We start from the raw sequence: 130,503 nt of genomic DNA on the forward strand, positions 1-130,503 counted from the left end.
TGTAAGCATGAAACCTCTGACTTTTCTTTCCTTGTTAGACAGTGGTTGGCTGTTACAAAAAGCAAGTCACAGAGGATAAAATGCACAGCACACGCCTCTACCTAAAGGCACAGTGATACCAATAACAATTAGTGATATTCTGCAATATTTACAGGTTTTTCCATCAAGCTGCCACAACACGTGGAAGGGAAGTTTGGCACCACCTCATTCCTGTGCCTCCAGGCTGGTAAAGGTCTTTTCCCGCAGGCCTCAGGTCACAGAGCAGAGAAGTTCCCGGCACCCTCAGGTGTTAGCCAGCCCTCCTTCCTTGACAACAGAGAATCCTTTCATAAAACACATTTATTTTACATTTTGATATTTTAATACTTCGTTGGCCTATTTAGAAATTGGAAAATCTTACATCCCCTCTTGAGAAATCTGGCAGGCACGTTTGGCTCATGCTGGGAAAGCAAAACCACTGGCAAACCCTCCAGCCTTCACTAAAATTTAAAAAGGACAGTCCCAGTGTTAAAGGCATTTTGAAAAGCCATTTCCTTTGGGAGTGCTGGGGACTCAAAGAATGAAGACCAAGAGAAGAGTAATTTTTTTAATACAGAAACTCTGGGTTGCAAGGATGATTCCCAAGACAAAAAATACAGCTTCCCAAAAGAACAGGGACAGGTCAGGGATCTAGGGTAATGGAGAATAGAGAAGCCAAGACTTTTGCCCTAAGCTTTTTGAGTCTCACCTGTATACTTAGCAGCAGCTCTAAAAGAAAGTGAGAAGCTCTAAGAGAAAGTGCTGTAGAGTGCAGTAACAGTTTGCACACCAGGAGCAGCATTTGCCTATCCTTCAGCAGCTCACGTCACCAGACATGCTCTGGAACGTGCTGGAGCGCTGCTTTGGTGATGAGGAGCAGAGCTGGTGGAGCAGGAGAGCAGGGCCAGTACTGCAGATGTGGGTAGGCTAAGAGTAGGGACAGTGGCTGGAGAGAAGCTCTTCAGATGGATTGGAAAAGAACTACTGGGAATAGATGACTCTGCCAGGCAGAGCTCAAAATGGGTATTTCCATACACATGCAATCTTCTGCAACCCAAGATAATGGCAATGTCCCATAGATGCTTAGCATGTGTTTTCAAGGAGCACCTAATGAAAATGTACACTGGCTGAAGAACAATTCCAGTCTTAAACTAGCACGTGAAAATGGAGAAATGCCCTTGAGAACTGAACAATGTTTTTGTAAAAAACATTTGCTTTATATCTGTATGAACCACAGTGTGCTACAGAAGGTATTAAATGAGCTTGGAAGCAGGGTTCAGATCCTCAGCTGATGAAACATTTCTTTAGTTTGCAAAACTTGCATTTTATTTCCTAAGAAATCTCAGGACTTTGCAGGCACACAATGAAATATTAAAATTCTGACTAAAATCCTTTAAGTAACCTACAGCATCACGAGTGTTCAGCCATTCACCTAATTTGGACCACATGAACCTTGTAAGTCATTCTCAAGCAGTCAGAAGGTAACAGCTCAGGAGCAAGAGACAGCAAAGTAGAGGTGGTGCCACACTGCAAGCCCTGCACAGTATGCTCAGAGTGCCAGGAATATCCTCTCCTGCCCAGTTGTTATCAGGCTGTTAAGCTGATATATAAAAGAGTGAGAAGTGTTATCACTTGCAGCTGGGGATCAACAAGGCTGATTGAGCTCCAGAGCAGTGGCTATGAGTAGGAGAGTCAGTGTCATTTCTCAGGGAAGTTTTAAAAGTGGAATAAAAGATAGAAATGAAAGAAATAAACAGGGGTTCAGGGAGAGCAAGACTGAAAGGAAATTCCCTGCAAACATTTAGGCATTCCCTGGTGCTGGTGATGGGGAAAGGGTAAATGTGAGCAGTCACAGAGACTGTGTAAGACCCTGTTGGTGTTCTAAGGAAGGAAACACCTGGGTTCAAGCAGTGCCCAGCTGAGGAGCTGTCTGCAAGGGGAGGTGAGACAGGTCTGTGGGTGGTTGCTTTGGGTCTCCTGGTAAAGCTCGGCCCTGTGCTGCAGCTGACCCAGAGATGTGGGGGCTTCTCTAGGTGCTCCTAAGAGACAACCCTGCCTGCATGCAGGGAGAGCATCTGGCTGCCTTCTTGTGGCTTTTGGCAGCCTCAGTAATCGCAGGCAGTGTCTGAGAAAAAGGGGCAACTGAGCTCGCTGTTCACTTCTCAAAGCTGTCACTCCGAGCTGGATGTGACACCAAGCTGTGTGGCCAGAGCCCTGTGTGGGTGTGAGAAGCTGGCCCTGTCTGTGCCAGCCTACATCTGCCCTCTGGGGACCCAGCTCCAGTTTCTGATGCTGCCAGGCTGGAGTTCCTCACTGCTCCTCTGACTGCTTCTAAGGAAAATGTTAATCACGGGGATTAGTTACAAAGAAAAGACTGTGGGGCCCAAACCACTCAGGTTTGTAGCATTGCTACTGGCACACTGCAGAGCTTGAAGCATGTCTGAGTCACTACCAGCAGATAAATGAGTGCCATGTTTCTAATTTTTAATGGAAGAACTCATCTAGTGTGAGTGCATCTCTGGGGATACCACATTGTCAGACATGGAGTGGAAGCCAGAGCTAGGGGTGCTCTAGAATACCATGGAGAGGCCCTGGAAGTCACCCACACTGTGACACTGTCCAAGGGCTCACTTGAAGGTATAAATCTCTGGGTTGCATACAGCTGCAGATGGATCTGTGCCCACTGCTAGAACGTATCGAAGTGCCTGAACACTTTGGGCTGTTTGAGATCTGGAGAGGGCACCAGCACTCCCCATTGCTTAGCAGTTGCTTATCCTTCTCCCAGGAAGTAGGTGCCAGCTCCAGAGGAGTGGGCTGGACCCATCATCCCATTCCTAACCTGCAGCTGTAACCACCCATCCCCCTGCCTGCCAAGGGTCAGATCCCGCTGGGATTAGTTTTGGAAACCTGATAATGTCAGGAAGAATCCCAGGTGTTGTTTGGAGGAAAGGTTTGACTCTTTCCCTAGCAAAAGAGAGACAGAGTGTGTTGGAATTTTTGTCACACAGTGTAAGTTCACAGGTTATTTTGGTGACTAGCTGTCACCAAAGCCAAGCTGTGTTGCTGGGTTCTGGGAACATCTTCGATTTTTCTCGTGCCTTTGAAGGCTGGTGAAGAACTGGGTGCTCCCAATCTCATCAATGCCCTCAGTGACTTTTTCTGAGTTGGTTGTGGGCTTGCTCCACAACAGTGGGGACCAGGAGCAGGGAAGAAGCCCCATCTCTTCCAAGGCTCTTCCCTCAACCTTTCTCACAACTTTCCTCAATGATGTGCACCCCTCATCTCCTCTGCAGCTCTTTGCCATTCACATCCGTGTTCTGGACCATTCTCTTCTTGCATCATGCTTCTCTATGCTCCATCAAACTCACCCATGTCACTGCACTCCCTCCTGCCCTCTGGACCCTCTTGTGTGCCTCCAAGCTGTGACCTGAGCTACATACAGCTCCCCATGTTGCCCTCTCTCCCTGCCCCTATTCCTCAGGCTCCCCCTAATTCCCGGTCTGGATTTTAAAGAAGGTGCCCCTTCCCTCTGCCTTCCAAGGCTCATTCTCCTCCAGTTCTGAGTGACCTTCTGCCTCTCAGAGGCTCTCATTTCCTTGAGCATTCAGCCAGGGGAAGGCTATTGACATCTTGGCCGAGGACTGTCTCAATCCAGAGTTACTGGGAACAACTGCTCTGTTGGTTGAGAGTCTGATAGCAAATGTCGGAAGATGGAGCTGTTTCAGTTATTGTTAATTTGTGGCAGCAGATCCTAAGGGAAAAACATCAATACTGGATAATTCAAGACTCATTAGACATGGTTCTCTCTCTTGTTCTTTGCTTGGGCTCCCGCTTTCTCCAGAAGGTTGCTCAGCCTTTCCTTTCTCCTCAATGACTTTTGCTTATCTTTATCCTCACCAGTGTTTTCTCCCTGGTGTTCAGATATTAAGGAGTAAATTATCTAAATTGAAAACAAAAGAAAAAAATTAGTCTCAAAAAATACCCTCAAGACAATGTCCATTTACAATTATAGAAAAAGCTAATCTTGAGCTGTACAAATCTTGGGGAAAGAGTCAAAAACAAACTGCAAGCAGGGTGGAGGGGGAAGAAAAAGGAAAATGCATGACAAATCCACATGAAGTGTCCCAGACAGCTTTTGTCTGCACAGAAATGGTTTTATGGGATTCTCTGCAGAAAAAGGAACAAAAAAAATTAAGGAGTTGGGTTCAAAAGATCAAGTTGCATTTTCATTGATCTCAGACTTGTAAGAGCTGCCTCATCAATCACAGTTGCTTAAAAATTCCTATTAATGGCCTCAAGTGCTGGGGCTGCCCATATGGTTCATCTTTGTAGCATTTGAGCAACTCCCTGGGAGCAGTGTGAGATCTGTCAGTGTCAGAGCCAGGCACTCTGTGCTCATCCCTGCATTCCTGCAAGTGGTGAGAGGAGAATAACCATCACTGCAAGCCTGAGGAGCTCCAGCTGATCCAGGACACAAGGAGCAACAGAGGATGAGAAAAGAATAAAATCCAAATCATTTGGCTTTCAGGGACACTGGAGAGCTGCAGGCCTGGGTGAAAGTCCCAGTGTGTCGTCCAGGGGGTGTGCAGGGACAGCTTCAGGCCAAGGTGCTGCATGGCATTGCACAGCAGCCAACACTGTCTGCTCCCAAGGAGCTGAGAAGAAAGAACATGGTTGGTGGAGGCTTTCAGACTGGACAGGAAAAATTCAGAGGAGTTTCCCCCAACATTATTCTGAATGATGTGATTAACTCTGGGGTAGGCTGGAAATCTTGCCAGGTACAGCTGGAGCTTGTCCTGTCCTGAGCAGCAAAGTGAGCCTGGTGTTCAGACAGAGCCCTGCAGGTGTCCAGGCAGGAGCTGTGCTCCTCCCTGCTGCCTCATCCCTTGGGCACCTCATGTGCTTGGCGTTGGCTGCTGCCCTTGGCATTGGACATCCCTAAGAGTATGCAGAGAATACTATGAGTGTTCTTGATGAGCACATTTCCCCTATTCCAGAGGGCTATCCCATCTAGCCAAACTGACTTCATGCCCTTCCTGCTGTCAGTTTTCCTTGGGGACAACTCAGATCCAAAATTCAACCAATCTGTCTCTCCAATGGGCAAAATATTTTCTTTGTAGTAAGTTCTCCTTCATTCTTGCATTGGAGAATTGTCATGAGGACACATTTTTGAACTGTATCTTCAACTCAAGTCCACATTGGATTTAAGTAACAACAAAATAACTCAGAAAATACTGAAAATAACACTAAAACCAACTGTGCCTGACTTTGGTAAGAGTTAAAGCATTCACTTTGCCACTGTTGTCTCAGAAGCTGAGTTGAGTTTTCAGAGGCATGGAATAACTCTCCTGGGAGAAAAGATTAAGAAGTTGGAGCTGTTGATCCTAGAGAAGAGAAAGCCCTGTGGAGACCATATAGCAGCCTTTCAGTGCCTAAAGGGGGCCCACAAGAAAGGTGGGGATGGACATTTTAGTAGGGTCTGTTGCAATATGAAAAGGGGTAATGGTTTTAAACTAAAAGAGGGAAGATATGGACTAGATATATGGCATATCTGTTGTTTGTGGTTTTTTTACAGTGAGGGTGGTGAAACACTGGAAGAGGTTGCCCAGAGAAATGCTGGATGCCCCATGCCTGGAAATATTCAGGGTCAGGTCTGACAGGTTTCTGAGCATCCTGGTCTAGTTGAAGATGTCCCTGCTTATTAAGGGGTTTGGACTAGATGACTTTTAAAGGTCCCTTCCAACTCAAACCACTCTATGATTCTATGATAGAAGTAGTTGGACAGTTTTTGGAATCTGAAATAAGCACCGGGGACCAGCAGATTGCTGCTTTCCTGGAGAAGTTTTAATGTGAGCCATGACTGTTGATATACTGGTTCACCACTCTACTCTTATTGGAATGGAATAAAGCTGCATTGGGCAATATTCAGGTTGGATGTCAGGAAAATGGTCTTCACTGAGAAGGTGGTCAGCCCCTAGAAGAGTCTCCCCAGGGAAGTGATCACAGCACCAAACCTCTAGAAAAAGCATCTGGATGATGCTCTCAGTAATGTTGTTTTGTTTCCTGTATTCCAGAGAGGAGCTGGGTGCTAGAAATGATGATCTTTATGGGTCCCTCCCAAGGTGAGATATTCTACAGTTCTAAGCTGAGGCAGAGCAAGTAGGAGCCATCAATACTGCCAGGAGGTCCTTTGAGTTTGCAGGGTCTTGCTGTAGAGAAATCTGCAAGGGGAGAAGAACATTCACAATCCCTGCTCCCCTCGTGCTCTTGGTTTACCCCCAAAGGCGTCACAGTTAATTAAAAAAGGTAAATACCTGTAGCTGAATGAGGCCAGTAGGGTGTCAGAGAGTGATCACTTCTTCTTCACGTGGGCTGAGAGTTGCACAGATGCAAAGCTCAGCTCCTGCTCATACCGTGCCAGGGCTGAGTGAAGGAGCAGCTCCTCAGGTGTGAGCACAGACAGAATGAGTGATGCTGTGAGAAAAGTCACTTGCCCCAGAAGCAGCAGAGCTGACACGTCGGCAGCACCAGCCCCTGCTCTTTAGAGAGCCAGCCCGCCACAGGGAAGTGCTTCCAAGTGGGATTAAAGTTCAACTTGTTGGACTGAGGTCTGCCACATCTCAGGGACATGCACACTCACTCTTTGTATGCCCCCTGCACACGTGGACACTCACAGTTCCTTTACAATCCAGCTGTTTGCAATGCTGGATTTCAGTGCACATCCACTATTTCACACATTTTCACCTAATCTCAAACTCTTCGGCAACAAATTTCCGAGGGACAAAAGAGGTTTTTTTCTGCCTTTTCTGGATGTCTTTTCCTTGTTAGTTCTACAAGGTTTCTCTCTTTGTACCTTCAAATAAGCCATTCTGATTATTTTCACTTGGCTAGTTTGATCCTGCGTTGTACTTACAGGAGCAAGAATATTTTTTCTGGTGGCTGCCTCAGGATCCCGGCAAGATGCCATAGTCTGTTAGATGAGAAATGGTGACCTCATGGATAGGGGACGGGAAAAGAGGAGGCAAGACTCAATTTTTGGTTTTCTACATTTAAATCCCATCAGGCTTTGTGTTTTCATTTCAAATTCTTTCCAAAATACTGTGTCTATTTTCTTCCAAGATACTATGACTGAAATGACTTTATGCTTTGCCTCCAATGATTATTTTTTTAAACCAAAAGAAATTATTTGTTTTCTGAAGGATCTAAAACCTATCTAATAGAAAGTACCCAGAAATAAAGAAGAAAAAAAGGGCAATAATCAAGTGCTGTAGAAATCAGCAAGTCACAAAAGAGTTAAAGTTCCTTACACTTGGCCAAGTTAAATAAGACCTAGAGGGACACATGGTTCTCCCCCCAGCACCCCCTGAACTCTGGGGTGTGGGCTTGTGAAATGCCTGGGAGGCAAAGTTGGCCCCCATTGTGTCTTGTTTAATTTGGCTGCTTGAAGTGCTCACTTTTTTTTTTCTAATTTGGCTCTTCCTGCAGTTCTCACACCTTCCTTTAACATAAATGTCCTTTACATTTTCAACGTGCCTTTCCCCAGCCCTCCATTCCATATTGTTTGAGCAACGGCCTCTTTTTCCCTGTGCACCTACACGTGGCTGCTGGCACAGGGCTGTGTTTACCCACGCACACAGGGAGAATCAAACCAGAGCACCATCAGCACAAGTGTTGTGTTTCCAGGGTGCACTTCTCAGCTCCACAGTCTCGTAAGGAGCCAGGAGTTGCATCCAGGAGATTTCTGCTGGCCAGCAGCAGGACTGCTCTGGAGAAGCACACAGTGATGAAGTATTCCTGCCTGTGCATTGCAGCCTCAGCTGGAAATTCTTCCACCACCACCTTGCTGCGGCTCGTTGATAAAATACTGAGTTTGGTCCCACTAAGCCTGCGTGTCTGGGTTGTGTTGCAACAGCGACGGGAAAAATACAGCTCAGACTTGACACCTGTGCTTGGTGGTGTCAGCCATCACACAGCATGCTCTTCCCTCCATCTGACTTAAAGTATAAATTGAGCTCCATTACGTTTATACAGTGCCAAGCTGGCAAAGACGGGGACTTTGTCATTGCTTCTGCCAGTGATAACAGTTTTGCAATAATGCAGCAGAGATTGGCACACATGACCAAGGGCAAGTCCTTCTTTTGGTTTACTCTCTGTCAAATGGGGATACAATGCTTTGACCAGCAAGGGAGCTACAGGGATTTCGCAGTTATTCTCTAACTGCTTCGGCCATGGAAAGCTGAAGATAAATTTTGAAGCACTGTCACAAAAAGGAGGTTACAGGGTTTTTCCCCTGACTATACAGAGCAAAAAAAAAGGTGTTTAAAAACTTATCAACATAAAATGGAATTTAATACAAATTTTAAGATTTTCTTTTGTTGTTGTATGCAAGCCTGTATTTAGGCATAAATGCCCAACAAATTTGCTGAAAAGCAAACAACTTATTCTTACACTGAAGGAGATGAGTTTCTACTTGCTGCTTTAGAAATGTGTTCACTCTAAAGTTTGTTTATGTGTGAAAAGGCAAAGCCCTCACCCAGCAGGTGGGTGGAGGAAATGCAGGAGTAGAAGATATTCCAGCTGCTGAGATCTGACACCTTTGGGAGCACATCCTCTCATGTCACTGCAGACACTCTCTCAGGAGTGGCTGGGTCAAGGACACCTTGTCCATGTCACAGGACAATGCCGAGGACAGAGCTTCCATTTTACTCTGTACACTACCAAAATATTCCTGGGGAAAAAGCTCGGTCTGCAATGACTATGGGATCAAACACTGGCAGCCAATAACATTTTTTTTTCCATTATTGCAGTGAAAATAATTTTTTTAAAAGGTCCAGAAGGAAATCTGAAAAAGTGCAGTGAGAAACCAGTGAAACCAGGAAATGGAAATGGATGGCTGGACACTTTGGGATTGCTACAGGCAGCTCTGGTTCAGTGGGATTTGCTGGGTTGCTGCTTTGCTGGCCTGGGAGATACATCAGAAGATGTTATTTAAAAATCATAAATAATCTCATTATATTGCAGCTGCCAGCATTCTGGGAAACATGGGTAAAAGTAGAGCAGAACTGAGTTTAAGGAACCCCCCAGTGGCACAATTGTGGCAACAGATGAAGGGAGAAAAAACCATAGATATTATGGATGGATGAACACAGAGAATGTTTTAGGCTTGGATTCAAGTTCAATTGAAATTGAGCATGCCTGTTTGCCTTGTAAGGGCAGCCCATGGATACTGTCACTCCTTCTGCTGTAGAAGTGCTGGGCACTAGCACTGGGCATCCAGTCCACCCAGGTCCACAGCCCACCCAGCACTGACTGACTCCGTAGACTTCCCCAGGGTTTACAGCTGCAACTCTGTTCCACAGCTAAATTCAGCTTGAAAAGCCATTTTATTCAATATTCCCCTTGCATTTTCCTTCTACTGTTCTATCTTCTCTTCACAACTTGTTTAAGATGAAAAGTAAATCACTGCTGAAACGGAGTGTCAGGGGCTGCTCTGAACGTGGGTCACATGGATCTGCATGAGGCTGTGACTGCATTTCTTATCAATATCTCATTGGTGCCTGTCCAATGAACGTGGAATAGTCTGCCAGCTTAGGCCTGAAAGAGATGGACATCAGAGGATCCCTTCCCAACAGGGATCATGGCACACTCGGACACTCACAGGGTGAGCATGGATGGCACAGATGTTAGGAAGGAGAAGCCAAAGAACTAAGGCCATATGACAGCTAAGCCTTGCTCCACCTCTCTGCCTCTTTCACTTTGTGCTATTTATAAGCCTGACTTGACAGCTTGATCTATGGTCATGTTAGGCAGATATTTCCAGCCTTACATTTCTCTTATGGCATTACAGGACCTTCCCACCATGTCCTTTGGGGTGGAAAACACTGGTTCCAGAATTATTTCATTCCCCAGTTTGGATTTTTGCATGAGTAGACCTGCAACAGGAGTCAGGGTCTTCATTTTTTTTGACAGAAAGGAAGCCTGATAAATCAAGAATGACTACAAAACAGATTTTTATCTCCACAAGTTCTTTGGACCAGATTGTTTCCTTCCCAGATCATGGCAGTGATGGAAAAATCTTTCCTAGTTACAGGGGCAGACAACTGAGGTGACTCCTAACGTTTCATGGTGTTTTTGTCACCCTAAATGAAGAAAGAACAATTAGGTTTTGCCTAAAACCATTTATGTTGGTGTGTAGGCAGTGTAACCAGTTTAATGTGCTTTCAATTGTGCTTAGTGATTGGTTGTGATAAACAGTGCCTGAAATAGTGTATACAGTGTAAAAAACAAATATAATACAGCACGTTTCACATTGAAGAAGTGAATGTGTTTCCTTTCAAAGGTTCATTTTTCTGTTGATATGATTTTTTATCTGTGTGGTCAGAAGCTAGAGCATCTCCAGCTCCTTGGATCCATCCAAGAAGAAAAGCAGCTTATTATTCATTATCTAAAAGCAACTGAGCTTTTCACAGAATATCTTTTCAGACTATGCTGTTCCTTTTGCTATGTGACCATAGCCAATTATCTCTGGTTTTGGTTGCATGCTCTTTATATTTCCATTTTTTTAATACAGGTTTCTTCATGTAAGACCAATCTTCTTTTACTAATCTTTGGGGTTTCTTTCTTTCCTCATTTCACCAAATTTTTGTGTTGGTTTCCTTTGGACTCCTAGAAAACTTGACTTTATAATGTTTACAGAGTTAGGAGCTGGAGCATTTTATGGATAACACTACAGCTGAAGGAACTTTTGTAAAAAAGCACAATACTGTATAGAAGAGAAAGTGATTTTTATTTAGTTTTCTAAAAAAATATGACACTGCCAACTCACACATGGAACCCACAAGCTCCAAAATGTATGTCTCCAAGTATTCTGGAGTGATTGCCATTAAAACGTTTTTATCGTCTGGCTTTCTTTTCACTGATAATAATGTATTGGCATTTGGACAGATCTTGCATATATTTCAGGAGTCACAGGTATTGAACTCTAACATTTGAATTTTGGTTAATTATCTGCTGTAAATCTTGAGTGACATTGCTGCACTTGTCTTCTCCTTCCCCAGTTTGGGTAGCTTGCTAGCAAATCTAGACTTCTTTTAGGGGTTCCAGTAAGAGAAATGCCACAGCAGGGCACTGCAGTCTCACTGCCACTCTCCCGTTGCTGCTTGCAGGGTTCCTGCTGGTGAGCCACCCATGCTGTGATTTGAGTGAAAGCAACACATTCCTCAGAGCTTACCAGTATCACTTCCATTGATCATGTCCCTGGCTACCAGTACAGGCCACTCTTTGCACCCTTGCTCTCTTGTTCCTCTACTGCTTTTCCACACCCCTCTGCATTCACGCTGCTTTCTAACTAATCTTTGTATTTCTGTATACAGATTTTTGCATGGCAACATAATATAAACCAGAGAGTGCAGTGCTGGCCCTGGCTTGGATGGCTGGCAGGATAAATCCATATTTTACAGGGTTAATTGTACTGCAACTTGTTCCAGCTTCACTGAGAGACACAGATGCAGGTGATTACATCATGTCTGCAATCACTAAACCACATCACCTATTTAATATAGCTCAACGACTGCAGCTTTCCTTTGTGCCTGTTCCTGGGTTGGTTACCCCAACTTAGTGCAACTGTATTCACCTGCACTTACCTGACTGCACATTAAGGGAAATGTTATAAACCAGCTGAGGTAGGAAAAGAACCCAAGACCATGTCAACCTCCCTGCAAGTCACTGGGCACCCCTAATGCTTACAATGGAAACGCTGGGAAGACTGTGGGTGCTGCAGAATGCCCCCAAGGCTGCCATCAGTGTAGTCTGGAGGGAGAAGTCCCAGCCACAGGCTCCTTTACCGACAATTACTATGTGAGTAAAGCTCCAGGTTTATTAACAGCTGAACCAGCTTCTTGGCTGAAGCAGCACCACCCTCTCCATCATCCTAAGAAGGGCAATGGTCTCTGCTGGTGGTGCCGCTTGGGCCAGCTCTGGGTCTGCAGTACAGCTGCACCCAGTCAGCTGGAAAACAGTGCCCTGAGCTGTGCTCAGTGCTGGATGCTCAAGGGCAGACCCAGCTAAACAGAGCCTAGCACTGCTCCTGGAAGCATCTGAAGTTAGTCCACAGAAGTCACTCTATCCAATGTCAGAGCTTCCAAAATGCTCAACAAATTCAGAACATTACTGGAATAAGAACAGCATCTGTAGGAACACCAACCAGTGTAAAATTACATGCCCCTAATCCTTCTCCCCCACAGCACGCAATGAGTTCCACATTGAGTCAGAAAAGAAGTGAGCCCAGTGCTCCAGAGATGGGCTATTGCACAGCTCTCCCTGCTGTGGAGGTTTATCACTCCTCCCAAAATCAGCTGGTGCTGACCACTGTCCAGCACAGAAGCCACACTCACCAACGTGCTGTCAGAACACAACAGTGTGCAGTGTCCATGGGAACTGCTCTTTTCCAGCCTCTTCCTCTGTCCAGACAGGCTAGAACTGTTGGAGGGCTTTATAGCAGCAAGGAGCTGGTATTTGAAGAGCTGTGCACTGCTCCTGTAATTTGTGGCCATATTGTGCCTTTGGGGTGATAAGCAGCAGTGACTGATGTGGAGAAGTAACCCTTGAAAGGAGTTATATGGATTTGAGTTATATTCTATGCAGCTTCCTAGACAGCAATTACACACAAACTGTAAGAAGCAGTGAGAAAACTGAGTGAGCCACCTTTCCAGCAGAAGTTTTGTGGGTCAGCATCAGGCTACAGAAGCCCCTCCCAGCTGACCCACAGAGAAGCTCTCAGAAATGATCCCATCTGTGGTTTCAAAATTCTGGGCTACAGACTTGCCCAAAAAGTTTGCTCCTGCAGTCTGCCTCTCTGTAGAAGAAAAAAATACTGAAGGAGTCAGATGTTCCCTGGACAGGAACTGGCTTATTTATAGCAAACTGTCCCTTGGCCACACCAGCACCCTCCCCATGAAGTCCTGTCATGGCTTTTATAGCTGCATTTCTACTACATCTGTGGCATGCCACGGGCATGCTCAGGCATTCCTCTGCCCAGCCCTTGGCTGCATTTTCTTCTTGTTGTTCCATTTAGAGTGATGCCCAACCAGCAGCATCCAGCAAAACTGATCTGCTAGTGCTGATCTCACATGGGATGGCTGCTCTAGGTCAATGCAGCTATTCAAGTTGGGGGGAAAAATAATCTGAAGGCTTTTAAATGACAGATGCTATCTGTCAGCCCTCACCCACCTCAGTAAAGCTTCACCCAGTATGCAACAAATGAGGCACTCTAGCAGATCACCTTCTGCAATCTTTGCTGTAGTGCATTGTAAGGCCCCCAAAAAATATAAAACACTTCCCAAAGCATTAACTTGGCCCATTCAACTCAGCAAACTCTAAGCCCATTCGATTTAAAGTTATTCAAAATTCCCGTAAGAGGGAATTAGAAGAAGAAAGAAAGAAAGACAGAAAAGACATAGAAAAGGACAAATATAGCCACTACTCCTGGCTCCTGCAGTGTTCAGCTGATAGAAATTACAAGAGGATGCAGGGTGAAGACACGTCCTTGCTGCATGTCCTGGGTTAAATACCCTTTGGCTTTCCTGGTCCCTTCCTCTATGTGGGACTTCTGGTCATTTTTGGAGCTAGATTAGGATCTCCAGAGATTAATGCATTGCCTCTGGTGTGCCAGGGATTGGCAGCCACTGCCAGGCTGGAATTCAGGCTCTAGGAATAGGATGGGCAGGGAAAGGCATCCCCTCTCCAGGGCAAGATCCGGCCTGCCCTTACCCCTCACACATGCACACAGAATGTTTCAAACCAGCAATGCTTCCAGCCTGTCATATTCTTTAGGGAATGTCACAGCCTGTACAACTTAATTTACATTTATGTTTGTGCCCTGAACATTTTGCTTAAGCACAATGTGCTTACATTTCCTCTGGGAACACTGTGTTGCACTGGTTTGCAGTGTCCTGGCATTGCTGAGCTGCACTGACTGTGGTAATATTTATGTCCTGTGCCTGTCAGTGTGCTAAGGAATGAAGCTAAATAAATTCTGTAGAGCTTGCAAACCCACTCTGATTGTTTTTGTGCCATGCTTTTCATTTCTGTAACAAGTTGTCAGGTTTGCACTTGGAACAGCCTGTGTTGTAAGATGAGGGATGTCCTATCATTGAGATTTCCATCACTCCTTCTATGATTTGGATTCAGCTTTTACAAAGGGATACTTCTTCAGAAAGGTACATGATATTTGACCTTTTAAATTTGCAGCATCAAACTGGGAGATCCAGAGCCTTCTTTTCTCCTGGACTGGAAACCAGAAATCTGCAGGGGCTAAGGCCAAATGGGCCAGCCCAGGAGAGGTGGAGTTGGGACCCTCTGGCTTCTGCAGCTCTGGGTAGATCCTCTGGTGTTTAATAGCATCCATACGCCAGAGGAAACTTGTGGTTGGGGGCTTGCATGCAGGACACCTGTTCCTTGTGTGGCTACTTTGAATGAGATGTTACACGGTGGCCTTCCTTGCACTGGGGAAATTAACAAGAGTCCTGCCCTCCTGCACTGTCTATTCTAAAGAAAGATGTGAGAACTTCCATCCCAAAGCTGCTTAAAGCTGGACAAAGCATTCAAATATTTGTGGTAAAGTAGGGAAGGAAGGAAGGGGACAGGAACCACAGCACTGCTGCCTCTGCCACCCACACACACATGCTGTGCAAATGAGCCATCAAAGGGCTCCTGGAGGAGAGCAGGACCGTGCCAGGAGGGCTCCCGAGCCCTGTGCTCAGGGCAGTCACCCAAGGAAAGGGCGTCTCCCGGGGTGGCTGCTGGGTGTTCTGCAACCCGGGCTGCCCACCAGGACCTGGTTGATCTCACACCCATCCCGGTGCATCTCTCCCATTCTCCACTGCTATCACCTCTCTCTGGGAAGCTCCAGTAAGAAGTGGCAAATGGCTCAGGGCCTTGTGCCCATACGTGGGTGGCAGGGAGACCAGAGCCACTGCTGTTCAGGAGACTCCTGTCACGCCTGGCTCCACCTCAAATACAATGCTCACGTCTTCGCTCTGGGGGGGTGTCAAGGCCTTAAGCAGGTTATCTGCTCAAGGGAGTGTTACCCTTGTGCACCTAAACAAGGGCTAAATAAATAATTTTAACAAGTTTGTCCCATTATTTCTGATACTGCCCTCCAAACACTGCTCTGGTTTCACTTTGCACAGTGACTGCCAAGGAAAAAGTGTAATATTTTTTCCCCTTTTCACCATTAGCTTGTTTTTAATCCTCATAAACTGTCAGTAGCACACCAAGTACTGTTTGTGTACTTACAACTTTACATCTTGGAACAGGGAAGCCTCTCATATCTTTTTCCTATTTTTTTTCAGTTTTGCTGCTGACTATTCTGACCCTGCAGCAACAAAACACTAAGGAATAACTACTATCTAGCTATCCAAGCTCTCTCATTTTATATATGTGCCCCATTAGAGTTAAATAAATATGTCTATAAATAAGGTCCATGAATGTTCACCCTGGGGTCAATGTGCTTCATACCAAAAGGAATTTCAGTTTGTACTAATGCAGTAATTTTCTGAAGAATATGGTTGGATCAGGGTAAAAAGTACTCAATACCATGAAGGATCACACTGCTGAAGAGTCTGGGTGACCATTCCAAAGCTCATACCCATGGATTCCTACCCAAATGTGTGGAAACTTAGATACCAGTTCTTCACACTAATATTGAAGTTGTGCCCTGCATAGGTGTTTTGCTTTTTTGAGATATTCTTTCCAGTAATCATTTCTTATTCTTTTTTTTTTTTTTTTTTTGCTTAATCCAGATTAGACACATGTATTTTGACACAGACAATGATTTTGTTTTTGTTGAGTCTCTTCTTCTACCTGAAATACAGACTGACTCACAAAGAATTAAACTGATTAAATAAGAAAGAGCAATCTAAGGCAAAGAGCCAGCAGAAGGAAATACTGGTCCACACAACATACCTGTAGAAATTGTTGCCATAAAATGAAATTAAACCCAAAAGCAAACATCAAAGCACAGGTTGAAGGGCGTTTCTGAAAGATTCTGAAAGGATTTTGGAAAGGCTCCAAAACTCCCTGGTCAAGATTCAACCAATAGTTCATTATTAGGGGTAAACAAAAGACAACAAGGTGAAGGACAGATTGTCCCCATCCATAACCCCCCCTATCCTTTTCAGCAGCATCCAAGGCTAGACAGAGTAAAACCTAGAATACAGTCAGACAGACTAGGCACAGAAATGGGAATGGCATTGGTATATTTATCTTCCCTTGTAAAAACAAAAATAAAGAAATGCTTGCAGAATTGATCTTTAAAGGTCTTTCTACCTTTCTGGTGCTTTTTCAATTCAGGGGAAAAGGAGTTTATTGACACAAGGAAAGCTGTAAACTCTGCAGCCATAACTTACAGCCAGGTTTGAAGGGGCTTCAGCCTCCCACAGCTTTCAGTACTAATGTCTAAATCTCATTAGAATTATAGTGCAAATAAAAAACTGACACATACCCCCAAGCTACATTTTAAAACTATTTTTAAGCGATAAATAAACTATATTGCTATTTTAAAGTATCATGGACTGTAATGACTTTGAAAAATTGTTCTGAAGACCTTCTTCAATAATCAAAATAACAACTCAAGCTGCTTTTAAGATACACTTCCTGTGAAGAAGACAACTTACAAATTCCAAGGACTCAGTTTTTTTAATTTCTTGAGAAGACAGAATTTTTATTTTTATTGCAATATTGCCTGGACTTCACAATCTGGCACCATATCTTCACCCCTTCTGTTGTGCAAACACGTGTGACAGTATTTTTAAAATGTCTGTCTCTAGAAAACCACTGAGGAAGCCTCACAGACAGAGAAGAACACAGAAGGAACAATTGCAAAGATTTATTTAGCGTTTTCTGTGCTTGGCACTTAGAAACAGAGTTCCGTGCATAGGGCAAATCTTTATACAGCTTTTTCTTCATACATATTTTACATAACATTTTTATTGCCCTCTTTTATATTCATAATATTGAATACCCCACTAGGCATATAAATACATTTATCTACAACACCTCACAACAACTCTCAATAATATCTGTATTCTGTTACTTGGTATTTGCATTTTCACACAACTTAAATGCATAGCTTGCACCAAGCTACAATTGTTTTCTTATTTTTAAAGGATTTGAAGAGGAAAAAGGAAAAAAAAAAAAAGAAAGAATAAGGGGAAAAAAAACCAGAAAAGAAAGATGTTAAAAGGCAATGATCTATTTGGTTAAACAGAGACCATGTGGCAGGTGGAAGGTTGGCAAATACTCAACCTCACTGTTTCTGAAATGCTAATGGTTTTCTACAGCAACTCTCACATGCAAGGTCAGCTGCACTCCTGTAGAGCTCTCTTTTCTCATCACTCTTCCCCATGAGCTCGGTCTGGACAGTTTCTTCCCACTGGGATGAGTGCTGTGGGAGACACACATTCCCCACAAAGGCTGTCATCCATTCCATCTCGCTGCATTACTTCCAGTCAAGCCAACAGGAGCTGAGCCCCCTCCCCCCATTCACCTTTCCAAAGTTCCATCCCCGCTTCTGTCTGAGGCTCATTTGTGAGCTAAAACTTTTCTCTCCTCTCTCTCCCACCTCCATCTGCAGGCTGGGTGCTGGTGAGCTCGACCTCCATAAAGAAACAGCCGGCTGGCAGAGCCATGGTGAAAATGAGAAACCTCTTCAGAAGAAGCTCCAGCCCCGCAGCGCCATTCCTGTGCTACAGCGGAAGGAAGACCCACAGGCCTTGCTGGTTCCAGAAATGGGCTGAGCCACTCTGGCAGGGAGGAACTGTCTGGAAAGGGGGAGATCTTTGGAGCCTTGGGCAGTGCAGCTTCAGAGGATGAAGCCCTTCTTCAACACTTGGAGGAGACAGCACAGGGAATGGATCCCTCCATGCTGAAAGCTCACACTGCCTAAAGTTAATGCATAAAACAGTAAATTCAGCTGCTTCTCTCCAGCTCCTCGTTAAAGTCATGCCCTCTTCTCTGCAATGTCCAGAAAAAGCAGATGCTCCGTGCCAGTCTGGAGGCCCTGGGCTACAACAAGCTGCGATGGCTGTCAGTCAAGGCTCTCCAGAAGGTTCTGAGGCACACACCTAGATGGCTTGTGTTCTTGCTTATTGTTACAATACTAGTTCCACTATAAGTTTGAAGGCAAAAGAGTACTGGGATGGGTTCACCCCTGGGAAGGATGAAGGTCCGGCTGCCTTCTATGCCAAGGAGCAGCAAGGCTTGTTAGACCATGTGCACAGACATCTGTGAGGAGGAGCCCTGGACCGCTCCGTACTGCCTGTTGTCACAGGCGCCCGCCGTCTGCTGGTTGCTGGAGGGAGGGCTGATCATGTGCATCCCGTGATCCATCCCCGTGGAAAGGTATTGCCTCTCTCCAAAGGCCCCACTGGAGGGGGAAGAGCAGAGTAAAGTGCTTTGGGAGGTGGTGAGTTTCTCTGGGCTTGCCGCCAGCCTAGGGGAAGCAGGGAAATTGTATCCATAGAGGTTGTAGGGATTGTGCAGGGAGAAGGCATTGTAGGAGCTCTGCTGCATGTGGCCGCCACCAAACATGTGTGAAGAGGAGGAGGTGGAGGCAGGGTTGCCTGCTTGCATGACATACTGAAACTGGGAGCTGGGGAAAGATCCCAGCTGGCCGCTGTACGCCTCCATCTTGCTGTTGCTGGGCAGGGAGGAAGGAGCCGGCATTCCTGAGATCAAGGAGGGAGTCCTCTGAGGCATGAAGGTTTCGGAGGGCTGCGAGGCAGAAGCGGTGCTGCTCTGCAGCCGGTTGTAGCCCCCGTCGCTCAGCCCTGGGTAGCTCTGCAGCGCTGCCATGTTGCTTCTGGCGCAAGGAGGATAATCAGACAGGTTGAGGTTGCAAAGCTGACTCTCCCGGCAGCCAACGTTGAAAGTGTTGGGGGCCAGATGGAAGGCTGGAGGAGAGCAGGATGGAGAGAGAAGGTGAGAAGAAGCGGATGGTGATGGGGTCCCCGTGCTGGAGGTGGTCGGGGACGTTCCTGTGCTGCCTCCTGAAAAACAAAACACATGGGAGGATGTTCAGCACCCAGAACCACATCTGCAAAATGAGATGGCCTCACTGAAAAACAGCTTGGTTCAATAAAGAAGCTAGGCTGGTAAAATGGCCACTGGAAAACTCAGCCTTTCTTGGCAAGGGCCCTCGCTTTATTAATAGCATCCCTTGGTCTTTCCTTCTGCTTTTTTGTTACGACTTTGTATTTCAACAGACATTTTATTCCCTTTTAAAATGGGAGAGGGAAGCAAGCCTGCCACGGAGTAACCCAAGGTGTTGGGAAAAGCTGCGAGGAACGATGGCTCCATCCGTCAAGAGATCTGCCATTTCAAAGCATGTTTATCTAGTTATCTTTAGGGGGGAAAAGCAAAAAGATAATAATTTCTCCTCTCTCCTGGTCTGCAGGAAGATCCCCAGTCAGTGAACTGTATGGTCCCACTGCAAACGCCCTTTATCATCTGCTCGGGGGCTTGTGGTGGGAAGTGGCTGAAAGCGTGTTGGACTCGTGTGCTATTCAGCATTTTTGTCAGCTGGCTCACGGTGCAGCAGCACTGATTCAAGCCAGAAGTAACACTAAAGTGAAGGGACACAGTTTCAAGCTATATCCTGCTCCACAGAGTGCAGAAAGAGGATGTGTCAGGATTTTCAATCATGTGCATAAAATTTAAAAGGGATTCCATATGTTGTACCACTGATGTTAACAAAATATTGATATATATGCATGTCAGTAGTATCATGCTATGAATGATGGAATTGACCATTCTGCACAGCAGGGATGCTTGCATGTTCTGACCTGGGAAAATAATACTTTGTAATACTACCAAGAATGGTAGCAAGCTGAAAGTAAGCATTATGAAAAAGACAATGGCACAATTTTGAGCTTAAGAAGTGATTATTTATAGGCAACATTCTGAATTGGAGGAAGCTTCCTTGAACAACCAGGAAAATCAGTTCTGTGCTTAAAAGAATTCAGTTTTCATGTGAAAACTTTTATTGTCATTTGATTATTCTCTTTGTATGAGATTCCCTTTCTGCATTAGGGCAATCAGCAGTGGAGACTCTTGTAAAAGGACCAAAGAAGTGCTGGTGAAAAAATCTGACCAGGGAAAAAACAGACCCAGAGGAACTGGGAAGCAGCATTTCTAACAAGGTAGAACATTACAGATGAGAGGCAAAGGGAATTGAAAAGACAGTGTTTGAATGGGCAGGTGAAATTTCACCAAGGCAGAGATTGCACACTGAGGATCAAAAGCAAGGGACAACTTTTTCGTGCATCACCTTATAGAAAAAAATCCAGCAGGATTTTGAGACCAGTCTAGGTCTGTTGCTGGGGAAAAAAAAAGAAGAAAAGAAAGAACTTAATGCAGTGTTGCTTGATGAAAGAGGATAGGTGATGCTAGTGGTTAAGAGATGGACTAGAAAGATGTGTTCTGTTTCAGTATATGATGGTGAGAATGAAAGTGAGATTATATCTGACTCTTTCTGACACATCTAGAGTGAAACAAAATGGGGAGTGAAAACCTTGAGACACTAATAGTATTTGTGATTTTTTAATTATTTTTTAAACCCAGATTCAGAAAAAAGAAGAAAAAGAGCACTGGGTAAGCACAGCCTGGAGTGATTGCTGTTGACCCAGGCAACACTAACAAAAGGCAAATTTCTGTGTTGCCAAGTCAGAGCAGTCATTCCCATTACCAGCCATGGGGAGGAATGCTTACCAGTTATTGCTGAGCCACTGTCTTCTTTTGTCATTCATTCCAAAGCACAAAAGAGAAGCATTGCATCAAGTCTCCATTAAAGTAAATGAGAGAAACGGAATTTTCAAATGCCACCGTGGACTTTGCTTTCACTTCTTGACAATACTGATATGCTCGAATTTGTTCCAGTATTTTAGCTCCAGAGTTCAAAGGCTTGTTGTGTAAGTTTCTAATTTAGCATTTATTTTGAAGGCTAAACTTTCCTGGTTCATTTAATGTCTCTGTCAGACAACCTCGGGCTATTTTGGTAAGTAAAGATGGTACCTCGTTCAGCCTTTGTCCCTGTCTCTCTTTTACAGGTTGTCAGTACTGCAGTAGCGTCAGCAGAAGGGAAGGCTGACCTCTACACAAGTAGTTCCATTGCAGCCTGTTTCAGTTGAAATTGCTGATAAAGGTGAGATTGAACCTAACTACAGACACTATTTTTTGCTAGCCCTGCTATAAAGGGCACAACCTCTAACAGGGAGAACAGGCAGATAGCTGAATTCATGTATCATCTTCTAGTTACCCAGGACCAAAATATAGAGATCAAACAATCACAAAAGAAATACAGCACAAAGTGAGATGTATCTAACCCACAGTAATTCTGCTTTTGACTCCTCACACCACTTATTTCATGAGCAAACTGCAGAAAGTGACTCCCTTGCTGACAGTGTCCGGAGAATAAGTTAAAATGCATATGTATATATGTATGAGTATTTAATTATCTGTTTGAAATAAAATATATAGAATAAATTACTAAATACAATGTCTTAATTTCAGTCTTCCTTTACCCCAGAGCTAAACTTTATCAACTCAGTAGGAGAAAAGTGCATACAGCAGTTACCAGGGAGAGATGTCACATTAATTACCACTGTAAACAGTCAACCCTGAGTTCCCTTACTAAACTGAGCAACCAGAGTTACAAAGCACAGGTTCAGACTGTGAATTCCTACCTATTCCTGAATTTTCCAAATCTGTCTGCTTACAAGAATTTTCTAACGAGCAAGTTCTTAACTTTGCCAACCTTGTTTTGAAACTTTAAAGCTTTATGTTTCCTTCAGTTTTTTCTATTAATTCTAGTATTAATATTTGAAGCCTTGAGTTTTTAATATCACTCTCACTTTCTCTAGAGGATATATTACAGTGTGAACATCTGCCTGTGACTTAGATGACTGTCCAAGATACTCAGAACACAGTCTAGAAAGGTTAAAGAAGTGAATCCTTCATCCTGCTTGTTGGAATAAGGATCCTTAAGATGTGAGAGGAGGGTACCAAGAGTTCTGCTCATCTAATTTGCATTTAAACTGGGGATCATTAGACTTTATTCATCTGCTGAGAAGCTACAATCCAGTTGTACCCATAACTGAGGCTTTGGCTACACTAAGCTTTGCTTGTTAGCAGTTTCAAGCGTTGCTTAATGGTTCCAAAACTGAGAATTGCACATTTCAGGTCACCTCCAAAGAAGGATTGAGTGATTCTGCTTTGAATAATCCCTATTTGCAGGCCAACAGGAAAACCCTGAAGTAACAACACAACAGTTAGGAAACAGAGTAAAAAGGATTCTTCTGTTTCTCTGTAACTTCAAAATGATGAGGAGGTAAGAGATCCACCAACAGGAGCAAGTACCAAACCTGACAAGTCTCTTTCAAGAAAGCTTTGCCACCACCAAAAACCACAAGCACAGGACATGCCACACTTCTGCTGCAACAGAGCCTAATGCAGAAGCAAGAAGTTCCTGATCATTTGCAGAGTAATCTTTACACCTTTAAGTGGAACAGAAAATAATACAAAGCAAGGCCTGTCTCAGGTCATTCTCTTCAGACCAGCTCCGCTCTACTCTGGAGGACATTTCTTAGCCATCTTTGCTGGCGGCCCTAAGTGGGGGCCATACACAACCTGGACTTTTGTGAAGTTATAACTTGGTCTGTAGTTGTTACAAAGTCAGCCAAATACCCCTGGAGATGGCAGCAAGCCCAGTAAATATATCCACACTATACCACAGTCTTGGAAAAACAGATGTGTGTGTCATTTCAATGGAAGGCATGGAAAGAAACCAATCTAGTTAAACTGATACACAAAACTATGTTAGGTCTGGTTTAAGTCAACTGAAACCACATTTAAGCAAGAATAAAATGAATCCCTCGATAGTTGTCCTCTGTTCCTTTTCTCTACCCACCATTTCCCCTGGAAATAGTTGCCAACACCAAAAGCATTTACCAGCAATGTCACGGTATCTCTCACCTCCACACTTACCATGACTCCAGAGTGATTAATTACTATTTTGAGCAACCCCCAGAAGATAATTTTTTGGCTCTGCAGGCATTGGTTCCACATATGTGCCGTTATTGAACCACATTTGTATAAAATAGAAGGTTCAGAATTTCAAAGGCCCCTCCTTGGTATCTGAACCCTCCCACACATGGCAGGGCAAAGTGTCTGTCCACACAGTGCCCTGCTGTTCTGTCCAGGGTTTGGCCAAGCAATGCTGTCATCCTGACAGGAGCTGGTTCTCTGGGCATACAAGTGATAACTAAGTTGACCTTATCAAAATGACAGAAGCATTTTCAATGAGGGGAACTGGAGAACGATCAAGCGCAAGAGAAGACAAAATTTGCAAACTGGGACGGAAAAGCAGGGAAAAAGAAGATTGAAATCATGGTGGAAGGCAGGGAGACCATGTGGAAAGGGTGGGATGTAAAGGCAAGCCTTCCTCTTCTTGTCACTCTTGTGACACCAAATAGAAATGCTGTCTGTGCACCAGTGTCAGATACGTGGCCACAAGGCTTAGGGAAGAAATTACAGCTTAGAAATATAATCTCAAATAGTTTATGACTGGCATTTCCTTCCTGTCACATGGGTCCATCTATGCCTCAGTAATGGTGCTGTCTTCCTGTATGTCCCAAATAAACCTTTGCTTTTGCTTTTGCTTTTCCTTTTACCTAGACTGAGCTTGTGTTAAGGACAATTTCAGGGCAAACTGCAGCCCAATCATACATAGTCCATAAGGTATGATGTGTCTTAAAATGAGGGGTTGGAATTTTCTGGAAACATTCAGCCTGCCAGGGCATCTGAAATGCTACAGGGACCTCTTCCATAGAAGGCAGGTCACGTAGAGAACTTCTAACACTGCAGTGTAGATGGAAAATGAATCTGCCAGCAGCCACCCTTTGCCAAAGGAGCTTTCTGGCAACAGCAAGATAGTGGGGAGAGCATCAGTGCCAAGGGAGTCTGAAGCAATTGTGCATGGAAAATTTTCTGGGATCTCTCTTACGAATGACACCATACTATTCACTTGACCCTCAACTTATCCCAACCTCCTTTATCTGAAAGGTGCACGTAAATCAAACTTTGGCCTCCACTGCAGCATATTTTCCTTGCTAATGTTTCCAGGCATTGGATGCTACCATCACCTGCAGTGCCTCCATACAAACCTCTTGGTCCTTGAAGTCCTTGCTCAGTGCAGAGCTGCCTTCAGCACAACATACCTGAACATGAAAGCCATACCCTTTGCAATGGCAGAGTCTCACCAGATAGACAAGAGCTTTGAAGAAGTTTGGGCAACTTGGTCACAGCCTGCAGCTCTCAGTGTGGCTGGTCTCACACAGGGGTGACCTGGTATTCACTGTCACATTGCAAACAGATGTGGCTGCATGCCCTCAGAGTTTGTGCTTTACTTTCTGACAAGGACTGGAGCAGCAAGGTGGTTTACATTAAGATTTTACGTTTTTATGAGTCAGGCAGCACAAAGCTATTCTTTGAGTGCAAGAGCTTAGCCCACTCCCACCAACAAGCTAGTTTAGCTTGTGGCCAGACACAAACCACAGGGTCAGCATGGTCAGCCCATGGCCTGCAGGCTGTGCAGAGCCCACAGGACAGTGTCCAGCCCACAGCCTCAGCCAGGCCATCTCCTTCCACCTCCATATGTGAACAGGACCTGATGCTTGGATTGATAGGTGCACAAACTCACCTGGAGGAGCCACAGCCCCTCTTCTGACACCTGCCCAAGATGCTGGCATCTTCATCGTATGATAGGTATGTATCCAAGCACCTGGGGGTCCAGAAAAAAGGGACTGTGGCCACTAGTCATCCACCTGGCTCACAACTCTCCTCCTGGTACTTAACTTGGGCAAATAAGCCCTCCTGAGAGGTAGTTTATATTCACTTGGGCACAGAGCCATGATAATGCAACTCTCCAGCTTTCCAAATGGAGCTGGCCAGGAGCTGGCATGTGTCTGTCCAGCAAGGAGCACAGAGGAGCCTGCCCATGCAGATGTGCTCCAAGTCGTTTCTGAAAGGTCTGGTTTTTGTGGGGACTCTACAATCTTGGATTCATATGCACAGGGTCTTTCTAAAGCACAGGAGCAACTCTAGAGCAACTCTTACCAGTGTTTTGCAGTGTCCTATCCTCAGACACAACAGTAAATAAATGGAATGGAATGGCATGCATGCAGGAAAACAAATTTGCACAAAAAGGTAAATCCTACTACTATTCTGTGCACTCCCACACACTAAGCTTGTGCACACTAAGTATGGCATATGAAATTTACTCGCTGCCTTCCAAGTCACGTCACCTTTGGTCGCAGAAGAAAAATTAAATTTGTTAATTGCCCAAGGATGGGAATCTGAGGGAGTAATGAGGTCAGGAGGGAGGGTTTGTGCAGACTGCCAGGTGGTCTGACAGACAGATTATGAGGCCAGAGCATGCCACTGTCACTATCTGATCTCATGTCCTTTTGGAGCCAGGCGTAGCACAAACCTGGATCCATTTCTGCTTCAAGCAGCACATGCCTCAGTCCTGCTTGATGCCTCCGGACATCTAAATGCCACAATATCAGGTGTCACTCCTGGTCTCACCTATCATGGCAACTTTCTCCTTGCAAGTATAATTGGCAGCCCAAGGTCTCTGCTCCCAATCCTAACTTTCCAAAATTCAAACCTAAAACCTTCAGAAGGACTGAAAGATTCTGCATCACCATTACCACCCCTCTGAGCTCTCTCTTAACCACCCTGGAAAACTAAATGGCTTTGATGCCTGTTCCTTGTCTTCTCACCAAGAGAGGGCAGGGCCACCTGGTCTGTGACACGCTGGACTCTCTCCTCACTCCTTCCCTATTTTTAGGAATGAAAACTTCCCACTTTCATGGGAATGAGAATAATTTCTGTCTTCACAGAATGTAGCTGCCTTTTTCTCTCCAGAGCCCTTGGCCAATTATCAAATTATGAATCCACTGGTAAAATCTTTAAAAGGCCCAAATGAGACTCAAATCCTATTGCGTGCCAAGTTGCTGGGTTGTAGAGGAAACATAAAGAGTGCTTTGTAGTTCTTTGGGATACAGCTCACAGAGCACATAAAAAAAGAAGATAATTACAGCAATAGATTTAAGGGGGAAAATATGTATTGTATGGCACAAAAGTGAGGAATGAAAGGAAATTTTGGTTAAGGTTAGCAAATTATAGAGAAGAACTTTTCAAATAAGTTTGTCTCAAATTACAAGAATCATTGGAATTAATGGTAGATCTAGAACAATTCAGAATAATACTTTACTTCCCTTTACGCCTTACAAATTTCTTCAAGGCAAACTGAGCAGTCAGAAAGAGATAAAACTTGCCTCAGTCATCCTCCAAAAAAAATCTTTTCAAGATCTAATGGTAAAAACCAACCTTCTTTTCTAAAGTGGACAAAGAGTACAATTCAGGAGATGTGATTTTCAATATCATCCATATCCAGAGCATCAAGACATCTGAGGAAAAACATTGAAGTACTGTGGCAAGTTCAAGGAACATGTAATTTTCTATTCATAAGAAAATTATGTGCTACTCTTAGGAAACTGTTCAAACCTTCAATATCATTGCCCACCTCTAGTCATTCGTGTGCAATCTGATCACCATTCACCAGATAATAGAGAGTTAGGCTTCAGCCACTGGAACTCAGGGCAAACACCTCTCTGGAATAACAGAGCACTTCAGGCTCCTTTCAGGTCCTCAGGAAGCTGCACAGACTTTGACTTCCAGCTTCCTGTGTCACATCTGGGAGGGCATTTTAATTTTCCAGTGAAGCACCAAAAATGTTCCTTCTCTAAAGGAAAACTGTCTGCAGCTCAACCTAGAAGAAGCTGGAACAGTGTTTTCCCTGGTGCTTTGTTTAAATGAGGCAATCTATGAGCCATTTGAAGTATGGAGCAGAAACCAGCGCTTGATCCCAATAACTCTGGCAACAAATGCTCTGTTTCCAATCTCCTCTTCAAGGTCAAAAGAATCAAGCAGATAATTGAGTCCACACCCAGCTATCTGACCTCTGCCAATAGCCTAGACTGTTTACAATTGATTTCGAAAGGGAAGCAGAATCCAGATTATCCTGGTGGCATTGCTGACAGAACTGATGGCTGCCTTTGGGAAGCAAGAGGCCGATCAGATGAATTTGTAGGTGGTCAACCTCCCTTGGCAGAAGCAGCTCCGCTCTTTGGGAGACACTATTTTTTGGGGTCTAGGATCTCAGATAAAGCCAAAAGGATCCTAACAGTTATTTAGTTCTTTCTGTCTCCAGGCCCCTTTGATGCCTTCAGATGAAGTTCTGGAGGGCTGTCTTCCTTCCACTTGATACCAGTACACATTTGTGTATTCAGGATTTTGTTTTCATATGGGTGCAATCAGGGCAGCTCTCTGAGCACCACCCCTATGGGGAAGAGTATTATACTGAATAAGTTACAGGCAGTACAGACAAACTTTGGCAAGACAGAGGTGATGCCTGCCCAGAAAGGGTAATGTTTACAGACAGAGAAGCTGGAAAAGCAGCAACACCTCAGCTCGGGGTATCTGTCTCACATCTGCTGATAGCCCATGCAGACTTAGGGTCTGTCTGGAAACATCATTACTGCAAGAAAACGTTGTTCCTTTCCAGCACTAAATGAGAGATTTGAATCTCTTCCACACTGAGGAGAGGGAGCCTTTTGTGTATATCCCTGTTGACACAAGCCTGCAGGGTTAAAATATTCCCCTCTCAGAAGGGGACAGTGGGACCTGTACTCAATCAGTTTGCACATGCACGCTGCTCTAGAGATAGCATCAGCTGTCTCACCAGCAAGGAACACAGCCCTTTTTCCCTACAGCACCCTTGTAGATAATTTCCAATGCTGATCTCAAGGGCCATTAATGCCAATTTTGCAGACCCTCTAAGAGGTGGGCTCTCTACTCTCTACCTCCCGTCCAAGATCAATGCAGATGCTCAAGCTGATGGAGAAGGGGTTGAATCTTCTGTGTCTCCCCTTTGTTGAATCCCTGGCAAAACCACTTATACAAGAGAAGAGCCCATTTGGAAGGGAAGCTGCCTTGAGAGCTGACCAGTCATGTTTAAGATGTGCGACTCTTGTGGATTTGTTATTCGTGCATCAAAACAGCGATTTAATGATTAAGTGAATTTTTATGTGCTACAAGCCTAGTGATAGATCATATCATGTGACTCTCACATTGGTCCTGAAGTTCTGCTTAGGAGGTACTTCTTCCTACCCTCTGCCAGGGTACCTTTGATTTCATTTCTTGGTAAGCCATCATCTTTTGTAGGAAAGATTAGATACTGATCACTCTTTTAATATTGCCTTTTAGTCTCTATGTCCTCACAAAACTTAGAGTCACTGATAGTGATCTGCTCATCACAATATCCTGTGGGAAACTGGATATCACAAATGAGCCGGCAATAGCTTTTTTTACTCTTAGTAACATAATGACATAATGCAGAGTTACTGGAACTCTGATTTTCTTTTTTTCTCTCCCTCTTTTTCTTTTTTTAATGTTCCCTTTTAAAATCAAGAAACCGAGCCACAAATTTTTAATAATGAGAATCTGGATGAGGTTCAATCTAAATTTTGAAAATATATTCCAATTAAAGGCTTTAATAGATTCTTGGCTTTCCGCACGTCTCACTGCCATATGAATTCAATAACACCAAGCCCCCTTTCTCCCCAGCAGTAAGAAGACTGCAGTGTGGGTGATACCATTCCCCAGAAGGTCAGCTGCTCCTGGATTGCCATTTTTGGAGCATTTCGTGCAAAGGTTTTTCTCAGGGGGGACTTCTTTCTTTCAAAACTGGCTGCAGCTCTGCTGTGATTGTGTCCAGCATGGTGCTCACTCTTGCGAAGCTGCAGATACTTTTGGATTATGCACTCCAAAAGAGAAGTTTTGTTCTCAAGCCAGGGGATTTCACTAAGAGTAGCAGCATGTTCTTTCCCTTGGTAGGACAACACGATGACCACTCAGGTCACACACCTGCAGGGACTCGCTGATGTGCTGTCCTTTAATGCAACACGTCCAGCTAAAGCTCATGGACCACGAGATTCAGCTGCACCAAGCATCTGCAAGTGGGTGTGACATCAAACCCTCCAGTTTGCATGGCAGCTGAAACCCATCACTGTGCAGATTAGAAAGTTATTCAATCCCTGCATGAAACAGCTGCATCCAGCACACCAAGTATCGATTTTGGTGTGTCCCTTGCTCCACATAAAGCTTGGGCCAAACAAATGAGCAAAGCACTAGGATGTAGGTCAAATGGCAGAAAGGATAATGTGGAAAAAATTGTAATATCTTTAGATAATTGTATCATATGGATATGTCTGGGATACTCTGTGCAGACATGTATTTAAAGAAACTATTAAGAATCTGGAAAAGTTCCCACTAAAAGATAAACTAAACAATTGGTTCTATTCACTTTGAGAGGCACAGAAGAGGGAGATAAAACCTTTAAAACAATTAAATGTATGAAGAAGGTGGATGAGGAGAAATTTTTCCTTAGCTCTTTAACATCCCACAAAGAGGGATGAACATTTAGTTGGAGCAGAAAATTTAATCTCTTGAATGAAACATGTTTGCATGCTTGCAGGTTACCAAGCAATCTCTATTGTCCTTGCTACCTCTGTCCCCATCACTACTGACCATTTTTCAGTATTTTTGGGATTTGTACCTCTTAGGAACTGTACTAATTCTTTTAGCTCTGGATAAGTTAGTCTGGAACCAGACTCTGCAGAGTAATACTGGGATTGTCCTTACTGGAGGGCATATTTGTAGTTATCAGCTTGGAGATCAGTCAGCTCCTCATTTCAGAATACACACCAGCTTTTTGAAACTGGCATGTGTGGCAGTGTAAAATGCCCTCAAAAAAATTGTCACATTTATATAGTCATTTTTATCAGTCAAATCTCTAACCTGGCCAAATAATTCAGATGGATTTGTTAGGCAAAACTATCTTGGAAAATTCAGGTAGCACAGAAAAATTTAGCTTGAAAGCAAGGAGGACACCATATTTATGCTTCTGATGCCCCAAACTTTTGGCCCAGAAAGTGTAATTTTTCCTCTTACAGTAGGATGGATCCGTCTCTAGAAAATCAAAACTGAATTCCACAGTTTCTACAGGGAAACTGTTACTGCACATCCTTAAACTTCATGTAACTAGAGCCTACTGTATTTTTTCCTATCACCACAGACAGTATCTTGTTTTAGTACTTTTATCTATTCTCTATCTCGTCACAGGATGGATAACCATGGCTTTCTCCTCATCATCCCTAGGTATGTGGCCACTCTTGCTGCCCTCATCTTGTCTCTCTGCAGTAAGAACTCACTCCTCTTTAGCTGCAGTGCACACATCTACTCCCAAAACTTTCCTGTAGCCCCCATGCAATTTCTCCACAAACGTTTCAGGGGATAAAAGGAAAGCTTGCATTTCCTCAAATGTTTATTCAGAAATGTCACATATCCACCCAGCTTTGACGAAACCAGTGGGATCTGGAATTAAAATATCAGTTTATGAAAAAAAAACCAAACCCTTAAAGTTTCTAATTCATAAATATATAAGGGTATGAGATGACACCATGCAGCTGAGAGCACTGAAGCTCCAGATGAGGGAGAGGAGGAAACTCTGGGGCAAGTCACATCCACGTAAAGTCTCAGAGGATCTGAGGTTCAATGGCTTATGCTGATGTCAGCTCTTAAACAGCAGTGATTTACTCACCTGTCACCCAGCTCATGTGCTTGAAATCAAGGAGTCAAAGAGGTGTGAGTACGATATATCCTGGTTGTCCTACATTTGGAGGGAGGAATCACATGTGGCTTAAAGCCACCTCAGCATTTTTTGCTCTTTCTGTCAGAAATTCCAAGGACTCCATACCAGGATGTTTGTCCTTGCATTAGGGGGCTGTCCCAGCAGCCAGAAATTAAAATAGAGCATGTTTGTATCTCAGCTTTGCACCTATTTTTGAGATCAGGGGTCAGCTTGTTACAGCAGTTACCAGAGAGATGAGCACTATGGGGGTTGGAATATTTCTGATTTATTAATTCACATGGCTAAATGCAGAGCTCAAAAACCCTTCGTTAGGTTTTGAGATCAACCTGTAAACACAGCTTCAGTTAAGGGCTGCCCTAGGCTTTATTGTCTCTGGTGCAGTGGTGGTGGTCTGCACAGGGCCTGCTGGTTACAGGGTACTGGCTTGCTTTCTGGCTTTTCAGCTGCCAAACTATGTTATAACAAGCTAAAAATACATTAAATATTTTCCTTTCCTAATATTACCTTACCACGTAAGCAGTAGTTGGACCTGCCACTAGGATGTTATCTGATAACTGAGGGGAGGGAGGCAGGCGAGCCCGAATAGGGGCTGAGACATCGGAGAGAGGCTGCTTCAGTGGCTGTGACCAGGAGGAGAGGCTGTTATGTTTCTATTTAGGTGGGTGATGAAAACATTTCTAAATCCTTGCTTTAACCCATCTGTGACCATGTGCCCCACCACAAGTGCTCCTCGACACAAGCCCCTGAGCTTGTGCAAAATCCCTCCTGCCCCATGGTGCTATTCAAGAGGAGTTGGGTGGTCAGGTGAAGACCATGCATGGGGAGTCTAACAGAGCTGACTGGAGTGTGCTCTGTCCTACTTCTGTGCTGTGCCATCAGAAAAATGATTTAGCAGGTGACCTGGGCCCTGGGGTGTTGCATGTGGAACTGGCATGGGGGACAGTCAACAAGCAAGAAGAGACTCCTCAGCTGAACACTCTTCTGATTCTGCCTCGGTGATGGGCAACCCCAGCAGCCACTGCTGCTTCCCTGCATCTGGAGGAGAACACACCATCCATCCCTAGGTGGATTCAAGATCTGGAGGGAGGTTTTGAGGGCGATGTCAAGCTTGAATGTGAGAGGCTGGAGAATCTGCTACACAAGGGAGGCATTTGGTGTTGATTGCTTACCTTTGCTGGTGTCACATTTGAACACTATTTTGAATTGTTTCTTTTCTTGCATGTACGTTGGAATAAAAAAAAAAGTATCAGGCTGCTGCCTTGATAGCTCTTTCCAGTGATCACTGTTTTTAACTAGAAATAGCTGCACTAAAGTGAATGGGAGAGACCTACCTCTGCAAAAAGCAAAATAGCAACATGGCCTGAAACTAGAGATGAAAGCCCTACTTAACTAATGAGATATGTAAAGGGCAGAAGCTATGAAAAGACACAGCATGAACACTTGGCCTATCCAATAATTCCTCCCAGATTCTAACTAGCAGAAAGTGTCTCCAGCAAGGCCACTGTGTTTTGAAATCAACGTAGCATGACCCCAAAGGGAGACATATTTTTGGTCTCCTAAAACTTCCAGAAAGCAAATCCCCCTCACCCCCCTTCCCCTTGTATTTGCATACAAATGGCAGATGTAGACTGTAAATGGAGAACAATGTGTCTGAGATGGCTGAGCATTTCCTCAGTCTTTCTGTGCTCTCTTCACATTCAACTCATGCTGTGTACTTGGGCTGGTTTGCCCAGCCCTGCAATCCTTCCTGCTCCTCCTTCTAGCTCTTAGCACTCTAGCTCTAGGGAGACCAGGGAACCCAAGCAATTCCATCACACCTCATAAGGCATGGCCTGTCCACTGTTTCCATCCCCCTCTCTGCTCTGTGTCCTCTCACTTCAGCCAAGAGCTCAGCAACGTGTGTGACATCCCCATTCCACTTGCTGGACACACAGCAAAGTGCATTCCTGCTTTTACGCCCTCTTCTCCTGCTCTTTCCACAGGAGAAAGAGCAATCTCTTTCTTGCCACCTCTCTTTGCTCACTCACCTTGCTGCTTCTGCATGGTAGTGAAATCTTCGAAGGTGAGAGTGCGCACAGGGGGCCTCCAAAAGGCATAGGTCTCCATGATGGCTTCCAGCCCCGTCCTGTGCAAAGGAAAGAAAAAAAGGAGTGAATAAGAATGTCAACCAGCTGGGGATACAGGCACTGACCTTGCTTGGCAGGCTGCCAGCGGCCACTGAAAGGTCACCTTGGCATCTGTGAATTCCTCAAGTGAGTCTTCCCGCACAGGTGCTGACCACGAGAGTAAAATGAAATTTCCCCAGCCCAGGATTTCAAAAGTTCCTAACGGTCTCTAAATGCCTTTTTCCTTTCTAGCAAGAATCTCAAGCCTTCTGTCTGCTTTCCAGGGGACACACAACTGTCAGCTCCTTAAGGCATATTCAATTTATCATTGAGTGGCCCTCCACAATTTTGGTTGTAAGCTGTCATGCAAATAAAGAAGGCCTGGGATTCAGACTATGTAATCAGAGAGCTTTTGTGAATTGCCTTTCCCTGCCACTTCACAGTTCTGGACACTGTTAGATAGTGCTATGAGAAGCAATAAAAAGGGAATCTTCTTGGTTTTGAACTTTAACTAGAAATGCGTAAGATGCTCTTTCTAAAAGGTCAGTGATATAGCTGCTTTGGGTCCCTAACTCACCATGAAGACTTACCAAAGAGAAAAAGCCAAAAACCAAGTGAGAATTTTTCTTCTTGAAAGGCTGGGGTCTCAGATTTGTTCTTCTTGTCACCACAAACTCCTAGCTCTGCTAGAAGTCTCTCAGTGCCACAAGCTCATAGGTGTATTATCCAACCCACTGGAGTTTCTTCCCAGGAGAAGTTCTCCTCAGTGGAAGCTGTACACCGCTCTGTTCCCCATTCTTCACCTTCCCCAGGCTGTTTTCCCACAGTAGGTTACAGCCCTTGCACTGACTGAATACCAGGAGAGATTCTTCATCAAATGTGAGAACATATCCCCTTTCAATGCAAAAGGCACACCATCCCCAGAGCCGCTCATCAGATGTTGACCTGACACTGGAGCTGCCTTTTCCTTCTGAAAATGTCTTTCTGCACATGCCTCCACTCACTCAGTTAACTTTCCAAAGTCTCCCCGGAAGCTTGGATGCTTTAAATACATTGGAGTTGGCAAACCAAACTCTGTATTTTAAGAGGAGGTTTAGAGGAGAGGTGGTTGCATGGTGTTTATTAGCTGCTAAGCTGTTAGAAGTAGAAACAGAAGACATCTCTGCATAGCAGTCTCACACTAGTGCTGAGCACATTACAACAAAACTATTTGGTTAATACAGTGGCCTCTGCCAGCTCATGGAGCTCAGAGGCAACAAGGCAGGGCAGAATTTGAACCCATCAGCTAAGCTGGGCTCTGTGTGTGAAAGCTGCCCTTTGACTACCGGTACCACCCCCAGGATTTCCTCTGCTCCCTGGTGTGAAAGTCACACATGTTCAGACTCCATCTGCTTCTCAACACACACAGCCCAGGAAGAGAATGGTACCTTTTCTGCAGCCTCAAGAAATGAGCCCAAACACTGAGGGAAGACTTTCTGGTACTGCATATCCACGGGGCATAAAATGCCCTGAGCAAGTTGCAATGCAGCCAGACCTGTTGTTGAAAGGACCTGCCTTGATGATTAGAACCACGTAATGTATCAGAAATGCAGACTGAAAGTTCCAGCTGTGCTACTCCAGCTGCTCTGTGTCTGCCACAGGATCATGTGGGGAAGCAGGGAGGCCAATTTACTGGCTGGCTCAGTCCTTAGATCCCCAGGTACACAACCCCACTTTGCACCAGCACTGGGCTTCTAGCTCAGGTCTCACAACTCACTTCCAGTGAAATCCAGTCCCTAATAGGAGGTGGCTCATGGAGGCACTAAAAGCAGATTAAAGCTATTACCCCTGCCTCTCCCTGGAGCCTGCATCATTATCAGCTCAGCAATTGACTCACGATTCAAAGTTTCTAGCTCTCCATCTAACACTTTCCCCTATATCAATACAATTCTCAAAGGCACCATATAATTTCTACTTCTAAAAGGAAAAAAAGAGAATAGCCAAGACATAATAAAAAGAAGAAATAAAACAGCAAGTTGGGAATAATATATTTCTTTCAAGGGTTGGACTTAACTGTGTCTGAGAGCTGATAGAGCGTAAATGGCAGCACTGAGAGTGTCAGAGCAGCTTGTAAAGCTGCTCTATTTCTGCCCTGTATGTCAGAGGAAGGAAAGATGCCAACACCAACAGGGACCTACCTCCTCCTGCTCCAGGGGAGCAGTTCTACAACAGCCTCCTTGCTGTGAACACAGCTCCTGTCACCCTTCCCCTTCCACACTGTGACTGCTGGCAGCAACAGTGTGGCCTTGCCCTGCAAAGCTGAGGGCAGCGTGGTGTCACAGGTACCTGAAGAATGAATGTCAGACTCCACAGTTGGCTCTTCCTGCCCCAAATGGGAGGCCTTTACTCCCCACAAGTTTGCATATGTTGAACATGTGTATAAAACATCCTCTCTGAGCATGTGGGGGACAGAGCAAGCTTATGTCCACTTCTCCTATGCACAAATTTAAGCCTCTATGTACTAGACCAACCTTTTTTCCCCATTAGTTTGTGGGTTTCTTTTTTTTTTTTATCTTTGGTTTCTAAGTTTTGGGGCTCTTTTTCTTCATGCAGAAAAAAATGTTGTGGGTGTTTTTGAAACAGCTTCTAAGCAGAACACATCCTTACTGAATTTTCACATCCTTCCCGGCGTCAGACAAGACCCATGAGACAGCAGCTTCGTGTGCCAACCTGCTAGGCACCTACCACACTATGAACGGAGTCTTGGAGAGGAAAAAACAGTCATTCGTGCTAAAAACAGCTCTTGGTGAGAAGGCACACCACCTTTGAGTAGTGATTTTACAGCCCCAGCCCCCGCCTTTCTTCTGTCTGTGATGTATTCCTATTTTTGAAGGAAAATGTAGAGGTGATGAGGTGGGAATCAAGAAATTTAATCCCTGTCAACTCTAATAATGTCTCTCCTGTAGCAGTTCATGACATTGGTGTGCTCCCACAGTCAGCAGAAATAGTGGAGTGCCATTCTGTGTGTGTGTTCCACCCCCTAAAAAGGCAAAGGATCTCCACCTGGCCAATGAAGAGACACTTTGGGACAATAATAAATGTTGACAAAAAAATAATTGTTTTCAGCGTTTCTGAAATGCCAGGAAATTTGGAGGGCCTTTGCTGAGGGTTGCTGATTCCAAGTGTGCTGAACATTATCCATGTGGCATCTACTTTCTCTTCCAAAGAACTGCACTGAAAAATTAACTTCAAACTATCAGGCCATAAACCCTTCCCTCTCACACCATCTTTATGAAGGAAGTAAAAAAAAAAAAAAGTATCAGAAGAGGTCTCACTGCCAGCATTTTTTTAATAAGGTCAGTCCTTTAAAAGGTATCCAAAATTTGCTCTCTCTTTTTCATTCATTCTTTTATTTTTAGTGCTATAAAGTTTTAATAATAGGCAATAAATGAAACAGTTCCATTGTCTGAAAATGAAACGAGCTATCTGTGCACCTCCATAATCCATCCCATATGGCTGATCTTGCCATTCCCACTGCACACAGGATTCAGGCCATCATTTCATTGTTTGCTGGGGAAGCCAAACTATTGGCTCCAAGTGTCCTCCTGGCTCTCTTATCCTAGACAAAGCTCAAAGAGTATTTCCAAACAAACAACTTTTATTCACCTCAGCTGCCCACATCTGAAAGGAAAGTACTGTTTTTTCCTTCAGCCTAGGGGGACTTTTTTCCCCATCACCCTGTTGAGTTTCCTGACTGTTTTCCCTTCTGGCTTCCTCCTGGATAAGGAGCTGCTGCAAGCATCCCACTGTCAGATGAACTTTACCCAGTCTCTAAAAATAACCTCTGTGGCATTAAACTTGCACCCTCACTGCCCAAACATTTGGCTAGCTGAGCTCCATATATCAAAAACTGGTTTCTCAACCTCTTGAAGTTCAGGAAAGCAACCAAGTAATAATCTGCCTTATTCATATATTATGTGGGTATCCTTTCACCACCAGGAAACTTCTCTTCCAACATCAGGATCTTGTCTTGCTGCATTTCTACAGAGACTTTATGTGCTTTTGCAAAAAAGTGAAGAAGGCCCAAAAATCAGATAGAGAGACTCTCTAATAAACTTGAAGTAGGATTGACCTTCGAACACAGGCTACCTCTGCCATCCAACAAGGCTCATGATTAGATTCCTGAACCCCATTACTTAACATGGTTTGAGTGCTCAAAGACTATCTAACATTAGCAAGCTGCTGAGCTGTTTCCATCCTTCCCTCTGAAACACCTCAGTGCTCCTTCTCCCAGCTCAGAGACTGAGGCAGTAAGGTCTGGAGAGAGACACTCATGAAAATAAGCGACAGAGATCCAAGAAAGGATCTGGGAAAAGATTGCTCCCCCATATGGACACAGTCAGTCACACCGTGATGGGGTATCCCCAGAGCAGCAGGGTTTTAGCAGTCTCTTGCACTGATGCAGGGAGATCACAGTTATGAAGAAATAAAGAGGCAGGTTGCAAGCTGATGGAAGTGAAAGCTCCAAAATAGAAGCTAGTTTTAAAAACAACAGTCACCTCCACAATTTCTGCAGCAGGAGACAACAGTGAAACAATAACAATAAATAGATGAAAAATATCCATCTCCATTTAATGGAAGAGCCTCAACACAAAGCAGAAAGGAAATGTCCTAGGAAAGAAGTGGCTTAAGAGTTTCTTTTCTTCTACCATGCACTGCTTTTTCCCTGGGAGTTCTTTCCTCCATCATTTCCTGACAAACTCTAACCATGGCTCTAACTCAGTATCCAACGTCTCTGGAATAGGATGTCCTGGAGCTGCCTCAGAATTCTGTGCCTCTGTCTCTTGCTACTGCCACACATTTATTTTTTCTTTTAAGTCCTTATACATAAAACCTCTAATCACTTGCCTGATTCACAAATGGCCCTTCTTCAAATTACCCTATTTCTTTTGCAAAGGATAAATTTTCCTTTTCAGCAGGACCTTCTCCAGCCACAGCCAGATGCACTGCAGTTGACTGAAGCTGCGGGAAGGACGAGGGAAGCTGCAGAGTATCACAATGGTTTTTTGACCAGTGATCCTAATGAGATTACAGATTCACAAGGGAGAGAAAAGCCATCCAGCACAGTTAAGGAATGTCCCATTTGGAAAGTCCTTTCCACACACAGCTTGGACTTCAATGCTTTCCTCCCTCCCATGTGTCCTCTAGGAAAGAAGGCAGCTGAGCATTTATGTCCTCCCCTAGCTGACAGCAGCAGTGCAACTGCAGCCAGACCCCTGCTTGTGAGGCAGGCGCCTGACTGCTATATATGCTTGCAAATACCTTTGCCTGGTTTTTTCTTCCTAAAGCCTCAGGCTGCTCCCTTTGATGTGTAATACCTTAAAGATTTTAATTCCTCTTTACATCAGCAGAGAGCCTTACTGAGCCCTCCCCACAGCTGCAGCCGTGTAGCAATTTCCTGCCCTTTCTTAAATCAATGAGCTACAGAGATCAGCAATTCCCAACCTTTTCAGGAAGCTGTCCAAATTCACTGAGCTAGGACCTTATTAATGCCTTCCACATTAATACAGCCCACCATGTACCTGGAACTGCATCAATCCTTCTCCCAAACCCAGCCCCCAGTGCAGCTGTATCTGTGCACACGGGGAAGATCTCGTACCCAGGACACTTTTTTATTCTGATCTCCTCTCCTGTGTGGGGGAAGCAAAGTCACATATGCCTCAAGGAAAACTGGTGATCACCGTAGGGATTAAGTGAGAGTAGCAACATCTTCATGCATAAATTCAGTAAGATGAGAGCAGAGGAGCTGAGCTCAGGTCCTTTGAATGTCTTTGGGATGATGGAGAGTGTAGCACTAAAGTGAGTGGTGGAAAACACAGGGCAGTTGCCCATTCATGAACACTGACCTCACCAAACCTCCTTATGGATGAGACAGCAGTCCTGGTAAACACACCCAACAGGAGCATGCAAGTAAAACTGAGTTACAGCACCCATGGGGACAGCAAATGAGAGCTGTGCACACAGCTTTTACGCTGGGCTGCACACTCAGAGCTTTGCTTTACAACCCTCGGCTTCTTGTAATGTACAATGTCTAATTGTATAATAATTAAGGTTTGAAGCCTTTGTTACACTGATTTAAAGGATACCTACATCATTTAGATCTGAAATATTTAGATCTGCTGTGCATTCTGCTGCAGGATTCATGAATAGCAGAAAAAGTTGAAACTTTTTTTTATTTTCTTACTCTTTTTTGATAGTTCTGTAATGTTTTTTCTAATACAATGGGGAGATTGATTAAAGCTCCATTTTAGATACTGTGCTGTTAAAATATAATTTCTTCTAAATAATATTTAGGGTGTTCTACTTAATTTTTCCATAAAAATCATGACAAAATTAAGCAACACAGTCAAAGTGAAACCCTTGGACACTGCTGGATAAAAACTGAAATTATTTGGAACTAGAACATTTTTGCACTTTTATCCTGCACATCTATGAGAAACTAATTTTTTCTTCTAACATAAAGCAAGCATTTGCTCTCCAAGTTTTGGCATTTCCTGTGAAAATTAAAATCTAAAAATGTCCTTCAGCCAACCCTACATTTAATAATGAATAATTATTTGCACAGTGTTAAGCTGTGACCTATTTGTCTGTTTTAGAAGCTGCAATCCCCTGTCTTTCTATCTCTGTTTTTCATTTTAATTTTAAAAAAAATTTGCCTTTCTCAACCACAGACATATGCCCTGTGTGCCCATCAGGGAAAGGAGGGAAGAGTTCAGTGAGGAAACACAAACAAGCTTCTGTTACCTGTTTCTCCCAGAATCTCTGAAACCTTTGGCAAAGGGGTTTCTGTCAATTTTTAATCTGGTGATCTAAAAGGAAGAAAAAAAGAATTAGTTGATATTTTCGATTTTTTTTCTTTCAACAAATGAAAATTGTGGATGATTTCCATTCTTGCCCAAGCCACCTCTACAATGATCTTTCACACTTATTTCCCCAGACCTCCAAAATTTGCCCTTCCAATATCCATGAACAGATAATCTGCTTATCAAAACATGTCACCAGAGACAGAAATCATGGTAGCATTAGGAAACCTGGCACAGTACTGGGGCTGAGAAATTGTTCCTGAAGTAGAAGTAGACCAGGTGCAAAACCCCAGGAGCTGTTATTTATCAATGGCCACGTGGTTTGGGAAGCAGGCACACCACTCAAGTTTGGCTGCTATCTGAGTTATCTCAGCCTCAACACTCCAGATATCCAGCAGCTGGATGCAACTCATGGACCTTCAAACAATGCTGAAGAGAAAAGCACAGGCTACAGCCCCCAAAGATGTCAGGTGTGCCCCAGTCACACCTACAAGTTACTGTTGTTCTGGTCAGCATCTAGGCAGCCCTCAAGAGTTTTCTGGTCCGTAATTTTTTTTTTTTTTTTCCTCCTCTGAATAAAGGAGGTAGCAGCCAGACTGAGTGCTTTGGGGGAACATTCCTTCCTGCTTTATTTTTAAGCATGAATTCCATGTTGGGAAATATAGACTGTAACACTGGGATTCTGACCTTGCAGCCTGTGGTATTATACTCCCTTTTGGCTATTCCACAACCTGGTGTAGCACAAGAGCTTCCTTCTGCCAGCCTCAGATTATCCTAGAGATTCTGTGTTTGGAATGAAAGGAGAGTGAGATCTCCAGAACCTACCAAATTTGAGGTGGTTTTGCTGAAACTGCTCAAAAGGGACTAGTTTAATACAGTCTGATCTGAAGGGGATTTGCAGGTGTTTTGCTTCTGTCAGAACCAAGCCCTTACTCTGGATATTAACCTCAGATCTGGAATGCAGCTCCTATTTTTGCAGAAGCTTAATTTGTGAACTTAATTTCCGCTAGCCTGACTTTGCAGCTGTCCTGGGACTTGTGTGTACAGAGACAGATATGTTCTGTGGAGGATGGAATTACAGCAGAGGGAATCCCTGTGGTGGATTTGCTAACATTTTACAATTGTTTCCAGAGACGCTTCCCCCAGTAAGGCAACACTCTGCAGCCACTGGAGGGCATGCAGGCAGATTCAGGGGATTTAGGTTTGGTTTTAATGAAAATGCTTCTCCAGCCCACCAGAATCTCCTTACTGGTATTATAAAAATGTGATTGTGTCCCCCAGATCTTTTTGAACAAAATCCCCAAACATTTGGAATTCAGAGAGGCAGAAATGTCAGCATTTATTCATGGTGAGGCTGCTTATGGTGCCAGTCCCTGACAGGGATCCCTCCTTTAGCATCTCCCTCCCTGTGTAATTATGTCTTATAATTCTGGTCATTAAGGAAGAATGACAGGCTTAAATCCTGTAATTTCTTCTCCTTTCCCTACCCTCCTTCCTTGTCTGATCTACAGTCAAGATTTGTGGAGTATCTGCATTTGGACAAGGGGGGCAGGAAGTTTCCCATACTGCAATGATAGCAAACCCACCAGCATGTTGTAATGTTTTTGATGCATTTTTGGATCCTGATTTAAGTCAGCACAAGGGGACCAGACTGAAAAAACAAGCTGGGAGTCATGGGAAGAAAAAGAAGCAGTCATGGGAGCACTGTCTGCACCTGTGCTCTCTTATACATTGCAAAACAAAAAACTCTATAACATTTCACTAAATTGTTAGAATTCACAATTATTAAAAATTGGTTAGATATTGCAATCTGCCTTAAGCTGATTTAATATGGGTCTGTCCTTCAGTCCTAGAAGAGTGAAGTCTAGTTTAAGAAAAGTGTAGATCACTAACAAAGTCAAAGTCCCTAGAGAAACAGTCCTGCTGCAGCAACATCTTTTCCTTATGGTATCTAAAGCCAATACTCAGTTTCATCACTGGGAACTATGCAAGACCTGAATCATAAAATGGTATTATCATAATTATAATAAAATTATCATAAAATTATCATAAAAACACAAATTATCATAAAATCACAGAATGGTTTGGGTTGGAAGGGACCATAAAGATCATCTTGTTCAAACCTGCCATGGGCAGGGACACCTTCCTCTAGACCAGGTTGCTCAAAGACCCATCCAACCTGGCTTTGAACATTTCCAAGGATGGGGCATCCACAGATTCTCTGGGCAACCTGTACCAGTGCCTCACCATCGTCACAGCAAAGAATTCCTTTGCAATATCTAGTCTAGACCTACTTTCTTCCACTTTGAAACCATTCCTCTTATCCTTTCACTACATGCCCTTGTAAAAAGTCTCTCCCTCTTTCTTGTAGGCTCCCTTCTGGTACTGGAAGGCTGCAATTATGTCACACCAAAGCCTTCTCTTCTGATCCTTACTTAAGTGGGAAGCATTCTGCTTACCCAGTCTCCATCCTGCTGTCCATCCTCTCAAGATGTATGAGAAGAGAGGACTCATTCATTTGAAGACTAAGGCAAAAAAGGTGTTAAGTACCTCAGACTTCTCATCAGTTGTTACCAGATTTCCAGTATTGGTTATCAGGGGGAGGTACACCTTCTTCAACCTTCCTTTCCTGGTTAACTTACCTGTAGAATCCCTTCTTGTTATGCTTTGCATCCCTTACCAGGTCTAGTTCCAGCTTTGCCGTGGCCTTCCTCACCCAGTCCCTACGCAGGGTACCTGTCTTTGTTTCCACGGCCTGTGAATTTGTTTCTTTCCATTTGGTTTGCCCAGCAAGTCCCTACTCAGCCATGCTGCTCTCTTGACTTCCTTGTGTGATTTCTGGCTCCTGGGGGTTGCTGGCTGTTGGCCTGCATGGAAGACTTCCTTAAAGATCTGCCAGTTCTGTTCCTTGCCCTGTTCCTAAGGGCAGGCTCCCAGGAGATCCTACTGACCATCTCCTTGCACAACTGGAAGTTTACTTTCCTAAATTTCAGTTGCATAACTTGATCCTTATCTGACCCCTGTCCCTTAGGACATGCAGGCATGAGAATTTCAGTTTATATGCAATACGTGCATTCAAAATCTTATTTTGTCAACAAACTGATGAGATTGAGCGTCTTCAAAACTTTTTCCTTCACTGCTATAAAAACCCAACTGCTTTGTCTCTGAGAGAACTGATCTGGAGTTATATCTGTGCTGCCTTAAAATTATAGTGAGGACAGGATCCTCTAGTTTTGTACCATGAGGCAGCAAGGAGATTTGAACACAACATACCTCTTTACAGGTGCTCTTAATTTCTTATTTTACAGTGAAAGCTACAGCCATCTTATCTTCAAGGTGGTTTCCTGGCTAGATACTTCACGTCTACATAATACCCCAGAGCAAGCAAGCATTTCCTTTTCTTTTCTTTTTTTTTTTTTTTGTAAAGTGTAATTTTTCTATGCTTCTCAGAGAAGTTAGTGTCTCAGTCACAAAGAGCACACTGATATTTTTGTGAAGGCACAACATAAAAGGAGCATGAAGGATTTACCTGTTGGTTTTGGTAGGCTGTCACGGTGGTGAAAACAGTCTCAGGGAAGTTGAAGGTTTTCACCCCATCTCCTGAAGGAACTGGCTTTGTAGGAGAAAGATCACTGCTGAAATCCTTGCGGATGACATGAACACGAGGCTGATACTTATGCATTGAATGTAAGATTATCTGAAAAGAAAACAAAAAGGAAAAGGACTTTTTTTTTCCCCCAAAAAATATTTTTCACAACATCCAGATGTACAGGAAAGCAGGGATGGAGTAAGAGTAAATATGGACAAAATGATCCTTCTCTTGTGAGCATGTATGAGACAAAGTTTGTGCTGCGAGCAAAGAGAGAGCTGCTTTATAGGGTCAGGCAACATTTTGAAGAAAAGCACTGAAATAGCAAAAAAACCTCCATAAATCTGGAAGCAACCACAGACACGTGTGCCCAACAGGACACAGGAGCATCAAAGCAGCAGCACCCTTTCAAGTCTGAGAGCAGCAAGGCTAGGACAGCAGGCACCAGGATTAACTTCTAACTTACGTGGCCTTGATCATCAAGCTCGTTGTTGGTCAGCTTGAGCTTGTCAAAACTGACCACCTGCCTCATCCAGGTGTCTCCAGAAGCCAGGGAGTCAGGGTGGATGTAAACCCTGGGGGGCACTGGGGAGTCAGCATTGCCAGCCACCATCCACTTGGAGCTGTGGTACACATACCTGAAAGAGGAAGGGTAGGTGGCTAAGGGAGGTTTTCACTCACTCACTGCAGGAACACATCCAGGGCTCCCCCTCCCCTGCCACCCTCATGCACCCCAAGCTCTCATTTGCAGTCAGGGGAGAATGTGCTTTATTGCAACCTCCTACCTTCTAAATGAAAGCCAGATTACCCCTGAGCCACTTGTTCAGACTTGATTCCTTATTAAAACCACCTTGCAGTTATTTTCCCTGTAAAACTCTGCCACATGTGCCTTCTCAACTCCTTAACCCTCTCTGAGCCAGAGTAAGAGGCTGTAAAATATGGTAAACATAGTCCTCTCTGAAAATATTAATTAATACCCTGCAATTTCTGGAAATCTGCATTGTGTCTCATACCAGACTTTGGAAAACACATGTGGCTTCACCCAGAATGGGCAATATCCAACAGATACCAGTAAAACAACTGATAAAACAGAATTTCTGGTTTGAAATGTTGCAAAAAAGGAAATTCCATATAGTATTACATACATTTGGATTAGAGGAAAAAATTATTTTTGTGTTCCTGATATGTAGCCATCCTATATATGCTATAAATTTCTCTACCACAGCTTTGCCTAGACACTTTTTATCTCCTGCCCTGTGGCTCCTTCCCTCAAAAACATTTCTCAAACAGTTCTACTGACACCTCTGAGCTGTGCCCTGTGCTGCCCTTCACTGGGTCTCTCCTCAGCTCTGCTAAGATGTTCCAGTCTTTACCTACAAACAGTGACTAATTTCCTGTATTGTCACAAGAAACTGGGGGGGGGGGGGGGGAAGAAAACAAAAAAGAGGAATCTTTTCCTTTCCTGTTAGTTTACTCTATGTGACTGCACAGGCCCAGCAGGGTAAGAAAATGAATGTATTCTCAATGTTAATGTTGCTAGAACCACACTCTTAGAAAGAGGAAAAACATCCAGCTGAGTATCAAACACTGTCTTTCTGCTTCCCAGGAAAAGCATTTTTCCTGAGAAAAAAAACTCTGTACAATTTGGGAGCAAAAATTTAGTATTTAGCATTTGAAGCAGAGGTTCAATTCTGAATCCTTGAAATGTGGCTCAGTCAAGACTATTTGGAGAAAAGACTTGCTCTCAGGGGTCTTTTAATAAGAATACCTAAATCACATCAGTCTGGAGAGATTTCTGGGATGCAGAGGATCATGAGTTTTCCAGAGTATTTTTTAAGATCAGAAGCCCATTAATATCAGAGAAATCTCCTCTTCCTGTCTGCAGCTCAGCAGTGGAAAGTTTCTCAGTGACTCCATACTGTAGGTCAGGGACCAATGTTCACTGAGGCTGCTGTGCTGGACAGTGAGCACTTTTAAAACAGAAATCACCCAATCCAGTTCAGGCCAGACCTGAGGGCCTGGCTTAGTTCCAAGCTGCTCCTTGCCCATTTCTTTCTTGAGGATTTAGGGGCTGGAGACCCCCCCATTGATAACTCCAGCTCCCTCAGACAGTCATTGCTAACTGTGTCAGTCAGAAAATGCATGGCAGAGATCTCCTCCATTAAAAATTGCTACTTGAAAAGAGAAAGATTTCACTCCAAAAGTGTAAGAGAGTGTATTAAAACTCTGAGTTTGTGTCTGAAGTTTCTGGTTGAATCAGCTATGTTGGTGTAAATCAATAGGGTCTCCCCCTGCACACCTTTGCAATGGTGTTTAATGGAGGTGTCTGTCCTAGGCTGTCATTGACAGTACAGCTGGTACAAGATTCCTACCTCTGCCCCTGAAAAGCTTACCTGTATCTCTTGTTATCCACAGGGACAATGTCCATGGCAATATAATACTGCTGGTGGGGATCCAAGCCTGTAATCTTCACCCTCATGGCTGGAAACATTCTCCTAGGAAAATAAGAATAGAAATAAGGAAGAAAATGGTGAATAAGGAAGCTGAAGAGGCTCCTTGTACCTCTCCCTAGCACCAGAAGCATGCTACTTTACACAGCCCAGTCCTTGGCATGGCTCCTGTGGGCTTGGTGTAGGTATGAAAGGCTGTGCTGGCACTGCTTTGAATCTTCAGTTTTTTCCCACTTAGAAAAAGGGGTAACAGGGTAACAACCTGTAAGTAATGACAAAATACTCACAGTCAAGCACTCTGTTCCCAGTTCCTAGCAGACAGTTCTGCTATGCTTCAAGCAAATCATCCTCTCTAAGGCATTCCTAGGATGGGCAGTGTGCTTTTACCTTGTGTTTTTCCCACTGGCCATCCACCTGTAGTTCTTCTCTCACATTCCATTAAATGCAGGATCATTTTAGTTCTCTTTTTTTGGGCTGTCACATTTCAGTAAAGAGTCTGACAGTACTGAGGTAAATTTGAAGCAAATCCATCATCCTGAAAGATCCTGTGCCTCTCATGTTTACAGTTGTTTAAGAAAAACATCCCTCAGATTAATCTGTTCATTAGGAATGTACTTCACATTCAACAGAAACACTGGCATTATGTCATGGCTTCCTTGAAGTCCTGGTAGTGTTTTGTGCAATCTTTTCATTAGGTGTTGTCTTTTCTATGCCATATCTATCTTAAGCATTTTCTCCTGATAGACAAAGTATGGAACTCTACACAAACAAGAAACAATTCCCAGCCTTTTTCTTCTTGTCTGAGCATAAGTTAAGCTCTGCTAAACACAGTCATTGTTGTGGAATTGTTTGTAGCTAGGCAATTATTTCAGAAGAGAACAGATCAGAACAATTTTAACCTTAAAGCATGTTAGTGTTAGTGTGGCTATGACATAATTTCTCCTTCTTAAAAATTTTATGGTGGCCAGTAGACCAATTTCTATTCTACACCTCCCTCAAAGAGCATGCTGAGGGAATTACTTAGACCATATTATATTTCCAACTCATGTGGTATTTTTACACCTTCATAAAATCTGAGGAGCTGAACTGAATGAGGTGCAGAAGGAATTGAGCAACATTGAAATCAGAGCAGAGCACGGAAAGAAATCCTGCATTGTTTCACTGACTGTTAACCCAGACCTGAGCTCTACCTGAGTGGCTTTTCAGACTTTATCTGAGAAAAACTTAAGCTGAGGTCCTATAGGATGGTGTTACTCGATTGAATGACTTCTGTCTAGAAAATACAGAGCTTTGGTAGGAGAAACCCCAAAAGCACTGCATGATTATACAAAATCATAATCTGCTTCTCTGATAAGTAGACATATCCTTGAGGGATGGAAGTATGTGGATGGAGGAAGGATATTAAAGGACAATTTAAGATCACAATGCTGAAATAGTAGGAAAGTGTACAAGAAATGTTTCTAAAAGTTATCCCTACAAACCATCATGACACTTTCTCTTCTATTTAATGAGAAACAGTGAAATGCCAGAGAAGATTTAGTTCTCCTTCCAACATTTCTGTTTCTCAAAGTATTGCTAGTGAATACAGCCTGGAGGAGGAAGAAAACAGGAAAGCTTGTGTCAACATCTCCAGGCACGTCTCTCCAACTTGGCATGACAGGGATGTGATCATGAGGATCTATTTCATTCTTTCCCAGCCAAACCCCATATAGCCCTGTGCAGCAGAGTGTGGGAAGGAGGAGGAGGTTGATGCCCAGCCTTTGCCTTACCCACAGCTCTTTCATTTCAGGCCACGCTGAGAAGATAAGAGCTGACCTATTAGTAACTGCATCTGCTTTGGAAAAGGGCATTTATCGTGGGGGGTGGGCAGAGCACTGCCCCACAGCTGCCACAGCACAGCTAACCCGAGTTATGAGAGACGTAAAACTGTCAGAAAAATCCTCTGCAGAAACCCTTCAAGGAGAGAGCAATTTGTGCAACTGATGGTGTGAGTTTGCTAGAAGAATGACTGGGGGGGAGGTGGGGAAGGAATAATGGATTAGTCTTCAGTGGCTTGAGGGCATTACCTTGTTTCTGCCACAATAGCTCATTAAATCTGCCAAGCCAAATGGGTACAGGATGTGGCATTTTACAGTCCAGCTCTCTTTAATTAGAGAGAGGTGGCTTGGGAGCAGCTAAAGAAGTAGGTCATGTTTCAGAGGGTTGATGAGAAACCCAGGATTAAATCAGAGTCTCTTTGGGTCTAAGTCTGCACACTGTGTTGGGAGAATTGAATGAGCTGTGTGTCCCAAAAAGTTCTCTCCAAATCTGCAGCCCTGTGTAAAGTTGCAGTATAGCCTGTGGGGTTGTTTGCTTATGAAATGCCTTGTAAAAGATTACCACAGACCATTCAGCAGGCTTAGAGGCTAATCTCTAAAATGATCGGAGAGAGCTCGGCTGATCCCACTACTTTCTCTAAGGTTTAAGTGTACTTTTGAAGTTTTGTAAATTATTACCGTTTTTTTCTTTTTTCTGTGGGTATAAAAGTAATTTAGGTTTCTTTGCTATAAAGATGCAGCCTGGAACTGTCACAGCAGGTCTACAGCAGCACTGCTGTGTGGAAAGAGGGAAATGGAAAAGGCAGAGGCTAACAGTGGAGACTTAGGGATGTGCTTGTGTATAATCCTGGTAAAGTCCCTGTTCTCTGCATTTCCTCTTGGCTGGCTCTTGGTTGCCCAGAGGCACCAGCCTTATAGAAAACAAGAGGCTCAAAGGTTTGGAAGGAATTCAGGCCATTTGGATATGGCTGTATTAATAAAGAGTCAAGAATCTTTCATCTAGCAAGGTATCAGCTTCAGTCAACAGCTACAGACACGAAGGCTGTCTGTTTGCATAGGGAACATGTGATGACATCTGATATATTTTAGGAGGAGGTTTTATATCAGCAGAAGTTTAGGATGATCAAGTTATTTATATGTTAGCTTTACCACTCAGCACGAAAACACTCTTCCAAAACTTAGACTGTGAACTTACATGCAGTACCCTTGTAGGGCAAATATGGTGTGATATGAAATAAGTTATTACAACTGCTTTAGCACCACTTAGAAGTGTTTCAAAAAGCATTTTAGCAACAACCACGTGCCTCATTCTACTCAATTTCTGTTCTTCTCCATAATGAGATTGGAGTTTATGAACATCAAATGTGAAGAAAACTGATGACAGATAAATATCTCTAGAACATAGTTAAAAAGTATTTGCCATTGCAGGAGTGTACTCATACTAAGAACCGTGTTTGGGAACTTTCAACAAAAAAAATTACTTGGGTTGTGGCAGCTAGCAGTATATCTTTTGGTGGTGGTATTTAAAATTTTATTTTAAAATACAGTTTAATTTTATTTTGTGAAAACTGGTCAGAGGAGGAGGATCACAGATATATCCCTGAACTGGGCTTTTTTCCCAACAGAATAAAGCTTCAGTTTCTTACCCTTCAGTCAGGAACTTAGATAAGAGTAGATTTGTATAAGGGTGGCATCTGTTAAATGCAAACCCTAAAATGAAGGGATGTGCTCTTCAGCTGCAGCAAAAGAAATAGACAGAATAGCCATTTCTCAGGCATAAAAATAATCCAATTGAGAAACTCTACAAAATACTCTGATTTAGGTCTGCAGATTAAGTATGCACAGTGTATACAATGTGTGTGAGTTTACAGGGCAGCCTGAAGTTATCCTTGTTATTTCATATCTCATATTTCCTTGCATTTAAGACTGATGCCAAGTATATCTTTCTTTAGAGAAACAAATGTGTAAGGAGTGAAGGAAAGGAAAGGAAGGCAAGGCAAGGCAAGGCAAGGCAGTGGAGGAATGCCCTTCTGTTTCCCTCTGCAGCATGGGATCATGGAGAGATGTGTGTTTTGAGAAGAAAAGCTGAGGGGGCTTGGTAGCAAATGGATTTATTGTTTATGAAGGAGAGGGAGACCAACAGATCTCAGCTGCTCCCAAAGGGGACATTCTTCTGGGAGCTGGAGCAAGCTCATCTGGCCCACAGGGCCAGAAACACTAAAAATCAGTTTGGTAGCTGTGGTCTGCCAGCCCTTGCTCTGAGAAGTGCTCTCCATGGGCCCCTTCAGCATCAACAGAGCTTGATTACAAAATCTCTGCTGATCTCTCTGACTGAGGAGCACTTTGGGACCCACCTTCTTTCCACTGGAAAGAAAAATAACACCTGGTAATGTAAACAGCCCTGAGTACATTCTGTGAAGAACTCAGATTCATGATTTCAGGGAGGCAAACAGACTGCAGGCAAAGTACCACTTAACCTCTCAGGAGACACAGAGAAATCAGGAGAGGACAAGGTCACCTGTTTCACTCACTGATGGCTTTTTCCAATCTTACTAATAATCCTGGCCCTCAGCATTTTGGTTTGAGCCATCCTGCAGCACAGATGTGATAACTGTGATATGACAGATGAGATCATTCCCCCATGCTGGGGTGAGATCCCAGCTCTGTTACAGGCAGAACCTGCGTTCCCAGAACGACACCTCTTGGATGTGCTGGGATGCATGGCAGCACTCATAAAACCACCTCCATAAACAGTAGGCAGCTGCTCCCTTCCAGAGGAGGACTCCAAGCACTCCCTGTAGTGTATTCCCCCAGGAATAAGTGCACATTTTCCCCCACTTTGGGCAGCACTCCTATGCACCAGTTAACAAACAGTTACCCCTGCAGCTCAGGTGACCACAGACATTAGATAGGGACTGCAGGGATGTGGGAAAGTTTTCAAATTCCTCCACTGATGCTGCCACTATCATCACTGTTAGTAAAGGAGAGCAGAGAAAAAGAGTTAAAAATTATTTTAGGACTAGTTGCTCAAATCAGTATGACCTGGGGCTTAAGGTGAACTTATTTTATTTTGTAGAGAGTTCAAGGTTGCCTTTCAAACTAAAAGGAGATAAAGGTAACTGCAGATTTGAATGCCTGCAGCTGACAGCCATTTGCATCTTTTACACAAGGAACAAAGGTGTCTTTTTATAAGCATCTGATTAAAATCTAAATAAAAATGCTTTGATGGAAAGGAAAAAGGAAGAGTTATGAGAGGACTGGAGTAGGTTTATGGAAACAGAAAAAAAAGACATCTATAAATACAGCATCAAGAAAAGAAAGACAACAAAGCAGAATTAGAAGTGAGTGAGAGTAGGAGTCTGAAAGTCAAAAAAAATGCAGGGCAGGATATAGCCCCATAACTATGTTTGAAATGAGAATGTAGGTTAGAAATTAGCATTACACAGCAAGAGCAGAGAGACATTGTGGGGACAGGCAGGAACCAGGCAGTGCTTTACAAGTCATAGAAAATTAAGGAGCAGCTGTAGTTATAGGCAACTGAGCCTGTAATTATAATGGCTTTCAAAACAAGAAGGCCTTATGGGACTCAGGGTTTCCAAAGAGAAAGCAACAGGAGTAAAATCTTCTGTGGGGGAGGAAGCAGATGCAAATTACTCTGTTTGTCTCTAATAGTTTGAATAAGTAGTAGGAAATCTTCAGGAAATAACACCAGTTCTGCTATTTATGCCAGAAATAATAAAATCTAATCTCTGGGACACATCATGTATCATGCATCCCATATGGAGAAAGAGGACTGCTAGATCCAGCTCTCCACCCATCACAGACACATCTTCTCTGAGAGAAAACTCCTTAACCTGTTGAACTGTTTAACCATTTAATCTGCAAATTCTATCACACCTGTAAGGACCATCCTCAATAAAGAGGTGTGTTACCTAAAGAACCTGCCCAGCTCTTCACTGTGGTTTGCAATGATTAACCTACAAATGTAGTCAACAGAAAAAGAAAAAAACAGCAGCCCTCTAGTATTGTTAACATCACTTCTGGAGAAGAACATCATCAAGTAGAAAAAAACACATCTATTTAGTAGTTGCATAGATTTTCTTTGGGCAGCAATGTGACAGTTGGCTATCAGGACTCAAGCAATTACAAGCATCTCCTTTCAAGGAGAAAGAACATTATTTAGGATTAAAATGAATATATTATTTTTGTGGGAAGTTATGACTCTATTGTGATACATGATCTTCTGTAAGTGAAAAAAATTATCCACACTGGAGCTTGTAAGATGTCACAAAGGTCAGCTACTTTGTTCAGAAATGTGTGAGCTGCCAAGATCCTCTTAAAACCACTAAGTTTAGGCCATTTTCATTTGAACTGGTGGGCAAAGACATATTTATGCTGCTTTTAGGTCTATCTACTCCAGGTATCATCAGAGAATTAATTATAGTTAATCTAACAGGTAATAATGTTTTATTTTAAGTTTCTGAAAATAGCATGGTCCCGGCACCAGGACAATAAATCCAGAAAGAAGGAAGATGGTTCTTCCAGTGCCATATTTAATGCTGCTGGACAGATCACTTAATCTGTTTAGGTCTCGATGTGACCACCTATGAAAAGAGGATAATAATGATTGTCTCTGTGTCTGCTTTAACATCTCCAGAGAGGAGGTGTTGCACAGCAGCAGGTGATATCATTCCTGTTACTTTGCCTCTTCTGTTTGAGGCAGAAGATCAAAACCAGCAGCCTACTCTGTACTGGTGAAAAATGCTTCCTTTGCCACTGAAATCTAAAACGGGGAGCTAATCTGGCTCTGATAATCTTTTTCAGGGATGATCTGGGTTATTCATCCAGGGTAACTTTCCTTGGATTATCTGGACTTTCTGGGGCTAGAGAGCAATAGCACTCACTTCACAAGAGTGTAAAACAAAAAGTCGAGCTATTCTGTCCAATTTTGAGAGCACAGATATGAAACAATGCTATAAACAATAGAGCACCGTGTGTTTTCCCCAAAACTAGGGCAAAATTTCCGCGCTGCATCTCTGCGGCACGGCCGGGACAGCTCCCGGGTCACTCCCTGGGTTTGCTCGCCTTGCCGGGCTCTGTCCGTGGTGCTGATGTCCTCCTTCTCCACGTCAATCGGAATTTAAACCTCATTAGGTGAAGGAGGGAAGCTAATACAAACGCGCCTAAAAAATCCTGGTTTGGGACATCTAGAAATGTACAACTACCTCTGGGTTGTCTTTTGGCAAACAGACTCAGCCATTTTTAAATAGTAGTCAGAAGTGAAGATCTTCCCCTTGGCTAACCTGTCATGGTGAGGTTTTCCTTTTTAAAAAAATCTGGCTAATTTGTGGCTCTTTCTAACCTCAGCTGTCGTGGTATCACTGCAATAGCAAAGGCTTGCACATTTTTTATACAGGAAGTCTTTAACATTGCATCTATTTAGAGCTGCAGGAAGACATTCACTTGGTGCAAAGGTGAGGTTGAATTTCACTACATTTGAGATTAAATCAATAAGCTCATGAAGTGCTATGGAAACTTGAAAGGAGGTTCAAATGGCTCACCCCCAAATTTATAGCTCATCTTAAATTCAGTACAGCCAACAGTACAATGATTGTTTCCTGATTTATTTGCTCAAAGGAACAACTATCCTCAATGGTTTCCTGCAGCTGCCACTTCTCCTTTGGAGCCACTTATTCAAACAGCCATATGAAACAACTTCACTTGTCTTAAGAAAGCTAATAGGAAACACAGCTGAGAAACTCAGAGAGCCATTTAATTTTTCATGCATGTTTATCCCTTTGGATTATCAAGAAGGAAAAAAAATGTTTCTTTTAAAAAAAAAAATGTTTGTTTGGTTATTATTTCTTTTTTAACTAGACAGAAAGCCAGAGATGTCTTACCTGCCTGCTTTCGTGATGATCATCTCTGTCCCAATGTCATGAAATCTTTTCCAGAGGTCTGCACACTGCAACTCTACCTGGATCTCTTCCATGGATGAAGGTGGAGGAGGCTGAGGGCCTGAGCCACCAGATGTAAGGTCAGAATGGGAGCTAAATGAGCACGATGTCCTTTCTGCCAGCACCTCTGTGTCTGACCCAGTGCTCTGTTCTGAGTCTGCAAAGTAAAGAATCCAGGTAAGACCCTTCAGTTCCTACCTGCTGTGGGGGGTAAGAGGAGGGAAGAGAGGGAAAGTCATCACAGGAAGTGCTAAAGAATAGTACAGTGGCCTTTTATATGGCATGTATATGTACGGGGTTTTATGATTTATAGCCTGATTTGGGGCTTTGGGTTTCCAACATGATATCTGGCTGCTTTTGTAAAATTTTAGAAAAAGCTGAAAAAAAGACCCTTAACATAAAAATAAATAGTAGCAAGCAATGGCAGGAGTGCAAAACATAAATGAGAAACAGAAATGAAAAGAAAATGAATTCAACCTGTCATTTCAAGATAAGATAAGGTGGGCTTACTGGAAAACTACATTTCATTTAATTGAATATTCTCCTGCAGTACTATTAAAGAGCTGGTTATTTTTAAGCAACACAGTTTTTTTATTCTCTTTAATATTTTCATCATCAAAAACAATGAGCATTTTTCTATTTTGCTATTTGGCAGCACTATTTTGGAAATGTGTTTTATTTGCTCCTATAAAATTTTTTTGAACAATGATATTTCCTAGAAAGATACCCATGAATCTTTTGGTGAGGAAAATGCTCTAGGCTACTAAAGGACAAACAAGGGTGATGGTAAACATATGGAATATGCTACCAAGGAAACAACTGAAGCAAACTGCAGAAAAGATCCCATGACACAACCACCTGTATGGAGGAGAAGAAGAAGATTTGCTCAAAAAATAATAAAAAAAAACAAACAAAAAGTGAGGTTCAACTAGTTTTAAAGTCCAGGCTGGCATGTTGAGTCAGGTGTCTATTTCTTTGCAAAAATATTTAATGTATTTATTAGGTAGATATGCTGTATATGTTCAGTCCTCATTTTCATACAGAGGACTAAGATGAAATTTTGTAAATAGCAGCATTGTACACCCACATTGCATCAAAATAATTCACAATACAGTCTGCAAAGCAATGTGCTTATGTTTCCAACCTTATTTTTAATAGATTTGCACTAGTATTACATAGATGATATTTAGGAAAAGAATAAAATTACGTTAAACACTCCATCACAATGGCTCAGAAAGAGTTCTGTGGGTTTCAAAGAACATACAGAAACAATAATTTAGTGTTCTCATTGCTCACACCAGTAAAAGCATCCCATTGAATGAACAAGACAGCTATTTACATGTGTTCTCTGCATGTGAAGAAACAAAGAGGTATCTCTGTCTGCAACGGAAACCTAAGGAGACAGAAAGTAACAATCTGTGCTAAAATGTGATTGAATCACGGCATGTAAAATTCCTTCCACACCAAGAAAATTCCAGAAACTCTTTAACAACCCTGAGGTCCTGGAGGCTGAGTCTGAAGTTTACAGTGTTTCTGAGAGACGCCTCCTGGAGCAGCCTGAACATCAGTGCAGGTCAAGAAGAGGCTATGGTTAAGAAGAAGGAGGCAGTGAAGATACCACCCACAGAACCATCATCCTCACCTCCTGCCACATGGAAACATTTCTGGAAAATCCCTTTTGCTGTGATATGGACATAAACTGTTTGACTGATAGTTTATGAGAAACTTCCAGCTCCAAGGGTCATCAGGAAGCATTTCTCTTTTATGAGAGCCCCGGGTGATGTCACTGGACAGAAGACTTTTTTTTTGAGGGGTGTTTTCAGTAAGCTTTGTCAGTTATTCAGGCAATCTGCCAGTAGAATGTAGAAGTTCTGCAGGACACGAGAAGGGTTCAGTACTTATTGCTCCAAATCCATTTTGAAAAGGGAGTTCTTTATGTCTCCCATGGACTTCCAAGTTAGCCTAAAGCAATAATAGTCCATCCCTCTAAAGGAGTAGCACAAGCTTATGTGTTGAGAATTGTTACATGGAGACCAGTCCAACATCCAAAACTAATATCCTACACACGTGGTGATTCAAGAAAATATGGGATAATCTCCTGGGGGTCTGTGGCCGTAGGACAGATGATCAACCTGACAGTACAGAGGGGCTGAGACATTTGCTGCCTGTTTCACTACCCCAGTGTCCTGGGAGCAAACCTTATCTTCTTCCTCTAGCTCAAATTATTCCACCTCAAAGCATTGGAGAAGTAAGCATGAGAAGGGGTCACTATGTTTAGGTCTCCCTAGGAATGGTTAATCAATTTGTCCTTCAACAAAATGAGAGAGGATACTTCACAAATCACAGTAAGATCTGTTTGTATACCTGCTCATGTCCTAAACCATTAACCAGAAGTCTTACATCTTCTCTGAGATCACAGAATACAGAATCAATTACGCTGGAAAAGACCCCTGAGATCATCAGGTCCATGGTGAACACCACCATGTCAACCAGATCATGGCACTAAGTGCCATATCCAGTCTTTCCTTTAACAGAGACAGTGACTCCATCACCTCCCTGGGCAGCCCATTCCAATGTCTAATCACCTTTTCTATGAAGAAATCCTTCCTAATGTCCAGCTTAAAGATAAACTACACTGGGAGTCTGAAGGGACTGGATGTAGGGAAAAGCAGAGCCCTACTTCTGAAATGAGGTACTAAACTGTAGGTCTGAATCTGAAGAGAAGGGTTTAGATCACATCATCTGGGCTTGGTTCAGGCACTCAGAAACTGTCCTCTGAGGCAGTATGGTAAATGGCCAACAGATGGCACCTGGCTGGGTGCTGTCCCCACTTCATTCCAGCATTTCCTGGACAGCCTTTCAAACTGGGCATGTGGCTGGAGCTTTGGGAATCCCTGGGAATTAACTGGAAGAGCAAAAAATCAAGTATCAGGGGCTTAAGCTCCCTCTCACTGACTTAAACTGATATCATCTCACTGACTTTACAGACTTCTGGAGGAGCTTTTTTTTTATTATGGAAGTCAAAGGAGAGCCAGAACCTTGGATATCATTTTCCTTCCCGACACAAATAAAAAATTGCACAAGGAGTTTACTGATTACTGATAAGCAAGTATCTACCCAAACATGTGGTACCACATAAAGGAGAATAGAACTCATTTTTCCCCAGGGATACTACTTTGTGCCCTGAGTTATGAACTGTCATTACCCCCAAGCTAGTGCACAGAACAGTAACTACCTCTCCTTCTTCTAATTTTGGAAATGGAGAGTCACTAGCGTTGTTGCTCTTAGCTCACACCCAATAGGAACTGAGACCTGTTTTGTGTTTTCTTCAGCCTTTCCTGAGCTAAGCTCTCCTGAATGTCGTCATCCAGTTGGAGACACTTAGTCCAGACCCAGGGATTCAGGGGAGGTTAAATGCATCCAACATATGAATCTCAACCCTAGTGACACTTGATTTCTTCACACACCAGCCTCAGTGGGGTGCAAGTTTGCTTAACTCAGAGAAATTACTTTTACTTTACATTGGTGTGAGGAGAGGGAAAGCAGGCAATAGCTCCTGAAGCCCCAGTATGATATATAAAACTGTGAGCACCCAGAGATGCAGCCTGGGGCTGGTACTATATATTGTGTATGACTGAAGGACAAACAGAAGGACTTCTGAGGAAGATAAGATACCTGTGGTTTCTTCTAGCTCCAAAGTGACAAGATAAGAGTAGTTCTCTCTCCTTTAAGAGGTGCCTTATACAAAAGCTCACATTCTGAACTCAAGGTGCCATCAGAGGGAAATGCAGATCCCCCATGACGTAGCTTCCTTTCAGAGCTGGGACACCTTCTCAGAATACTGCCCCAGGAATGCTGACTCTCCTGCACTGTGTTGGGCTGCAATCCTCCTGTGTCTGGATGTGGCACTTCGGGATATGGTTCAGGGGATTATGGTGGTCCTAGTTTGACTGTTGTAGATGATTTTGAAGGTCTCTTTCAAACCTCACGAATCTTTAATTTGTGCCACTTTAGGCATAGGTTAAACAAGCCACAATTAAAGTAGTTTTATGATTTTCTCTTGCTAGGTTACAGTCGTGAGAAATAATACTTCACAACCAGCTCATCCATCACTGGCCACTAACAAAAGTGGGAGTAGATGCAGCTGAGGTTTCTAAACCTACAGTACTTCACTGGACTTTCAGTTGGGACTGTCTCAGGTCAAAATGTTCCCTATTGCTTTTACAGGGTCTCATGAACTTGCACTTTCTGATCTTAACTGTTTTTCTTCACAAGGTTGTGCCTTCCACCTGTCTGATTGAAGCAGGGTCCTTCCTGCTGCACCATAGCTGTGGAGGTGGACATCTCCACAGCTGCTGCTGACTACACAGTTAGTATCAATCTGCCTCCTTCATTTCCCTGTTCTTTCAAATCTCTTCCAAAACTATCCATTTCCACTCTTGCCCATTCTTTATGCTTTTTTTCTGATGTTTCCACCAATTATTTGTGCTGTTCTCTGTAGTGATGTGTAGCCAGAAGAAAACAAACATTTTGATCTTTGTGGAGACAGACATGGTGACCACAGGGAAATGCCAATGCTTAACTCTTCCAGACTAATAGGTTTTTCCTTACAGAGGAAATACTAAAACCCTTGTTACAGGCAACTTGCTGGACAAACAGACTGACCAAGTGTTTTTGACCATGGGACCTGCACTGATCTGTCAAAACCAGACAGGCTATTGCAAGAAATGCATTTCATGGAGGTCTAAACCATCTAAAGGGAAAATACCGTAAATTTCATGGAAAAGACCCCTGGGTTCAATGTGCAAAAAAACTCTCTAAGGCCTGAAGGCCATAACTCTCTTTCACTGTCACTGTGCAAAAAGAGTTCTCTTTTCTACTGCCCTATTGGATGGATTCCAACCATCCCTTCTTGCCATGCTGGCCATGCAACTAGCCGCTTACTGCAGTTTAACAGAACTGGGGAACAGGAAATTTCTCCGCACTTTCAGCAACCTTTGAGTCTAACCCGACCAGAGGGTCACTTTCAAAGCTTGCAGACCATTTCTGAGCTTATAGAAGAAAATTTTAGTTCAGATTTTTCTTTCTTAAATCCTTTCACATTTCTACTATCTCTGTATCACACTGGAAATCCTCAACTTTTAGTTTTTTCTGATCCACAAATCCCCGGGCTTCTTCTTGGCAGAGAGGAAGGAAAACACCTTTCTGACAAGCATGGTGACTCTGAGGTCAGCATCTGCACTGAGTACCCCAAGATGATAGACAATAACCCCAACCAGCTTCCAGCACCAGTGTCCTGGGATCACAGCTGTCCCACAAAAATCAGCAAGGTGCTACTGCCTGACCTGTTTCTATGACTCAGCTGGCCAGTATTCCTCATGTAAATTTTCTGGGTTTTCATCAGTTTGGTGCAAGACACAAACTGGTATGTGAGATATTAAAAGACTATTTTCTGTGCATCTTCATAGATGAATCTTCAGCAGAATTTTTTGCTGCAGCTGGGGCACAGCAGGGATACTGCTCCCCTTACTTAACCAATAAAAGAAATAGAGCTCAGTTTAGTCCTTGGCCACATCATGCAGCTCATGCACTCAACAAATGTTTTACTTCAAACTATCAAAAATGTAAGCTACAGGAGTGGTAGGTGGTCTTGCCTAAAAGACATACATAAAACATCACCTACTCAGAGGAGCCCAACAGATTTATTCTCCTTCTCTCATGATTTTTCTTTTTTTTTTTTAGGTTTTTTTTCCTCCGTATGTGTAGATATCTAATGTAGATCCTGTCAGATTCCATTAGCATAAAGATTTCTCTTGAGTGGAATGTGGCAGCTGTTACAAGCTGTTGGGGGTTTGGTCTTTTACTGTTTATTTTTGTTTGCAGGGTTTGTGAATATTTAGTGCAACAGGTGGTCTTTCCCTCTCCCCTGCAGTTGATTTGCTGGCCATTAGGACCTGCAGACTACAAAGAAAATACAAAAACTGGAACATGTATTGACAAAGAAAATTTGGGGAACTTTTTGTGGTCTTGTTGGGTTTTTTTTCCTATGAACTCAGCTGAAATTATCAGAGTGGACACCTCACTTTTGCTGCTGGTTGCAGACAGATCTCATGGTTCTTTTTAGATTTATGATTTTCAAACTGGCTACTGCCACCCCACAAGATCAGCAGCCTAAGAACCATGCATAAAGCAGTGTGACATTACTGGAATTTAGAAATAAAATGTCACAGCCCCATAAAAGTGAAAGAACAGAAACTCAGTAAGTCCAAACAGTTTGTAAGAGTGGAAACTTATCTGGCCATAGGGCGGCGGCTGCTGGTGCAAAAACTTCAGGTACACAACTGTTTTCCCTGGTAATAAACACTTGGGGAGAAGCTAAACCAAAGACCTCAGCAATGTGAAAAACACACAAGAAGTCTGGCTGTGGCAGAGGCAGCAGGAGCAGCAGAGGTGAAGCAGTCTGCAGTTCAAGAGAGCCGTTCAAATTAGCACGGTGTATTCTGCACAGCTGATCCGGCAATTGCTCTTGCTGTAGGCAAAGGTTTCTAAACACTTGGTGATTGTAACCATATGGACATGCTGCACACAACAAATAACACAAAGATAGTTCTGCAGGTGTTCTTATAGATTATCTTATCCCCCTGAACTTTTCCATTCACTCACAGGCCCTACTACATTAATCATCCCTTCTTCCAGCATTAGCCCATTATTGACTACACACAGCTAGAATTTATAACCTGTTTATTGCTGCTAATAGAGTTATAGAATGATTTTTTTTCTCAAAGATACCTCTTAAAATTTATCTCATGTATCCTTCAGTAATACTTATTATTATAACATTCGTGACTCTAAGTTGCAACCAACATCAGGATTTGCTGATCTGGAGACAGTACGAACCTGTCCAAACCAAGAGCTTCATCTATACCCATGCTGCATTGCAATCTCAGTCAGCCAAAAGAAGCATTCAAGTAATTCATTTCTAGCCTAAGACCATGAAACCACAGCAGGACAAAATGGCATTCATACCAGCAAGACTCAAAAAGACAAAACTGGAAATGGAGAAATGTGGCATGGACAAGTGGAATGACCTGACTGTCACAAGTGGTACCAATAGACACAAGCTGGTTTTGAAGTGAAGAATTCCTCTGGCACTTGAACATCAAAACCTTCTTCATCCTCCTGATAGGTAGTGCTGTAAGGTGTTTTTGTAAGATGACTTGAGACAACAAAACATGCAAAACCCACTCAAAAAATGCTGCACTTACCCAAACTGAGTTTGAGGCCAGTACAGTTATCACACATTTATATCCCCATGGCAAACACAGTAGGAGAATATAAAAGCAAATAGAAAGACACCAAAAAACCCACGGTGGCTTTGGCTCTAAATGCAAGTCTTGCATCAATTTGACTGTGCACTGCCAAGAGCTGAGTGCCTCTGCCTTGTCTTATTCCATGTAAGACTGAAAAAAGAGACACAAAACTCAGCAAAGAAAAAATCACCCTGATTCAGGGGTATACTCCAGCTGCTCTGCTCCACTCCAGCAATGCAAAACAGCTGTAAGCCTGGTTTAACCAAAAAGTTAAATTGGGTTTATGACTTCTCAGTATTGGCAAAGAAGTACAAAGCAGCTGGAGTTTACTGGTATACTCAGCCCTGGGGGTTTGCCCTTAATAGTTAACTTTTTCTCCAGCAAGAAAAAGAATATAAGCCACAGTTAAACTTTAAAGTGGGTTTTTATCTCACAATCTATTGTAATTTTTCAAAGAATGCTGAAAAAACCAGAACTTGTAGGCTATGCCAACATTCAGTTTAGGACCAGACATCCAAGATACCAGCTCCAGTTTTGAAATGCATCAGCTAGAGTTAGAGATGCTGACTGCTGGGCTCTGAACTCATCCTTGGCAAGTACAAATTCTCATTACAGAGGCATAAGCTAGGTGATTGTTCTGAGTGGTACCACAGTGTAGGCTTGCTTTGTATACTTCATAGCAAATCCCATTGTATTCTTTGAGTAAAACTGCCTGCAAGTCATCAATCCATGCTTTGGACTATCTATCACAACTAAAAATATCTCATCAAATAGATGTCAACCAGAAACATGTTCTAAAAACTCTCCCATCTGTGGATGGTGGTATCTTGTTTGTTTAAAAGAATTTTATAAGCATAATTTTTCCCAATAGAGGCTTCTGGCAATTGTATTTCAGGAGAACAAAATCCTCTGAAGTAGCATAAGTTGGACTCAGGGTTTGATATTGTATTATTGTCTTCTGGAAAGCAAGAATGGCTTCGGCCTTTAGTATGTCAGACTAGCTTTTAGGAAAAAGCAATTTGAAATTTCAGTATAGAAGAAACCAAGAGATTCCTAAAATTCCCTGAGGAGACTCTCTGCAGCTGTCATTCAGATTGGGCTTAGGACAAGAAATCACCAGTACAGCCTCACAAAAAGACTGCTGAGTAGTGAATAATTATAAAGACCACATTTAAAATAATAAAGGGTTTAAAATGAGCTTCCAGAAAAGCAAGATTCAGTTAAATCAGAAGAAAAAAATAAAAGAGTAAAATACTGAAGAAAGTACAGAAGAATGCAGAGAATGGCTGCCTTTAAAAACATGAGAGGTACAGGAGAGAAAAGTGGGATGTTATTAAAAGAAGAGGGAGGTGAAATTGATGACAACTTTAATCTGGCCAAGATCCTGAACTGTACAGACTACAAAGAATTTGTCTGGCCAATGTCCAAGAGTTTGTGTAAAATTAAAGAGTGGAAATGCACTTGAAAGTTAGAGCAAGCTAAAAAAAAATAAAAGACCGGGCATTAGATACATTATATGCTGTAGACTGTAAACACAGGGTCATTATTCTTATAAATAAAACCATACAACAAATATTTAGAGACCAACTCAAACCAAAATGTTGGCTCTAAATACCCACAAATTGTGCAGGAGTTTGAAACTAGATCCCAGCTCTGTGGCAGGCCCTTCCCTGGTGGAAAGGGGCACCAGCTCTGGGACAGTTTGTTTCTGGATTCCGTGGCTAGGACTACTCTCTGCCAGACAGGAAAAGAAAAATCCTTCATAAAAAAAGGAAAACATGACACAAGATTAAGGCTGTAGAGGTGTCCATTCTCCCTGAGACCAATGTGAAATTGCTTGGAAATTTAAAGTTACTCTGAAGTCCAGATGATACTAAAGCTTTTTCTAGGCTAAACACAGCTCAAACAGAAGAAGTTTAACATTTTAAATACTTGCAAGCTGGTATTTGGTGGCCTATGAGCCACGGGGAAAGAGACATTATATATGTTTCCCTCTACCATGGTGGTTATCATAACAGTAGTATCAGGGAGCTAGATGGTATCCTAATAACCAGAAAGGTCCTATACTTCCATTAGTCCTTTGGAACTCCTGGCACTGCTGTCACATAGCAGTGAGTCCCACCATGTAACTGTGCACACAAGAAGAGAAAGAGTACTTTTTATATGCCTTTATAGCATGGCTGTCCATTTTCTCCAGTGCTGTAACAAGATATATGCCACTCTATGTATTTCCTTTCTAAATGAGACTATTTCAAAAGGAAATCATTAGGAAATTTCCATGGGAATGGTTTCACAAGAAAAATGCAGCTCCATTAGGCTGGAGTTTCAAGTTTGAGTTGTTCGTTTCATTCACAATCTAGAATTTTCTTTTGGGAAAACAGTAATTATCAGGCTAGTCCTGCTGAACTGTTGTTTGGGTTTGTAATAGTTCAACAAATCATTAAAGTGCATTTTTTTCATCTACATGCTACATTAGCCAAGCTGTCTGTCAGACCTCCCACATCCCTTTCTGAGCCAGACTTTGGAAGACTATCTGCCCTTGTACAATTTAGATTGCCCTCTATCTAAACTTCTTGACTGTAATCCAAATCCTTTCAGCTTTCATTCATAACAAAGCTTCTCCTTGACTCTAAACACTGCAATTGCACTCTTGCTCAATCTATCCTATTTTTATTACATACATGGGTGCACACACACACACAAAGACACATAAATACATGTATGGGATTGAGTTCTTAAAAAATGTATTTGTGGTTTAAATCAGTGATCTGCCCACAGCTCACACAGCAGAAATTACACTATTTTCAATGGTACTTTCCATTGGGAAGTTTCTTGCAATCTAATGTTCTGTTTGCTGTTTTGATCACCTCTGCAGAGTGACCAGATGTTTTCCTTAGCAATGATTCTGGGGAATTTTCACAAATGATAAACATATTCTTCCTTTTATTTCCTTCACATACAACTGACTTGCATCCAAATCAGCCAATTTTCTGACGATGTAGCCATGCAGATAGGGCTGAGAGAAAAGATTCTCCAGAAGAACCTGAGCACAGTTCTGGTTTTATTAGCTTCTAGCATTTCAAGACCAAGCTAGGAACAACAACAAAAAAATATTTTTAAAAAGTAACAACATGGGGGATGGAGTTGGTATGAGTTCATGGGGGACAGAGTGACTGAATAGGATACAGGGCTGTATTATAAGAGGATGGTGCATGGACCTGGAAAAGATGTGTTAGGAACTTCAATCAAGCCTGTGCTATGAAAAGCAACTGTGTCATATAAACACAGTTTAATTTGAAATCTGAAATATCACATACGCATGCCAAGGCATAAATTAGATTTCCTCTCAGAATATTTCTAAAATCCCACAGTTCCCATGTACTTCCACGGAGGAAAAGCACCACAAAACTGGTGACTTAGCCTGAGGGTTCAGCCTCAGTGAATGCATTCTCTCCTTTTCCCTTAACATTCGTGCTCCTTAGATGTGCATTTGTGGCTTGGCTTTTTCTCTTTTCTTTTAGCAACTGTCTTCAGCTGAAGCTCCCCCAGTCACATCCTGACACACTCTGCCAACCACAATCCCACATGTCCAAGTCCCCACATGCCATCACACACGCTGGTTCCAGGAAGCCCTCGCTGCTGCACTTTGTTCCTTCCACGGAGCCACCCCAATTTACGCCTGCTGAAGCCCTGCTCCCAAGTGTCAGAACACCTCCACTGCACAGTTGTCCCACACGTGTGTATCCTATTATCCAAACAACAGATGCACCAGCGTGTGTTCACACACATACTAAAACATCTGGTGATCACAAGCTCGCTGCAAAAACTCCATGGACTTCATTCATCTTTACAGAACTCACAAACACTTCATCTGTACAACTGAAGAGGTGCCTAACTTTTTCACTTCACTGAAAGAAGCATGGGCTTTTAATGTGGCATTTACAGGCACATACAGGGAAACACAACCAATCACTTGCACTTACTCTAAAAGCACTTATTTAGCCCTTCTGAAAACAGGGCATGAATGGCTCTGACATAAACACTTTGCAGGTGTTGCACACAATAACTTTATATATACACTTTTCTATTTCTTAGTCATACCTGTGTCTACATGCCTTACCTACTGTGAAGCTCATTTTTCCACGTTCTGGTTAGAAGCTGTGCCAGAACAAAACTGATAAAAGGAAATGGAGAATCATCTCCAGATAGCTATTAAATTAAAAACATCCCACTGCTAAAGACTAAAACTGATGATTGCATAATTCAGCATTTCTGAATGTTGGAAATTTCCAGTCTGTTTGCCTTTGTTTCTCTCATCCACATCTAAAACAAACGATATATTCAAGGAGAATGTTGGCAAAACCTTCTGATAATTTGGTATTTTATGAAAAATACTTTAATTCAGAATGCTCATGCCTGCCTGACTCTCAATTCAGCACACTAGAAACAATAGGATGCCCCACTGTGATGTCCTTTGGGAAGTGCACGGTCTGGAAGCACTGCAGTCACAAAAGTCTCAGGTTTGCCTGATTTGCCCACCAGTGATGTCAAAGCAGCAGTGGTGTCCTCAGAAAGCAGTTGGCTTCTGTGACCTCAGATAGCACCCCTTAGGGATGTCAAAAACAGGGCTGGTAATTTTCTGTGTATGAATACCCACACATTTTCAACCATGCAGAACTAAACTATTTCATAACCCATTCTTTTAAAACCTTTAAATGCATGTACTACACTTGGAAAATTATATGCATATTTTGAGCTTGCTGAGGGTTCTTTCCAACCATCTTTTCTCTAAAAAGTTGGTCTTTTGGCAGTGGAAAGAATGGCTTGCTGTATCTTACTGCAGATGAGAAGAAGAAATATGAAGGATTCTAATGAATTACTTCATTTAGAAAACAAGGATGAACATTTTCATGTGGAAAGGAAACCTACAAAATTCTCAAAGTTTTCATTCTCCACTACAACTAAAAATGCAAATATTCCACATATTTTTGAAGAAGAAAAAGAGAATTTACTTCACCATCAACTTCTACTTTAGTATAGTTATATGAGTTTAAAATAGCATCAACAGATATACAGATAGAACATTGAATTTGCAGTCCCCACATGTCTCCCCAACAGCCCTGTTCAACCTCACTCTGCCATCCAGCTTTAGAGCTTGCACACTGAGACATTCCTTTCTCACTTAGGGGTTTCTATCACAAACTATGGCACAGAGAAAACTAAAGGTGTGCTACTGCAGAAAATAGACAGAATGGAAAGTCAAAATCACTCAAACTAAAGCCCAGAGATTGAAAGACCTCCATGGACACCAAAAGACCAAGAATTCAGTGCCTGTCTGTCCTACCAGTACTTGTTGCCATTTAGCATATTCCCCACAAAAAGTCTTAATAAAAAAGTGGATGACTTTTCTGACATAAAGATGATTCTTCACACCCTTCCCAGATGCTGGTGCAGATTTATCTTACTGCTCACTTCAAGAAGAACACAGAGGAAAAGCAGAGTTTAATTTGTCATTGGGGTTTAATTGGGAGTGGGTTTGCACAAGCAGAGAAATAGCACATTCCTTATTTGGTTTCTGAACATATTATTTCATCACTTAATTTATTATCTCTCGTGCTCTTGTGCATCCTCCCATGCCCTCCTTATTGCTGAAATGCTGCCTTCTGTGGCTCAAAACCTCCTTTCAGCCCTTCCTATACTGCAGCATGAAGTGAGTGGAGAGAAGCCCTGAGCTAGTAAGGGATCCACCAGTTCTCGTGGGGAAAAAGAGAAGAAGAAGATAGTCTCAGAAGAACATACTTTCCTCCCCCTCTCTCCACCTTCCCTTCAATCATACTTCTGTCACCTTCTTCTTGTGTGGTTAAATTTGATGTGAAAAGCAGCCCAGGCTCGTCTCTGATGCTGCTGAGTTTGACCATGTGGCTACGGGAGGAGGCAGCAATTTCCTCTCCCAGTACAGTTTGGAAGCCCCACAGAGATGCTTCAAAGTGAATCTCTGACCCACCCCTTGCAGCCTGGAGCCCAGCAGGGTCTGAGATGCAGCTGGGCTGCTCTTCAGTGAGATGCACCATGGAAGGCAGAGAGGGAGGGAACGGACAAGGCTAAAACAGAAGTACAACAAATGTACAGGGTAAGAAAGGAGAAGGAAGAGGCTGGGGATCAGGACAATTTAATGGGTGGAATTGGCTTCTTGGCACCAAAAGCTGTAGAGAGAGGACAGTCCAGGGAGCATTACACCTTCTCACAAAACACCCCAGCAGAAGGAATGGCAGTGAGCCAGGCTGATGTCCTGGATGCCACACCATTCTTTCCCTCCTTTCCACAGCTCATGTCAGTCTGGCTTTGTACTGCTGGCTGCAGGGCTGATGTGCTCAAGCAGGTCACCTCATTTCCTCCTGTGTACATCAGCTTGGAAGGGACCTCTTAACCCATCTCAGCAGCTTTCTTGCCCACATCCTTTTAGTGATGGAGGAAAACACTAATGCAATAGGGAAATGTGGGGTTGCTTCAACAAAACACTCTTTGTTGCATAAAGCACCCAGAACCCTGACTGGCATTCTGGTTTTGACTCCTGAGAATCTGGATTTTACATAAATTTAATGGCCTTTAGTGGTAAAGAAGCTAGTACTAAAATGCTTTCACACATTTGCACAGAGCAGTTGCAGGCAAGTTCCGCTGAGGAACAGAGATGAAAAAAAAAAAAAAAAAAGAAAACCAAATAAAGCAAAAGAAAATAAAAGTGGCTGGCTGAAATTAAATGGCTATTTCCCTAGCTGAATTCAAGACGTCTTTGCAAAATGCCAGTTTTGCAGCCACAGTTACCTTTCTGGTGCTAAAAGAAGTCAGGATATTTACAGAAAGGTAAACTAATGAAATTTGTTGGCCTCACTTAAAAATATGAGCAATGGGTTTTCCCCAGAAGGCAGCAAAGCAAATCTGACATTGCATCTATTACATCTCCTGCCTCTCCGTGTCTTTCTCTGCAACCAGGGCGAGACCCTCACAAGCTCATTATATTGAATATTTCACAGAAAAACAGCTAACTTGTGAATTTTGCTCTAAAAACTGTGCCTTTCTTGAAAGGAAGACACAGCTAGAGAATAACCAGTTCCTCTGTTTACTGAGTGGGAGGAACTGAGAAGGTCACATCCGTGGGACACGCTTTGTGTAATGACTGTGGTGTTTCTAAATCCAGAAAGGCCTCTCCATGTCAGCTTACAGGGTTACTCAGCAAACACAACTTTGTGATTTCTCTTTAATAAAGAATTCCTTGCACCGATTACTGAATAAAAATATTCAGTAAGAACTTCTTGTGCTGAGAAGCCCTCAGAGCACAGGGCAAGTGTCCTGGGCTGGATATTGCTGGGATAACCCAAGTATCCCACTGCCTTCACCACACTCCCCCAGAACTTGTTCTTCTCAGGTCCCTTGTGTTTCAAGCAGCAAGAGCCCATGCTTGTCCCTCCTCTCTGGAGGGACAGGTGGCAGAGGGTGCCCCATTCCACAGCACAACCAGGAGGCACGTGCTGTCCCCGCACTGAAACCTGAGCCACAGCAACCCCCTCCTCCTGCAGAGGCTGTGACAAAGAGCTCCCCTCATCCCAGGAAAGGCCACGGATCTCCCCTGCATGCACACAGGGTACATGCACCAGCGCCTGCCTCCTGCAACCAGCTGGTTTTGCTGCATTGTTGCTGCTGTCCTGCTACCCTGCACCTAACCCCTCATTCAACAGCAAGAGTTCTCTGCTAGACAGAGGCACAAGGAGATGGGAACGGGGGTGACAGTTCATCACATGTTGTTTCTGATTTCTCCTCAGGGATGAGGCCCTTTCCCTGCTCTAACATGGGCTCTCTCCCATGGAAGACAGTTCCCCACAAACTTCTCCAACAAGAGTCCTTCCCACAGGCTGCAGTTCTTCAGGAACTGCTGCAGCTTGGGTCCCTTTCCAGAGGCTTTCAGGAACAGACTGCTCCTGCATGGGTCCCCTGCAGGGTCACAAGTCCTGCCAGCAAAACTGCTCCAGCATAGGCTCCACTCTCCATGGGTCCATGGGTCCTGCCAAGACTTCCTAAAGGGTCACAGCCTTCTTCCAGGTTTCCGCTTGCTCTCACATGGGGTTCTCCAGGTACTGTAAGTGGGTCTCTGCTCCCCTGTGTACCTCTGAATCTCAGCTCTGGCACCTGTAGCACCTCTTCCCATTCTTCTTCACCATCCCTGGTGTCTGCATAATGGTTTCTCTCACACATTCTCACTCCTCTCTTCTCTGGCCACAATTATTTCTGCACAACAATTTTCTCCCCTTTAAGTATGTCACACACAGTACTAATGGCTATTAGACAAGATAATTAAACAATTTCATGTAAAGTGAACAAATCCTATGATTTTTTTTTATGATAGAGCTGTAAGATCCATCACTACCAGTAATTATAAGATTGTCAATATTGCTATGTTGTTCACTGCAAAATTGTTTTGTTTCTGGAATCTAGCACAACCGTGCCACAGTTACATTTGTGAACATTCGCAAGCATAAACTTGGGGTTCCCCCACTCTTGCTGTAAGCAGGACTGGGCAGAGCAGCTTGGGATGTGGCAGAGAACTAAACAGGAGCTCTGACTGCAAAACTCTACATGCAGTGAGAACTGCTTCTGTCCCACCCCCACACACTGACCCACTAATTGAGTTCTGACTGTCAGTGTAAGTAAGGACTGTGTGCTGCTCTTTTACCCTCAGAATGAGAGGGACACAGCACCCAGCTCGAGGAACTAGAGTGTCTGTACCTCCAGCTATAAACTGTTTGCTTAACTGCTATACCGAGCTACTGGAGCAGAGCAAAGCAGCCTTCATGCTGCTTAGCACCTGACCTGACTGGTTTTTCTGATTTTATTGTATCTCTTTTACAGAATCATTGATATTTCACACTTGTGTCTTTCACAGTCCTGAAACTGTCTATGTGCTCCTGGTGATTTACTGCATGTGATTTCCTCCCATTTATTTGCTCCTCAGCTTTTTATTTCAAAAGTTTGAAAAGCCCTCAGAAGAATCTGCCAGAAATGTACAGCTTTTCAGTAAAAAGTGCATTAGAGTTCATACAAATCATTCACACAGGCCAGCACAGTCTGTCTAAGAATGCAGAGCTTTTAAACTTTATAAGGCAGCATGATTGCCTTGACAGTACAAATCAGAAAGCAAAAACCTCTGTGGTAGCACAGGCTGGTTCAGTTCAGATTCCAATATCCCAATAAATGCTTTGTTTTACACATACAATTTAAAGCAATTTTATGCAGCATTTCTGACAGAAGACTATAATATTCCACCTTCTTCAATGAGCTCAAGCAATTTCTTACTTCTTTTAGACCAAGGTTGTCTTTGATGGGGGTTTACATAAGGGTTACACATGTGCAAGAGCAAAGACTCACAGATCTACTTACATACAATGTCCTCAACCTCCTGCCAGGAGTATTTCCCTGTGCCTGTGCTCAGCTGTGCTAAAAGCATCCTGGGGAGGACCCAGCTGAATCACACTTATGACAATTGCTCAGACCTCAGCCATTCCCTCAGAGGCCATGATTAATTCATGGTTGCTGTCCCGAAGCAGCAGCAATGGATGGGCAGGCTGCCTTCCTGATCCAACATGAAACCCTCACCCAGAAGCTGGGCTCACCCACAGAGTCTGAGGTCTGGCAACTACAAACAAGAGGAGCTGGTCAGCAAATCCTTTCTCCCAGCCTGGGTCCCTTCACAGCCTTCCATTTTTCCTTGCCATAGGCAATGGCAAGCGGCAGCCACGGGGGCTCTCTAAGGCTGCACTCTACCTGAGTGCTTAGCAAAGAAAAGGCACCTCAGGCAGTTTCCTTTCTCTGCTCCCAAAGTCAGGGCTTCCAGCAGAGGACATTACAGGAGAAACACAGGTGAATTTTGGGTTCAATTCTGTTACTGGCCTGAGAAAGATAATCCTCTGACCTCCTAAGCCAAACACTCCAAGTTTTAATTTTTAATATCACAAAAACCTGTCCCTTTAGAGGCACAGTGCTCTCTGCTCTCAGCAGATTTAGATGAAGCAGATAAAATCTGTTAGCGACAATAAGAGCAAGAAGAATGCAAGGAGAAAAAGAATACAAGAAGCAAGACGAAAAGGACCTGGAAGGACACAGAGATGGAAAGAGATGGTGTGGTGAGGTTATGGGGAGAGAAAGAATTTAGAAAAGAGGAAAAGAAAATAAAAACAATAGGCCAAAGACTTAATGAAATAAAGGAATAGTGGAAAAATAAACCAAAAATAAAATCTGCCCATGCATACTCAAAATAATTCAGTGTCTGCATACTTAGTAACCGAGAAATTAAATCACTGAAAACATTCTCAAGAATTTCCTATGTGGCTTGGTAGCTAATGCAAACATTCAGGAGCCACCTCTCCAGTCACAGGGAATACTTTTTATTTACTAAAATTAAGGCTTTGACTGTAAGTTTCCCTAAAAGTTCTATTGACTCATATCCACCCATGAAATTCTTCATTTCACCCTGAGTTCAAATGTCTTCAGAGGAAACAGGTAGAAACTCTGTAGATTACAGTAGTGAGAAGGGGAGAAAGCACAGGAGAAGGAGAATGGGAAAAAGCTAAAGAAATCAGTGGGAGAAAAGATAAGGAGATGAAAAGACAGTAAACACGGAGCAGAGCTTTAAAAAAGCGTAGTGTGAGTAACAAAGCAAAATAAACACAAAGACATTAAAGGGACATTAGAAAGGCATAAAAACTTGAAAGAAAAACATAAGGAGGAAAGAGATTATGGAAAATGCAAGTCAAGTTGAAATTCAGAAATTATTCTGACATACTAAAGAGTTTGAACACCTCACCAGTGCTCCCCAGGTATAATTTTTATTCCTCTGTGAGGTGCCCACGTTGCATGAAAAATACAACCACGTGCACGTGGGTACAAAGCCACTTAAACTGGATTACAGAGGAAATCTATGAAACGCCTCTAATACTGAATCTTAACCCACTACTGTATTTCTCTGTGTGCTTTCAATTCAGTACAAACGAATCCCAGCTCTCACCTCAATCACAACTTCAGTGGCATTTTTCCTCATTTCCAGTGATACTAGAGATTTTTAATTGTTCTCTATTGTGATCTTTTTCTGGACAGATATAGCTCAGACAGCAAAATGAAGGAGAACAAGCTCTGCAGTGTAGTACACTAGAGAAAACACTCCTGCATCTCCATCTCAAATTAGAGTGCTCTTGCCGAGGACCTTGGAATGGACTTACAGACAGCCAAAGTCAGGACTTTCCAGAGCACCCTGGGGGAGCTCAGATAGAAGCAATTATGGATCAATTGGGAAAACATGCAAAGATCATGTGCAAGACAACAGATGATATCCCATAACCACTATTATATCATTTGGCCCCAGACTGAGGTATGAATTCTCTCTTCTCTACCAACACAGGCCTCTGAAATCAGAAAGTACACACAGCAAGCCAGGGATTAAAACTGCTGAGCTGGTCCAGTTTTTGCAGCTGTTAATCCTGCAGAGGAACAGGAGAAAACATTTTGCACAACCTTCAAAATTCCCCTGATAGAAGAGAGAGAGGGCAGGTTCAGATGCCTTGCATAAAATGAGTATTAACAACAGAATTTACTGCATTTATATTCATGTTGTTTTCCCTATTTCCTCATCCACCAATATGTCTTGATCAAAGGAGGTTGAGTGGCTGCCAGCAGAAGGCTTGGCTGGGTCCCATGGTCCTGGAACATCAGCTTCTTGAGGAGAAGCTTGCAATCATGGTGTCTTACCAGGATACAGGACGACCATGATCCCTTCAAAAATGCCTTCTTCTTGCACCATATGGGGGCTCTCAGCAGCAGAGATATTTAGGAGCCTTGTAAAACACAGATTGTGACTGAAAGATCCAGGATGCCTAAAATGTTCTTAATATACCCATGCACCTGCAGCACAGTGCTGAGCCATGGACCTGAGGACCACAATGACCCTGCTCACCCTGCACTGCCACCGTAACCCACAGCACCAAAGCAACCTTGGAAGTCCTGCTCTGGCCCCAGGGGGGAATCGTGGGATGAATACCAGACACGCAAATTCTTCTTTGGATTTTTGCTCAGCCTGGGGAAGAACTCTGCAGGGGCCAGGCAGCATTCCTCCTGCAGTGCTCCTCTGCCTGCCTGGGAGGGCACAGAGAGGAAGGTGGACATGGGAGCACATGGACCAAGCTCTGGTCATCAAGCAAGACCTAAAGAAGACTGGCTTTAGCCTCAGGGTTGGGTATGTCTGCATTTGTATCTTCACCTAAAAACCCACCAAGAGGAGGAGGGTAGCAAGGGGCCTGGACATTCATAAACTCTAACTAAGTAACACAAGATACCAGCATTTTTTTGTCTCTGTTGTTCTACTCTACCTTAGAAAATGATGGAAAAATGAAACTATGAAACTCGTCAAAACCTGCTGATGAAACAGTTTTTCCTTAGAATATGTTATTTTGTGAAAATAAGAGTGTATCCAACAGGTATTAATATTGTTTCATATCTGAAACTATGTCTAATTCTCTGTTCCTTTTTGATTAGAATCCTTTTTACACATTTCTGAAAACTGATATTTGCAAAAATGTCAATATTAAAATATCCATCTATAATTTTCTGAAATGTCTTGCATATTCCAACATACTCAAATATTTTCCCCTCTACTATGTGCAGTGCTGCAGGGAACAGAAAAACAACATAGATGCCAGGCATCTGGAAGAACAGATGGTGGAGTGATCAAGCCGATGGGAGGAAAGGTGAGCAGCTCTTGTTCCCTTTGCACAGCCCAGTTCTGCAGGTGCCCTGCCCTGCTGCAGGCCCCGTGTGGTGGGGGAATGCTGTACAACCCCACACCTGTTGGTACAGCCCCACACCTGTCACAGTGTGAAATGTCCACACAAAGCCCAACTGCTCTGAAAAACTGAAGGGTCAGCAAGGACACCTTGTGTTGCCCACTTTTCAATCACCTCTAGGTCAAATCCATTCAATTTCTCAAATGTTTTTGGGAGAAGCATAACCTTGCAAGCTGGCCTGGGATGTGAAACCTAAGCTGAGTATTTCCAAGACATTCCCTTCCACTGAAAAATACATTATTCTTTCCATTCCAGCAACACCTTTCTTAATGGAAAGTAATCTCACTTCCCTCTAAGAGCAGCCCTCCATAAAATAGAGGTATTTGCACACAGTGCTCCAAAGATTATGAGAGATTTTTAATTTTAGCACAGGTTTTTGTTTATTTATTTGTTTATTTGTGGAGGTGGATTTTATAAGTAGCAGTTTTGCTCTCTGACTAAGATTCACTCTTAAATGTCAGGACACAACCGCAGAAGAAAACAGTATTTTAGAAAGCACTAACTCAATGCCTCTAAAAACCTGTGCAGCATTAACTTAAGACAGAGAGTAAGTATAACCTAATGTCATCAGAAATCTAAAAAAAAGCCCTTTCTTTGCCATTAAGAGTGAAAAACAACATTTCAGTGTCATTCACGGTTGTTTTTTCAAGATTCTCTAAGTGCTGAATGCAGCTCCTTAAAACTCCTCCTATGGAGCAGGCAGGCATGAGCCAGCTGAAAGTCATCTGCAGCAATCTTCTGTCCCGCTGCCTTATTTTTGTTCAAGTTTTGTGAGGCTGGTTTTTTTTAGCATGAGATTTCAACGGAACTGAAAATATCTCGTAGCACAAACTCTGCAGCATGCTGTGAGTAATTTACAGCTGCCAAAACCATCTAAATCAAATCCCATGAGGGATTCTTCTTTCTTCAACCCATGCACGTTAGAAAACAAAAATGGCCAGCAGCCATTCTCCTTCTCCTCCTCCTCCTCTTTCACTGAGCAGATTCCTGCAGCTGGAGCACTGTCATTAGAAGCTGCACTTATGGACTCCAGGACAGAACAGAAACATGGTGCAGTTTACAGCAAGCAGTTCAATTCCTAACAATAGCTTCACCTTTTCTTTTCTTTTTCCTTTTTCTTTCTTTTTTCTTTTTTTTTCTTTTTTTTTTTTTTTTTTTTTTTGTTTTTGTAAAGTGAGAGAATTTCAGAGGCAAACGCTGTGGTCTGGATTCTGAGCACTGCAGAGTGTGCTGGCCATACAATTATTTGTAATTGCAGCTCATCTGACTGCATCCAAAGGCAGTCAGACATAAAATAGGATTTAATATCTAACCAATGTTCTGCCTGTACAGCATTTGAGATTGCATTTTTTAGGGCAAACACTCAGAATTCTAAAAAATACCATGCAAAGCAAATACACATGCAGAGAAATTCAGGTTTTCCTCCAAAAATACCACAGGCAGATTTGAAAAATGTATACCTTGATTTATTCATTGAGAAAGTTGGTTTTGAAGAGGGTTTTTTTTCCCCTCAATTTTAGATTTTCAACCTCCAAAGAGAAGCCTCTAGACTATGAGGGCTAGAGCATACAAGGTGGGGAGTTCACCTTTTGTAAAACTCTGGAGAACACCTGGATGAGAACCAGAAAAGGACACAGAGTATGGGATGAAGTCCTTGTACATACTGAAGACAAAGAAAGCAACTGCTAGCAGGCTGACAAAACACTGCTCAATGTATGTTCCCAAAGAGAAAGAGCAAATTAGAGTGGAAAATGAGAGAAAAGAAACAATGCTATGAGAGATTTTCAGAAAGAGAAATTTGATTGCAAAGGGACTTGGTGAATTGTAAATGTCACGTTTCATTACTGGTGGCCAAAGATCCCCACCCAATATCATCACTGGCCTTGCTCAGTGCAAAGGAGCCAAAGGGAGATGACCCAGAACTGCTCAGGGCCCTATGGAAATGCAGATGGAGGTGGCAAGGAGGGAAAACAGAGACATTGCTGCTCACAGGGCCTGTTCAGATGTTGTGTGGTACAAAAGAGACTGTTGGGCCTGTGTGGAGAAGGTTCAAAGTGGTTCCCAGGGTTTCCTCCCCTCCACTCCTCCCAGCCCACTTCCCTGCCTACTGCTTGACCTGGCTGCTCAGACCAGGAACTGAAGTCTGGGTTTAGCTGCACATTCAGTTACTATACAGTAGTTATTCCAGATAGCTTCTGCTCCCATTAAATGCCAGTTATAGCACTTCTGTGAACAGTGGCAAAACATGCTGTGTTATGAAAACCTGTGTGGGCAATATACTGCATGGCCTGGCTACTAATTCCTAGTTTCCTATTTTTTCCAGCGTCACAGTGTTTTCCCTAGCTCTGGTGCAGTAGGCAGGCTCTCCTTTGATTTTTTGCCTCTTCTAGAGGACAGAAGTGTTCCAGTGTTTTGCTTTGTCTTGGAAGTCTGGAGGAGTGAAGCTGTTCTCCCTTTGCAGAGCAGAATGTGATAGTCCATTCACTTCACACTTCTTGTCCCCCACCAAAGGCTCAGAAAATACTGACTTGTCTTTCACTGCACAATGCAAATCTGTTAACATGAGATGCTGGCTGGGTTTCTGTGTGGGATGATTCCCATAACCAGGTCCTATGGTCTGCTCCACAACAAAATGCAAACTAGATTGGCTTGGGTTTTTTAAAGAAACTTCTCATTGTCTTCTGTGTCCCGCAGGCCAAAAGCAATTTTCTCCAACATTCTTTGTACCACCGCCTGCACAGTTTGTGGTAGAAGTTCATATATTTGTAAGCTCCTATTCAGAGATATTTTCAGCACACCAGAAAATTAAAAACTTTTTAGCAGATGAGGAAAAAATTAGCAACATATTAGCTAGAACTGACTTCCAATTTAGAGCCATCAGAATCCACTGCTATAGTTAGTACAGAAAACATTTCCAGTCCAGGTTTGGGTTTGCTCAGTAATTCATTTCTACAAAGTCACTGTGACCTGAACTATGCCTTCTTGATGTTTCCCTTATGCAGAAGTAGTTTTGCTCTTCAATCTCCCCACCCCCAAGTTTCCACTATTTTTATGATGACATCATTTTTCTTTCCCTGATGACCTTTTTTCATTGTGAAAACTTCTGTACAGTGGTTTTCATGCCTCCTTTATCAGGACAGTTAATTGCCAAGTGCACTCTGCAGAATGCCTCATTTAACCTTCTCCCTCCAGCTCCATGCAGACTGAGTAGATTCCCTTCTTGTTTGTATTAGCCCCTCTTTTATCACCAGAAGCTTGCCTGGGTGTTGTCTGTGTTTGAAGAACTTTTTCTTTGGCATTAGAGAGATTCTATTAGAAAGAAATATTTAAGCAATGATACTAAGCAAGCCAGCATCAAACCTTACTGTGACTTATTTAGGCTAGATAAAGGATAAATTATTTCACTTCACCCTGAATAATCTTACTTTTTAAGACAATCTTAAGAAAACTGAAAAAATATCCATGCTGTTTTAAAATTTCTACCTTTACAGGAATTCTTCAAGGCCCAATCTACACAGAGATATTCAGGAAAGCTATACTAAACCAACAAAGCTGGTAATTTAAAGTGGATTTTTTAAAATGCTAAAAGGTACTTAAGAGGAAATGCCTCCTGAGAATTAAGAAGACACTGACCTGATTTCATTTGCTTCATTTATAAAAAATAGATAGCCAGGATCTTCATGTAAATTAGCTAATGCTTTTTCAGGAAAAAAAGCTCAGAAAATCCACTTGTTTCCCTATCTTTCACAGTTCTGTGCAAATGCAAATATATGTATATCCATATGCCATGACACATATCCAGTTTAAACCAAAGATGCATGAGCAACTCTGGTACCACCCATTTTCTCCTTCTCCAGTTCTGCCTTCTCCTAGAAAAAGGGAAATGCTGCTGCATCTTCCCAAGTCCTTCCCATGCCCCAGTAAAGGAATCGTAGGGCTGGAGTCTGCCCACCAAAGCAGTGAGTTCATGGGACAAGCCTAGAGAAACCTTAAATGAACATGTGTTGGTGTTAATTTGTACCAAATCTGGTGGAATGGAAATATCTCTTTGCAAAATGTCCAGTTCTTATTCTAACATACAGGCCTGAAGGAAAAGAAGGAGATTTCTATTTTAGAGATAATGGTGCTACCTATTTACTTATATAATATGATATTTCACACAGTCACATGCCAACATTTTGAACCATAACTCTATTCTGTGCATGATGCAAGTTTTGATCTTTTCACAGCAGACATACCTGGAAACCCTCACTTCACTCATGATCTCTGCTACATGCACCAGGCATTTTGCACTTGAATTTGTCCCCCTGGTTTTGCACTGCTAGAACCAAAAATTCACCTTCGGTCTTCTATTCATTTGTTGGCGTTTATCTTTTCACTCTACCCTGAGTAGCTGTAATTTTTCAGTCTCCCAGCCTCTGGAGCCTTGTATGTCAAAAATAATTTAGGATGACCAATGTTCTTTTTTTTTAGAGGGGGATTGAGCAGAAATTAGCACGCATCCCTCGGGTGGTTGTTGGTTGTGAATGTTCCCCCTACTTCTTCCTTTCCCCTGTTATTTTCTTCTTACACTGACCTGAAGAAAAATTATCCCTCCCACAAAAGTTTAAGTGTATGCAATTGTAGCAGTACCGTGATTCCCATATGTGGGTGGGAAGAGCAGGCTGAGGAAGAATTCAAACATATGGAAATGATGTTTTGTTCTGTGAACTGAGCAAACATCAGGCTCTCCTCCAGAGACCGAAGATGGAGGCAGCACCCTGAAACATAACAGCAGTGGCCTGGTAGCCACCAGCCCAGGTCACAGGAGCAGATAGTGCAAGCCCTGTGTCTGCATGAATGACAGCAGGGCCGAGAACGCCCCGGCCCGAAGCAGCTGCAATTCTAATATTACAGCAAACTATCAGCACGCCCCAAGGCTTCCTGAGAGCAGGTGGGACTGCTTCCATCCAGATAATCGCTTTCATAAAAATAGTTTGCTTGGTGGGGGCAGAAGATTAACACTTTTTGTGGTTAACAGTTTAAGGGTTAAATTGTGTTCTCAAGCCCGAAAGCTGATTAGAAGTCCACGGGTATTTGTATTTCGAAACAATCCATTTCAGTGTCCCAACACAATTTTGGAGTAAGGGTCCATAGGAACACAAAATAAGCAGGAACCAACAGGCAAATAAGACAATTTTGACCAAGTTTTAAATTATCTGAATAAGTCAAGCCAAAACCAGCAAGAAAGTCTACATTAGTAAGTGCTAAAAGTATCAGGGATTTACAGGCGTAACACTCTTCATCAGAAACCAGCAATAAATATTTGCTTGTAGCCTATAAAACCAAGAATGCTGAATTATTAAGATCAATGCATTCAGATACATTAATATAAATACAAAATAACAATTACTCATGTCTAGGTCTCAGAAGTAAGACAGCAACATGTAAGAAAGCTGAAGAACATTTATATTTATTAGTAACAGAGGAGGAAGCTACATAAATTCAGATCAGCCCCCTAGGAGTAAGCACATTCAACTTGGCAAGCCAAGGCTACTTGTGCATAACAATTCTGAGAGACTTGGCTGAAGAGATCTCTGACCTGCTGTGATGGTCTCTAATGTTTGCTGGAAATGCAGGGGAACACTGAAGAGCTAGAACAGTGTCAGTGTTAAGTGGATGGGATGAGCAGAGGAACTCTGCTGGCAAGTCTTGCTAGTTCTTCTGGGCAAGAAAAGCACAGAAGTTGGGAAGGGATCCCATTCATAAAAAAGCCAAAGAATAAAGATATAAATAAAGCATACCATATATTTCAATGGAACATAAATCTTGTTAAACAGGGCATGCTAAAGCAGGCAAATGCAAAGTTGTGTATTTAGGAACAAAGAGTGGGAGCCAAACCAACAAACTGAGGCTTGTGTTTTGAACAGTGGTGTGCCTAAAAAGGGATAAGGTGTCACAGTGACAAGAACACCATGGGAACTTCCAGTGTAGTGCTCTGGAAAAAACATGTAACTGTGTTTAAACTGGGGAGTATTGAGTGGGACTTGAGGTAGTTTAAATCTAGGTTTTCAAAGCTTTTAAGGAGGAGGTACTACTACTGGACTGCTGTGTATAGTCCTATGCATATATTTTCTAAAGGATGGTTTAAAGATCAATGGGATAGAGAAAAGAAACAGAAAAATTACTTCTGATTTTGAGAAAAATGTGTTTCAGAGGAAGATGCAAGGAGCTGTGTCTGCTTCATATACCAAAGGAAGATAGGGTGAGTTTATTACAATGCAGGAATATGCTTACAGTACAAAACATGAAATATAAGACAATTCTTTCATTTCCTGGAGGAAGGCTTGACAAGAACCAATACAGGAAGCTGAAGCTCCTTTCTGAGGGAAAGAAGACACATGTTTCTAGCAGCAGGATATCTCCTGCTGCAGGTGGTGCTGAATTCTGCTTCTGAATCTTTCAGAGGAAGCCTATGTGCTTTTCTAGAAGATATTCTTTAGCCAAATAATAAGTTGACTGAATAAGATACTGCAATCTCTGGTAGATGGAAAAGGAATGAGGCAGTCTAAGAGTCTCTTTGGTCCTTAAACTCCATATATCTAAACAGCAGTTCCTTATCACAATTAGAAGGTTAGCAGGTCTCCATGGATTTTCATTAAAATAAGCAAAAATGTTGTTATGCCAAAGACTATTCCTTCCCCACCAGGATATATAAATCTACAGGCATCTCAGGTGATCTCACTAAGAAGCAACTCTTTTAGTCCTTGTGTTGATTGAACTTCAAGGCTTTTGTATTAAAGCATTCAAAAGGAAAAAGCTTTGTCTTTGGATAATGATGATGCTGATGATGACTTCAAGGGGGTTTCACAGCCCCTTTTCTGTGTGACCCTCTTAATATTTAAATAAATAAATAGAAGCTCAATACGTGTCTTTTCCCTATCATATGACAGCAAATACAAAAACAGTGAATACCACTTTGCATTGTAAAACAAAATACAAGCTGCTAATGTTATTCATTGGTAGAAAACTGTAAAACACTATAGCTAATCAGTGTAACATGAAGTAAATCCTGTAAAGGCCACTAGGATGGTCTAGGATGGCTATCCAGAAGGATATTCAATCTGTGCTCCTTGTGGTTTACAGCATATCCCTACTGCTAGTGGAAAAGGTGACCTGCAGTGTTAAAGTACAAATACTTATATTTCTATTCATAAAAAAAAAAAGTGACTATTGGAAAAAAATGCTAGCAAAGCTAAAAAGCCAAAAGCACTCACTAAGCTTCACTGCAAAGAGGATGCAGACATCACAGGAGGGATCAGTTAGTTGCCTTACTCAGCTCCTCTGAGCTTCAAAAGCAGAAACAATTTGAATCAGAAGTAAAGCTGAAAAAAAAAAAAGAAGGTAAAGCAACTTCCTTTTTCTCCAGTGCAGATGGGGCAGATGGGCCAAATTCCAGAATGCAGAATTCCATAATTCCCTTTCACCTTCCCTGCCAGTGGCAGGAATCCAGAGGATCTCTGTTGACAGGAGAGGTATTATCAGCAGTATCATCTGCACCCACTTCCACACTAAACAGCTCTCCAATATCTATTGGATATTGGATGTGACAGTAAATCTGCAGCAAAGCCTGTGAGAGTCATCTAATGTTTGCGTTAGGTTCTGAATTCTGTTTCTTTGCTAGTTCCTTTTGCATCCTGGATTGTTAACTGTTCTAGCCCATCCTATACACTCCTCTGAAGGTTCAAAAGGAAAGGACTGGGAGAGGTATTTCTGTTTGCACATTTGTCATGCTTTACATCTTGCAATGTTTATGGCTTTGATGTGACTTTTTAAGGAAAAGCTTATACTGGGCTTTGTGGGGGCAAATTTGCCACATTCTCCCACTTCATGATTTCAACCAAACTTACTCCAGAAGTTCTGGTTTTAATATCCTAATGCATTTTTTCAGTTCAGAATCACAGAAAAATCAATACACAGGAAAGCAACACCCTCAGACTATACAGAGTTCCCCTGTTAAATTACCGTCTTCAAGCTCTCTTGATCAGGTCTGATTTCCTCTTTAAAGCCCTTTAAAATATCTTATGAGCCATGGATATCATTGTAGAGCATATCCTGCTTTCAAACATGCTTTCACAACTGCTCCCAGTTTCAAGAGACTTAATAACAAGCAGCACTTCCCCCGTCTGGGCAGCAGAAATCACTCCAGCGAGGCAGGGTGCCTTCCTTGCCTTGACTTTCAAAGAGAGCAAAAGCTTTGGGGACACCCAAAGACTTCTGTGCTGCCAAGTTACCCTGGCTGGTGAGGCCCCCTCCATATGTAAGAAATAAAACTCCTGGTGGACACCATTGTGCTGGCAGTGGGTGCACGACATGCACGGCACCGTCTTGAACAGAACCATCTTGAACATCGCCGCTCGGGTCCGGGCAGTGCTTTAAACCTTATCCTTCTTTGGATTTGAGTGACTCTCACAGATTGGCAGGCAAACAGCTGCTTTTTGTGTAGGCTCTCAGGGATGATAGTAGTTAACCCCCCTGGCCAGGCCAGCAGAGTTTTTAAGACAATTATGTCCTCCCTTCCTTGTTCTCCCAGCATCTGTCTGATGCAAATGCTCCCACTTTAGTGATCAGTACTTTCTATTAATGAGAAATTCCTGGTCACTTGAAGTTGCATTTGTGCTCCAAAGGACACAGGACACAGCAGTCCTTGGAAACCCAGAAGGCTGGCAGTAAGTTATTTAAGACAGGAGAAATTCAGAATGGCTAAAGTTAATGAATGTTAGGGCAGTGGTATAGTGTAGAGCACGTAGCAAGAAAGTAAAGTGAGGGTATCATGAAGCCTGAAAAGTTATCTGAAATTTTGTCATTTCCTCTATTAATAAAAGGGGATACTGGCTATTGCAGCAGGCACCACTGAACTGTTTATGAAAGTATCAGCTGAAAGCAACAGCTGGAAAATCAATGGAACAGAAGAACCAATTCAAATTATGTCTTTAACTGTTAAATGATTGACTAGCTTAGGTCACCAAGTTTTAGAAGCAATTAAAAAAAATTGTAAATTAATAACGCAACTTGCAATTACAAGAAGTTCCTTGGCAGACCAACAATGAAAGCTTCTTGAGTTGCAATTTCAGAATATACACCATACTGCTTGTCAGGCTACCAGGAGAAGGGGTGGCAGTTTTATTAGTCAAATACCTCCTTTTCATCCTAAAAGCTTGGTGTTTGAAGATGGCAGATATATTCTGATCAAAGACTTCTAAAATGGTAACTTGAAAGAGTACATACTCTGTACTGTTCCACACAGGAACAAGCTTCTTTCATATCACTTCCCTATTTTTTAAGAATTTTCCATCAAGTTTAGGACAGAAGAGAAAATTGTAGTCAGCTCACGAGTCCAGCCCTTGGTAGAGGAAAGTGATCAGGATTTGCAGAGCAGTAGCTATTTTATAGCTAATCACCTTGTTAGTTGCTGGTAATGTTCAAGAGGTGGTAAGGTCTTAACTTGGGGGATGCTCTTACTGTTGTCAAGCATGTGATGCAAATTCGGGCACTGATGTGTCTCCTACCAGAGTTACCTAAAAAAAGCCCAGCAAACTTGCCAGGATAAGAAACCTCTGCAGGGTGCTTGAAAGGTGAGGACAAAGGGCAAAGGTACTGGTAAAGATTTCCATCTTAAAAAATCAAGAATCAGTGAAGAAAATCCTGGTGAATCCCTTTCAGTCTGAGATAAACATAAAGTTACTTGAAGGTTTTGTTAAAATATGCATAGACCCACAGGGATTGGAGAACTGGATTTCCTGCAAGTCTGTTAGACAGAACCAACCCAAAAATGCAAAACCCGAAGTATTATGTAAGGGAAAGATGGTGGGCAGGCTTTTGAAAGCAGATAATATGGCAATTTCTTCAAAAGAGGCAGCAAAGGACATATGGTAACATGCTGAGAAGAGATTTTGGGTGATTTGAGACCAAAAGGTTTTATATATTGCTCAACTCTCCAAAAGCCAACAGCTTTTAAACTCCTTTAGGGGCTTCTTTGCCACAAAACCACAAAATAAAAATAAAAATGTATACATATACATATACATATACATATACATATACATATACATATACATATACATGTATACACTGAGAATTCTTGGATAACAACACTTCAAAGGAGGAAGTGAGTACTATCATAGAAAGTCTGACTGTAAATAAAGCAGCAGGAACAGATGGGTTTATGACCAAATACAGTGTCCTTAGACTTATTTATCAAGATCATGCTCAATAAAACGGTGTTTGCTGTTTGAGAAGTAAAAGAAGAAAAATATTAAAACCCAGGAAATTTCAAAGCTTGAAAATTGTGTGGGTTGGACTTCTTATCTCTGGATGCAGAGATAATTAAGCAACAGGACTTTATGGTTGTGGCAGAAACAATATGATTTTGAAGAAATGTCAAGGACTGGCACTTATGCTCTATAAACGTCCTACAGCTCATCTGTTTGTGGATTGTTGGATTAAATATCTTCAAGGGGAAGACAGTTGATGAGGCCCTGCTGACAGCTGACAGCTGTTCATTTTGGCCATGAGAAATTAAGGAGAATTCTCAAAATTGAGCAAGTGAGGGGCAGATCAGAGGCAGGACACGCAATAACTATCTGGGAAGCATTGAGCACAGGATGCCTCATACTGCTCAGCTTCCACACTGAAAATTGTTAGATAAAAGGAAGGTGTTGGATTTCTGTGTTTTCAAATTTAAAAAAAAAAAAAAAAAAGCCCAGAAACTACTGTGGATTAAAGATTCAATGAAATACCTGCATGTCTCAAGTCCTCAGAAACTTTAAGAAATGAAGCAAGAACAGAGATTTGTCAGATGGGCTAAAAAAAAATTGTGAAAAAGAACATAGTCTCTCACATTCTTTTCCCATTTCACCACATACTTGTGTGTGTACCAGACAGCACTTTAAAGACTTGAAAAGCTGTTGTCATTAATTTCATCTGGCAATAGACAGAGCCAAAAACAAACAGTTCCATACTATTAAGGCCTCCCACAATGGGAAATCTTACAGGGCTGAAAGGGTAGCACATTGTTACAGAGCTCAGTTGAAATAAGAAACTCAGCTGAAGGATGCTTTATACTTGAGGACAAAGCCATATTTGTAGACTAATACAGAATAAGAATGGTGTGAGAAAACTTCTGAGATGAGTACTGCATAAGAAAGGGATTAGGAAAGGAAAAAAATTAAAATTAAAGCCACTTCTTTACTTGGCCTTCCTTAAGCATATAGGAAAATACTCTTTTCCCTTCAACTTTCTCTCTTTACCATGTGGGTTAAAAATAAAGAATTCTTCACTCAATCCAATTAATATTTCTCTTTGCATCTGACAGCTGTTGCCCATTTAGATTAAACCTTTTGGAGGTGGATATCAAACACTATTTAAAAAATTGTGATAATAAATCAAGAAGTCCTCTCTTCTATCAGCAATAGCAATCAGCAGTAATCATATACAAGCTCTCATCTGATCTTTTTGAACTTTGGAGCAACTGATGTGGATGAACTCAAAGAAAAATAGAATAATTTCTAAAACATTTGTAAATTTAAAGAAAAATCGATACTTCAGCATAGGGAATGAGAAAGAGAATACATAGGCAACTCATGGTCCAAGTGTGATTTGTTCAAAACCAACTTTAATAAAATATTATTTCTACCTATGTATCTGACTCTGTAGCAATTCAGTGTATATTCCGTGTGGTGACTTTTCCTCCTGGAGAGCCTCTTGAGATGCAAGCTGCTTTCCTGCCAGCCTGGTTGTGCCAGGGACCTGGGATGACAGAAATGTTCTGAGAGGACTTGACAATAGCCCTGGTCCTCATGGCATCCCCTTGGATCTGCTGGGCTGCCCTCTGCCTGCCCCTCTCGTGGAGTTCACTTGGGGCAGAAGGAAGAGAAGATATCCCTCTTGCTGTGAGATCCTGTGTGTGGAATGATCAAATGTGGAAGAGATCAAGTCTCCTTCTTGAACCACCCTCTCCTTTCCTCCTTAAAGCTTGCTAATTCAGGGACACCTTGGCACCAGATGGACAAGCCCATCAGTTCACATTTCTAGAATTTAGTCGGAAGGTGGAAAAGTGTCTTTAAATCCAGGTTCCACTATTTACTCACACAGAAGGCAGAAATTCAGCAGGGACTAAGCTCAAATTCCTAGTCATGATATTTTTTATCAGTAATACTGATTATTTACATATTGCACATACACTATTTACATACTACTTTTCTTTAAGTTTCACAGGCATAATAACTCCATTAAGTGAAATGTATCATGTTAATGCTCTTGTCAATCTTGAATATCTTGTTTTGTGCTTTCTGCATGTCCTAGCTTTGTTTGGACTGGGGATTTTTAGTTGTCTAAACAGAAAATCATCTTTCATTTTGGTTTGGGTTTTTTTTAATTTATTTAATGGAAGGTAAACAGCTTAGGAAGGGCCTGGCCTCATGATCATGTGCCAGACAACATCTGGGGAGAATTATCAGGAGTAATGTTCCTGCAGACAAGATAGTCTAAGCGAATGAGCATGGTGAGTTTTCTAGGGAAAAGCAAAGAAACAGGATTCTGAAACAAAAGGGAGAACCTGGATACTTGGAGAAGAGATAGCAAAAAATCAACTGAACAGAAAGTAGCTGAAAGCAGCCAGGAATAAGCAAGAAGGAGCAGGGCTGATGTATCCAAATAAACTGTTATTTCTTCCTACTCAGGCAGAAACATCCCTGACAGAAAAGTCTCTAGACAGAGACTTTTTTCTATGCTTTTCATCCCTTTTTGCTTCTCTGAAAAATCCAGAGTGACCAGGAGAAATCCTACAGTGTCTTAACAGACCAAGGAAGTAAAAGGCTACAGATGTGTGAGATCAAATTCAAGCCTTGAGCCCATGCCTCAAGCTCTTGTAGATTACTGACAGGCAGTCACTGGCACACAGCAAAAATGCAGACCATTCTGACCTCTGTATGGTTTGCACTGTGCAATTCTTACCTTTATTGAAAAAAAGTAAAAGGAATTTATATCAGATTACACAGATAATGCTTATCTCACTGGAGTTCTGCCCAATTGGCTACTGTACTCATACTTCTGTCTTGCTGGGTCAGCCTCACATAGTATCAACAAGGGAAAATTCACTCAGGCCACTGGAACTGATTTATACCCACAAGAATGTGGATTTTGACATTTTTTCCCCTTTGTGCCACTTCCCCTTTACAGTAATTTTTAAAGATTTTTTTCCTGTAACGTTCCAGGGCTTCATGTGCCTGATACTGCAAAGGCAGATACAGCTAACTTCAAAGGCCAGTCCAACTTCAGTCATGGCTTGCACAGAATGGGTTTGGCCTGCTGAGCTCATGAAAGCAAAGTTTCATCTGTTTTGTGGATTGGGCTCTTGACCTGCCATAAAAATAAATGCTATCTTCTCCCGTTATTAAATGGTAGGCTGTTTCTTGTTACTACTGTGGTATACTCGTCTCTTCCATATGCCTGTCATTAAAAATAATGAATTGTGTTCCCTTATCTCATGGAGATCTCTTATTTTGCCCTCCTGTTTTGGTCTCCTGTTCATTTCCACACAGTCTTGCCGACAGACTCACACAGTTTAGATTAAAACAAAATGCAGCAGCCTTTTCCCCCTGACAGCAGAGACACAGGCAGTTCACACCTTCATTTGGTGTTCCACTTAACCAACAGCACTCTCTGAGTGCACAAGGGAAGCAAGACAAAAAGTCCTACACAGTTCAAGAGGAAATCAATTTGGGTGCAAAGATTGTATTCCCACTACACTTCAACATTGTTGAAGCATTAACTGATTGCTTATCGTGCTGCCATTTTGTGTTAGACTTTGTGAATTGATTCTGTGTGTATTTTTCCTGTGCCATGAAACTGCTAGTGTCTGTTGTGTGCCCTGCAATAGCTGACCAGGACCTTGAGTATTTTAGAGACTGAACACTTTACTTTTAACACTGTTGCTGATGAGTTATCTATTTTCTCTAATATATTCAGCTCAGTCACTTCATTGACATGCTGCTGATACTTAATGACAGTCTCAGTCCTCCAGACTGCATTCCTCATGCTTCATCCAGTGAGTGATTCACTTCCTTGTGATTGCCCCTCAAAACACAGAATTATTTTTCTGCCTAGCTCTTCAGCAGGTAATTGCATCAAAATCAGCAACCTCCATCTATATTTAGACTTAATACAGCAATTTTGTTTAGTGAAGAATGAGAATTCACAGGTTTTGTTGCACTAGAGATGCACTTTGTCCTATCCCACTCCAAGCACCTAAAACACCCCACTGATTTTACACTGTTAACATCCATTGCAAATGGTACTCACATACTTTTTTCTGGATAAGAAATCATCCAAAGGCACTTCATTAATCCTAAATTATTCTTCTGTTGAAAAAGGTAATTTTTAAAGCCCTTCATTTCTCTCTGTTAGAAAAAGCTCATTTTGTTACATCTTGGACTACTTTTTTCATCAAAGCACCATCAAAATACAAAAAGCAAAGCCTCTCAAAAGATACTACCGCTCACTGTGATCACCTTTTCCTTTCATTCTAGCCACCACAATGTTATTTACTTTTCAGGAATTGTGTCTGAAGTTCTGCTAGTATAACACATGAAGATGTACTGAGAAGTTGTGCTGATGAATATGATGTGAATTCATTAGACGTGTATGGCTTCTGAGATGCTCTCCAGGAATATGTCTCAACCATACCATGGCCACTTAGGCTCTTTGAAAAAAAAGAACAACCAATGGACCAAAGCAGATGACACTGCTCAGTGGTTTTCCCTTACAATCAACTCAAAATTTGCCAGATTGCAAAGCTAACATTTATTCACTAACTTGATTTTCACATATTATTTTCCTGCTCATGGCTCTACTTGTGTGTGTTTTCAGAGTGTTTCATACATGACCCCTAAGCTCAGTCCCACTACAATCCAGTATAAGCACTGCTCCTATTAATTGTAATCCTGCTGCCATTAACTGTAATATGCATAGAAGCTGGCCAAGTCACAATTACATGGAGAGTCATTTGGAAAAAGTATAAATTAACTTTATCAGTGGTTTTAGCTCTGTTTATATTGAATTCATCTGCTGAGCATCTCTTTACATTCCCTCCATGGCATTTCCATGCATTGTTCCAATCTCTCCCCAGTGTTCAGCTCGAAGGACAATGGGAGAAAGTAGTTCCACATTTCCATCTATCTGTACACAAATGGGCTCAGCCTGTGCATTCTTTCTTTTCTAATTTTTACCCCCCAAAAGAGCTCCCAGGGCAGAAAAGGAATGCAGGATCAGGTCTGTCCATAGTTGTGTGTTCCCCAGCATCCCACAGAGGGATGTTGTTGCTATTATTTTAATAGCAGATCTCTGCTGTTGTTTCTATTTTAATGGCAGATTTTAAAGCTTCCGCTGACATTGGTACAGACCCTGAAGCTCAGCTAGAGAATCAGAGGTGGTGAGCAGATGGTGATACAAAGGAGGAATGCTGTATCTATAAATATTCTGATGAAATTCATATCCAGTGTTCCACACAAGAGCCAACCAACTACACTGAACTCTTAATATGGGGTTTTAATTAGTCTTATGTGGTAATGGGGTTCTTGATCTGGGTTCCCTAACAGGCAAATATTTTCTCAGAGAGTGTAACTATTTATGTCAAACCACTGAAAAAATTATGAAAGGTTAACTGTGCATTAACTATAATTTTAAAATGTTACCATTTACTAAATAAGGGGTAACATTTCATTCTGAGTTGTCAGGGCTTCTAAAAGAGCCCAAGAAAAGGGGCAGTAGATGAGGCACAGCAATGAAATGCTCCTGGATAGTTTGCCATAGTCAGAATTAAAGTAATGTTTCGTTACATGAGTTGAATGTGCAGCAACTCAAATCTCCTCCTGGAAAAAGGAAGTGCAACATCCTTTAAGCCAAAGTGCCAAACACTGCAAGTAACCCTATGGCCATCTATGTGAATCTGCAGTCTCTAAACCAGCAGTTTTGAGGTTTAATGTTCTGTTTACACCTTCAGGTAGTAATTTGTTTGCTAATGGTGATATACTGAAATTTGTTAGCTACTTCCTTATATGTGTTTTGGGAAAGGAGAGGAAATGTCGCTTAAAAAACTTATGTTGGGAACAAAGGGGCACAGAGAATCAGCACATCTTAACAGCATGTGCATAAACTCTATGCAGTTGGGTTTGTTTCCTGAACTGGCACTCAGATCTGAAAGTTGAAGAATGAAGCTATACAAATGACAAAAATTGTGTGAAAGTCTGGAAAATTATTTTTTCATCATCTTTTCATAAGCACATAAAATAACTCTAGCCTAAAGCATCTCTTTTAAACATTGGGTTGTAAAATAAGCAGACAGATTGCCTGTGTACATAGCAAACATTTTAGCTGTATTTCTTAGGAATTTAGGCTCACAGAAGGCCATCAGTTGATGAATTTTCCTTTTCCCCTTAAAATTCTCACCCACTGGTCCAAACTGACTCACTGGTCAGGTTCTAACAACTTTGACAGAAGGATGGCAGTGTGAAATGAATTACAATACTACACATTTTATGAAAATCAAAAACCAATTAGCACCTTCACTGAAGAGGCTCTCTTGACTAGTTGCTCTATGTGCTGAGCCAGATGGAGAAAACTTTCACCTGCACCTGGGATGCTGTGAGAGGTTCAGGGAAATATATGGGAGCTGAAAATGTTGGTGAACAACAGCATAGAGTCATTGGGGAAGGGGCAGGAAGAACTAACATTTCTGGTGACATCAGAATATGATGCAAATAATTTGTCCAGCTGCTTGCAAGAGGCTTGTTTGTTTCACAGAAACATTCTTTAGAAGTCTTCAAGAGTTCGGGGCCCAGAGGAAGAGCAAAATCAGGCTTTTGGAGTGGAAAATGCTTATGAAATCTTCCTGAAGTGCTGATTTGTGCTTGTTCATATTTCATTTTACAAAATCTAAATAATGCCATCTCACCTGTGCTCTGCAAACAGCTTTCAGTAAAATAGCTGCACCAGTGTGCAAGAGGTCAGAACAAGAAATAAAGATTACCTCTCTTCTACATAGCTTTCCTGCAACTGAAGTCCAAAAACTGAGTAACAGGAAAACAACTTTGCCCAAATTTTACGACAGGTTGTCAGCCAGAAAAAAAAAAATAAGGAAAGATAATTTCTCACCTAACAGCTCAATTCTCTATCATTCCCACTCTTCATGTTGGCTCTAACAGCCATTTGTGCAGTGACTTTACCAAGCTCTGTAAGATGACAGCAGCTTTGCAGTCTATCTCAGCCACCTCTAGCATAAGGTGAAGGCAGCCTCTTATGGCTAGGCTACATTTTTCAATAATGCTTATGCATGTCATTACCATAGTTTAAAACTTTATATACCTCCAAAGGCATGTAAATCATTTAAGCACACTTCCCCACCCCAATGCATTTTCAAATGCAGTTTAGGCTCTTAGGTTCAAGTAAATGCCTGAATTGCATCTGATGTATTTTGCAGCTTCCAGAGACTTCAGTGAGACTATTTTTCTGAATCAGGCCATATAAGGGGTCACAATTTAATTTTGTTCAACATTCTGTCTTCTGTTGACACCATACAAGGTGGCTTAATAAGCGCTGCAATTTCTGAATGGACTTATCTAAAATTCCAGCATCAGAACTGCTAAATGTGCAACCCAAGATCATGCATGAGGGAAATAAAATCAAAGTCCCACTGGAGTTCCATGGCAAGGAACAAAAGGACTTGACAGTTTCACATTGAAACTGAAAATATAGGATGAAACATTGAAATGAAAATATAGGATGAAAATAAAGAACCTGATTCCTCACCTCACAACTGAAATAATTTCAATACGTACTATTTTAATAGATATTTCTGCTTAAAACTATGTACTCATAAGGTGAAATCTTACATTCCTCTCTGAAGGGACTGTTCCTTACTAAAGTTACACATCACATCTAGCACATCTATAATTGAAGTATTAAAGAAATATACTTTTCTCCATAGTCTCAATTGCTTATTTTGTGCCACAGACAAAACTCTGTGCAGTTTCCATTTCCCCTACAATTAGGCACTGCTCCTACAAACACATAAGTGTGAGCTCACCTTTCCTGCTGGGAGGGATTTGGATGGGAGACCCACTGCAGTAAAGGACATGAATACATTTTGGCAGGATCAGGGCCTCAGATAGCAAGGAGGAAACAGGCTAACAGAAACCACCTTTGCAAACACAAGAAAGGGAATGATCCCATGAACAGAAATTACACTTTTATACACTTTTAAGTGCATAGACAGAGTATTTAAAAGGAGGAGAAACTGGAAGACATCAGAACGGATCTTTTATTTTTTTAAATCCAAGGAGAGAGTGTCCCTTTAAGGACTTATGGCATGGCACAGCCCAGGGCTTGCTTCGTTTGGCATTGACTAAGCTAATGTTTCCTTTTGCCAAGAGATTCAGTGACTGGAAGTGCAGCTTTTTCTTCCTCACAGCTGTTTGCTCACACATTATCAAATATTTTCCCTCCAGCTTTTGCTCTTGCCTTGCTCATGGGATGTAAAGGATGCAGGAATTTCGGCTGCTCTGCTTCAGTTCAGCAGAGTGATAATCTTAGGCAAATGCTTGCAATCTGTCTTTCATTAAGAGAGTTTTTTGCACTTCTGTTTAACACTGTGAATTTTTTGAATTGCCCCTTAAAAGAAGATTTCACGTCCACTTTTGCCTGGAGGGAAACCCGTGCTGCCACAAATATATCTGCTGGGAAAAGGGGAATGCTCTTGTTGAGTGATTCTCACCCAAGACAGCAGGCAGTTCTACCTTCAAGTCCAGAACATCACCTACTTGCTCCAAACTTAATTGGACAAATGAAACATGAAATTATCATTTTCCCATTAAAAAGCAAGGCCCTTTTTTGCCCCTCTATACAAAAACATGTTTGAAAAATCCATTGTAAAATGAAAGTAGCTTTCACTACCAAATACATTAAACCTTGCAAATTCTCTTCTTTTTAGCCATCAACTGTAACACTAGTATCTAGCCCTTGTTACCATAAAAAAAAAAAGTAAGTCCAAAAAGGGAATGGAGAAGATTGGTATTTCTAAAATACCTAAGACATGTCAAATGTTTAAATACAGTGTTTTAATGTCCCTAGAAAAAAGATTATACTACATTCTTATATAAAAACTTTACCAAAAATACTAGTATTATATGGAATATATATTAGAGATATAAAACAATACTTTAAATTATATATAATATATAGATGTATGTATCATAGATCTATCTAGAGAGGGAGAGACATATATGCACATGATGTGGAGAAAGTATATAGCAAGTAAAATGGGATTCAAACTCTGTCCAATATTAAACAGCCACTTTTTCTGTGTTGTAGCAAGAATGTCTTCACTGAAAAAAATTCCTCAGCTCTTAAAACAAATACTAGAACAAAAGCAAAAAAGAAAGGAAGAGCTACATTCACCAAAAATTGAGAATATTAAAGTATAAGTCATTGTCACTGTGTCACTGTTATGCTTTTGTTTAAATGCAGAAAATGGATGGGCTATAGTTCTCAGTTGCTTGCTGAATTTGGCCCCAAATAAGCATCCAAAGACTCTTCTGAAGAAAAACAAACAGACAAATATTTTATAATAACTTTTGAAAGTCATGTCCTCATAAAAAAACAACCTTTTTTATCTGTCTCAGGGTAGTCAAAATGTAATCGAAGAAAAGGAAAATGTTAGATCTCCAGTTCAGCAAATCCCTTTTTCAAGAAACTTAATCACTGACTTATTCCTGTTCTTTCCTTATTAAATCAGGATGCATTTTGAACCAATTTGAACTGGGAATCCTGATATGTTTAATAGCTCTACAAACTCTGCAAACTAGGCTGCCAGCTTCAGATTCCTCTGCCCTCACAAAGGAGAAATTACTGCTTTCTATTTCCCTGTTTGTTGTTAAGATATATAAGAGTAAAGGGGCTTTTTCACAATACCTTAGACAAAGAAACTTAGTTCAGGAATTTCTAGGGTTTTTTTTCACAAAATGTCCCTTTATAAATGGATATCGCAACTGTAATTCATTGTGCACTGAAAAAAACCAAAAATCCTCATGACCTTTGTTCTATTTCACAAAACTCTACTTTTATTATTTCTTCATTCTTCATTCAGGGTTTCCCCTGTACTGAGATTTGATTTCCTTCTCAAATATCATGGACCATTCTTTTGAATTTATTATAAAATTATATCAAACTCAGGCCACAAGTAGAATAATGACAAATCCTGGTTGAAGTCCCCTTATGACAGAGATATCTGGGAAGGGTTAGGAGTGTTTGGCCTGCTGTGCTCAAAGGGGCAATTCTGGCACATGCAAGGAAGATCACATCTTAGGGCGTACATGGGAAAAACTCAGCCAAGCACAGTGTGAACAGTTGGTGTGAATGATGTGGCATCCATGCAGGGTGACTGACCAGCAACACCTTCAAAATATTGCTCTTTGTACAGCTGCAGTGTCCTGAGACCCTGGATGTGAATTGATGCTCTGCTTTGCTGTTGAATGTGAGCAAAGGACAGCAGTGGGCTGTCCCCAGGAGCCACCAGTCAAGGTACGTGCAGCGAGCCAAGTGCCACCCATGAATCAGCTCCTGCTTTGGGAACAGAGCTGGGCACACACCTTGACTGACAGGACAAAAGTCACGACTCAGGCAGGTCAAAAATAATACAACTGTGAATGTGGAATAAAGAAAAAAAGGAAGCAGAAATGGGTGGGGAGAAGACTGAAAAGGAAATGCTTATTTTTCAGGGAAAAAATGCAGAATAAATATTATGCACTTCATTAGATGACCATAATAATAAGCTTTTTCTTCCCATTTGTGTGCACAACAAACATTGTTGTAAATGGTACAGCAAATAGCAACTGTCTGAGACACAATTATTTATATTTCATTCATGACTGTCAAGCATCCTCATGAATACTCAGTAATCCTTTGAATATTCACAAATAAAATGATTGAGGGTCAGTTCACAAACAAATATTCTCATTTAACTGCAAATAATTGCAACAAGAAGCCTTTGCCACTATACATAATTCTTCATTTAAGTTCGGGGGTCCTAGCCAGAACGGCATTTCAAAAAACTTCTGTTGCTGTGCAGAAAAGCTGGTCCCGCTTCCTTCTAGCCATGCCTCCAGGAAAGCACACAAATAAACAATATAACAAGTACAAATTTGGAGTAGAGGGGGAAGACTAAATTATCTGAAGCACTTGATTATTATAAATTGAGTTTAATTATGACCTTAACAATCAGAAATGTGCTACATGTAATTTAATTAGCAATTAAAAATTGCCTCTAGGTATACCTATGAAATAAATAACTACACTCCCTGCAATAATGTTTAACATAGTCTCTCTTGCACATCAAAAACTTCTGTATGCTGATAATTTAAATATTAATACTATCAAGCACTGAAATATATGATGTTTATATTCAATGAAAATCCATAATGTTCAGCCAATGCAACTGCACAATAAAATAGACTGAACTCCATGTGTAACATCTATTGATTATAAAAAGGCCAAAGACATGAATAAAGTAGCAAAAGTTGACAACAGGATTTTAAATACTATTCAAAAAAATCCTGTGAAGCTGACTATAAGAGAAATTATTTCCTCTAGAAGTCTTTTTAATTTTTCATGAAATTCCTAATTTTTTGCCTTAAACCATGGAGGAACAAAGATCATGGGAAGAAACTCTGCTCTTTTTCATGAAAGCTTCTACTTAATTGAGAGGTCTTCCATTTCCTCTCTCTTACATATCCAAAGTACTCCAAATTACATTATTATATTTACTCATATAAGTAAGTCCTAAGTTGTCTTTAGAAACCATTATGAGTAGTACATTTCATGTATAGGAAGCATGCTATTCATTATTCTGAAAAAAAAATAAAAACAACACAGGAAGGTACCCAGATGCAGGGAGAAAGCCTGAAAATAGTTTCTAATTTCTTCTCATGCTGAGAGCAGCTGGTGGGTAGGAAATGAAGCCCTGAACCTCTCCCTTTCCCACCTCGTTCTCCTCTTCCTTCCCAACAGTGATCCCTCTCTCTGGTTTTCTATCAGTTTTCTGGTTTTATACTCCTTTGCCACTGTTAACTCATCTCTTCCTGATTTCAGCATCATTTCATTCCCAGGAGGATAATGTACACCCATGACTCAACACGAACACAACAGTGACCCATCCCCTGGTGCATTCCCTTGTCCCAGCCAAGTGAGCCCCTCAGAAGGATTCAGAACACCCAGTCCTCATCCAGCCAAGCTTCAGCACTATTATTTTTGATTTGCTGTTTTTCTATCATTTCTCAGCCCAAGGACAAGTCAGCACCTACAGAAGCCTGTGAACATTCCACCTTGCAGGTGTCTGAGAGCACAACCAGGAGCAGGGCATCTGGCACTGCAACAGAACAGAGACAAAAAAATGCCCCAGATATTTTCCATCCCCCTTTGGGGCTGGACTGCTTTTCTGTGGAAGTCTGTGACCATACTGGATTACTTTCTTATGTGCCCTGTATGTACTCAATCCAACCTCTTTTCATTTTTTTCTAAATCAATTATTCCAGCATTACCTTGTATAAATGATGCTCAGCACCTTAATGTAACTTGAGCAAACGCTCTTAATAACCAGCCAATTCACTATTGAATCTTTCATTCTGAAAAGCAGACTGGGGTGGCTTTTTTTTTTTTTTTTTTTTTTTTTTTTTTATTCCTGAAGTTGCATTATACAGCTATATTTTCACAAAAGCTATTAATTATCGTCCATTTCTGTAACAGCACACTGCTAGGCACTTCCACAGCTGCCCTCCCTTTCCCCAGCTCAGGCACAATTTCCTGAGTGATGGAGTACACAGAATGGCACTGTACAGGATAATCCAGGGAGTCTCTAATGAGGCAGTGTGGGCTTTCTGCCTCTCCGTCAGCGTCGCAGGACCTGCGTAACAGCACTGTGATGTTGCAGTTAATGTGGTAACACTCCAAGCCCTGGAGTGAATAATGTGACTGCCTTGCCACTAGGCACATGGAGACTTTGCTAGGCTTGTTTGATGGTAAATGAAGACTTTTTTTTATTTGCTCCAAAGAGCTTGGCACAGGAAACCTCTAAATCCTACGATAATAAATCTTCTATTTATCTTTTAAATTCCAGAGCAAAATAAAAACCATTAAGCACCCACAGCCATAGGCTGAATTCTGTATTTTCATAGCTTGCTACAATCTTCTGGCATAAAAAGATTAAGCTTTATGAAGCAAAAAAATAACTCTTCAGTGTAAAAATAACAGCCTTGTTGCCTTGTACGGAGCACTGTATTATTGTATTACACAACTAAATGGCAGGAGCACTTAGAAATTGCAAAGACAGGCACAATTCAGAAACCTGCAGCTGATCCAGCCTGATTGTTTTCACGCTATTAGGCATTTGCACTAAATCTGAAGAGCAAACATGATCCAGCTATAGCATAGAATGATCACCCAGGTGTTAACCTCGCTGTCATGACTATTTAACTCCTACAGACTGACATGGTACTGAAGAAGAAGAAAAAGGAATCCCCCACAGATTATTTCAATCCCAACTGTTGCACTGAGGAGTAGCCTGCTTTCTGGCTCTCTCAGCTTGTTTAGGGTGTCAGAGCAGAAATCAAGGGAGAGGTTAAGATCTCCATAGCAATTACACATTCTTAACACCGCCAAAAATAAGGTCACAGAAGTTGCACCCTTGAAAATCAGCACCATATATTCCTTTGAAATGCAGATACTTGGCATGTCAAAGAATCAGGCCCTCCTTTAGCAGTGCTTCCACACAGCTTTCACACTAGGGTGCATCAACTAAAGATTTAGTATTACCAGTCCCAATTCTTGCTTGGTATGTAATTACAAGTTAAGGCAGCAGCAGAGTCCAGCACAACCTGAAGGCTGAAGTTTGCTTTTAAAAAAGCCAGTGGGAATGTTTCCATTAAGTCTGAGAGGGCATAAGGTCTGCTTCCACTGTTTTTTCACCCTGGTGAGAAAGGCTGCTTAAAGCACAATTAAAATTAATTTGCATTTTTTCTGCGCAAAGTGCAAAGCTGAAAGAGAGTGCTAAGAGGGCAGAACAAGGATAATTTCTTCATCAAAGAAAATGATTCTTGTAAAAGTCATTAAATGTGTTTACAATAGCACCTATGAACATTTAATAATTGACCTTTCAATAGGATCCTTAGAGCCAGATTGAGGAAAATCCAGTGTGGCAATTAGGTGAAAAATAAAAAATCTATCTGTGAATCTCCATCTAGTCCCAAGCTTCCTTCTTCCTCACTAAACTCAGACTTGCAGAAGTGATCTACAGGCATTTCAGGGGTAAACCAAGAAGAACCTATTTTTAAAGCCTCCCTAACCTACACATCATATGCAACATACATTTCTAAATGTTACAACATGCTCTCATATTTTCTCTGCATAGGCATCCACACTGACACTGGTATCATAGGAAAGCAGCACTTCTGATATCTTATTTAGGGATATTGCTATTACTAGAGCAGCTTCTTAAGAAGTCTATGATGCACAGTTCTTCACTCTTATTAAAAGCAAAGACACTTCAATGTCTTAAATTTTCTCCTTGGTTTTGGGGGAGATTTCTGATCAGGGAGTTCTCTATTTCCTGCAGCTCCTAAAAACTGAAGCTCGGGTTTGTTAATTCATTGGTCATGGAAAAATGTCAGTGTTAGCCAAGAGTGCATCCAGCCCCTGAGTGAAGTCAAAGAACTGTAAGTCATTCATAACTCTTCTGTGTGCCCTGGCCCACTGATTTTAAAACAATTTTTGCTGTGGCTGCATTCATATAAATGTGCTGATTATTAATATGATTTGTGTCAGCTTTTAACCAGTTGGTTAAGTACTCTTTAGAAACTCTAAATTGATTCTTTCAAAGGTGGTTTGCAATAATTTCTTCCCAAGCTCCTTTCCAAGAGCTACACACATGTGGACATAGTTGGAAGTGTCCATTTAACAATACTGGAAGATTTCTTTCCCAAAAAGCAAAAGCCTTGAGAAGAATGAACAGGTGCAGTGGCAGTGAAGTGAAGCCATCCACTACGACAGGGACTGAGTTCTATCATGCAAGAGTTTAGCTGAACTCCTTTTGTTATTTTATATATATAATTAACCAAGAAAATCCAGCTTAGAAGAAATGAAAACTTCATTAAATCCTGCAGAATTTGTCAAAAAGCTTTGACTTCATGAAAAAGAAAAAATGGGAAGCAGTTTTGAGTGTCCAAATGCTTGATTTGAGCATTATATAAATAAAAATACCTTATTATTTATTTGCTAATTCATTACGTGATCTATTTAAAACTACTTTTTAATAATCAAAACAAGGAGGCTTGGGATCTATTTCTAAAATGGTTGCACAACTAAAAAACATTAGGTACCTTGATGATACAAAAATAAATACTTAAAGACTGGCCAAACCCTAAGTTTTCCTGATTCTCCATAAAATAAATTTTTTTAAAAGCTTTTACTAAACTAAATCTTAGTGAATCCTCACCATCTTCATTTTTTTTTCTGCTGAGTCCCAAAATGAAAATCCTCCTCAGACTTCCTCTGTTGCTGTGAATCAGATTGTGCTGGCCCAAGCCACTCGCTAGGTGATCCCTCCCCTCTAACAGCTGCAGGGCTGCACTTGCAAACACACAGCAAGCAGTGGACAGCCCTCTGCCACAGGGGTCTGACTCAGGCTATCCTCTCACCATCTTCACAATACTCTCAGATCAATAGCTCAATTAAGCAAAGGCTATATGGAAATATTACTGTAAATATTACTGTAACAAGTGCTTTTATCACTTCTGGGATTGATTTACTGATTCACTGTTTTCTGACCTTGAAGAATATGCAATTAAAAGATGTCCCCAGGATGCAAATTGCTACTAGAATTTCAATTAGCACACATTTCTTCTCAGTTTCAAAAATTCTCAATGTGCTTTCAAAGATATTTCAATTTAATTTTGCCATACCATGATGTTATCTCTCCTTAGCACTTCTCACCAGAGCACACTAGAGCTTTTAACACAGAAAATGCAATGGGGTTGTATTTTGAGACAGCAGATGCTTCACAGGTGAAAAGGTTGCAATTGCAGCCTATTTACAACGATGCTGGAAATAAGCAGCAGGAAGATCCACCTCTGGGTTTTTTTCCCCTCTGAAAAACAAATGGCTCAGCATTGCTGCACAGTACCCTCTATCTGAGGAAACTGTAGCTCGAATAAAAAGCTATAGAAGCAAAATATTTCAATGTCCTGTTATGCAGAGCTGCTCTGGACGGGATTAGGAACTGGAGAACTGGGAAGACCCCACTTTCCTGCGTTTTCCCTGCACCCAGGTTGCTCTTCCCAAAGGAGCCACACAGCTCCCAGGCTGACAGGCTCTGCCCACATGTCTCTATACCCACGATGCCTTTTCTGCCAGGATTCGAACAGAAGGTCCCATCCCATTACTGCCAACTAATTGCACTATACAAGAGGATGTCAGAGAGCTGAGAGTTAGCACAAAACTCCAACAACGGGCACTAGCATGCTCAGCCTCTCTGGGAAGCTGTCGATCTCTGAAATATTGTCAGGTTAAAAAGTTAAACTTTCTTTTGCTGAATTTGATTTTACATCACCAGTGTAAACTACAGATCTCAATATGGACACTTGGGGTGATTTAAATCACACCTGAATGGATTTTACTAATTTTACAAAAAAGGAAAATGTAAATGCCATCTGATTGTGTCTCAATATATTCAGGGATTTTTTTCAGTACTCTCAGACTGGTTTTAGTGCATTATTTAAACTATTGTAACCTTATTAATCTAGATCAGAAGGCAGGTAAAAGAAACGCTGATTAAAAAAAAAAAGAAATGTTGGTCTTTGAAGACCTAAGACTGCAAGCAAAGATTCATTCAGGAATCCAACAGATTACAAAAGGAACAGTGATCTGTGTGAATAGAAGTGACTCAAATGGCACCGACTGTGTTGTAAAACAATGTAAATGCTCTTTCCTGAATGCAGTGCTCTTGGACGGCATCTTTCAGGTTTTCCATCTGAGAAAAGCATCAGTTTTCCTTAAAGACAGATAGGGATAAAGCAGGACACTTCTGTCCGAGGAGAGGCTAGCTGGGCTGATATTTGATATAAGTGCTCAGTCCCAAATGGGAGGAGGGAGAAGTGATTGATGGTGGGTAAGGAATTACTTGACTTTTGCTTGTAACAGAAGCTTTTTGGATTCTCCCAAAGTTCTTGTTGAAGATAAGAAACATCTTTTGAAACAACAGCTTTCCCCTCTTTCCCCTTACCAGCAGATGGGATAAACCTGTGTAAAAAATGCTGCAGCTTTAAAATACATATAAAAGAAAGGCAGAAATTGCTTGACTCACTGCCCTTTTCCCAAAGCTCAGCTGTTCTTTAAGGTTTTCCTCTATTATTCTATTACCTGCCCTCTTAATACAGTGTGAGTAATTCACCTCTCTGCAGGAGAAGTTTCACAAACCCAGCAGCAGGAGTTCCCCAGTTCAGTAAGGCACATATTAGCACAGGAACAAATCCTTCTCGTTCTCTGTCTCCTCAGGCTCCAAGGTCAGAGGTGTATGAACTTGACTAAGACAACCCTTTCCCGAGCCCCCACAGGGCTCAGCTCTCCTGGCTCTCATCTGGACAACTCCATCTGCCTCCTGCAATTGTCTCCTCTGGGAAAGATGAAAGTATTAGCTCGGCTGCTGGGGTATGGGGGAACAGAGGTATTAGGAGGGGCAGATTTTTGCATTTCCTTCCATCGTATACACAAGGGAGCAATGGATCTTAGCTCCGTATCCGTCTTAAAGAGGCAAACTGATGATCCAACAGGTGGAATGAATTCATACAATCCCAGTCACACACTAATTCGTTAGAAAGACTTCTCATCAATAACGCCCAGACCCAAGGCAAGGCAAAGCTGACACTCTCTTGTCTTACATCTCGTTACCTCATAGCGTTGCTCGTCTACGAGCCTCAAGGAACATGCAAGGGACAATGTACGCCAATATGCTCTACCTAGGGAAAGAGACGAGAAAAATTGCTCTGCTAGCTCTTGAAATCCTAGTCCTATCCACCGAGCACTCAAACAAAAGCTGAAGTGAGAAACCGAATTAAGTCACTCCCTCTTCAAGGGTTTAACAGCCACTGCTCGAGGAACGGACTTCATCAATATAAGCATTCAGAAGCAAGGGTATTAAAAAAAAATAAAATAAAATAAAGGAAGTAGAAGGGTCAAGGGCATTTTCTCCTGCTCTTAAAATCTCTTTACCTCTGCGGAGGGTGGGCGGGCTGCGTGGCTCCCGCACTCCCGCCGGCGGAGAGGGTTTGCCCGTGGGCAAGGAGGAGCAGGAACCCCGCGGTGGAGCGGGATTGGGATGGACGTCGGTGCGACATCCCGGGAGACACAGGAGAGCAACACGCCTAGAAGAGCTGAAGGTTTTACTCTTGTCAGCCACTGAAGGGTTTGTCAAACTCCCGGATCTTAATCTTACGGATAAGCACATGTAATAAACACATTGTGGATCTTAAAACGTGTGCCGTGTTTTTTCTGTCTTTGCAGAGGCTCGCAGTAGTTCGCCAGTGTAGATTCAGATAAACACAAGGAAGGAATAACTAAACTCTCAAAACTGCCCTGCTTTCTTTTGTTTAATTTGTTGTTTGGGGGCTGTTTGTTTGTTTTCCGGTGGTTTGGGCGTTTTTTAACCGGTAGGTGCGCTTTTAATATATGCGACCAAAAATACCGGTTGGATGGACGCGTGACACAAAGACTGCACTGGCAGAAAAATTCGTTTACAAAACGGCTTGTGTGTTTCTTCGCGAGGAAAAGGACGGTCCCAAAGCCGAAAAAGTCTATCTATCTAGCCGCCGCACCGTTTTGTTCTGCCTCTGAAGCGCCTGTGCTCGTCTCGCCGTGAAGAGACCCTGACAGCCTGAAGGAGCAAACCGTATTTTTGTGAAGGCAAACGCGTCCACGGAAACACGTTCCCACCCACACTCTCCAAAAAAATTTTTAAAAATCCTAAACTTTCGACAAGGAAAGGAGCGCGTTCGGCTCTGCCTCGGTCTGTCGCTGCGCCCTTGGGGTGGCGAAAGGACGGGCCGACCAACGCCACGGCCGTAAACGACGGTAAACAATATATTCATCAAGGGAGGCAACGCCTGGGGCCCCCGTGACCTTTCCGCTGCTCAGGTTAAATCTATAAATACCCAGAAGACATCCGAGCCCATTGTTTTGCTGCCCTCTGAAACCGAACCTGCCAAGGGGACGGAGGGGCGTCCCGCCACCCTCCTCCTCCTCCTCCTTTGGCCTGTCGGCGGCGAGAACCGAGTGCCGGGGGAGGATGCGGGAGCGCGACCGTGGGCGGCGGCGGAGGAAGGCTGCCCGGAGCCTCTGGGCGAGCTCTGCCTCCCCCGGCCCGGCGCTCCCGAGTGCATGGGGTGGGAAAGAGAAGGTGAGAGCCGCTGTAATCCCGAATTCCTTTTCACAACTTTGTGGTTGAACCCGCACATGATTAAAATCCTGGTTTATTCCCCTTTTAAATGAGTCTCGTAAAAAAAGCACATTAACTCTGGCGACAAAATTCATGGCTGAAACATAAATAACTCGGATGCTCTGGAGATGTCCCTTATGTCCCTTACAAACCTGGCGGTTTTATCCGCTTGCTTTTCTCACCCTTGCCCAGCCACCGCCCGACTCAGCACCTCCCAGCCTGTCACCTCGCTTCTCCCGGGAAGATGCGGCCCCAGAGGGAGGGCAGGTCTCTCGGGGAGACTCGGTCTCACCAATATCGTCACCGAAGAGTTTGGGCACGGCTGTAAGATGGCACGTCAGGGGTCAGGGATTCCGCCAAAACGGGGAAACAAGTAGCGCTGCCTCCTAGGCACAGCGGTTTGTACACGTCCAACACAGATCCGCACCGACGCGGGGGCTGAAGCGGGGCCGCTCCGATGCCTCCCCCCCCTCATCCCTGCCGGAGGACGTGTCCCGCGCTTGGGAGAGTAATCCTCAAACCCGCCTTTTGCACGCAAAAGATCTGGGAAAGGAGAGCGAAGCCTTAATCTATTTGTGGCCGCGTTTAGCTCCCCACACTTAATAATTTTCAGACTTTCCCGCGCTGAAATGGAGGCAATTTAGGCGAAAATATCCATAAATAGGACTAGACCGATTTAGGTTATCCCACGAAAATCAGGACATAATTTTCCAGCGCGTACTGTACGACTTGCGGCCTCCCCGCAAGCACCCCCCCACCAGCAGTAGGAACAGCGCGTCGCTACTCGGGGGCAACGGCTTTGAGTGTTGAACCTTTGGGACGCCATAAAAATTCCCTTTTCTAAATTTTTTTTTCTATATCGCTGGAGATTTGGCAAGTTTAAAATACGTTAGGTGCAAAGTTTGTTCTTAATTAGGTCTTGTAAAGATGGAATTCGGTGGTCATTATAGAGCCGCTAATCAATTTTCACCCAGCAGCAAAAGTACACCGCGGAGGAATTAGGTTTAATGAAGTGACTGTGCAAATTACAGTCGCGGACTTTATTTAAAGTCTATCAACCTCCTAAAAATTATTTCTCAAACTGTTCTTGATTTCCTTTGCTTTATGAAAAACATCACGTTTACTTTCTGAGGTTTCAGGCACTAGCAGCCATTCTCTCCCGCTCTCCAATCTAGCGCACGGAGAGTTTTCCAATTTTCCAATTCGAATTCACAGAGAAATAGACAAATTAAACTTTCAGACTGTATAAAAACATAATCTATTGCGGCTAAAAATTATTAAAAACGGTTCTAAAATAATTTAAAACCTTTAAAAAGGGGGGGGGGAAAGAAAAAAATAAGACTGATGCACAGATACTCTCTGTTATTAGAAAGCGGATTTTTGTCTATGATGGCATAATTATTCTTTTGAACAGGGAAGCCTCTGAAGCCGTAGGCTACTTTTTGACTGGTTGATCGCTGCTGTCCCCTTCTCTTTATGCCAGTCCCTCCACTGAGAGAGACGACCCCGGCAGCAAATATTACCTACTTCTCCTTAGGATCTGCACGGGAAAGACTGCTGCTGTTAAAAGCAAATTGAAATACGGTTCCTTGAGGGCGTAGAGGGGCGAGGTCTTCATGGTCTTTAGCTCCCTTCAAAAACACTTTAAATATTATTTTTTACAGCAAATATTTTTGATAACTCGATCCAAAAATCTTTTTCTTTTTTCCCCCTCCTTTTGTTTTTGTTTTGTTGGTTTAGGTATTTTTACTCTTAGGTTTGGGCAGCTAATGCTAATTGATAGCTCAGAAAACGTCACGCAAAATAAATAAAAACGAAATTTAAAAGGTGTTCCAAGTGCAGGGGAATGGACCCGGCAGGAGTGGAAGATATTTCTACCCTTTTTCTTAGGGCTGCGCAAAGAAATCGTTTGACCTTTTTGCCCCATCCGAACACATACAAAGCAAAGAGAAATCACCTAAAATTCTCTTTCTCCCCACACTATAACTGTGAGAGCGGGGCCGCTCCCTCCGTCCCTTGTTAAGGCCCTGGGGAACGCGGCGTGGGGACGGCGAGAAAGGCGCGGGGAAAGCTCGAGGAGCGAGGCCCGGAGCGTTTTCATCCCCGGGATCGCCGCGGATCCGCGGCTGCGTTTGCGGAGCCGTCGCTTTAGGCCGGAGAGGAGCGGCCGGGGGGACAAGAGCAGACCGAGGGTTTGGCTTGAGCCAAATGAGAGCTGCGAGCTACGGGATCCCTTTTTCCATAAAAATAAACAAACGAGAGTTTAAAGTCCAAAGTACGGACACCAGGAGGGAAGCGTTGTGCTCCCTCTGCGGCAACCCCGTCCCACCGGCCTTGGGGCCGCGGGCCCGGCGCTGAGGAGCCAGGCGTGGGAGCTGGACTCCTCGCAGTGCCCCTTACCCGCTGAGCTCCTTTTCCCTGCCGGGAGCGTTTTCCCTCCGGAGAGGGTAGGGACCCCTCCGCGTCCCCCCGCGCTTCCGCCGCGGTTTGTGCGCACCGTCCCGGGAGCGGAGCGAGGCCGCGCCGGCCGGAACCCAGCGGGTCCGGTCCCGGGAGAAGGATCCCGAGCTGCGGGAGCACACAGCGGGTCTCCATCGCTCCGAAGAGCCGGCGACCCTCGCCCCGGAGCAGCGCTGATCCTGGATGCCCACATCCTCCTCCTACACCGAAACCTCAGCTTAGGGCGTCACTGTTTCCGCGGGGAGTACGCGGGGGGTGGCCGGTGACTCGGAAAGAGGAGAGGGGTGCATCTCGCACCCCACTCCTTTGCCCCTGATCCACCCGGCAACTCCAATTCGGGGCTTGGGAAACTGGGGCAAAACGAAACGCATGTCCCGAGACACACGGGAAGGACTACCGCGATCGGCAGGCACGGAGGGAGTGGAAGGAGAGAGGGTTAAAAAGGAAGCAGAGGGGACACGCCGTCCCTCGCGGGAGATCATGGAGCTATGTGGGGGGGAAAGAGACACAGCGAGAAAGTTCCCGTAAACTGAAAGGAAAAAACCCAACCAAACAAACAAAAAAAAACCCACCAAAACAACAACAGCAAAAAAAAAAATCTCCGCAAAATTCCCGCTTCTTTTTTTCTGTACTCCCAGTCTCGGATGTTTTCCGGGACGCGCTGCCCGGCGGGCAGCTCCCGATAGGACTCAGGGCGAGAGGAGGGAGCGGGGCAGGAGGGGGGGTCCCGAAGAGAAAGGAGTCGCACTAACCAGGGTTGAGGTCCAGGCACTGAGTTGGGTCTTCATTGTCCCCCAGCTGGCCATTGGGGCTGAGGCTTTCCATGGACAAATCCAGCCCCTTGTCCTCCCAGTCTCGCAGTTTCCTCTTTTTATTTGTCCCGATCAAGGCTTCTACCGAAAAAGCGTGAGCTCGGGAGCTGAGGGCCACCGCCGATCTTCGCCTCTCACTCATCTTATCGCCCAGCCCAGACCCTTGGGCAGAGGAGCGACCAGAGGCTGGGAGCGCACAGCTCGGGGACCAGAGGCAGAGCCTCTTGCCTCTTTCTCCCCCCCACCCCTCCCCAACTGCACCCCCAGAAGAACCAGCCCTCAGTCTCCTGAAGGCACTACATGAGGCTGCAGATACTCCGCAGGCAGAGCCAGGAGGGTGTGCTCAGCCCAGGTCCCAGCACTTGCTCAGAGGGGCTGCAGGCTGGATTTCTTTTTTTTTTTTTTTTTTCTTCTCCCCTTTCCTTCTGTCTCTCTCTGATTGATCCAAACTTCTGGGATTTTTTTTTTTTTTCCTCCAAGAGTTAGGCAGGCTGCGTGCGCCTGTCAGGGAAAAAAAAAAAAAAAAAAAAAAAAAGGGGAAAAAAAAAAATGTCCCCGGCCAATAGGAGGGAGAGCTCGGGAGAGACCCAAAAGCTGAGACCCAATAGGGAGGGGAGGGAGACTCGGGCTTGAGGGAGAGGAATTTTGGCCATCTGAGTCCTGGAACACCGGCCGGGAGAATTAACTGTTTGAAGAACGGGGAGCCAGTAGGAAACCCATAACTCTAAACAGAGCGAGGTAACAGCTCCCGCACTTCTCTGCGCCGCACCCAGGTTTCCCAAACGCTGCCGCTGGCTAACCCCCACGCAAAGTACCCGAGAGTTGCTTTACCACCCAGCGGCGCCGGGTGACGGGGTGTTTTTAAACGCCCTGTATTACTTGCCCTTGCCGGCGGAATCGGTGTTTGGCAGAAGCAGAAGCAACGTCTCGAGGGGGTTGAAATTTCACTTCAAAGCGATGCGTGTCCGTGGAGCGGCGGGGCTGAGCGGGCGGCGTGGGCTGGCAGGGAGACCCAGACACACCCGGGCGTGGGGAGCGCCTTCTTTTTGGGAAGGGATTTTTATCTAGATAAAAATAATTTTTTCCCTTTCCCGCTTCTTTTTGTCACTCTAGCTACAGCGAAAACAAAGCCGCTAGGTACAAATCCCGGCTGCTTGCCTGGATAATATTCAGCATTTTATTTCTGCTCTCTTGTTCACTCTGCCCTGACATCCGCCCGGCTGAGGCGGTCCGCAGCTGCTCCCACGCCCCTCGGTCACGCGTGGCGCGGGGGGGCTCGCAGTGAAAAGCAGCAAGGGCGGCTTTTGAGAAAGTGACAGAAGCGTGTGCTTTTATTAGCTGGTGGGATCCCGGAAAAATAGGTGAAGTCAAGCGAAACACTCTACACGGAAAATACAGCGGGGAAAGCCGCGGGGGGTTAATTCGACATAAGATCAGAATAAAATATAAATAATTATAAAGTACGAGAGGGGATTAGCCTGAACCGAACGGCGGTGGAAAAGCAGGCAAGAAGACCCACAAATTTTCAGGAAAGAGATTATTTTTGTCTGTTGCTTCTCAGCTGCTCCCCGAAGCTGAAGAGTTGCTTAGGGCGGGTTTTTCATAGACGATTTTTTTTCTATGGGGCTGGAAACAAGCGAAAGGGGCACATGTGGGAGCGTAGGGGAAAAAGACACTTCCTTTTGCTCCGAGTGAATCCATGGTGCCCACGTCGGAGCAGTACGGCAGAGCCCTTCAGCTCGCTCTCCTCGGCCAAAAGAGCCGACTGACAACAGCCCGCCGGGGTTCCCACGCACGGAAACGGATTTTAAATGAAAAATGGGGAAAGAAGCCATTTCTTCGGAAATCCCGGCTAAACCCTATTATCTAGGCCGAGGAGCAGGTTTTGTACGTCTCCATCACCCGCCCTGCAGCTCTCATCCCCCTCCCCGCGGCTCCTTTCCCCTCCCCTCCAGTACATCTCCTTGACAGGTCACTCTCCGCGGGCTCAGCGACGGGCACAGCGGCGCTGCCACACGAAATGGATGTCGTGTATTCCCCACCCTGGCTCTGCCCGCTCCCCGGCCCCGCGGGGAGCCGTGTTGGGCAGGAGTAGCAACAAGAAGGGAGAGACCGAGGCAGGGGCTTGGAGGAAGCCGACAGCGGGAGCGGGGACTCGGAGGAGGGCACACGTGTTTCCAGCGGGTCCCCCAGCTGTGTGTCTTTTCCCAGGCGAAGGAATGTCTCAAAAAAAAAAAAAAATCCCCCCAAAAACTCCATCAAAACCATTCTTTTCCCTCTTTCCGAAAGCCTCGAAAACACTTGTCTGGGATGCAGGCACCGAGGAAGGCTTTCAAAGAAGCTGGAAGGAGATTTTAGCAAAAGAGCCCAAGAAAACAGTGGAATATTTATAGCGGTTTAGTGAAAAGAAATGGTGCTGGAAAGGCAGGGAGATTTAAGCGAATTTTGGGAACTGATGTAAGAACTCAGAAATACGTTTTCCAGAGCAGTAAGTGTGGTTTCACGGGTGGACGGTTTAAAGCAGCCCCGACCCCTTTTGGGTCTCTTACCTTGGGGCTCTCTCCTGTGTCACCCGAGGTCTGCGAGCTGAGGTGTCGGAGCACTCCGCGCCCGGCTCTGGCAGCCGAGCGCAGCCTCTGCAGCACCGACAAGAGACACGGCGCGCTTTCCAAGCCAATACGGCCCCTAATTGTCAAACCCCAGGGAGCAGACCCTTTTGCCAGGGGCGGGAGAGCAGCTCCCCGCGGTCCCGGACACCGCTCCCGGAACCGCGGGGATTCACGGCCCTGACGACTGTTCCTCTCCTCCTCCCTGGCCCTATCCTGGTGCCCGGGAGGTTTGGGACTGCTCGCCCTCCCTGTGCCCGTCCGCGCCGAGCGGTGCGAAAGCGGCAAACACAAAAGCACCGCTCCGCCGTGCGAGCGGAGAGAGAGGGCAGCCCCTGCAGCGACCTTAAGGCCCCACTCGATGTGCCGGGGGAAAGGGGAGGGATGAGGGGGGCGGGGGGGACAGAGAGCTGCCCCCTCGCAGGTTTCGCTACCCCCTGCGCTGAGAAAGCTCACCCTCTCCCCGAGCCGGGGGATGGGAATTCGCTTGAGCCTTTGCATCGAGATCTGACTGAGCAAAATGCGTCCGCGCCGCGCCGCCCGCGCCCGGGCCCCGGGGCTCCTCTCCGCCGCAGCGGCACTGGGGCCAGGGTCCCCTCTCCCCGCGGCGAGCGGCGTAAACCTCGAGTCTACCCGAGGCCTGGCCTTAATCTGGATTCAGATCCGACTCCGACCCCCGGCTGCCAGAGATGAATGCGTCCCTTTGCCTGGTCTTTATTCCAGACTCTTACTCGCAGGGGTAGCTCCCATTAAATCCAGGAAACTGCTCCCTGGAATAAAGTGGCAGGAGCAAGGGTCGCAGGGCCAGGCCTCGGGGTTTATAAAGAAATCATTCACTTCTGCTTTCCAGTTGTCGCAGAGCGAGCCTGAAAAATATTTGTTTATATATGGAAATATTTGGGGAAAAAAAGAGAAATAAGGGGAGCCGGCTGCTAGGCGGGAGTGCTGTCCAGATGTGCTGTTTGCAGGGGCTGGGCCACTTTCAAACCCTTCTCCACAGCAAGAAAAACCTTTCCGAAGGTTTCCCCAGATCTAGCCCGTGGATTTATTGTTATTTCTCTTTTTGAAAAAGTAATCGAAAACAACGTAAAAACCAGGCTGTCTGATAACGTCAGCGAGCGATTTGCTGGGCTTTAACACAGCACCGATTATCTTTGAACGGATCGAGAATTTCGAGACTGGCTCTCTAGAAAGAGGCAAGTTTAAAGCAAGCACAAGTCGCCGCTTGGAAACACGAGCGAGGTGATGTTCCCGTGCTGCGCGGGGTCAGTTACTGTGACTGGGGGAAAAAAATACGCCTGCAATTTATTTTTATGGTCTGCACAAACGGTATTGTTGCGTATATTAACTAATTCATAATTATATCCCTATTATGCTGTCGATTCGTTCCCCCTCCCTTTCCCCCGGTTTTCTCAGGCTTTGAGAATTGAACCACCGCAAAATATTTACAGTCTCAAGTGTTTTTAAATGGGCTTTGTTTGTGTTTTACAGAATAAAAATCTCTATTAGTGTTTAAACAAACACCATGCCAGTCTCTTAAGCCTTCCAGATGTTTGCAATAAAATGTCAGGTTTTGCCTTTGGGACTCGAAATAAAATTTAACTACCTTCACCCTGTAATTATTCTCTTAGCTCTCCCTTCCTAAATTTATCTGCTTTCTATCAGGACAGGAAAAAAAAATCCGATTATACACTTGGACTATAAAAAACAGCCACTACTTTCCCTCCATTTTACCAGGACTTCTCCCCTGTTTATTTCGGCGCGTATATTATTTTTGTCTCTCCTGATTTCGGGGCGGCAGAAGGAGACCAGGCAGAGCAGAGAGGCATCGGCACGTTTGCTGGGCTTAAGGCAACAAAATGCCCCTTGTCCCCGGGCCTCTCCCCTTATTCAGCCCCATGCCGGCCCCAGTGTTCCCGGTGGGGAGGAGAATCGGGAACTTAAAATTGTCCCTGAACTTCCACTGGCTCCGGGCGTCACTTTTCTCCAGGCATCAGTGAAACCTGACTGCATTTCGGAGCCTCCCCGCGGAGCTGCTTGGAAATAGGCAATTATGATGAATAATTCACACAAAGCAGGTTCCCCTCGCAAACAAAGACCAAAGTCCCGGCTAGAGACCCTTCTGCTTTCTCAGCTACTGACTTGGGACAACATAGGCAGGATTAAAAGCCATGCATTTCGTATTTACCACGCCAAACTTCAGAACAACCCGGAACGATATGCGGGGCACTAGATGATTTCTCTCTTCATTTGCAGACTACAGACCCGCTTTGCCTGCTTCTCAGCAGGCTCGCGGAGTTTCTGCCGCTTTCAGCTCTCGCTGCTTGCGTGAAACCCGCAGACACACACGGGCGGGCTGAGCTGCTCTGCTCCACGCTCCCTGTGCGCTGCAGCCGCCGGGCACAGCCTGGGGGCGCGCCCGCCCGGCACTCCCGGCTTCACACCCACGGGCGCCCCGGACCCAATCCCGGCCGTTCCTGCCGCCCGCTTTTCTGTAAGATATTTATTTTTCCTCCCTCTTCTGCCGATTTTCTCCCTGCCTTGTGCTGAGGTCTCTGCTGACAGGTGAATCCTTGTGGCTGCAGCTCTCGGATGGCGAGAGGCAGGAGGCAGCTCCACGGAGGGCAGAGGCTGGCAAGACCACCGGAAAGCAGGGCTGACCACCACCCCCACCCCCCTCCCCTCCAAAAAAACCTGTGCACCGCTTGCCTCCATGCGGAACAGAGGTGTCCAATCAGCCATACCACCCGCCACATTACCTTTCTGACAACCTTATTTGCACACACACACTCACACACCCGAGGAGAGGCGGCAAAGCCAGCCGAAGTCGCTCACACAGGGTGCTGGTGCCGAGGAGAAGGTGCAGCTGGGCTCCTGGGCTCCGCTGCCCCCCTGCGCCCCCCCGGCCTCATCCGCGCTGGGTCGCTGAGGTTTCCTCGGGGCCTCCTTCTTCCTGCCCCTGCCCCTGTTTGCAGGTGGACTCTGGAGTGCTGCTAGCCGGCGAGACGGGACCGAGAGAGATTTCAAAGCGGTTCATAGGTCTGGGTTGGGTTGTTTGTTTGTTTTTTGGTTGATTTGTTTTTGTTTTTTTTTTCCCCAATACATAAACCACCCTGAAGGAATTTCCGAGTCCTAGAGAGTTAGGAGACCTCGGGAGGAGCGGGGAAAAGCCGGCAGCGAGGCTGTATCTAGACAAACTCCAGGACAAGAACTTTAACCAGATCCACTGTCAGAGTCAGGGCACAAGAGCTGGTCTCGAGAAGGTCGCCGGCCAAGCATCATCTCCTGGAGGCCGAGGGGCTCAGCTCTGCCGTGGCTCGGCACTCCTACGACCCCAGATCGGGATGTGTATGCCTCTCTTATCACCCTACAAGGAGCACCGGGAAAGCCGGGCTAGGATCAGAAGTGGGGCAGCCCACGCGCGAGTCTCGGCAGGGAGATTTTGGTCTGAAAGGTGACTGTTCTCTGCAGGGATCCTGACTACTTTTCCATCGGAAAAGTAAAAGAAATCAGTGTAAAGCTGGTAGCAAGCAGCTTCTACACAGAGGCTCGTTGAAGAGCTGTTTCTTCGCAGATAATTGCTGCTATTATAATTTGGGATCGTTCGAGGGAGTTGACGTTTGGGGATTTGTTTCCTTTTTTGTTGGATTATTTTTCCAGCCCAAATGCAACCCTCGGCCCCCAAACCCACAGGACCGAGTGCGATCAGTGGAGACATCTGGAGACACGGGGCCTATCGTACCTTGCAGCCGTCCCAGCCTGAGCTGCCCCGGGGAGGAGGAGAGGGAGAAGCCAAGCGTGCTTTAACCTGCCCCGGGTCCGAGCAGGACCCAGCCACGCTGCCCCTTGTCCCGCTCTTGTTCCCAAGCCTCATACACGCCGAAAAAATGGCATTCCCCAGAAAACGCTGTGGGTCTTGCGCTTGTACAATAGTTCTCATACGGGGCGCTGCAGGCGGACAACCGGCCCCTTGTTACCGAGACGGGATCCAAAACTCGCTTTTCCAGGGAGGAAAGCAGGAATGCGCACAGCATTTCAATGTGTGTTCGGTCAAAAAAATAAATATAAGGGGATTTTTTTCCCCTCTTCAAGGCACGGCTCTTTGAACCAAGAGACGTCTCTGCGCTCCCCTTCCTCATACATGATGTGTTATACTGTAAACAATCCCGTTTAGGGCCGAACCTAAAACGAAGCAGACTTTAATGGGACTATTCAAAAGATCTGTGGCCGCCGGATGTAATCCTCCCACTATGGAAAACAGCTAGGCACCACTACAGAAGCAGGAGAGTGGTCCCCGGCCTCCTCACCAGATACGTTCGTGGCACAACCCGGGAACTTCAAACACGGTTTATTTTGACCCACGTGAAACACAAGCGCTGTGAAAGGCAGGCACGCCAGACACGCGTCTCCAAGCCCCTCGAAAGTGGTCATGTACCACCGGACCCAGACCGGTCTCTTTTTGCGTCTCAAACCTCTCCCGCTCTTGCTCCGCGCCCGGAATTCACCCAGATTTACTATTAAGCAAGATTTTATTAGCTTCTAATACTGTTTTTATTAGTTTCTAGTAACCAGAAAGCTGGGGGGGACTGGGCTCTCTCAGGACGAAATTTTGGGCTGGCAAAGGAATTTCTCTTGATATCTGTGGTCCCTTTTTTTGCCGTGTGAGTTGCACATCTCGCAGGGATTTCTCTTGCCTGGAAAATAGAAACCTTGGAATTGAACGGAGGGCGACGAGCGATTACACCATGGGATACCCCCTGATCCAGCTGAACCTTTATTCCTCCCTCAGCGCAGCTTTCTCGGCTCCCCACAGCTCATCCCGCTAATTCCCCGCAAAGCCGCAGAAACCTACAGATATTCCCCCGCTCCCGTCTCGGTGCCGGCCGCATTCCTGTCGGGGTCACGTTCTATCATGATTCTATAAGTGAAATTATCTTCTCTCTCTATCCCCTGAGGAGACAGGACCAGGCAGAAGCGAGCCCGGCAGCGTGTGCGGTGCTTCCCCCACCACAGGGCCTCTCTCCCTGCGCTGTGCTCGGCCCCTGCCGCTGCGGGCACAGAGTCGCCCCGGGTCAAGGAGCGGCGTGTGGCATACTCGGAGGAGGAGCCCGAGGGCCGCAATGCCGCCTTTCGGGCTCCCGCAGAACAATATTTTGAGGCGGGCGGTGGGCGGTGGGCAGCAGCCAGCTGCTGTCCGCAGGCTCGAACCGCGGGGGCATCTCCGCAGCAGGGAAGAGCGGAGAGCCCCGGCCTGCCGGAGCTAAGGCAGGCAGCCCCGGCAGCACTTCCCGAGGCTGCCCGGCGTGGGCGCAGCAACCGGGAGGCTCTGTGTGAAAACAGCACGAGAAACATAGCCGCGACGGGCTCCAGCTTAGGGAAAGACAGTGCCGGGTCTCGCCTGGCATGGCCGGCCAGCGGGTGAGGTGGGAGAGCCAAATTCCGAGGGGACAGGCCAAGGGGGAAGGCAACGAAGCAAACTGAGAGCAGGATCTGACACTTCAGCACTGGTCGGGGCTTCCTCTCCTCGGGAATAAGCAGCCAGCGAGGGAGAGACTCGCTGCAGGGCAGAGGGGTGTTCAGCCTGCATCCAGCCATTCTCTCGTGCGTGGGTGGCAGGAGCCTAAATAGGTACTCCTGGCTTCGGGCTGCAGTCAGGCGGGGCCAGCATGACGAGAGCGGCCGCACAGCAACCAGACAAAGCCAGCCTGTGCCACACTGCAGCCGCGCTCGGGGAATAGGAGTTCTGCCTTTGGAAAACAAAAACACAATAGCAATTAAGCGCTCATCTGAGTGTGACTGCTTGTTTGGCAGAGACTGACCGGAACCCAGAGGCTTTCCCCTTGCCAGCACACACATTCGCCCCCGTTTTCCTTCTTCACCATCCGTACGAGAGGCGTCCCGCCCAGAAAAGCTCTCCAGCTGTCGGGACAAAACTCAGGTTGTGTGTGCCACCATATCGGCAGGGGAACGCGAGCGCCAGGGGGAACAAGTATGGCCTCTTCTAAAATAGCAGGGCCGAACAACAGCCTCTGAGTCAAAAGTGCCTCCGTAGCAATCCTGACTGGAAGCTTTTTTCTTTACAGATGTTTTGTGGTATATTGGTCTATTTGTTAAGATCCCCCTGTGCCTTAGTAATCCTGCCCTGCCGCATTTTACTCACTTTGCGTTGATGTGGTTTCTCCTCTTGCCTTTCAGGATTATAAAAATCTCTCCCTCTCCCTTCCTCTCTTTTCCCTGTTTAGTCGGGTTTCAGAGAAATGTTGGTTAAACCTCATCTGCTGCTTTTTTTCTCTTGTGATGGCAAATTCGGCGTCATCTGTGGACTTGCCCAATGCAAACATTGCATTAAGAAGTATTTCAAGGCATTTTATTGTTGCTCTGCAGTGCTTTGATGTGGTCTATAGGCACCGATTGTTGATGTCTCCCTGCGACTCCTCAGTGTCAGCATCTCATTTCTGTCTCTTCTTCCTCCTCCCCCCGCATTTCTTCCCTTTTAAAAATAAGGAGTTTGAACGACAGATCAGTGGCGACAGAACCCACTACCTCACCCTCGAGTCACTTCGGCCCCATTTCCCACGGGAGGGCCACTTCTAGCAGTGCGGGGCTGCCCCCTACCCTGGAGACCACAGATTTCCCTGCCCGCAGGCTGCAGTGTGCCTGGCCGCCAGCTGTCAGGTCTCCTGTCCCCCACGGGCACCTCGCCTCCCGCTGGCGTGTGCAGCTCTCCCCGCATCCCTCCCCGCAGCGGGGGAGGCAGCGAGCAGCCCTTATCACGCAGGGGAGCGGGGACTGCGGCAGCACCGGAGCCTCCACTCCCGGGGCAGCGGGGCAGTGGTGACACGCCGGCCCGTGCGGGGAGCCACCCTGCGGGACGTGTCTCACCCGCTGCCTGGGACCTCTCGCCAGCCACCGGCGGCGGGAGCCATCTCGCCCCTTGGCAGCAGCGGGATCAGAGCCAGCCTTCTGCTGCCAGGGGCTCGCGTGGGTCCAGGCGGCCTTTCAACGAAATCCCGCTGGGATGCGGCTGCTGCGGAGCCGTTCCCAGCGCGCTGGGGGAGGAGGGCGCAGCCCCCGCGCAATCCCACCGGGGACCCCCCGGGCACGGCAGAAGCAGAGCCCGGGTCGAGCTCTCTGCAGCGCGGGCACCCGAGGAGCTTTGCGAGCTTCCCCACTGGGTACGACCGGCTTCCGAGAGAGCCACTTCACACTTTGCGTGGTCTGTAGGGTCAGCAGCCTGATCCGGATCGGAATGGAAAAGCCAGGCAGCGGCGGCAGCGATTGCCGAGCTAGACAATCACTAGCAGTCAACACCGCTGATTCAACATGGGCCTGCGTTTTCAGGGAAAGAGTGATGGGGTCGGTGTCTCTCGGGTCCACCGCACAAACACACTCCCCTTATCCTTCCTCCCATTTGATTTTCCTTAGCAAAATAAACTCCTGACCTCCGCACGGGTGGGTGTCTCCCGGGAGCCAAGCCATTAGGCAGGTGGCTGTGGCTCGGTCAAGGAGGGGGAGGCCCCTGGGAGGCAGCTGTCAGCCTGCTGCTTCCGTCCGGCCGATCTTAGCGCTCTCCCTGACATCACCGCGGGCCCGGCGGCGGCCGTCACCCTGGGGACAGGGATGCCAGTCCAGGCTTCAACGGGCAAGGAGAGAGCAGACGGCTATCCGAGCCACCCCGGTGGGCTCAGGCAACGGGTCGGGTTGGCTTTGGTAACTCCAGCCTATGCATCGTATCCCTGAGCTGGGAGCGTCGCAACAGACGCGAGGCTTCTGGTTTTATATGGGGCAACTAATTTTGGAGGAACGCTCAAAGAGCGTTGGCCATGCACCAGTGAAAGCAGAGAGCCCTCATACGCTGGAGAGGCAGACGCTGATCTCTTCTCTGTGGTGACCAGTGACAAGACCCGAGGGAACGGCCTGAAGCTGTGTCAGGGTATGTTTAGTTTGGGAATCAGGAAAAAGCTCTTCACCCAGACGGTGGTTGGGCACTGACTGGAACGGTCTACCCAAAGAAATGATCACAGCACCAAGCCTGACAGAGTTCAAGATGTGTTTGGACAACGTTCTCAGGCACATGGTGTGATTCATGGGACTGCCGTGTGCAGGGCCAGGAACTGCACTTCGATGATCCTTGCGGGTCCCTTCCAACTCAGTATATTAAATGGTTCTATGATCTCCCTCCTGCTCTGACGAAATTGGGTCGGGACCATTTGCCAAGCCGTGTCCTGGCCCTCGCCACGGCTCCAGCCGCAGTTTTTAATAGCTCCTGGGCTCCTTGCAACTCGACGTGTGCGCGCCTCTATCCGTAGCATCGCGCCCCTCCGCCAGCCCCTGGCAAGCACATAAAAGGGAGGTTCCCACCGCACGCTCAGTCAGCCCCTTGTGCACTGGCACACTTCTCCCTTGTGAACGAGCGGGGATGTAAGATTAGCTCTGAACAACCAGTTCCGGCAACCAGGCTCGTCCGGAGAGAAAGCCCCGTCCTTCCCCGCCGCCTCATCCTGCGCTCTCGGCGCTCGCCCGCTCGCTCCCGCCTCCCGGGCCTCCCCGCGCGGCCCGATGACCTCATCCCCGGCATGTTTGCCATTACGCTTTGAGTTACCCAATTTTTTTTAAAAATTAAAAAATATAAATTGCTGCTTTGTGAGATCAAAGTAACGATTTCTGGTGCATCTGGAAACTGGAGAAAAAAATTGGAGCAGCAACAGTTGCACAACTTCAAAGTGTTTTTTTAACAATGATTTTTCTTCTTCCTCTCCTCCCCAATCTTTCAAGCATCAGATAAAGACAATGGGCTCCATGGCTGTTTTCCAAAGAAATAACCTGCCTAAAGTGCCGCACAAAATCACAACTAGACAGGAAACACCTTACACGGCTTTATTCTTTCGATCAAATAGAAATAGTGGGAGACTCGTCTTTCTACAAGCCCAAATTCCGTCTCTTCTAAACGGCCTCTGCGGACTGTGTCATAACGTGTAGGTAAACGAGTTTCAGGCGCGGGCTGCCATTAAGTCTTTATTCTTTTATAGAGGTTTCTAACAACGCAGCACATGCCCCGTATAACACAGCAGCCGAGTGTAACCCAATAACTCGCAGGGAAGGAGCAGAGGGCAGCGGCGAGGGAAGATTTCCCCAGCAGACACCCTCGGGCTGACAGGGGATGTAGTGGACGGATAGAAGCAGGTACCGGGAGCAGCAGAGAAATTATTATTCCGTGTATTAGTAGGATATGCCTGCCCCGGTACCCCAGTGATCGCGGATCCCAAGAAGGCAGGAGAGAGAGTGGGAAAACAACGCTCTCCTCAAGCCCCGCTCTCTGCCGGGGTCACTCTTTTGGGCTCGGTGGCCCTCAGTGCCAGCTCTTTAGTGTTTGCAAAGAGAAGCATCAGGGTATTTCCCTTCCCCACTCGGTATCCCTCAAGCCCCTCGGTCCTATGCGCGGGGACGGTGCCCGCAGCGAAATGCTGAGGCCATAAAGGGCAAGGGAACAGAGGCGGAGGCTCTAATGGCTTCGACCAGCGCTCTTGACCCGGTGCCTCCTCCACATTTGTCCCTTTGGCCCCTTAACTACTTCAGGACTGTGCCTTTGAACTTGGAGCGGAGAAGAAACCCCCTTTGGCAGGGCGGTTTCCTGAGAAAGGGAAAAAGCCAACTGCGACTCTTGCGTGTCACGAGATATATCTGGAGCCCCGGGAACAGAAACTTGCACCAAGTTTTTAAAGTTAATGGACAAGCATAAGACAGCTAAGCAGGAGAAGGAATCACCCAGAAAGCCGCAGAAGAGAAATCTCAGCTCTTTGTCGTCTGGTCGGAAATGCAAGATAAGCCAGGCATCCTCAGTCCACCAGCAAAAAAAGGCCGAGCTGGGTCGGCAGAAGCCAAAAAGCAGAGCACGGTCGGGGCAGGGGCTCTGGGCCTTTAGCTGCAGGTCTGCAGGCGATCCTTCCCCTCGCAGTGCCTGCTGCACCCGCGGTGGAGCTGAGCGAGTCTCAGTTCCGCTTCGCGGCCGCGGCCTCGCCCGCCGCCTCCCCTGCCCGGGGGACCCCGGCCAAGGCCCCGCCGACAGATGTGACACCTTGGGGTCACACCTTCCCCCTCCGCCCTGACACCAGGCATGCGGGTCGGCCTGTGCAGTGTAGGCTTTACTGACCCATTTTTATTGTAGCTGCATCTTCTCTGGTTTTCGCATCGGGTTTTACTCCCTCTTTTGATTTTTAAACTCGCGGCTCGGGCGGACGCCGTCTAGCCGGTGTTATGCGATTAATTCTCTTTGCGGCTGCAAAGATTTGCAGGCTCCCCATTCCCTCTTTAGGTTTCACGACTGATCCCCGGCGAATTGGTTTCCAGGTCTGCACGGCGCGGCTTAAAAGAGACGCTTCAAAGGCCGCCTTTTCATTTTAACGTCGGTATTGGAAAACAAATTTAGCAAACATTTCCCTCTCCCCGAGAGACCGTCACGGCGCACAAGTCCCAAAACCTCGCTGGAGAGAAGACACCTCACAAAACGTGAAAATCCGGTGTGTCACCAGCTCTTGGGAGCTTTACAGTGCAGTCCCTTACGGTTTGCGGCCGTAAACCCGTGCAGAGCAGAAATTAGAGCTTGACATCTTCAGTCTTCCTAAAAATAATCATTGTAAAGAGCTACAGAACAAACTTTTCGGGGTCGGGATCCCGATCTCCGCAGCTGCAGTTTCCCTCCTACACGGTTTCCCGGCTAAACGCCGAGAGGCTCGTCCTTTCGGAGAGCACCTTTTCGTCAGCGTATCGCCATATTCCAAAACATGTGTGTCTAGAAACAGAACTAGGTTGGCGGCATTAACTCTTCTGGTCCTCTAACCTTGATCCCAGATTTAGAAATTGCTCATCTCCCGTTTTCAACGGCAGATACATGACAGGATAGGGAGAAACCCCATGGGGGAAAACGATTTCAGAAATCAGTTCATGTTTATTTCAGGAGAAAAAGATCCTAAACAACAAACTAACCAACAATAAACTGGTAACCTATTTCAAATATGCTTAGGAGATCAATGTTATCTCTTTTCGCATAATCAGAGTTGACACCTCATTTACACGCTGGCGCAGCTCGAAAGCTTTTTATGGGTGTGTTCGTGTATATAAGTACATTTTTTTCAGAGAAACTCCCTGAATTTTGAGTACTGTGATTGGATATTTGTTTGGTGACCCTAGGTGCTCAGAAGGGTGATGAGACCTTCCTTGTCTAATTACTCAAAAAAGAACGAATTCGGGGGAGAGGGAGGGTTGAGGGCAAAGTCACGCCAATCAAACTGGACAGGACTGGACACATACTTGACAATCCGACCTGGGCTGCCTCTCCCAGAAAGGTCAACCCTAAAGGAAGATAGACAGATAGATAGCTGGACAGACTGTCAAGCAGGGACAAGAACAGATTTTGCTAGTTAGAAAAGGAGTTTGAACTCAGCCTGGAAAGGGGTGGCACAGTTCTAAAAGTTTGGATGGAAGTACACATCGCTTTTGCAGGCATTGCTTTGATCGAAAGAAAACTGCACCTACACTTCCCTGTCAAATTCAGAGGAATAAGGAGAACGCGGACTAAACTGTTCTTTCTCAGGTGAAGATAAAGATCACACTCCAGACTGGACGGCCTGGCATCTCAGACACAGCAGAAAGAGGGGTCACAACCAGGGGCTCATACTCACCCCCTCTGCCTCGCCAGCGGGTCCTGTGGACACCAGGGACAACCCTTCTAGATGCCTTCAAACAGAAAGCAGGCACGGATACGGCAGCTCAGCGCTTCCACACACACACAGAGGACGCTCCCACACACACATACACACACACAGCGACACACGCGGCGTGAGAGGCAGGCGAGCCCCTGGGTGCAGGCTCCAAGCTGGGATAAGTTTCGGGAGCGGCGCGGGGAACCCAGGCAGCCCCGCTGCTTTCCAGGGGCCGGGAAAGAGGGGAAGGTTGCAGGGACCCGGCGGCGCCAATTTGTGTCGGCCGCGGGGTTCCCAAAAACGCCTCTCCAGGCGGGGAGTCGTTGGCTCCACCAGGGCTCCGAGGAGGCCGTACCTGGGGGTGGCTCCGGGCAGGCTGCCAGACAATTTCCCCCTCGCTTGCCCTCTGCCTTCACCCCTGCAGGGTACGCGCTGCACACCAGATCCACACTCAGAGCACCCCCGGCTCTGCACGCATTCCCCCCTATAAGGGCTCTACCCGTACCTTCATTCGAGATTCCCCCCCCCCCCCTTTATATATATATATATACTTTTTTTTTTCCCCCACACGTGATCTTAACTCTTACTCCTGATCCGTTTGCCATGGCAATTGATCTCTCCGTGTTCAGCCTATTTTCAGCAGCAGCAATAAAAATGTCCGGGGCATTTTTAGCTCTGTCTTAAGGATAGACTTACTTATTCGGAATCGGCTTTAACAGTGCATTTGCCTCGACTTAGTTTAATCTCTCTGCCCAAACATATCTCCCAAACTATCCCATACCGTTTCAGTGTATTAGAATGTGCAAGGAGTCAAATATGTATAAGTACGCCTTTCCCGGCTGAAAGCTGCCCAGCTCGCAAGAATCAGGGGAAAAAAAAACTAAACCAGATGTGTACAACGCCACATTCTGCATTGCACTATAAGATAAAGAGCTTTGCCGCATCGATTCAATGGAAGTCATTAACAAGAAAGCCAGAGAAGATTATATCCGTATTTGGGAGGGAAATGTTTGTTTAGAAAATTTATTTGGGATACAATAACGCCAGGTGAGAGTTCAGGAGGCACTAGGAAAATCGGTGATGGATGAGCCTCAGTCACCTGGAATAAAAGAGGCTGAAAAGATACTCGGTGGGGCTGATCCCTCGGACCTCGGGAGAAGGTGGGAGCGGAGATTCCCCGCTCGGGGTGAGCACCATGGGGGCTCTGAGACGCAGGAGTGATGCGCAACCCGCCCCCGGCACTGCCCCGGGCTTCAGCACACGACGAAAACTCGAGGGGATCGGCGGGATTCGCCAGGCTTTGCCGAGACAAGAATGAAAACGAGCAGCGGGATTTATCTAAGGCAGCCAACGGTGCACCCTTCACGGAACGGTGCCCGACGAGCAAGGCTTCATTTCTCGAAACGCGCCAACTCACTCACTAATCGTTTCAATTATCTTTCCCCTCCTAACTTGGTTTTCGTTATATGGAAATTGCTGCAATTTTCTCCGCGGAGATGCTAGAAAAGAGCGAGCACTGCATCCCGCCACTGTTGCCTCCCCCGCTTGCCCCACGCACATTGTCTCCGGGACATTTCCACGTGAACCTGGAGTTTTGCCTATAGCTAATCCCAAAGTGCTCAAACTGTGGGCAATAATACATGACGGGGTGCTCGGGAACTCACAGACATTCCCTGCCTCAGCAGAACACGCTCGCCTTGCCCGTAACAGGATAAAGGCAATCATTGCTTTGCTTTAAGCCCTCCCCGAAAGCCCGTGGATGGGAACAGAGGCGTGTAATTCTGCCCACCTACGGGCTTGAAGCCCACGGGGGACAGCAGATGCGAGGGGCTCCGGACTCGCCCCTCTCGTTGATCATCTCTCTTGCCTCGCCGGGGTTTGGAGACGTGCGGAGGCGAGGCGATGCAGGGCCAACGCGAGCTTTAACATCGCACCGCAAGTCTGAGAGAGGCTCAAGGTTAGGCTCCTTCACGGGCAGGGTGAGACGGGGCTTTCCAAACCCCACCTCTCCGCTTTTATTTCGGAGGTAGCCCCAACAGAGCTAACGGGCAACGAATAAAGGAAAGAAAGAGGAAAAGATCGTGTATCGGGAATTCCTACTGCAACAATAGACGGCGGGCAGACGTTTTTATCTGCCAGTGCGCTCGTTCTATCCTCTCTCCAGTTAGCAGCATCAGGTGTATTTTGCCCTGTCGTTTCTATTGCCGACTCTCGAAAACAAAATCATGAAAGTTTTCCTGGGCATTGATAGCACACTTCTCCCTCTTTCCCCACGTTATGGAGGTGACGGCTCCGGCCAGCCCTCTGCTCGTCTCGTATTTTCTGCTTAAGGGAAGCGGGGAGCGCTTAGTTAAATAAACCCCAATAAGCAGATCTGATCGTCCCTGCACAGTCCCCTCACATATCCTTTTAAACCACTCGGCCACTGAAATAATCCCCAGATTACGGCTTGCCTGAGGGAAAGCGCTGGGGAATTATCATCGGCAAAGGCACGGACCGAGTCAGCCTCCATTTCCCTGCAGGGCTTCACTACCCCGAAAATGGAGCAGAGACTACCCCTGCTTCTGCTCTAAAATCTCTGAGGGAAAGAGCCCTCCGGGATGCAGGATGTCAGGATAGCCTTCAGTGCTGAGGCTGCATTCCGTGCAGTAAGCAAGCACCGCTCCAGAGGGAGGGGGAAGAGGCTAAGGGGCTCAGAAAGGCCCTTTGACGAGCATCATGCTCCATTTTAACCTTTGGGAGGATATGGTGGCTGCCCAGAGTCTTACGAGGGAACACAGCCCAGCCCCTGCGCAGAGCCGCGCAGTGTCGCGGCGATGCTCCCGCACTCACCCCGCAATACGGGCTGAGCCGGGTTCCCTTCCCGAAAGGACTAGCTTGAAAGTCTCCTTAAACCCGCGGAGCTCGGGGTCCGCTCAATCGTCCCGGTCAGGGTAGCGGGACACAGGCAAAAGCAGTTCCCGGCCCCGTGACATGAAGAAGCAGGGCGCTGTGCAGGGCCGAGGAACCCCAGGGAGCTGCGCGAGGCCGAGGAGCGCAGGACACCGGGCGGGGACGGGGAGCGCAGGACAGCGGGTTGGAATGGGGAGCACAGGACAGCGGGCTGGAATGGGGAGAGCAGGACACCGGGCTGGGACGGGGAGCGCAGGACAGCGGGCTGGAATGGGGAGCACAGGACAGCGGGCTGGGATGGGGAGCGCAGGACACCGGGCCGGGATGGGGAGCACGGGACAGCGGGCCGGGCCGGGCCGGGCCGAGCCGGGCCGGGGAGCGGTGTTGGATCCCCGCGCGGCCCTGGCCACAGCGCCCCCCGGCCCGCCGCTGCCCCCTGGCGCCCGCGGCCGCGCACTGCGGCTCCGCCCGCACGGACCCCGCGGCTTCCCCCGCGCCGGGGAAGCTCCTTCCCGCACACGGAGCCCCCCCGCACTGGGGAAGCTCCTTCCCGCACACGGAGCCCTCCGCACTGGGGAAGCTCCTTCCCGCACAAGGAGTCCCCCGCGCTGGGGAAGCTCCTTTCCGCACACGGAGCTCGAACAACGCTATCCCACCGCCGCTTCACTCCTACGGCACCTTCCCAGTTCTCTCCACTGGCCGCTAAGTTTCGAGGTGGGGAGCGGCGAGCAGGCAGGGGTGTGCCATCCTCGAGATACTCACCAGCAGCGAGAGGGCCAAGAATGGAGGGACCAGCTCCCTAAAAAACCCCCAAATGCCGACCCAAACTGTTTACTATTCAGGAAATTTAGTAATTATTGTTTCGCATCCCTGTAGTAGAATTAGCTTTCTTTAGGTATTAGATCCTTGGAGAGGCCCATAAGTTCACACTGCGAGGAGAAGACAAAGATTAAGAGACATTTTCAAGTATTTTGCAGCACAACAAAGAGTATCAAGGTAGAAATCATCAGCACACAGATTTCTCCGAAGTACACAACTCGGATGCTTTCACTAAATACATTACTTATTAGCCTATACTGAATTATCTGCCCTTTGGCACTTTCCACTGTTCCCTTGCACCACAAGCATCACCAAAAGAGCACTTCAGGAAGAAGTACTATAACCCAGTGCCAAGCAAGGACATCTTGAATTTACCAAAATGTTTGGTAAATATTAGTTTAGCCTCTCAATATATGTGTAATGAAGTCTCCTATGCCTCATTTATAGTGAGGAAACTGAGGCAAAGCATCCTGCTCTAAGTTAAGCTTCCTGCTCAAAAGCAAAAGAGAAATAAAAAGTAAAACATGTTTTTAGATTTTTTTTGCTTAACCAAAGAGCAAAACTCTTTTTCCAGAGAAAGAAGTAAAAGAACAGAAAACTGCAAGGCAGACAACAAAGGCTCAAATCAGATTAAAAACAATACACCAAAATGGCCTTTATGATGCACATTGTGCTGTTTTCTATGAAGCTGTAGCAAAAAAATTATTGAAACAGAATATTCAATATTCTCTATTTATTAAATTCTCATCTGCAAATACATTAATTTTTTTTTTTTTTTTTTTTAAACTGAAGAGAGGCAAAGCATTCTCCCCCAAACCTGAGAGCATCCATTAAGTCTTCTCAGGCCACCCAGAGATCTCCCTTGACAAACCATTCCTCAGCTACTGAAATATCCTCATAAGCCATAAAGACAACATTTACACTCAAGCTAATCCACCTCCTCAAAGGTAAGCAGAAAGTAGAGTGAAGTTTTTTGTGTCAGAACTTGGTTGGCTTGAAGAAGAAAAGAAGTGGAGTTCCTACTCCTGCTAGTGTGTGATGCTGGTAAACAAAGTGGATTAAAACAGCAGCAAAGCTCATCACTTCAGTTTTGTTGTTATGCTACACAGGTATTTTGGAACTCTAAAATTTATTTTTACAATATCTCTGTAGAAATTAGGCCCATTAGATATAAGTCGCCCAAAAAAGCACATTTCATCTTCAGGGGAGCCAGAACAACTCACATACAAATCAGCAACACATCCGAATTTACAAAATCACAGAACGGGTCAGGTTGGCAGGGACCAGAGTAGGTCAGCTTCTCCAACCTCCCTGCTGAAGCAGGCTCATCCCAGAGCACACGGCAAGGGACTGTGTCCAGACAGTTCTGGAATACCTCCAGTGAGAGAGACTCTACAACCAACACCTTTGGGCAATCTGCTCCAGTGCACCTGAACAGTAAAGAAGTTCTTTCCTGTGTTCAAGTGGAACTTCCTGTGCATCAGTTTCTGTCCATTGCCTCTCATCCCAGTGCTTGGCACCACCAAGAAGAATGGTGTGACTGGATGCCTGGTTCCATTCTCTTGACATCCTCCCTGCAGATACTTACAGACATTGATGAGGCCCTCTCTCAGACATCTCTTCTCAAGGCTGAACAAGCTCAACTCTTTCAGCTGTTCCCCATAAGATATTTGAGATCTTCAGAATCCCAGCACATCCTTGGGCCATTCTGGCAATGGTTATCAAACATCAAATTGATATTTTCCCAACAAGTCACACAGACACTACAGAACCTGCAGCACTCATGAAATGTACACAGTAAATCCATCCACTTCACAGCTTCCTTCTAGGGGGGTTCATATTGGTAAACTTAAGGTAGGAGTGTCACAGTTTGGATAAGTTGTTTCAATGGTGACAGCAGTAATCCTCTCCCAAGCAGCAAGGCCCTTCCTCCTTGTGTGCCAATGCTCATGCATAGCAAAGACAGTAGCTCTGAGACAGAAATGGGTTCAGTCATTCACATCCAGTGCTTTTTGCCCCTGAATATTCACAGAATTTCAACTTTGGGGGTGTGCAAACAGATATACCAGTAAGAGAAAGTTAATGAGCACTATCTAAAAATAATGGATGCCACACTGCCACTCGCAGTTTACATTTGGCCTTCAACCCTAAGGAGAAAATTTCTCTTTTTGCCATTCTTGCTGTAGGAACATCTGCCAGGCAGGCCATGAAGGAGTAAGTGTGGGCAGAGCAAACCCCAACCCACTCATATTTATTTCTTGGCTTAAATACTCAAGAGGCACTTATTGAAATCTTTGTTATTCATTCAGCAAACAAAGAGACTCTTCAAATATATTTGACAAACTGCTTCCAGTCACAATAAAAAGTCAGTCTCACAACATTCAACATACAGGTTTTACTTTACTCAGAGAGAGACGTGGCTTAGGGGATGAAGCATGAAGGTAAACAGGGTGAAGGAAGCCCGAAACCACCTGAAACTCTGGATAATGCCAGAAAGTAGCCTTGTTTTGATAAGTTTCTTCTTTTTTGGCTTAAGGATTTCTTTTTATAAGTCCTGGGGCATCAGGAAAGAACTTCTCACCAAAGATAGTAGAGAACATACATCCAGTGTTTCAAACCAAAGTTCCATTAATTTTATCAGCACATGACCATCATTTCACATTGATGGATGAAATAAAGTCATGCCAAACTAAAACTGGAGGAATTGCAGAGTCATAGATACAACAGCACGTGGGACAAGTGACAATGTCCATGCAGCATCTTTTCAGTACTTTGTGTCCCCACCTGAGCTGTGAGCATCTGGTTTCAGAATAGTTTAGGACACAAGAGAGATGTGGTACTACCTTGCTCTGCCATAAGCTATTATTTCCCACCTGTGAGGGTTAATCCAGTAACCCCTCAAATTAGACTCATACTGTCTTTACATTATTGTGCTGAGGAAGCAGATGGCTTACCTTATGTCACCATCACACTCAGCTGTGTGACTGCTCCTGTCAGCTCTATGAGTGAGGCTAAGACCATGCTATCACAGGCTTTATAAGCCAAACTTTACAAGCATGCTGTTACTTCCAAACATTTAATAACTTTTAAGGATTTTTGTTCTGCAACTCTTGTCTTGACATTTCATCTTGCACATACAGCAAATGCAGCACATCTGGAACTGATTGAGCCTTCTGGTGTGGCACAGATTTGCTCTGCTCCCGTCTCACAGCCATGCTGGAATGCTGAGAGCACGACAGCACAACAGACCTTAAACTCAGTGCTTAATTTTATGTCCACAGGCAGCACGAGCACATTCCTGCAGTGGATAATCTCATCTTCAGTCACGGTGTTCTGTGACAGCAATTTACAACAGCGACAGAACATCTTCCCAGGTGTTAAACTGTTTACTTAACCTGTGCAGGAGGTTGGCATTTGGTTTTATATACAATAATTGTGACACCAAGGCTGCTGCCTACAGGTGAAATGATCAGTGAATCTTCCATTTCCAAAACAATATGGGACTGTTGCAAGTAAAATGATTTCTTATTGACACACAATAAATACTTACATGTCAAACCTTCCACAATATGACCATTAGCATAACCAACAAAATAACAGAAAAGACAGTGAGAATCAGAGCAGAATCTTTTGTGACAATAAAGAGAATTTTCCATTACTTCAGCTGTCATCTGGACAGGACTGTGTGATAAAAAGCTTCATTGGGAATTCAATATTTAGTAAGTCTTCTTTCACAGCTGAGTGAGCAAAAAAAATCCAAACCAAAACACCAAAGCTTTAAGCACATAAATTAATGTCACATATGACTACAGTTTTGCTGCAGCATTTTTCCCAAAACTGGCTGATGCTAACAGTAAAGTCCCACTATGTAAGAAACTTTGGAAAAGATGAGAGATGTATGGGTCCTTCCAAGGCTTTTGACTACACAATACACTGATATTCTTCTTGCAGCTACTGTCAAATTTACGTAGAAAGAATGAGCAGATCAAATAATTAAAAGGAAATTAGACAGTCCAACACAGCAGAAAGAGGAGTTTTGTTTTCCTGAAGAACAGACAATATATTTCCTGAACAAAACCTCTTTTCCACTAGGTTTCTTCCACTAACTTGCTAGACTATTTCTCTGTGCAGCAGTCCACCAGTCATAAAAAAAAAGGTAGGCAGCATCCAGAAGCTTAAATGCATAGAACAAAATGGTGAAAGATCCATCCTTTGTACTGAATGTAAATCTAACCAAGCTGGACTGCTGAAAGAATACACTTTCATCAGCAGTATTTACTGCTACACTGTTGGCAGGATCATAATGGCCCTAACCAAGGATAAGAAAACATTTCCTTTGCTAACCTACGGTTCCCAAAACATTTAGATTCAGGTCAGTCCCCACGGATCCCATTTCACTGTCCTTCCTTAGACTTTCAGCTCATTTTGATGACTTCTCTAGCCTTTAATGGATGCAGCCATAATCCTGCAAAGGAGCTCTGCTTGAATTGGCTGTAGATAAACACACACTGAATCAGAACTATGCAGAAAGCCTTCTGGGGAATCTGGGAAGCCAGGTCATAGTATTTGAAAACTAAGTATCATCTTTAAGAGTTACAATTAAATTCCAGTATAATATACAATATCCATGCACTCCAGCTATTTGAGGCAGGGACCTATGCTGGAGCAGTCCCAGAGTTAATTTATGGGGCGAACCATCATTTGGAATCTCTGCTGTAGAAAACATTGCTCCTGAATCTAAAATTCCAGTAAACCCTGTGCTCTAAACTGAAAGCACAGAGCTGAGACTCACTAAGTGATATCATGACTTCCTAGGAACAACCAGCTGAAAAAATAAATGTCTGTAGTATATAAATGTTTTTGTTAGATTTTTGCAAGTAATTCACTGTGGAGTTGATGTTTTATCTCTAAAGGTGAGTGAGCCTTACCAGGAGACTATGCTGTGTCTGACTCATATGTAATGGTTGGGATCTGCAGTGGGCCAGGAGCACTAACATACAGGAATGGCAAAAGAGATTTTGAGTCTAAGGCACAAATTACTAATACTAATTCTAAATAAAGGAGCTTCCTTTTCTTCAGTGAGCAACACAGCACAGGATAGGGATACCTCTCCACCTTTTGACTCTTTTTATTTCAATTAGGAAAGATATATTTGGACCTTTTTCCCACTCTGTCCTGGAAGAACACCTTACAGTGACTTCCACAATAACACAGGACATGTCTCTACCACTCTGCAGCTGGGATGAGGAGTGTGCTTCTGCAGAAACTCCCCACCAACTGCACTTCAGCTGACATCACAGAGAAGTCTTAAAGAATGAGATTTGGGTAAAAACAAACATGAAACTGCATTTCAGGGGTGCATCTATGTGGTTGCAAACAAACATTAAATCCCCAGTGCTAGAGTTTGTGTGAAACAATTACGTGAACCAAATTTGCTTTGTGAAACCAACAACTATGAAACATAAGGCATCAAGTCTTCTCCAACAATTTTTCTCAAAACAGCTATTCTAACTCAACTGCTCTCCTTAGTAAACATTGCCACAGAACCCTATACAGAATGGGTGCTTATATGACATTCCCAAAGGGAAACAGGGAGGTAGAAGAGGAGAGAGTAGCTTGGAATCAACTCATTGCTTCAAGCTCAGCTAAACCACCTGAGTGCCAAGATGGTTAACTTTGCAGAAAAAACATGCTCTAAGAAAACTGAAATAGGCAACAGACACCTGCAAACATCTACATTTGTTGTCTCCTCTCAACGGATTCTAAAGATCGTGGTTGTTAATGGAATTGAGATTATTTCACTGGGCAAGCATACGTTATTTTGAGAATTCCTCCACAGGAGCAA

General features: G+C 44.2%; 1 protein-coding gene across 3 annotated transcripts; it reads right to left on the reverse strand.

Annotated features, from left to right (window-relative positions):
• Positions 1-16,708: 16,708 nt before the first annotated feature.
• On the reverse strand, positions 16,709-111,715 carry TBX15 (T-box transcription factor 15). Of its 3 annotated transcripts, none has more exons than XM_059838134.1 (8): positions 111,437-111,715; positions 53,554-53,767; positions 45,780-45,881; positions 43,853-44,024; positions 43,327-43,494; positions 39,739-39,803; positions 32,878-32,975; positions 16,709-19,064 (listed from the first exon to the last, which is right to left on the reverse strand). In XM_059838134.1, exons 2-8 carry the CDS (start codon positions 53,643-53,645, stop codon positions 18,280-18,282), a joined length of 1,482 nt encoding a protein of 493 aa, XP_059694117.1. In that variant the 5' UTR covers positions 53,646-53,767; positions 111,437-111,715; the 3' UTR covers positions 16,709-18,279. The 3 variants fall into 3 exon arrangements, with proteins under 3 accessions (XP_059694117.1, XP_059694116.1, XP_059694115.1); XM_059838133.1 differs by lacking the exon at positions 111,437-111,715 and adding an exon at positions 106,583-106,900 and having other exon boundaries at positions 16,709-18,968; XM_059838132.1 differs by lacking the exon at positions 111,437-111,715 and adding an exon at positions 106,583-106,899.
• Positions 111,716-130,503: the final 18,788 nt, after the last annotated feature.

This window comes from Haemorhous mexicanus, chromosome 2, assembly GCF_027477595.1.
Source record: "Haemorhous mexicanus isolate bHaeMex1 chromosome 2, bHaeMex1.pri, whole genome shotgun sequence".
In the NCBI taxonomy this organism is placed as follows: domain Eukaryota; kingdom Metazoa; phylum Chordata; class Aves; order Passeriformes; family Fringillidae; genus Haemorhous; species Haemorhous mexicanus.

Coding starts and splice junctions, on each gene's coding strand:
- TBX15 (XM_059838132.1), bottom strand. CDS start 106,784: ATGAGTGAGAGGCGAAGATCGGCGGTGGCCCTCAGCTCCCGAGCTCAC. Junction 44,025..45,779: donor GTGGATAACAAGAGATACAG/GTAAGCTTTTCA, acceptor TTCCTCTTTCAG/GTATGTGTACCACAGCTCCA. Junction 32,976..39,738: donor AGAGATTCTGGGAGAAACAG/GTAACAGAAGCT, acceptor TCCTTTGCACAG/GACGGGGCTGGAAGCCATCA.